The sequence below is a fragment of the Choristoneura fumiferana genome, chromosome 22 (genome assembly GCF_025370935.1).
Source record: "Choristoneura fumiferana chromosome 22, NRCan_CFum_1, whole genome shotgun sequence".
Taxonomy (NCBI): Eukaryota; Metazoa; Arthropoda; class Insecta; order Lepidoptera; family Tortricidae; genus Choristoneura; species Choristoneura fumiferana.
In genome coordinates, this window is record NC_133493.1 from 5,180,229 (window position 1) to 5,307,344 (window position 127,116).

The 127,116-nt window shown below is 36.3% G+C and overlaps 9 protein-coding genes across 13 annotated transcripts in view; 4 read left to right on the forward strand and 5 right to left on the reverse strand.

The window, feature by feature from the left end:
- LOC141440294 (uncharacterized) overlaps positions 1-1,163 on the reverse strand; it is an 11,142-nt gene extending 9,979 nt beyond the window's left edge. The window contains exon 1 of the mRNA XM_074104764.1: positions 1,117-1,163. Within this exon, the coding sequence (XP_073960865.1) occupies positions 1,117-1,128 (12 nt within the window). The 5' untranslated portion in view covers positions 1,129-1,163. The remainder of the gene's footprint in view (positions 1-1,116) is intronic.
- A 21,586-nt stretch (positions 1,164-22,749) lies between these two features.
- Positions 22,750-25,844, forward strand: LOC141440284 (facilitated trehalose transporter Tret1-like). The gene is made up of 3 exons (XM_074104756.1): positions 22,750-22,934; positions 23,955-24,090; positions 24,269-25,844. Exons 1-3 carry the CDS (start codon positions 22,875-22,877, stop codon positions 25,477-25,479), a joined length of 1,407 nt encoding a protein of 468 aa, XP_073960857.1. The 5' UTR covers positions 22,750-22,874; the 3' UTR covers positions 25,480-25,844.
- An 838-nt stretch (positions 25,845-26,682) lies between these two features.
- On the forward strand, positions 26,683-31,714 carry LOC141440283 (facilitated trehalose transporter Tret1-like). Its single transcript, XM_074104755.1, has 3 exons — positions 26,683-26,827; positions 27,964-28,099; positions 29,813-31,714. Exons 1-3 carry the CDS (start codon positions 26,768-26,770, stop codon positions 31,054-31,056), a joined length of 1,440 nt encoding a protein of 479 aa, XP_073960856.1. The 5' UTR covers positions 26,683-26,767; the 3' UTR covers positions 31,057-31,714.
- Positions 31,715-32,603: 889 nt separating this feature from the next.
- LOC141440240 (facilitated trehalose transporter Tret1-like) lies at positions 32,604-40,930 on the reverse strand. Its single transcript, XM_074104696.1, has 3 exons — positions 40,753-40,930; positions 36,844-36,979; positions 32,604-35,810 (listed from the first exon to the last, which is right to left on the reverse strand). The coding sequence occupies exons 1-3, from the start codon at positions 40,843-40,845 to the stop codon at positions 34,543-34,545; spliced, it is 1,497 nt and encodes a 498-aa protein (XP_073960797.1). The 5' UTR covers positions 40,846-40,930; the 3' UTR covers positions 32,604-34,542.
- Positions 40,931-42,996: 2,066 nt separating this feature from the next.
- On the reverse strand, positions 42,997-54,908 carry LOC141440508 (facilitated trehalose transporter Tret1-like). Of its 3 annotated transcripts, none has more exons than XM_074105036.1 (4): positions 54,578-54,779; positions 48,757-48,892; positions 46,846-46,911; positions 42,997-43,253 (listed from the first exon to the last, which is right to left on the reverse strand). In XM_074105036.1, exons 1-4 carry the CDS (start codon positions 54,668-54,670, stop codon positions 43,231-43,233), a joined length of 318 nt encoding a protein of 105 aa, XP_073961137.1. In that variant the 5' UTR covers positions 54,671-54,779; the 3' UTR covers positions 42,997-43,230. The 3 variants fall into 3 exon arrangements, with proteins under 3 accessions (XP_073961137.1, XP_073961136.1, XP_073961135.1); XM_074105035.1 differs by lacking the exon at positions 42,997-43,253 and adding an exon at positions 45,588-45,990 and having other exon boundaries at positions 54,578-54,780; XM_074105034.1 differs by lacking the exon at positions 42,997-43,253 and having other exon boundaries at positions 45,588-46,911; positions 54,578-54,908.
- Positions 54,909-55,872: 964 nt separating this feature from the next.
- LOC141440509 (gloverin-like) lies at positions 55,873-61,997 on the reverse strand. Of its 2 annotated transcripts, none has more exons than XM_074105038.1 (6): positions 61,954-61,992; positions 61,146-61,231; positions 60,904-60,948; positions 59,606-59,711; positions 58,588-58,773; positions 55,873-57,558 (listed from the first exon to the last, which is right to left on the reverse strand). In XM_074105038.1, the coding sequence occupies exons 2-6, from the start codon at positions 61,223-61,225 to the stop codon at positions 57,427-57,429; spliced, it is 549 nt and encodes a 182-aa protein (XP_073961139.1). In that variant the 5' UTR covers positions 61,226-61,231; positions 61,954-61,992; the 3' UTR covers positions 55,873-57,426. The 2 variants fall into 2 exon arrangements, with proteins under 2 accessions (XP_073961139.1, XP_073961138.1); XM_074105037.1 differs by having other exon boundaries at positions 55,874-57,558; positions 61,958-61,997.
- Positions 61,998-64,666: 2,669 nt separating this feature from the next.
- LOC141440511 (gloverin-like) lies at positions 64,667-94,193 on the reverse strand. 2 transcript variants are annotated; one of them, XM_074105041.1, is made up of 6 exons: positions 94,124-94,193; positions 72,050-72,133; positions 70,283-70,327; positions 68,579-68,684; positions 66,846-67,031; positions 64,667-65,536 (listed from the first exon to the last, which is right to left on the reverse strand). In XM_074105041.1, the coding sequence occupies exons 2-6, from the start codon at positions 72,124-72,126 to the stop codon at positions 65,405-65,407; spliced, it is 546 nt and encodes a 181-aa protein (XP_073961142.1). In that variant the 5' UTR covers positions 72,127-72,133; positions 94,124-94,193; the 3' UTR covers positions 64,667-65,404. The 2 variants fall into 2 exon arrangements, with proteins under 2 accessions (XP_073961142.1, XP_073961141.1); XM_074105040.1 differs by lacking the exon at positions 94,124-94,193 and adding an exon at positions 72,612-72,659.
- LOC141440510 (UDP-glucosyltransferase 2-like) lies at positions 92,761-96,905 on the forward strand. Its single transcript, XM_074105039.1, has 4 exons — positions 92,761-93,609; positions 94,109-94,331; positions 94,919-95,138; positions 95,620-96,905. Exons 1-4 carry the CDS (start codon positions 92,773-92,775, stop codon positions 95,906-95,908), a joined length of 1,569 nt encoding a protein of 522 aa, XP_073961140.1. The 5' UTR covers positions 92,761-92,772; the 3' UTR covers positions 95,909-96,905.
- Positions 96,906-110,534: 13,629 nt separating this feature from the next.
- LOC141440502 (UDP-glucosyltransferase 2-like) lies at positions 110,535-115,810 on the forward strand. The gene is made up of 4 exons (XM_074105028.1): positions 110,535-111,402; positions 112,508-112,730; positions 113,058-113,277; positions 115,437-115,810. The coding sequence occupies exons 1-4, from the start codon at positions 110,560-110,562 to the stop codon at positions 115,723-115,725; spliced, it is 1,575 nt and encodes a 524-aa protein (XP_073961129.1). The 5' UTR covers positions 110,535-110,559; the 3' UTR covers positions 115,726-115,810.
- Positions 115,811-127,116: the final 11,306 nt, after the last annotated feature.

Genomic DNA, 127,116 nt, shown 5'->3' on the forward strand with positions numbered 1-127,116 from the left:
AAATGTAATTGTAGACACGAATCCATGGTTCTTTACTTGAGAAGACATAAATCAAACCACTCGACCTCATTCCTTCATTTCATAAACGTTTCAAAAGCTCACTTCGTGTCAACAATACCTATTGTTAACAATTGTATAATCGTCGATGTAGCCACAATGTTTCCGAAGTAACTCCGTTTAAGGGCACCTAATTTTGAACAGTTGAAACACGAGATTATTGAGCTACTTTTCACTGTTTATAATTTGACCGTGTAAAAATGACCTACGTGCACAGCAGTGTAAAATTTAAAGAAGGCAGACTCCGTGTATGCAAAAATGACCGTTAAATGTTATTAAATAGGTACGACAGTGTTGCAGTTAGGCAAACTTTAAAGAAAGCTTTATAAAGAAAATCACAGCAAAATCAATTAACATTACTTTTAATAGACCATGAAAGTTCAATCAATGTCCAGTCCACGTGGTTTCACAGCATTTGTTTTAGGCTATATTTTACTAAACTATTTCAGACATTCTTGCTACTCTAGCACCCATCTGGATTAAGCGCTTAAAGATAGTATATAATTAAAGCTAGTAAACAAATGGAAGCCAGCAACACTCCGACTGACAGACTGACTTGACCACTTTTTCTTCTTCGTTAATCAATTTATTAGTCTTCGATATTTATTTGTTATTACTTTCTAATGTTGCTATCTTTCTATGTATAGTTTATAGAATATGTGTAAATAAATTATATTGTTCTATTTTACATTAAAGCTAGTAGAAACTAAAGTTTAAAGATAGTAGATACTTTTGCAACGTGAAAAAATTGTGCTTCTATAAAAATCTACAGTCCAATTAAAATATTGACGTCTGTATTATCAGTATGATTGTATTATGCGGCTTAATATACCTAAACAGTGGTAAGTGACTTAATATTTCCATAGTATGACTCAAAATCAAATCCAAATCATTTATTTTGTAAGTACCTGAATAGGCTGCAAAGGACTATTTTAAGTACATGTCACTTTTTTATCTCAGAGCTTTTGGAAAGACCATGTTTGTCGAAGAATGAGCCGCAAGAAACTTGGCAGTACAACTGAACTGTTTTTAATAGAATAAAGATAATATATTACTCACAAAGGTCTGCATGTCCGTCGTTTACCCCGGTTCTCTGTTGCAGTGATACTCTGTAGTGATGCACTTAGGTTTTATAGAGGACGGAAGTGATGGTAGACAGTCGAGCGCGAGAAAGGTATTTGGAAGTGTTTGGAGCTGTTACAACAGTCGAATTATTGTTTGAAGGAAAAGGAATGCTATTAAATTTATAATTGTCTATTTACATTTTGAATTAGATTTATGAACATGTTTGTTGTTTACTTATTTTTGTGTGTTCATTGCTGTGAAAAGCAAAGTGTATCCTTTGCTGCAGCATAGCTCGAAATATTTTAAGAGTATCAAGTAATAAAAATATGTTTAAAAATTAAGACTCTCAATTCGTTTATTAAAATTAAACTGCTTTGTTTTGCTAATGTCGTTTGTATCTCGAAACAGATGTTTTCTTTTTCTTTCTCTTATGAGTCTTCAGGAAAATGAAAAATACCGCCGTGTCTCGTATTCTAGGTGTACTGTACTATGGTGCGTTGTTTGTTGATAACGTTTTTAATCCCTTCTATCCTTACTAATATTGTAAATACGAAAGTATCTGCCAGTCTATTACGTCTTCACGATTAATCCACTGATCCAATTTAAATGTTTGGTATGAAGATAGTTTGAGACCCTGGAAATGGCATAGGATAAGATTAGGCCAAAGTACCCTGACTTTACCATACTGGAATGACTGGAGCATTCAAAACTTCATAATGAGATCAAAAAAAAAAGTCAGGGTTGGTTTCACCACTCATGGATAAATTTTATTTGACAGATAAATGTGATGCCGTCTTCGTCTATTCTGACAAAACAAACAGAGAAGGCATCACAGATATCTGTCACATAAAATATTATCTTGTCATAATATCTTGGGACAAATCACACCAATTGACCTAGCCCCAAACTAAGCATAGCTTGTATGTACTGTGGGTGCTATATAACGGATAGACATACATGTATATATAATAAACGCTTAAATACATACAAACAACCAAGACTCACTACAAATATTCATCATACAAATATTTTCCCGTCGCGGAGATCGAACCCGCAACCGCTAGCTTCTTAGTCAGGGTCACTAACAACGTAGATATCCGGTCGTCACTTAGCATTAATCAATGAATAGTGTAACAGGGGGTTTCTGGGACGCTACCTGCATCAGCACTTTTGCAGCCTCGCACCTGGGTCGAACCACGAGGACCGCGGGAGCTGCTGCGGAATCAGCGGCCCTTAGGAAGCGCGAGAAATATTCAGCCCTCTCCAATTACATATTTGTTGCGCTTGCGGTGGAGACGACTGGTTGTTGGTGCTCGGAGGCTAAGTTTTTTTTTAAAGAGGTAGGACACCGGGGATTAGACTCTCGCTCCGAGTCGTTCTTGATGCAAAGGCTATCTATCGCCGTTCAACGCGGGAACGCGGCAAGCGTGTTGGGCACCTTTGCGGCAGGAACGATTCGAGGCGGTATTTTTTTAATTATAAAAATATTATTTAAGTTAGCTAGTAGATTTATTATTTAGTAGTATTTAGCTCTTAGGTATATGATTGTATTTTCTATAAGTTTATATTCTTAAATAAATTTTCCATCATTAGGTACTTACAGGAATAAAAAAAAATTAATATGTAAGTTTATTATTTAGTGTCAAATGTCAAAACAGCTGTGGCTGGTGCTCAAGCTAATAATAATTCAGAGTGCACAATAAATAATAATAAGCATTTATTTTCACCATACAAACGTAGTAATACGAGCACAACAAAAGTTATAACAAAACAATATAGGTAATGTTGTTTAGTTACTAGTAACTTTTGTGAAGGACTGGAGTCTGAACTAGGAAAATTAATCTAATTAAAATTTTTAACAAAAAAGTAAAACGGACTCAAAAAAAAATGGAACCGACTACAAAACTCTTGAAAATATTTTTCTAGGTAGGTACCTACTAGCTCGAAGTCGGTGCCTCAGCACGAGCTAGCAGGAGTGGAACAATAGTCGTCTACCTCACCTACATATACTATGGGTTTCAATCACTCCTGCTGGACCGTGCTGAGTCACCGACTTCGAGCTAGTATTTAGGTATCTACCTAGAAAAATATTTTCAAGAGTTATGTAGTCGGTTCCATTTTTGTTATTTTTTTTGAGTCGGTTTTACTTTTTTGTTAAAAAATTTGTTTATTTCTCACTGTTTAGTGATTTGTAGCCAAAGTACATATCACAACGATTCCATTAAGCCCAAACAAGGTTTACGTTGTTTTATAACAGAGTTCCGTTGCCTACCTTCCGGCTTCAGCATCAGTTCAAGTCGAAAGAATCATTAACTTAAAGCTTCTTCTTAGTCACTTAACTTGGTTTATTATGGTAATCATGATCGTTTATAGACACGCGAGCATTAGGTACTTAGCTTTGACGAGTTCTATTGGCCATCTACGGTCTTCTTTATCAGGTCCAGTTTACCAAGTGATACTTTCTTGTCTTAATGCTAAAAATGCCAAAATCGCCATAGGTGTGCCTATAAATTTTGAGGTTTGCCCTCGATTTCCCAGGGATCCCATCATCAGATCTTAACTTGGTGACAATGGGACTACCTCAGAAGCACATTCTTTCGAATAAAATAAGATTTTTGAAAATCGGTCCACAATTGACTGAGTAATCGGCGAACATACATTAAAAAAAATACAAACATTGGAACATAGAACCTCATAGTCAAAATACCACAAACGGGACTTATCACGCTATTATTACACAAGTAATATTTACCTCGACGTTTCGGCAACGTTACAGTTGCCGTGGTCACGAGTAGACTGAAGTGTGGGGTTTCAAGTCTGCCTAGCATCGCGAGCGTGATAAGTCCCGTTTGTGGTATTTTGACTATGAGTGAGAATCACGAAAGTTTAAAAACGTTACATAGAACCTCCTCCTTTTTTGAAGTCGATTAAAAATACAATGATCACTTTATTTGGGTGTCCATCTAAATAACGAGAGTTATAACGCGTTATTACACAATATCGTTCGTTACAGACGAAGGAGGCGATGCCGAGTATAATTTCATTTGGGAATTCGGAATTAGTTTGCGACAAGTCATCGGGCATAATCAAAGTTTCTTTATTTAGAGTCGGCTGTGGAATTTAGTAGATAATGGGTTTAATATTATAATATCTAGTAGTTAAGATTGTGTCTCGTGAAAAAAATCTTTGTGTTGTCAATTGTCATACAAGATGCACTACACTATGTTTAAATACATAATACTTAATATTTGTTTTGGAAACAAACATATATTATATTTGACAGAATTAAATTAAATAGAAATGAAGTATCGAAAATACAAACTTAAACATAAATGCAAAGAAAAAGATGCGGGCTATACCGCTACACGACCACTGGACAGGAGTACAGACGATAGTACTATTAGTTATTCTGTGGTACAGACACGAATTTTTCCTATGCACCACAAAGTCACTTAATCAGCGACACTAGCGACATCTATGCTTTAGCCCTCATCGAGAAACTTTCAGCACCCCGGAACTAACTGCTCACCCCTCGTTGATCGGAGGCTCACCCAGACAAGAGATGTCGCTATTAAGCAATCAAATTAAGATTGGTTTTTGGAGTCTTTTTGGATTTGTGGATTTTACGGGATGACCGTAAAAGTAACAAAATTGTAGTTGAAATAAAAAACAGAAAAATACACCAAAAACCACATAGAAATTATATAGTTTATTTTGCTTTAGACAATGGTATAATTGATCTAAAAAATGGTTGGTTTTTTAGAAAAATATGGCTCTGACCATTGGAGGGCAATTTTGCCAGTGTCTAGTAGGTTATGCCGTCGTACGGTAAAAAAAATCTATAAAACGAAATATGAGAGGTAATAGTGGATGAACGATGACAGCGCGAATCATCGCGTTAGTATCCGAGATAATAAATAATGTGCACCGACATGTCTAACAAGATATATTGGCATGCAAACATTGTCATATATATATTTTTTTTATTTGACTGGATGGAAAACGAGCAAGTATATTCTAAATAGGTTTACATACAACTTATATTTAGACAGAGCTAGAAAACCTGGCTTAAATATGGCAAAGCAATGAATATAAATAAGATCTGTCAGCAGCAATGCCCTTGATAATTTCAACGGTCAAATAATTTACATTTCTGTTCGTTTGAATACATTAAATCGTCTCGCTTCAGTGCTTTCCGAGGATTCTTTTGTCAGTTGTGATTGACTTCTTCAACGTGATGAGAGGACTCTTATCTCATCATCATCATCAGTCGGAAGACGTCCACTGATCAACGGAATATTTAAGTATTATAGACTAGATTCTTGAAAAAATATAGTAAGTTCGACAATTAGATATAAAAAAAATATCAGACACGTAGGTATTTTTTATTTTCCGACCGCGTATCGGAAGACGAAGCGTTGGCAGGCCTCCCACTAGGTGGACTGACGACATCTAGAGAGTTGCGGGAAACCGGTGGATGTAAGTGGCTAGTTGTCGTTCACTGTGGCGTTCTAAGGGGGAGGCCTTTGTTCAGCAGTGGACGTCTTCCGGCTGATGATGATTAATTATGTTGATTTTTTCTTTTTTTTTAATTTTCAGTATATTAATAGCTGGTTAAAGTTTTGTCTGAAGTATCATTACGTACCTACGCTTTTTAATAAGGAGTGACATTCGCACTCCCAAATCAGCAGTGGGTCAACCAAAATAATGTATCATTTTAATTTAGACTTAATTTTATTTAAGTTCTAGAACGTCTACATTGAAATCGTGCATTATTTTTAATTGAACCACTGTTGATCTGGGAGTGCGAATCTGATAATCTAATTGACAAAGAAATAGAATATTTTTTTATGTACCCAGAAATCTATTCAATTAAATAAAGCAATTTCAAATTTGATATGTAAGTGACTAATTATAATGGCTAACAAATCTTTCCGATTTTTTTGAAATCCTCATGGAGTGTGGATTACGTACTTTTTTTAACTAGCTGACTAGCTATTACCAATGATGAGTACTACGAGTATTTAATGTTTATTACTTAATAACGCAAAAATGAGTAAATGGATTTTTATGAAAACGCACCAAATAATATCTTGTAAATACCTAGCCATGGGTAAAAATGTAAGGGGTTACAAGGAACGTACAGAGCAAAAATCAGCCGAGAGCGAGTCGGACTCACGTACCGATTGTACTGCACGAATTTTTAATTTTAGTCACCAGTGTCTATATCTGACACAATAAAACGTGTATAAATTTTAATATCTGATAAGACTCTATTTCTAAAGCTATGATAGAGAAAAATGCAGGTGATTGTAAATCAAAATATACGCTACATACGGTCGTATCTTCTCATAAAAATCTAGTGTTAGTAGATATTTATTTCTTATTAAAATATACGCAGTCTGAGTTTTTTTTATTGGTTGGATAGGACATTTTTAAGTTTTAAATTTAAATGTACTTTTGTTTCAGCCATCTTTAATATTAATTTAGGTTCTTGGTCACGGACAGACAGAAGGACGAGCAGCTGGGCTACTACGAAACTCGAAACTCGAAGTTCGTATCGTACCGTCCCTCTCGCTCTTGTATTAAATAGTATACATAGGTGTCAGAGGGATCGCACGACACGAACTTCGAGTTTCGAGTTTCGTAGTAGCCCTGCAGCGTAGCGATATAACTAGGGTTCCGCTAATCACCTATAGGGCACGGAACCCTCTATCGCTTTTGTACGAAAAAAATCACGTCTTTTCTTAAAATAGCCTTCGAGAGTAGGTATAGTTTGTGCCAATTCGAAAGTATGAAGGTATTCCTTTCTATCCGGCCACCAGAAAGTTTTGAACCCACAGATTAAGCAACGGTATTGGTTTTCATTGAGTCTATCAGACATTTGATATCTGTGAGAAGTATAACACAAACGTTGTATAGGATTGGGAATTGGGAAATGAAAAGGAAAAAATATTTATTGAACGATTTATCGTTATATAAAAATTAAATAGTTCTTTTCTTTACATTAGTGTTTTCTTATCTCTAACATGCACCCATACATGCATACAGAGCACCGGGCTACCGGTGATAAGATAACTATGGTACCCGTACTTGGCATACGTGTATCTCGGGGACCAATAACACCACAGTTTCTCCAAATGTGACTATACCGGCTGACAGATCTTAAACTAAAAGTATTTATTTTGATTTTTATCTCATGTAGTGTGGGGTAGAATTACACCTCTCCATTTCTTCCGTGGATATCGTATGAGGCGAATGAGGATATAGGTAAACCGTTGGTGACAGGCTAGCAACCTGTCACTATTATACCGTTTTTGTCAAACTTTAAACCTAAAATTGCTAAAAGTGGCTCCGAAGCGGTAACGTTTCGTGTGCTCTGCCTACCCTGAATACAGGCGTGATGTTTGTGGGTTTTGTATGTGTGTTATTTGATATAAGGAATTTTAAACTGCACAAATGTGTATATATAATAATGTTTTTTAAAATAATTTAATTTAAAAATCTTGAAATCTCAACCGCTAGGCTTAGTCATGAAATTTTGCACAGATGTTTTTAATTCGAGTAATGAATAGTAAGACGATTAGTTAAAAATTAACCCATTTCTTACATAAATACGAATACCATCATTTTTATTTTTTTTTATCATTATTCTGGACTGGAATTTTTTTGGCCACCCACTTGCAATATACATTTTATTTATTAACATATTTAATTTAATATAAAATACTTTTCATCCATTAACCTGTTCTATGAAGGTCGTTTTGTACTTGGATCCTCTACAAATACTAGATATTATGGTTCAAATATCAAATATTCAAAAACACGCGTCAAAAATTTTCCATTTGAACTCATACTATTTAAAAACAAAACTTGCAATGACCCTTAAAGTCTGCTTGTGTAGGCCATCAAAAATTTACACCTGAAATATTATGTCTTAATGCAAATTTGCAAATAAAAATCTAATATGAATAATTGCGGGGCAATACTCCCAAGATTATTTTTCAAACTTCTATATTCCAAAATAAATGTCAGCAAAATTAAATTTTCTTCACTGCGCGTTTGCAGGTGGTAGGACCTTGTGCAAGGTCCGCCCGGATTGCTACCACCATCTTGCTCGCTTATCCTGCCGTGAAGCAGCAGTGCTTGCACAGTTGTGTTTCGGCGTGGAGAGTAAGACAGCCGGTGAAATTACTGGCACCTGAGGTATTCCATCTTAGGCCTCTAGGTTGGCAACGCATCTGCAATACCCCTGGCGTTGCAGATGTTTATGGGCGGTGGTGATCTCTTACCATCAGGAGACCCACTTGCTCGTTTGCCATCCAGTCGAATAAAAAAAAAAAAAAAATATATAATTTAATTCGGGTGGGGTATTTAACCTCTCTATACGAGCCTGCATTGACTGCTTTTTTTTTTTCATTATTTTGTGCTCGCCTGTACTCCACCTACATTACAATTCCTTTATATTCATGCTAGATTTTTATCTTTTAGAGTTCCGTAGTCCTACAATGAACCCTTATTACATTTACAGATCGCTAGTGCAGGAAAAGCGTAATTTTACTTGAGTTATTTTAACTACCTACGTCGACGAAATAGAAAGTACAAATAGGTAATGAAACTATATATTTTTTAACTTAGTTATATTTAGGATAGTTTTTATTTCAATTGTACCATTACAATAATGAATATTATATAATAAGGAGTCAATAATAAAAAAACGAGTGAGGATAGGTAATTTTTTTTCTTGTCTAAATTCAGTGTGCGGTATCGTTCGACAGGTCTCTCCAAAATATTTTAGGTTTGCTAAGACTAACTATTTTTAATTAAAAGGAATTACATTGTTAAATTATAACTTCAAAATACCACTTTTTTTTAATACTTATACCCTTAATTCAATAGTATTTATTTAGTTTTTTTTCATTTATATTTTTTTTAGTACCCGGGCATGGGATAAGAAATTTAAAAGGTGAACTGCAAGTATTACATTGATCCATCAAATCTTACTTTTGGATATTAATCGCATGTTAGTACGGAACCCTACAAAGCGCGTGGCTCGACACTCCCTTGCCCGTTTGTTTTAATTAATTAATTTCATTTTTTTTGTGAATCCTTTCACTGTGGAGCATTAGTGTATCGCATCTTGGGTATTTAAAAGTGCCTAATCATTTTAATTTTAATTCCTATACCTATAATTTATTAAGTCTAGTACCTAACTAACTTCATAACACTGAACTAACACAATAATTTTGTTCACCTGCGACTTTATTATGATAGCTACGTTTATGGAAGAAATTTGTTTATGCAGGTGGACCTCCACACTGTAAAACACACACACAAATCATACAAATCCAACTATTACCACCACCACATAACATCGACGCGTTTCAACCCAACCAGAGCTCATTTTCAGAGCATCACAACCATTCAACAATATAACCAGTGGTCATAAAATTGGGATGTTTCCTGGCAGTATTGGGCAATATTTAACCAAACTAAAGATTACTGATTACGATTACATTTTGTAGTTAGTAATCTCAGCAACAGATTACAAAAAGTAACCGTAAAATGCAGTTGTATATTTCGGTTACTTACTACAAATATAATTGTAGTTGCAATCACGGTTACTTCTTAGGTTACTTGATTACATTTTCTAACTACATACTACGTACATGCTACGTAGGTTTAATATTGTCAAATGAAAAGACCACAGATAACAGATCTACCTAGATAAGCCAAGTTCCTCAATGTGTATGAAAATTAATCATGTCACTTTTTAGGGTTCCGTAGCCAAAATGGCAAAAATGGAACTCTTATAGTTTCGCCATGTCTGTCTGTCTGTCCGTCCGCGGCTTTGCTCAGGGACTATCAATGCTAGAAAGCTATAATTTTGCACGCATGTAAACTATGCCGGCAAAATGGTACAATAAGAAATTTAAAAAAAAATTTTTTTAGGGTACCTCCCCTAGACGTAAAGTGAGGGTGATTTGTTTTTTCTCATCTAACCCTGTAGTGAAGAATATCGTTGGATAGGTATTTTAAAACCATTAGGGGTTTGCTAAGACGATTTTTCGATTCAGTGCTTTGTTTGCGAAATATTCATTTTTAAAGTGAAAATTTTCATTAAAATCGAGCGTCCCCCCCCCCCTCTAAAATCTAAACCGGTGGGTGGAAAAATTTGTAAAAATGCGGGATGGTAGTAAGTATATCAAACTTTTAAGGAAAACTATAACGGCTAAGTTTGCTTGAGAATTATTAGTAATTTAAGAGTAAATAGCAGCCTAAGGTAGGTATAAAATATACCTAATCTTGGAATATTCCGTACAAAATACGAAATCCGTGGAAAATTATTTCTTAATTGTTTCGTAATGGCTACGGAACCCTACTTTGGGCGTGTCCAACACGCTCTTGGCCGGTTTTTTTTCAGATGTCCAGCTACTTTAAACAAGATCCTATGAAATGAACATGTTGCTAAAGTTGACAGACAGGTCTATCGGTATTATTGTTTTGTGACATGCAAACGATTATCAACTTTAGGGTGGTAGACCACATATTTGGTTAATGGTACAAAGGCGAACTTGTCCGTTTAAGGGATCTCTACTACTCTAACTTTGAATCATTAGATTCTTGGAAGAAAATAGCCTATTGCTAGCAAATTTTGAAGGAGTTGAATTGCATATTTAAATACGAAGAGTGCAAGTTACATACATCCCTGTATTTTTATTATTATTATTTATTGTATTTTTTTTTTCTTTAATTGTATAATATAGTTTTTAAGTATTTTATTTGTAATTATATTATTATGAAAAAATGAGTTTCTGCCAAGTTGCTTGCGGCGCGTTCTTCTTGGCAATGATGGTCTTTCCGAAAGCGCTGGTAGTTTAAAAAAATGACGTGTAAAAGTGCCTATTGCGGCCTATTTACTGAATAAATCATTTGAATTTGAATTTTGAATTTTGTATAAAAGCTTATAATCATCATCATCATCTTAGCAGTAGGACGTCCACTGTTGAACATAGGCCTCCCCATGGACCTCCAGTTGCTTCGGTTGGCAGCGGCCTGCATCCACCGTGAACCCGCGGCTTTAACCAGGTCATCCGTCCTTCTCGTTGGTGGACTTCCTACGTTACGCTTATAATGCCTAATATCAACGGCCTTGGACAGGGTCAATGGTCTCAGTAAGTGCTCTTCCGTTACGTTAAATTGTGAACAATCTTTCTTGCTCTGTGCGTCCAAACTGGTAGAATTATATAAACCTAACAATTTAAGTAGTAGACCAAGTAAAACAAGTTGTGAAAGATAAAAATGTTGAAATAGAATACTTGTCTGCTGAGCATAATATGCCAGCAGATGTCTTACTAAATTTAATGTGTTTCCTAGCTGGGTTGACAGATTGTTTTAGAATTATATAAACCAAACAATTTAAGTAGATCATTTAGTACCAAAATTATCTGTAATCTGGTGCCACTGTCTGTGGCATTTTAAACTACCACACTTGGTCGGTTTATCTTTCTCTTCTTCCGTATCATTGTTGGGCTGTCATTACGATTTATTAAATCCGTTGATATAAAAGTGATTCTTTATTATTTTCGCCAAAACCCATCATAAACTTACTATTAAACTTTAACTTTTTAAAATGTTAATATCTTTTTGTTATTTCGTACTTTGCCACGAAAAAAATATTTCTTTCTTTTTTTTCTTTCAAGCTTTGATAATGTAATGACAGCTGCGGTTTTTCCAACGTGCTACATAGGCGAGTGATCTAGTTTTACCTGACTGCCAAAAGAGTTTTATTTGCGAGGTCAGTTACGTAAGTACAGTTCCAATGGTGCTTTAGATGTGAATGGGCTTCGATGATCACGTGCTATCAGATGAACGGCATGCTCTAATTACCCTTAATAAGGCCCTATTTATTGAAGCATACTACCACAGAATCAAAAGCAGCTATCAAATACATACCTGACAAATAATATTTTTAAAGCTAGTCGTATTTTCAATAATTACAATGGAAATTGTGACGTATTGTGAGATAAATAAGGTTCAGTTTCCAACTCAATGCAAGTGGTCGCTAAATCGCTTCTACCTTATTAGGGGTTAAGTAATGAATATGTATGAGACAGACGGAAAAAACATCGACGCAAAAATCCGTGCTGTCACCTGCCAAATCGTTAATCTTACAGTTGTCGGCTTTAGATAAAAAAAAATGGTTTTTTGGGTCACATTTTTTTTTCACGGATATTCATGATGCAAGTGTTTTTTTCTATGAGTGAGAAGGAGAGTGTAGAACCGTTTTGTAAGTTCTAAGGTACTCGTATTTCATATCCCATACAAATACAAAGAAGTGCCTCGATGTTGGCTCGTGGATTTGCATCTCTAAGTTTTTCGGAAGTTATGTGCAAAATTACATTTGAAATTTACCATGAGCTTTACGGCGAAGCAAGAAAATTAAATAGCGTGTGTGAAGTTCCCAATCCACTCTGACCCACGTGGGAACTAGGGTCTGAACTAGTGGGCATAAGCATCTTTTCAGAATGAGGCCTACGCCCACTACTGCGCAACTAAATACGCATATTTATGTATATGGGCCGCGATAACGATGATTATGATGATGATAAACTGATTCTTTACAATTTATTTCTGCAAAAAAAAATCGTATAAGCTGTACATGGCGGCACTGGATTGACCACTACAAACTCGTTGGCTTTACGGCCTCGCAATGTAATGCAACTTGCACGATTTTTCTTTCGGGCCTAAAGCCTTAAACGCAACGGTTAGAACGTGTGTTATTGCCGAATAGTCCACTTTTGACAAAGACATTACATCACGCATTGTATTACCTATTCCATTACGTATTATTCTGTAATGTTTTTGGTGTGAGTATGAATGAATTAACAGCAAATGGAGCGCGACCAACTTGCCTAAATAATTTTACAGCATTGCCTTTTATATTTTTATTTATACTACATACACTTGCGTAGTAAGTGTACCAATACGACCCTGACAAAAGGCTTGGATGTTCTTCATTTTCAAAAACCTCAGTATCATCATCACACGAGTATAACCGTAGGACGTCCAGTGTTCGACATAGGCTTCCCCCATAAACATCTAGTTGCTTCGGTTGGAAGCGATCTCGGCTAATACGAAATTTCAAAAGGTAAGTAAAGATCGCGGGATCGCGGTGGGTGCGGATAGCACGACAAGACCGGTCTGAGTGGAGAGCCTTGGGGGAGGCCTAAGTCCAAAAGTGGACGTCTTTCGGCTGACATGATGATGATGATGATGATTTTTTTACCATTTTGTCGGCAGAACAGCTAAATATGAATATCCGTGCAAAATTACAGCTTTCTAGCACTGATAGTCGCCGTGGACGGACAGACAGATAGACATGGTGAAACTATGTATAAGGGTTCCGTTTTTTGCCATTTTGGCTACAGAACCCTAAAAAGTTGCAAGTCTCGCAACGTAATTTTTCTATTGCTAATGCTTAATATTGCTATAATTGCTCATAATGCTAATTATGAGTATTATTATTGCTTTTAAGATGCACTGTAATATTAATATGATGGAATGTATTATTAATAATTAGGGCCTGTTTCACCACTTGTCGTCTAACTTGGAGTGACGGATATCAGTGATGCCTTCTCTGTTTGTTTTGTCCGAATAAACAAAGACGGCATTACTTTTATCTGACACTTAAAGTTAATCGACACGTAGTGAAATAGGCCCTTAATCTATGTTTATAACATCTACGCAAATTTCAGCCCTAGATGCTTAAATAAGAATTTGTTCTTCAAGCCGGTTATTTTGGTTAGTAACGAGGGGTGTCCGTAGAACTCGATTTCCACCAACTTGCTTATTTTAAAATCGTGGAAAAATACATTTTATAATTCATTTCCATTGAAAATTTTAAGTCAACATTGTTTTAATTTTTTGTGACTATAAATAAATAATATATAAATATAATACTTAATACTTACCTATATAAAAATAATATTTCATACTTATATGCCTGTATAATATAAAACAAAATAAAGGTAACTAAAACTACATACAAACTAAAATTGTAAATAAAAAAGTTGCCCAAAATCACTGCCAGGTGGTAAGGTGCCCAGAAGGCTGGCAGCATTACCACGCTGTATGGTAATGCTTTTATTCAAATAAAAATAAATCGTAAAATGTTTTGCTAAGCGCAAAACTCGGGAATGGCTGGACTGATTTCACCTAGATTTCACTAATTATTTTTTTGTTGTGTTCGTTATTGTCCGGAGAAGCAGCGGAAAAGAGCTTTTAATATAATATGTGTTTCATGATGAGACGGTCCGACATTGAATAAAGATTTAGATGAGATCGAAAAAAAATCAACATTGAATTATTTAATAAATATATTATTAAAAACTACACAATAACCATTATACAAAAATGACTACTAGCCCGCAAAAAAATCTCATTTTTCTTTGTTTTCAGAGCCACCTGCCGTTTTGTTTGAAAATTTCATGGCTAGCGCAGCTGCTTACTTGCTTTGGCAAGGATAGTCCTACTTCTGGTTTACGCGTTTTATCATAGATGGCGCGAAATATGCTTTACGATACGATGTTTCAAAATAAATCAAAAATTTGATCACGTATGATTAAATTCCTCAATAAAATTCTTCATTGCCAGTTTAGTGTACTCTTTTTATCTCGTTTGAAGTGCCATCTATGAGAAAAAATGAAAAACAATATGATCTAAAGAACAGAAACCTGCTGCATTAGTTTTAAATTATGAATGTAATTCCATAACAATTTCCGAGATGGCAGTAAACTTTAAGAAAATCATTTTATTTTTCTTTATTCAATCCAGCAATAAATTTTGGTGCAATAACTTGCAGATACCAAGAAGGCACTTTAAACTATTTATCTAAACACATGCAATTGGGATTCTATTTTTGAAACTTCTTATAAGAGCCTGTAAAAGTACAATAAAATAATTATATCCATGAAAAATTGCAGCTTTCTAACACTAATTCGTCTCCACAGGACGGAACTCTTTAACGGTTAATGGCATCGACTTGAAATTTGGTATTCAAATGTAGTTTGGGTGACAATATAAGAACAGTCAACAACAAGTACAGTCAGCAAAAAAAAGCTTGTATTAAAAATGATTTTTTTACGGAAAACTTATGGATATCTTATTGTGCACGTCAATATCGTTTTAAAATTACAATTTAACCTCTAGTAAATGACTGAGTTTATGTACTCAATCAATTTATAACAAGGTCATCGTAATCAACATCATAATTTTGTCATTGGTTTTTTGGAGTCTTTTTGTATTTTTTATAATTACTCTTCCGTTAGTTAAGTATGTACACAGCGAGGGAAACTCATGGATCCAAACAGACTCGGCAAAAGCGCCTGCCTGAAATAAGAAAACGAAGTCGACTCAAAGCAGCATTGCAGCGATCTGGGACGCTTTTCCTAAATGAACATCGTCCACAGAGTATACATATAAATATGTTATCTCTGTATTGTAAAAAAGTAAAATAAAAGATACATACAGCAGCAACAATGATATGAATACAGCCAAAGTGCAATAAATATAAAGTCCTGTTAACATATTTTTGGCACTTCAAACGTATGTAGGTAAGCATATTTTTGTTGCTGACTCTACAAAGGTGAATTTATGCGTTTAAAAGATTCTTAACCAGTCCTCAATCCATGAAAGGGTTATAAGTTTGAAGCCAATGTGTGATTATGGCATTGTAGCTCTCAAATGGACGGGCCGATTTCGATGTGTTTTTTTTACAACATAGGGAGTTTCCTTGTGGTAATTCTTAGCTATACTTATTTGATAAACATTGGTTCAGCCGTTTTTAAAATATTGCTCATTGAAATGACAGTGTCGGGAGTATTTCGACTTAGCTAAGTTAGTTTTGTTATCGATAGAAAGCGAAATTTTTGTGGTTGTCATCATCATCACCCGGAGAAGACGTACAGATATGTATTAAACACAGGCCTATGTACCATCAGCCAAATAAGTGGTCTATCAATTTTTAAACAAGTTCCTATCAAACGAATATGTCGCTAAAGTCGAACTTTCAAGTTGACAGACACGTCTATTGGCCTTATTGTTTTATGACATGCAAACGATTATCAACTTTAGGGTGGTAGACCACATATTTGGCTGATGGTACCTCTTGCACTTGTATCCACAGGTCTGTTGTATATTTATTCTGCTGTACTGCTTAGTATCTTATAGTATGGTGTACAATAAAGAGTTATTGAATTGTATTGCAAGTGTATACAAGTGGCTTATTCCTGCGTCATTACAAAATCAAGAAATTGGCGTGACATTTATAGTTACCATAAAATATTATTAATGCAAACATAAAGTCATTAAGATTATTAACGTACAATAATTAAACAAGTGTAAACCGAAGGCTGCTTAACAAATTTCAAAAGAAGAAAAGTTTATTTTTAACAGACTTCAAAAAAAGGAGGTTCTCTATTCGGGTGTATATATACAGTGGTGGCCACGTAATTAAGAACGATTTGAAGTTCCAGATTATTTTTAACTAAATCATGTCATGTGTAGTCGTGGGTCCTTCTTAGAAGTAACTAGTTACGTTATGAAATAGCCACATGAATAGAGCAAACGGGATTTAGAATAAAGAATAAAATTACTGTCATTTTTACTCAAATTTTGTTTTTATTCTCTTTAGTAACAAATTCAAATAGTAATGAAGCTGGACAAATAATTAAGAACGATTTATTGAACGGTTCGAAAGTTTTTTTATTTGAAACTTAGATTAACTAAATCACACTAACGTGAAGTTTGTACAGAAAAAAAAGCAATGTTATACATTTTAACTAAAATTAATAGTTAGTAGCATGTCCACGGCTTTTTATTACTGCCTTACACCGGCGAGGCATTGAATCTATCAATTTTTGACATTTCGCAAGAGAGATAGAGTTCCATTCTTCTAAGAATACGTCATACAGTTCTCTTAAATTGCCACACTGTCGATTTGAAACTTTTTTCTTGACTTCGCACCAAAGATGCTCTATTGCTCTAAGATCGGGGCTGTTGGCTGGCCAATCTAAGACAGAAACTGATTGCGATGTGAGGAATTCCTTAACTGTACGTGCAGTATGCTTGGGACCATTGTCGTGCTGGAATGTCCAAATAACCGGAAGCACGCCTTCAGCATATGGTAACATTGTTTCTTCCAGTATGTTTTTGTATTGAAATTGATCCATGTTTCCTTCTATCAGCCTAACAGGTCCAACACCATGTCCAGAAAAACATCCCCAAATTTTTACATTTCCCCGCCATGCTTTAAAGTTACTTTTGTGTACTTTGGGTCGGATGCTTTATTTGGAGGCCGTTTTACATATCGTTTGCCATCAGAACATACCCTATTTATTTTTGTCTCGTCAGAAAAAAGAACGTTTTTCCACTGTCTGACTGTCCAGTTTTCATATCTTCTTGCAAATGCAAGCCGGGCTTGCCTATGACACCGTTTCAACATAGGCACCTTCCTTGCTATCCTTCCGTGCAACTTTTCTTCCACCATACGCATTCGAATACTGCGTGCCGAGATTGCTGAAGGGTTGTTTTCGCCAAAATATTCTTTTCTCAACTCATTAGACCCTTTAAAAGAATTTTGTTTTGCCAAACGAACGATACTTCGATCATCTCGACGAGATGACTTTCTTTGTCTAGGTACACGCGGAACATTTGAAGTAGTTTGATACGTAGCAAAATGCTTTATGGCGTGGAAAACCATAGTTTTTGAACATTGCAGATGATCGGCTATGTGTTTATACGACCAATTCTTGTCGCGAAGTTTTAGTATTACTTTTCTTGTATATTTATCACAACTTTTATTTTTCCCCGTTGTTTTTATATGAAGCAATAGCCTTTAAGACTTTTACGGCACTAAATGGCGCCAAAATTATTCAAATAATAACCTAAAACCACAAAGCGGCGGTCCGTTCTCTATTTAAATTTGAATAAAAAATAAACTATTCAGCGTTCTTAATTATATGACCAGCCAGTAAGTAGTAATACTAGGTTTAGATGTAATATATAAAGTTTATCTATTTATTTTTTAGCCAATTATATGTATAAATGAATTTACCGCTAGTAAGGAAAAGTTTTACGATACCGAGAGAAGTACAAAAATATACATACAGTTAGTAACACTTGTCAGTTTGAAAAAATCTTCTCTATAAAAAATCGTTCTTAATTATATGACCACAACTGTATACACTCGAATTGAGAACCTCCTTGTTTGTTACGCGATAACTCCACCAATTGTGGGCCGAATTTCAAAATTCATTTTTAGTTCTAAAGGACATACTTCCGAAGAGGTCCCATTGACACCAAGTCAGGATCTGATGATGGAATCCTAGAGAAATCGAGGGCAACCCTCGAATTATAAAGCACGCCTATAGTGATTTCGGCATTTTTAACACCAAATCAAGTATTTACTTTCAGAAAGTATCATTTGGTGGGAGTGATTAAGGCCAAATACATAATTATTATGTGTAGGTGAGGTAGACCACTATAGTTCCACTCCTGCTGAGGCACCAACTTTAAACTCGTAGAGAATAATTTTCAAGGTTTTTGAAGTCGGTTCCATTTGTTGTTAAAAAAAATAATACAGACATTTAGTTGGTATTAAAGTGATATTATTTATTTTGGTACAATTTTACCAACACGATTTTGTTATAAAGAAACATGAAGTTTTCTGACAAATTGATGATGAAAGAGTTCAAATTGAAAATGTTCGAGCAAATACCGGGTGTGGCCTGTGTAATACGAGCAAAAAAATTAAAACATAGATCGTCCTCGTCAAACTGAACAACATTAGTTCAGCGACTTTTAAAAATAATGGAGTCTTTGAATTTTCCTTTTTTCATACAAATTAAATACTGCTATGCACGCCATCCTAGAACACAACTGACATCGCCTGTCAAGCTACAAACATCAAGCATTTTGCTTTACATTGCTTCTTCAAATAAACTTACAAGTGTAATAAAAATTAAAAAACTAATTATTTTTAAAAGTCGCTGAACTAATGTTGTTCAGTTTGAGGAGAGTGGTTTATGTTTTAATTATTTGCTCATATTACAGGCCACACCCGGTATAAAAATTTGGCAGCAACCGGTTTTTAGACAAGTAAGCAGAAATAAGATGTCGTCAGTGTTTTTTTCCCGCGACCACTATACTACTATACTACCACCATACTTACCACTATACTTGTACTATTACTTTATTCTGTGCCTCGACGGCTTCGCCAAAAGGAAGTTACAATTTTAGCACTCTTTGTTTTTATGTTAGTACCTACTTGTGTTTGTACACACACACTTCGCACACGTAAATCATAAGATCCAGCAGCTGAATTGAAATTTCGGGATTTTTAAAAATTCCCGTGGGAATTCCAGAAGATTAAATCGTGGTTTTCATTGACGTTACATTAAAAAAAATCATGTCAAATTTCATGACTCTAAGCCCAGCGGTCGTTGTTTCGAGATTTTATCCCTATCCCAAGGAAATATCGGGATAAAAAGTAGCCTATGTTTTATTCAAAATGCCAGCTATCTACATACCAAATTTCATCCAAATCCGTTTAGCCGTTTCAGCGTGAAGGAGTAACAAACATACTCACTCACTCACAAATATAAGATAAAGAAAAACTTTCCTAGTAATTAGACTAAGTATACAGATCTGAAAAAAGGATGAAAGCTATTCTCATTCATCTTTGCACTCAAATCTAATTACCGTGTCTCCCAGAAGTACCACAGTAATTAGACTGGTGCACACATGAATAAGAAATAACTATGTTTTTATTTTTCAAAATTTGTGCTCAATTTGCGCCTGCACCGTGACGTCGGGTTTGCCGTGTCCGCTGTGTGACACGGTCCCTTCCGCAGACACCTCTGTGTTCTTGTCTAGGTTCCATTTACCAGCCCCTGTCGCTGATATCTGTAACGAGTTGTATTGATTTATAGTCAACTATTACTATTTATAACCGACTTCATAAAACCTCCTCCGTTCTATGTTCCAATGTTTGTATTTTTTTTATGTATGTTCTCCGACTACTCAGTCAATTGTGGACGAATTTTCAAAATTCTTTTTTTATTCGAAAGGGTACAATTTTGGCATTTTTAGCATTAAAATAAGCATTTACATTTAGAAAGTATCATTTGGTAAACTGGACCTAATGAAGACCAATGGAACTCGTCAAAGCGAAGTAATGCTCGCTCGTCTATAAACGATCATGTAAGGAGGGCAAGAGCGCAGTTAGCGGTATCAGCAATTTTTGAAAAAAATATTCGTTTTTCTTTTACAAATATAAAATTTTACTCGCAAACGTGATGAAAAACATTGTATGCCGCACGGGCGGTAGGTACTAGAATTACGAACATCGACTCATTAAAGCCCTCAGTCTTCGACTTCGGGCTTCTAATAGACTCTCGTTCGTAATTCCTTATTTACCGCCCTTAAGATACAATGTACTATTTCAGCCAAATGTACAGAACGTTAACCTTGCCTTTTCTAGAAGAAAGGTTCCACCCTAATATGTGATTCAGTTTTATCGACAATATGTTCCAACGTAGTACCGACCGAAGCGACTTTAACAATTTTGGTAATTGACTGAATAATTTAAAGAATTTTGTTGGAAAAATAAAATCTTAGAAGTTCAGTTCAACTATAAACGTAAGCGACAGGGAAAAACTAAATGATCATAATCTTAGGCACGAATAATTAAATAAAACATGATTATTTTATTTATAACAGTCAGTGCAATTGATAATAATGCAACTTTCCTATTCATATTATCAACACAATAGGTTTTAGTTGATACTTTGTTGCATGAATTGTATGGCTTAAAGTATTGTAATAAATATTGATATAAGTAATCAGATCAGATTAATTATAATTATCCTATAACAAGACACGTTATAAATGCTCTGTAAATAGTCACATACACAATACATAACAGTGTAGTGCTGCCTTCTTACTATGTTTCAAGATAAATGATTAGCGTTAAATTGACTGAAAAGCATAAAACATGGGGCTAATAAATATATGGAGCAGATGGATAATTGAATAACATATAAGCGCACAAAGGTGAACTATAGCACATCTTAGATCTCCTTAAAAGTCAATTTAGAGTGGATAATGAGTATTTAGTTTAGAATATTGGGAGAAATGAGTTGCCGAATCAAATAAAACATCAAAAATATTGCAGTGTATAGCTATGTAAAAACATAAGTAGATTTTACCCCTTCGTTACCGTGGTACCATCAGATAGTACCATTGATTGTACAGGGGAGGCCTATGTCCAACGGTAGACGCTTACGGCCAGGGGTCGGACAAAAAGTGCCGATGACGTCAAACCACTTATAGGATGATTTCAAATAGTATTTTTGATTTTCATAAACAATTATCACTTATCATTTATCAACCCCGCGATCTTAACCAAGTCGTCGCTCCATCGTGTTGGAGGCCTACCGACAGCTCGTCTCCCGGCTCAGATCGCGGTGGATGCGGAAAGCACAAAACCGGTCTGAATGGAGAGCCTTGGGGGAGGCCTATGTCCAGCAGTGGAAGTCTTTCGGCTGACATGATGATGATGATGATTTATCAACCTTTTTGAACATGAAACTACCGTGAGACTTCGTACCGTGGTGGGTGGCGCGTAGTGTGCATGTTGCGGAAGCCGCCGAGTCGCGTGCTCCCGAGAAGAAGGGCTACGAAATAGCCCGAAACATGTCGAGCTAAACTCGGTTTAAGACGTGAGTTATCCGTTACAATATCATTTAATATTTATCAACCTCTTTATTAAACTATATGAAATTTATTTTATTCACTTAATTCTATTAATTTATTTACGATTATTTTGTTACTTCATTAATGCTATTTTGTTACTACATGTCACACGGAAGTTTAAATAAAAACATCATCTTGTGTGCAAGATTACGTCATTTTTACGTCATCCGCACTTTTTGTCCGACCCCTGCTTGCGGCTGATACAATGATGATGATAGTTTTATTTGAAGTAAAAATGAAATTTAAAATGATATTGAAACAGGCGTTACTTTGCGGAGGTCCATATCAATGAATGAACGGGTTCTAAGCAAAGTATCGTTCGCTAAATAATGAAAAAAAAAATGTTAAATATGAGGTTGAATCACTAGGCACTAATGTAATATATCTGTACCAGATGTTGCCGCTCGGGGTTATAATACCAAAACGTGATTGATTGAAATTATCTTAAGTAATATTAAGGTAAGTTACAATGCATAGATACTGCATTAACAGCCCTATCGATAATAGGAGTTTCACGCGCAGAGCAACTTGTAACTTTAATGTACGCTGACCGTACAAGTTTTAAACATTACTTTGCTCACCCGCGACCTAAAGTAATAAGTATAGTAGAGTTAGGTCGCGGGTGAGCAAAGTTATTATTTATAGTTCATTAATAATGACGTAGTTCTAAAAACTCAAGACGAAGTGAAAGCCAAAAGTCTTTTCACTGGCTTGGTTACTGTTTATCACTATACACTACTGTCACTGTAACATTCTGAGATAGCAAACATAGTCTAATATAAGATATTAAACGTTCCTTATCACAACGCAATGAGCTAAGTCGTATTTATCTCAACTCTGTCTAATGCAGTATTTTTACTTCCAAGTCGCGGTGTTCTTTTGTTTTTACTAAAAGCTATATGGTTTGATAAAAATACGGTTTTGAAGTGATTAAGATGACGAATCGTGAAGAAAAAAATGATTTACCCTTTTGGAAGATACCAGCAGTGAGACAGGTAAGGAAATTTAAAAATAAAGTACTTTTTTCTTTTGTAATGGCTTTAGTAAAGAGATCTTTTAAGTTGCTACACTCTTGACAGAGTCTGAGTGCTGCTGCTCACTATCACATAAGTCCCCTTAGTCTTTGATAAAACAAAGTAAAGTAAATAAACAAAAGTAAAACTATTTTTAAGGTTATTGACTTTTTTATTAAGCCATTATTTAAAAAAGTCTACACGGTAACTAACAAACACACAACTAGGTGGTTGGTACATTATCAATTTAGCTATACCACATCCGATTTGCAAATGAGACATAGCGACTCTTTCCAAGAGTGTTGTAAAAAGATTAACCAAACTGTTATTGTATTGTATTGTATTTTAATTCTTTACTGTACATAAAACTTATGAAAATTACAATTAACAAGAGAAAGAGATGTACAAAGGCGAACTTATCCCTTAAAGGGATTCCAGTTAACCTTTGAAATGGCGTGAGAGTAGGTAGTAGCGCTTTGTGCAGCAACTACGAACTCCGGTCTCCAGCATACTAGCAGAGTTGAAGGCAAATGGAATCTACCACATTATTTTCCCAAGAAGTCGACATGGCGGTTCGCTACCAATCTTGACCCGACTGCCCTGCCAAAATTGTAGTTAGATAGAAGAGACATCATTATTCGAAACTTGTGTTTACCCGCGGCTTCGCACACGTAAATCATTAGATCCAGCAGCTGAATTGAAATTTCGGGATTTTTAAAAATTCCCGTGGGAATTCCCGAAAATTAAAGTTTCTCGACTCTAAGCTCTAAGCCCAGCGGTTCTTATTTCGAGATTTCATCCCTATCCCGTGGGAATATCGGAATAAAAAGTAGCCTATGTTTTATTCCAGATGTCCAGCTACATACCAAATTTCATCCAAACCCGTCCAGCCGTTTCAGCGTGAAGGAGTAACAAACATACTCACAAACTTTCGCATTTATAAAAATAAGTAGGATAAGTAGGATTTTAAAGATACAAAACTTAACTTTTCTATGTTTGTAGACATTTGTTATATGCGGCCCAATGGCTTTGATATTCAGCGCCGGAGTGTTCATGGGAACCGCAACAGTGATGTTGCCGCAACTGAAGAAGGATGATTCCGATATATACGTCAGCGAGCCAATGTCAGCCTGGTTATGTAAGTTTTAAATTTTTATCATTTAAGTATAAAAAAATGTAATTTGCTTCAATTTTTATTAGGAACGCTGGTGTTCTAGGTTCTATTCATTGTTTTTTTGTATTGTTTGTAACTTAGCTTTCCTCAATTTTCAATGCAGACAATAATTTATTATTAAAAGTTTGGCATTTTGTTCCAGATTCAGTAAACGGATTTGGATCAGTACCCGCTGCTTTGACTATACCATATTTAAGCCAACGCAAAGGATACAAATTTAGCTTTAAAATCATCTGTTTACCCTTAATTATCGCATATATTCTTCAATTTTTTGCAACCAACGCCGTCCATCTTTTAATAGCAGCATTATGCCAAGGTGTAACAATGGGTGGCAATGTTACACTAGGTATAATTGCCATAACGGAATATGCAGAACCAAGACTTAGAAGTTTGTTCCTAGTTTTAAAAGGAGCAACTTTTTTCTGGGGTATTTGGGTTGCTAACACTATTGGAACTTTCGCGTATTGGAGAAACATTCCTTTATTAGGAATATGGCCTGCCTTAATTGCTTTTTTTTCATGCATCGTATGGCCTGATGGTCCATATTGGTTGGCAAGTGTAGGAAGGATCGAGGAATGTAAAAAATCTTTTGAATGGCTTCGAGGAACTGGAAATTATACAGATGAGCTATCGTCTATCATCAACAACCAAACGATCAAACCGGATAAAAATAATATAATGAAAAAAAACTTACTGTCTACGATTAAGAATGCCATTGTATTGCGACAGTTTTATATGCCTTTGGCAGTCAATTTTGTTTTATATTGCTTGTTTCAATTTAGTGGTAAAATGGTGATGACCGTCTATGCACTTATCATCATTGAAGATATCACAAAAAGTGAATCAACAGCATATGCTGGAATGTTAATCATAGATGGGGTCACTATACTTGGCATGTACATTGGCAGTTATATATCTATGAAAGTTAGGCGAAGGAATATGTTACTAATAACTTCAGCAATAACTATTTTATTTTTGTACGCATTATGCTTATATTTATCATTGGTAGCGTATGAAGTGGTTACTCAAAATGACATTATTTCGTTAACTTTGCTTGTTTTGTATTCTTTTGCTGTTAGTTGGGGTCCTATGAATTTAGCAAATACTTTTACCTCAGAAATAGCACCGATGAGGTTTAAAACGTTTATAGTGTCTGTAAGTTCATGCGCTTTTTGGGGGTTACAAACGGCAAATTTGCGACTAGCTCCAATTCTACTGGCAAATGTTGGCATGCACGGCAGCTTTGGTATTTACGGCACGTTTACACTTATATCTTTGATTTATTTGTATAAATATTTACCAGAAACTAATAATAAGACTTTGCAAGAACTAGAGTTATGCTTTGTTAAATAAAGGAAAAGGTAAAATAAATAATGTGTTAGAAAAAAATGTTTTTTGTATCAAGTTCATTCGCATACTATATCATGTCAGCACAACGCTCGGTCTTTACCTTTATAATTTTATCATTTATCCATCATCATCATCATTAATTTAAGAGCTTAGCTCTTGTCGGTGGAGTAATCGCCACTCATTTCAATTCTCTGCCAGCGTTTTCAGCTTCTGATACGATCATTTTATCCAATTATTATAAAATATTACTCTCGAAACTTTCTATGTCAATATTGTCTTAATCCGTTTATGTAACCATGTACCATATCATATTTATATATATATGTCCACCATATTTAACCATAATTTTAAAATAAATAAACATGCTTTATTGACATGATGTTATGTTATGTTTATAAGCCTATTTTAAATGTATGCCATACGATTAAATAAATTGACATGATCATTATAGTTGTTTGTATTCTTTTCTAAATTTACCCTTGGCTTACAGTAAAACACACGAAAATGTGTCAGCCAACGTAAGAATCAGCCAAATACGTACCAGTCCACGCACAGTGTAGAATTTCGTTCATATACGGAAAATAAACAATATTAGGAGCAATAATTCTGCAGAAGTGCAAAATCTGCGACTGAACACGTTTTCAAGATTTACAAATATATTTATTTTTGATTAATCCAACTCAGGGCATTTCTTTCATCAACATTTCTGAAATCTGCTGAAACAGGTTCCTATTTATGTGAATTTAATTAAAAATGTGTGTGGTGCGTATACTTTGAAAAACTTTATGTTGTTTTCATCTTTTATCTCATGAAACCAGAATTGTTTTGTCACTTGACAACATTAAATTATAGCACTTAGTGTTTTGCAATGAGATCTTTTAACTGAAAAATGATTTTACCAAACCTAAAGCCTGTTTAAAAGATCTAAAACCTCAAATTATATCAAATTATGTCTAATAACGAATAATAGTTATCTTTCCATTTATTCGTAAATTTATTAATTTTGCTTAACTCTGCTGCGAACTAACAACTAACCCCTCATTTAAAAATATAATTTACTGAAACTAGTTTGTATTGATAGCACAAGCTTTGCTTATCAATGCTACTTTAACATAATCTGTCTAAACATTTTAAAAGATAACAATTATACTATAAATACTAAACCCTAAAACAAGATTAGATATTTCATGAGATTCTCATCTGAGACAAAGAGTAATGCTGCTTTTCTCTTGAATGTCACCGATGTTTTTAAATATTTTTTTCAAAACAAAACAGTATCGGCGCAATCAAGATGACGCATCATGTCGAAAAAAAGGTTCTACCTCTTTGGAGGATACCAGCAATGAGACAGGTAAAATAACCATGTATTTTCTGTGTGTGTTTGAGTATTTTTGTTGTTAAATGACAAGATTTTTTGTAATCGAATAAAGTGTTTTTCTCAAAAATGACCGTAAAAGTTGACATTATTGTTTACATATCAGAAGGTGAAGTGCATAGTTTATGGTCAGCGAAAATTAAAAAGTTAAAACGATTGCAGGCGCGCTAGCTCGACGATAATGAATTAGCGCGCCTGTAATCAGTCACATTTTTTTTAAAGTTAAAAAGGCCATGGCAATATTGGCACAAGTCGTATACATACAGCCAAGTCTAATGGCCGGTATCAGATATTTTGTTGGAACTCCGGACTTTTTCTATTGGGTCTGAAATAGCTTGTGGTGTTTTCGGTAGAAAAATACACCTGCAGTTTATTTTTTAATGAAAAAAGGCGGGAAAGCATAAGAAAAGTATTGGAATAAAATGAAATTTTACAATATATTTTGAGAAAAAGTTTATTCTATTTCAGAATTATTCACCATTTTTGAGAAAAGCTTTATATTAGTCTCGGCTGGAATAGCAATTGCTGGCTTCGTATTAGTTAAACGGACTCGCAAGCTCGTCCGTTTAATACTCATACTCAGCCAGCAATTGCCTACTTCCAGGCCACGACAATAATCTACTATTGTTTATTGTACTTAAGTTATAGTTGAGCATTGTGTAAAAGTTGAGCAGTATCTAAATTAATGACTACAGTCATTATAGAAAATCATTTTGATAATTAAATTGAAATAAAAAGCTTTGCAGGAACGAAAGTATAATTGGAAAGTAAGATTGTTTTTTTGGAATCTTTTGTATTTTTTATTTCAATTCCAAATTTTTTGTTACTTTTACGGTCATCCCGTAAAATCTATCACCACCAGCGCTGGTCTTATTTTTCTGTGCATCTATATTTCAGTTTGTATTTTCGATATAATTGGAAAGATTTTTGTTTGATAACTTACTTACTTAAACTAAATTACTAATTCTGAATTTGTGAAACATCATATTTTTATGGTTTTCTAAGATGCGATATGATGTGAATAACTGTACCACTGACTGAAAATCAAGCCTAGACGTGACTTTCAATAAAAAAAGTTACTATACTAAGAAAATTAAATCTATGATTTCCAGACATACGTAATACTTGGTCCAATGTCTTTGATATTCAGCGCTGGAGTGTTCATGGGAACCTCAACGGTGATGATGCCACAACTGAAGAAGGATGATTCCGACATATACGTCAGCGAGTCAATGTCAGCCTGGTTATGTTAGTATTGCAAAAACTTAACACAAGTACACTCTAAGCACACAATAGACTACATGTGGTACTATGTTTATAAGGATAAGCTGCAATGAGAATCCTCAAAAATTACAAATTGGTCTTCATTATCGTTAAATAAAGAAGAGAATAATATAAAATACCCGTGCAAAATTTCATATTTTAGCAGTTACTAAATAATAAAATTTGTTTTAGATCTGTATGTTTAAAAACGAATCTCGAGGTCTACCTATATACCTCTAATAATTCATACTTCGAATCCGTCTAGCGCTGTTTTAGTATGTAAGAGTAACAAATACGAGTACTTACAGATTCACAAGCTTTCACATTTACCAGAGTATTGTTTTTTTTGCTCGATTTGGCGGGGGCAATGTCGTGCCTGCAGATTAGTAGGATCAGTACTTTCTTCTGCCACAATACTATCGGGATAGTCGTAGATCCATTCACTGCACCGACTACCGCTGCTGCTGCACCCCTTCCATTCCTTGCTTCTGCTAGTGTCATTGAGATCTTCATTAAGCGTATTATCTTTGCAACTGAAATAGAAATACTTTCGATTTTTACGATTTTCTCCTAAGAAATTATTTTATTAAGGTTGCATTTTTGATTTTGAGGTAAAGAAACTATAGGAAAAGTTTTTACTCGCCAATATAATAATAATATTTTTTGTCGCTATTCGGGAAATGGACCGTCTTTGTTGTCACAAGTAATTTAAAATATGTTTAATGATGGAGGGGGGGGGGGGGGTTCCCTTATCACCTTGTACCGGTATTTAATAACAACGTTACTTGATAAATTAACATTATGGTAACGTTACCCAATTAACGTTACTTGATTTTTTCGTGACCATGAGACTTGAAATGGACTCAAAACGTCGGAAATTATAATCGTGAATGCATTATATAATTCGTCAAAAATAGCAATTCTTAATTATATTTTGATACGAATTACATACAAGCACATATATATCGTTGTTGAGTAGATTTAATAGCATAAACAAATGTTCTGATTTAGCAGAATGATGACCAGAGACGCCGCTATAATGTAAAAGTGAGAAGTAATCTTTTAAATTAACGTTAACTTTATGTGAACAGCTTAAAACGTAAAAAAGATTATACCGGTAAAAATTGAAAAATTACGGTACATCCTGACTTAACGTCAAATCTGTAACGTTACCAACTTTTTACCGGTATTTGAAGCCCTGCCAAGAACTAAGGACTGGAATTAAGCACACAATATCTCAATGCTCGTTGAGAATATTAATAAAGTTACAGTTATTTACTCAGGGATGTAAGTAGTATTACGCACGTTTGCAAATTAACGACAGTGACATAGTTACTAAAATGTGTCTCAATTTAATTTTAAATCAAAAAATGACAGCCACAGATCAAATCGAGTTTTTAAATTGCTGCACTAGAAAATAGTAAAAAGTCGTGGTGATATTGGAATACGCGTAGAGTAGTAAAAAAACTCCAATTCTGATCTTGTCGAACTAGTTGTCGAAAATTCCATTTGACCCGCAGTTTTAATTCATATTCAAATTCATTTATTCGCGTTTATAGCAAAACACATATTTTACAACTTAAGAATATTTTTTTCAGGGCGATCTCAAAATCGGTCCCCTGTTGTTGAATGAAAAATTATATCCTTTAACCATCTAGCAAAAAGTAAGTAGAAATAATTTTTGCTATTTTATTTCAGATTCCGTGAACGGCATTGGATCAATGCCTACAGTCTTACTTGTACCATATATAAGCCAATGGAAAGGATATAAATTGACCTTCGTTCTCATATGCTTACCAGTAATTATCGCATTTATTCTCCATCTCTTTGCCACTAACGCCGTTCATCTTTTAATAGCAGGGTTATGTCAAGGTGTCACAATGGGAGGCAATATTTCTCTAGGAATCATTTCGATAACAGAATATGCAGAACCAAGACTTAGAAGTTTTTTCCTTGTTATGAAAAGTGCATCGTTCTTCTGGGGTATTTGGACTGGCAACATTATTGGAACTTTCTCATATTGGAGAAACATCCCTCTATTAGGAATATGGCCAGCCTTATTCGCTTTGTTTTCGTGCATCATATGGCCCGAGGGTCCATATTGGTTGGCAAGTGTAGGAAGAATTGAAGAATGTAAGAAATCATTTGTATGGCTGCGAGGTCCTGAAAATGACAAAGATGAGCTAGCGGCTATTATTAAAAACCAAACGAAAAACTCTGATAATTCAGGCAAAAGTAACTTGGTATCCAAAATTAAGAAATCAGCTGTTTGTCGACAGTTTTATATGCCTTTCGCAGTCAATTGTGTTTTATATAGCTTGTATCAATTTAGTGGCAAAATTGTGATGACTGTCTATGCGCTTGTCATCATTGAAGATATCACTAAAAGTGAATCAACAGCCTATGCTGGAATGTTACTCATAGATGGAGTGACTGTTGTTGGCATGTACATTGGCAGTTACGTAGCGATGAATGTAAGAAGACGGAACATGTTTTTAATAACTTCTGCAGTAACTATTTTCTTTTTGTATGTATTATGTTTGTATTTGTCATTGGTAGCGTATGACGTAGTTACTCAAAATAATGTTGTTTCGTTAACATTGCTTGTTTTGTATACCTTTGCAGTTAGTTGGGGTCCTATGGTTTTATCAACTTCTTTTACTTCTGAAATAGCACCGATGAGATTTAAAGCTTTTATAGTGGCAGTAGGTTCATGCGTATTCTGGGGTTTGCAAACAGCAAATTTGCGACTAGCTCCAATTTTAATGGCAAATGTCGGCATGCACGGCAGCTTCGGTATCTACGGCACTTTTACACTTTTATTTTGGATTTATTTGTATAAATATTTACCAGAAACGAATAATAAGACTTTGCAAGAACTAGAATTATGCTTTGTTAAAGATAAAGATAAAAGGAAAATGGATGATGTGATTGAAAATTAAGTTGCTTGGTATTGTTGTTGAATTTGTTATCATTCATTACTTTAGCTTTACACAAAAAACGGAATGTGTTTTTTTGTTCAAACGGTCGCGTTGACAATAGACACGGTCCGGTCATGCGCGCAGCTTGCAATGGCGGCCTCACGGTCCCACCGGAAGACCAGCGCTGGCTCCTGAGCCGGCATTACGCTGAGGTGGGTCCGTTTCGTCAATGGTAACTGCTTTCCTTGTCTGTGTCATTTATGTAATCATTTACAATAAACAATCGTAAATTAAATCGTACAATAAAGAGTCATATTGTATTGTATTGTTTTGTTTAATAGTGTTTTATCAATGATAGGCACTGAATAACATATCAAAGTTTGCATGGCAACTGAAAATAAAAACACCTTGTATTTTCTATGTAAGTATACTTGATTCATTACCTACGGAAAAAATAATTAGTAGATAATTAATCATTTACATAAAAAAATTATGTTGGGACTATTGAAACCAATTTTAATGACTAAATTACATTGTGTCTTAAGGGCAGTAAATAAGGAATTACGAACGAGAGTCTATTAGAAGCCCGAAGTCGAAGACTGAGGGCTTTAATGAGTCGATGTTCGTAATTCTAGTACCGCCCGTGCGACATACAATGTTTTTCATCACGTTTGCGAGTAAAATTTTATATTTCTAAAAGAAAAAATATAATTAGTTAAAAATATACTTTCAGCGCTGCCCTCTTCGCGCTCCCCTCCTGCAGCATGCGCCGCAACGTGCGTGTGCATGTGGTCCAGCAGCAGCGCGCGCAACGACATAATATATGTCACTGACAATTGTAACGTTGATGAATATGACTATTGTTGATTTTGATCTCTTTTTATATAACTGTGTACCTATTTAGATATTTATTTCGTTGATTTTCATATGATTATAGTTGATTATGAGGTCGTTTTAATTAATAAGTGGCTAGGCTGATTACTGGGTACACAAAAGCTGATTATTAGATTTTAGTGGCTGATTAGGTACTGGAAATAAGTGCTATTTTGTGTTTAAAACTAAATATAAAATTATCAAAGAAGTTTTTTTGTTATTTCCTTGTTTTTATTAAAACAAGAGTAAATAATGAACCAAACTGAGTAATACATTTTATTATCTGCCCTAATCCTGTAGACATAACCTTTGTTAAGTTTGAACCTTTGTTCAAACTTGAAATTTCCATTAAAAGGATAACTTCTGGTGCCTTTACCCTTGCTTTTTTGATGATAAAGATAAAATAAAAAATAATGGCGATGCTCAAAATGATGACGAAAGCGAAACAATATTAGAAGAAGATAACTCACGTCTTAAACCGAGTTTAGCTCGACATGTTTCGGGCTATTTCGTAGCCCTTCCTCTCAGGAGCACGCGACTCGGCGGCTGCCGCAACACGCACACTACGCGCCACCGCTCTGCTCGCACGACTGTCCGACAAAACTAACACCGGCGCACAACTACCCGCATTTAGGGCTACGAAATAGCCCGAAACATGTCGAGCTAAACTCGGTTTAAGGCAAGAGTTATCCGTTATAATATCATTTAATATGAGTGAGTCTCACGGTAGTTTCATGTTCAATATTAGAAGATTTAAGTAAAAAAGTTTGAATGTAGGCTATCGTCTTTACTAATGTTATGTTATTAGTGAATTTAGTGTAATGAATTGCAGGTGGTAGGACCTTGTGCAAGGTCCGCCCGGATTGCTACCACCATCTTGCTCGCTAATCCTGCCGTAAAGGGGCAGCGCTTGCACTGTTGTGTTTCGGCGTAGAGAGTAAGACAGCCGGTGAAATTACTAGCACTTGAGGTATCCCAATACCCCTGGTGTGGCAGATGTTTATGGGCGGTGGTGATCGCTTACCATCAGGAGACCCACTTGCTAGTTTTCCATCCGGTCGAATAAAAAAAAATTGTTTCACAAATGAAATATGAAACAGTTTAAAAGTGTTGATGGGATTAGTAATAAACGTGCGTTTTGCGTTTGTCACTTAATAAGGATATATCATTAACATATTGTATTGTATATTTAACAAGAAACGAATAAAAAAAGTCTGAAAGGTTTTTTATTTTTGTTTATACCTTATATAGAAATACAAATCCATATCCATAAAAATAAAAAGCCAAGGTTCGACAGAAACAGAACCCACAGAGGTCTTCCGAAAATATTAAAGTAATCGGACCGTTTCTTGATTCAAAAGCGTGGGTGAACCTTGTAAATTGTTAATTAATAAATCATGTCTCACGAAAGATTAAGTGATGACAGAATCACTTAGTTTATCCTAGCACAGCCTTTGAAAATAACTTTTGAGAACACGTACGAACGATGGTTTTGCAGAAAAATTCTGTAGAGGCTTACGAAATTATAGTAGGTACTTACTGATGATGCAAATACATTTAATCTCCTTAAAACATTATGGCACTGACGTCGTGCACGAGTTAATATGACACAATTGGATAAATTTTAATATAAAGTATTTCTTTTTTAGACAAAATACCACATACAGGACTTATCACGCTAACAACTGTTTCTATTTCACGCTATCAGAAAACATTTTTAATTTTTATTCATTTTTTATGGAATAATCGAGAGAAACTAACAAAAATGCAACGTTGCCAGCTCAGCAGGTATAAACGCTCTTAATTCTTTCGTTCGGTCAGGCTAAGGTGCAAACCACTTACTTTAGTTAATATTTTTATACATAAGTAACAAAAAGTTTCCGTACATAATTCATGGCTGCCAAGATAAAAGTACCTAAACAAAATCCCTTTTTTTAACATCGTCACTGTTAAATAACCGTAAATTAAAAACAAAATTTATCTTAGACAAGTTTTGTAATTTTCATATTTCCCACTCTTTTGTTGTTGTTTATTTTATATTTACGTTTGCCTTACTTTATACTAAAGTATGAAACAGTTTAAGTTTACTTTTTTCTCTAATTTTGTATTATATTTATTTAGTACATAATCGTGGAAAAAATATTGACTTACTTATATAACGTTGCATACAATACTTTTTCTTCGACTGGGTGCTTATTAATTACAATTCAAAATTAGAGAAAAAGTAAACGTTAAATGTTTTCATACTTTAGTAAAAAGTATGGCAAACGCAAAGAAAATGTCAAAATTTGTGTAAGTTAAATTTAGTTTTTTAGTAACGTTTACTTGCCTGTGACGATGTGAAAAATATTGGCAGGCTATGGATTATGTTCGGAATGTTCTTAATCTGTAAAAAAACCATATAAATATGTAACTGTCTGCACCTTAGCCTGTCCGAACGTACGAATGAAGAAAAAAAAAGCAAGTGGTTGCAGTATCGTTTTAGCAACATTACGATACAGTGCTGTTATGGGTAATGGACAATAATATAGATTTTTCCAGAATCTTGTTATTAATGCTGTTACATTACTGTTCGTGATTATTGCTGTTTAGTTTTTGGAAAAACTTAGTAGGTATTAAGACAATATTGATTCATCATTTATTCCCATTACAAATTAACATTTCTTCACCTTCCTGCTGACTCAGAAAGTCATCACAATGTTTTTCTGTCTCAAAAAATAATTCTATATCTCTCAATGTTCGATTACTTGTCTCGGGTAGATATTTGAACAGTACTAATACAGGGAAAATAGATAGAGTCCCGTATACAGCACAAGTACCACTAAAACCTACACTTTTAAAAAGCCACGGACCAAGTTTTAAAAAGAGCGCTTGCATGGTATACATAAAACATGCAGAAACTGAACTTATAAATGGTTTGAATCGCATAGGAGTGATTTCGGAAAAAATATTTGTGCACAACAGCATGGGACCCCAACTGACTGAAAAAGAATACAGCATAAGAAGAATTAACGACAATGTATTATTTTGGTTAATTACTCCGAACTGTATTAAATATAAATATAACGATAAAGCAAAAAGGAAAAATATGGTACTGCCTGATGTAGAGAAAAACATGAAGCGCCTTGAAACTTTTTTGGCTACATAACTACCTAAGTACATGCCAAAGACAGTAATTCCATCAATAATCAGCATGCCAGTGTACGCTGCGCGGTCACTTTTGGTAATAGTTTTAATTATAACCAAGATATAAGTTTGACAAACATACTTACCACAAGACGAATAGAAAAAGAACGTGGCTATATTAAGAATCATTGGTTTATAAAATTGAGGCAGAACTATAGTTGACTTAATAAAACTAAGCACGTTTTTAATCTTTATTGACGGATGTTTTTTTGTTACAAGTAATGATAGTTCCTTTTCGGCGTTGGGACTTTGTCCCCTGAGCCAGCGAAATGATTTTTTACATTCGTCAACTCTCCCTTTGCTAGCCAACCAATACGGTGACTCAGGCCACGCGAAACATGATACTAAAGCAAAAACAGCTGGCCATATACAAACTAACGGAATGTTTCTCCATTTTGAAAAAGTGCCTATTGCATTTGAGACCCAAACACCCCAAAAAAAAGTAGCACTTTTGATAACTAGAAATGTTCCTCTATATTTTGGATGTGTTATTTCAGCCACTAGGACGATGCCCAAAATTGTATTCCCACCAAAAGTAAGTCCTTGAATAATTGTTGCAACAAGTAAAAGCTTAGCACTAGTAGCAAAGTACTGAAGGACGCAAGCTATAATCATTGGGATGCTAATAATTATAAACGCAAACTTGTAACCTTTAATTTGGGCTAAATATGGAACTGTTAATATTGTTATGATTGCTGCAAAGCTGATTCCGGAATCTGTAACAAATCAATAAAATATTAAGATAATTTAAATAATTTCATTTTTCATAATCATTGTAATCCATAACTGGACGCTGTTATGCAATACAATGTCAACCCTTAGAAAATAATTTTACAGTTGACATTGTATTGCAAAATGACAGTGGGTTGACTCAGTATTGCAAAACAGCGTCCACTATCACTTGCCATGATGTCATTTGCCATCCATGTAAATGGTGATAAATAAAACGATATACCTAATCATCATCATCATCATCCCAGCCTATATACGTCCCACTGCTGGGCACAGGCCTCCTCTCAGAACTCATAGGCTTACTTAATACTGTTATGATTGCTGCAAAGCTGTTTATACCTACTCATAAATAGCATATATATCAAGTAAGCCTATGAATTTGGTACATTTACACACTGTTGCGGCTGTGCTTATGGCAATCTCTTGGGTGGTTCGGCAGGGGCAACTTCAATGAAGAATTCCTAATTTCTATTATATTAAAATATATTTTTTTTGCTTTACAAGGATTTGTACAAAATTAAAAGAAAATAGGTTAGGACGGTTAGGTTAGAGTTGTAACAAGGCGCGAAGCGCCTTACCTACCCGGAATAGGAGCGTTGCAGGAGGAATAGCAGTCGTTCAGGTCTCTATCAGACTTAATTGAAAAAAAAAACAAATAGATTAGGTTAGGTTTAATATACATAAGGAAGGATTCGGAAAGAAGCAGCAATTATTATGGCGTTTAAGAATTCTGTCAAAAAATATTATTGCACTAAATAATATGGAAAACAATACGTACGAGAGTATATCGAATGACTTTTCTGGTAAACGAAACATTCGGGCAAATGAAATTCGAGTAAGTAAATAAAATTATAGCATATGAATTTTGGGAAAACAATAGATAACTGTTTTATGTAAATTGTCTTAATATGTTACTTGCTACGAGTAGGTACAGTGATTTTGTTGTGTTAAATGTTTTACTTTTTTTACGATCCTGCTCAAAACCGTGGTTTTACTCTTTACAATTGTTTTACTTACAAAACCAGCTTTCCATTTCTCCGTCAATTTGAATACTGCTGTTAATCGCTTTTATTTGAGGTACCATGACAGTTGCAGTTCCTAGTCCCATACCAGAGCTGAATATTAAAGCCATCGGACCCAGAGCCACAAAAATCTGAAAAAAGACAAATTAAAACTCAGATTTTTTCGAATTGCCTGCGTGTGTGATGTACCTAATAAGTTCTACTGCTGGGCAATTCTCCCTTTTTGTCAATTATTTTTTAAATGTATCTGACCAGCTAAGTGGTTGTGATGTGAAAATGAAAATTTATAATAACACACAAAGCAATATTACATTTTAGCAATATACAGTGGCCCCCAAACTAGGCTGATCTTGAGGCCCAGTGAGTTGGTTTACACCTCAGATTACAGTTGCGTGCTTTTAGGAAAGCCTAAGATAGTTTACTACAAATAATATTAAATAACTGAAAACCGAAAGTAATTGCTCAGAACCGAAAGTAGAATCGATTACACTATGTTTTTAAACTTGGTTGTATTTGTGTTCTAAAATCCCTTTTTTATTGTGCCCAGTCTAAAAGTTACGACTGCAACAGACGCCAATTTAAATTGTAGCAAGGTTGCATGCTATTTCGATAATTTAATATTGGCTGTTTTGCTGTCAATGTGTGTTGGATTTTCATCTTAAAACGTCAAAGCGCAACTGACAAATACAAATTATGAGTATAGAGTTGGAAACTGCATAGAATTACTGACTTAGCAAAACACACGAATATCTTTTAAAATAATGAAAGTATTCAACAATAAATGCAATCAACTAACTTAAATTGAGAAAATATTTTTGGGGTGTCTGAGGTTTTTAATTATATAATTAACACCTTGTATATAAAGAAGAGTTATATCAGACCATATTTTTATTTTTTATGGAAAAATCGAGAAAAGCAAACAAAAATTCAACGTTGCCAGATCAGCCACGTATAAACGCTCTTAACTCAGAATCGGCCGCAGAGTACGTTTCCTGCCATGTAAAGAGAATGGCAGTATCATCAGCGTAACAAATAACTTCAGAATTTTGGGATTTGTACCTACAATCAGGTCGTTGATATACAAAATAAAGAGAATGTACAGTCATCATCATCATCATCATCATCGGCCTATCTTAGTCCACTGCTGGACATAGGCCTCTCCAGTTGCACGCCACTGAGCACGATCCTCGGCCAGTCTCATCCAGTTCTTACCAGCTAACCTGCGAAGATCATCGCTCCACCTAGTCTGAGGGCGTCCTACGCCACGCTTGCCGATTCGCGGTCTCCACTCAAGAACTCGTTTGCCCCAGCGGTTATCAGTTCTTCGACTGATATGGCCGGCCCACTGCCACTTCAGTTTGCTTATCCGGTGAGCTATGTCGATGACTTTAGTTCTGTATCGGATCTCCTCGTTTCGAATTCGATCCTTCAGAGAAACTCCGAGCATAGCCCATAATGTACAGTCAAGGGCATAGATATCGACACGGCCAAAGTTGCAAAAACATCTATACACCACTTTATGGACTTAACATTAAGGCCGTGTATACATATTTTTGCAACTTTGGCCGCGTCGATATCTTTGCCCTTGACTTTAGCCTGTAATGATAATGACATCATGCAATTATGAAAAAATAATATTGCAAATTAAACGATTAAGCACCTTACAGGCGGCAGAATAAAATGTAAAATGAAATCAAGTCTGAAAATAATTCGTATTTCACGGTCAAATTTATTAGCACAGCTTTATTTACTTCCATCGTGACTTTCGTGTCAATACTTAACCACGAAAAACTTGAACAAAAAAATTTAAGCCTAAGTTAAGGTCTGACTCTAGTTCTCAGATACGAATTATTATTAAATACCTACTAAAACTTTACAACTTGCGAAGGCTATAATATAATTTGTATATGAAAACTAGCCAATTTAGACCTTGGGCTTCAATATATTATCATGAGTTATAAGAAGAAATCAGATTTTAACACAATATTTTAGGGAAACAATAACGTACAACTCGGAATGTACGCGCAATAATGTACGACGTGATAATCCGAAGCATTATGTCTTCCGATTATCATGCCGTACATTATCATGGTCGCGCATTATCAGGGTGTACAAAATTACTTTTACTTTATTTTAATTTACTTTTTGCACAGAAATAGTTTAATTTAAGAAGATGAAGATGAAGATTGATTTATTTGCCAACATGAACACCGATTACACCGAGAAATTTTCGGCCCCAGCGACCATCTGTTCTCCGTGCTATATGGCCTGCCCATTGCCATTTCAATAAGCTAATTCGCTTGGCTATGTCGGTGATCCTTATTTTTCTACGTATCTCCTCATTTCTGATTCAATTCCGTAGATAAACCCCAAGCATATCTCACCCGCACGTGCGCGTCCGCGGATCGGCAAGCGCAGCGTAGGACGCCCACCAACGATATGGACGGATAACCTGGTAAAAGTGGCGGGTTCACGGTGGATGCAAACTGCTTCCAACTGAGGCAACTGGAGGTCTGTGGGGGAGGCCTATGTCCAACAGTGGACGTCCTATGGCTGATATGATGATGATAATAAAAAAAATACTAGTTTCTGATTTATTCCTTTGTATTTATCCAATTACCTATCTGGATGCCGAATTTGAACTTTCTAGGTCATCTGAAACTGGGTTAGAATTTTGATCTATAGGTGTCAGTGATAAAAATGTCGATTTTTAATTTTAATATCTAAATAACCGTTTTAGGTGTGTTTATGAAATTTGGAGCACATCATATGTATCTAACAAGGGCTATGAAGAGGTCTATACTCGGGGTTTCTTTGTGGGATAGAATCAGAAATGATGATATCCGCAGTAGAACTAAGGTTACCGACATAGCCCGAAGAATTGCGGACCTGAATTGGCAGTGGAAGGGGCACATTGCTCGCAGGACTGATAGCCGATGGGGTCAGAAGTTTCTCGAATGGCGTCCGCGGACCGGGAGACGAGCTGTCGGTAGGCCTCCAACCAGATGGAGCGACGACCTGGTTAAGATCGCGGGATCGCATTGGATGCGGAAAGCGCAAGACCGGTCTGAGTGGAGAGCCTTGGGAGATTATGTCCAGCAGTGGACGTCTTTTGGCTGACATAATGATGATGATGTATCTCACAAGTCTCAACAAATGAGCCAAATTTCATATGTTTATGTGAAATAGTTTTTGAGCTATGAGGAGGTCAAAAGTGGCTCCAAAAGGTTCGGGTAAAATTACACACGGTGCTGCTCGCCAGTTTTCTTAGCTTGAACTTGGCTTGACACGCTACCACGTGTCTAGATAATAATCACCTCGTCCTCCATTGTTAATTTTTCTCAACTTGCTTTCGACCCCTCTTATCATACTTTGGACCACATTCGACTTCTCTTTTCTTAATTGGATTCATATTCTACGGTTCAATTGTTTTGTGTTTGCTGCCAGTCCATCACTATCTACCAGTCTATTTAGGATTTCCTAAAAATTTTGTGTTGAACGAAACCGGAACCCGAAGGATTTTCTAAGAGCTCAAGGACTGTGTAGTGTAAATAAAAAAGTAGCATTAAATTTGTGTTGTTCCAGAGATTGACCTGTCAGCATACCAAATTACATCCAAATTTTTAACTTAATTTATCACAAATGTCTTAAATATACATAACATTATAACGAAACTAACAAAATAGCAACTTAAAATTGAATACGTTAAAATAGACACATAATATTAAAAAAATAAAAAATAAAAGCTATGTCGAGTTTTATCATCAAATTCATACGCTTCATTTCACCACTGCGTTAGAATACACCATTTTAAAACAGAGAGTGCAAAAATTGTATCTCCCTTTTGGCAAAGCCGTCGCGGGAAAAAAAACACACTGACGACATTAATTTAATTTCTACTTACCTGTCTAAAAAGCGGTTGCTGCCAAAATTTTATATTTGATCGAACATTTTCAATTTGAATTCTTTCATCATCAATTTTGTCAGAAAACTTCATGTTTTTTTATAACAAAATGGTGTTGGTAAAATTGTACCAAACTATACCACGTCAATACTAACTACTGTCTGTATCAAAAAGAGACTTTTTTTATATTGTAATATGTTAAGTAGTAATTTGGTTCACAGATGTTAATACTGTATGTTCATTAATAATAACTCTGATGACGTTACCTATTATAGGTAGATTCATTCACGATGACGCGTGCCGTGGTTCTTATTGCAATGGCATTAATGGCAAATTTTGAGAAAATCACGCGTCTTCGTGGATGGCACTAGGTATATAGCCAAACACTTACAATACAATACAATGACTCTTTATTGTATACCATAAGATAGTTCATCATCATCATCATCATCAGCCCGAAGACGTCCACTGCTGGACAAAGGCCTCCCCCTTAGAACGCCACAATGAACGACAACTTGCCACTTGCATCCACCGGTTTCCCGCTACTCTCACGATGTCGTCAGTCCACCTGGTGGGAGGCCTGCCAACGCTTCGTCTTCCGGTTCGTGGTCGCCACTTTTCGCCCCCAACGTTTATCTGTTCTTCGAGCGATGTGGCCTGCCCATTGCCACTTCAATTTGCATATTTTTCCAGCTATGTCAGTGACTTTAGTTCTTCGACGAATTTCCGTACGGAAAACACGATGTAGATAGAAATTTTAAAAGGTAGGCAATATTTAGGAAAAACGTCCCAGATCGCTGCAATGTTGCTTAGAGTAGACTTCGTTTTCTAATTTCAGGCAGACAATTTTGCCGAGTCTGTTTGGATCCATGAGTTTCCCTCACCGTGTACTAACCGACTTCGAAAAATGGAGGAGGTTAGCAATTCTTTTTTTTTGTGTTTGTTACCTCTGAACTTCGTAATTTATGAACCAATTTGAAAAAAAATATTGTTCTTTAGCAGGTGGTAGGACCTTGTGCAAGGTCTGCCCGGATTGCTACCACCATCTTACTCGCTAATCCTGCCGTGAAGCAGCAGTGCTTGCACTGTTGTGTTTCGGCGTGGAGAGTAAGACAGCCGGTGATATTACTGGCACTTGAGGTATCCCATCTTAGGCCTCTAGGTTGGCAACGCATCTGCAATACCCCTAGTGTTGCAGATGTTTATGGGCGGTGGTTATCTCTTACCATCAGGAGACGCACTTGCTCGTTTGCCATCCAGTCGAATAAAAAAAAAAAAAAAAAAAAAAAAAATGCCTTCAATTAGGTTCCATAAGCACCAAATAAGGATCTGATTATTGGATCCTAAGGTAATCGAGGGAACTCTTCAAATATTATAGGGACACTGATGGTAATTTGGATATAATTTAGTAGTAACTCGTAATGTGCATTTGAAAATCATCATATTTTGTTGAGGTGGAACTGATGATGAAGACCACATTTGACCAACGGAGCTACTACTCAGTAACAAGTATTTCACGGGTTGAATTTCAATTACTTTAATGCTCCTCGTAATGCAATAAGGTGAATGGAACGGGTGGTGAAGCACCAGGTCTTTTGAATAATGAACGTCTCTGCATCGGAAAAAGCAATCTTTTGTAAAAGGTGACGAGCAATTGACATTTAACTATTGTATCTTAGATTATTTACAATAAAAAGCGAGGAAAAAATTTTATAACTAAAAATTTAACCGACCGGCTTCAGACTGGTAAAAAATTATTTTCATGGTTTTATAGTCGGTTAAATTTTTTGTTATATTTTTTTTATTGTGTTCTGTTAATATTATGAATACCAGTTTCAATTATTATTAAATACTATATATTTTAGCGGTGGCTAAATGATAAACTGATTTTAAATGAAAAGCATTTATTGTTCACTTTGAAACACATTGAAACTATTTAAAAATGTGTTAACTTCTATAATAAAAAAAATATATAATTACCGCTAATAATTGTACAATATGTTGGTATTTTTAGTCTATTTGTGTTTGAAATACCGAGAAGTGTGTGTTACAGTTTGACCGTTAATTCAAACCTAAAAATAAACGAAGTATAGAAGTAAGTAGTCAGTTTCATAATCATTGAACTAAAATAATTTCCTTGGAATGAGCATCCTGATAAGTCGAATTTTGCCAAACATTTGTTGGAACTAAATCATTCTTTATCGGACTCAGATTCGTATGAAGTGTTACATTATTGTGGCAAGGGGTTTCGTCTCGATGTTTTAGAATGCATGGAGATAATTAGATACAACAGTATGGGGTCTATTATTAATGAGCAAGTAAATTTAGTTTCATCTCCCTTGCTACGGCTTGGATCTAATTTCAGCAGTGGTAGTTAATAAAACATGCCTTGACAGTAAATAAATAAAAATCAAGGTAATTTTGAAGGACGGTTAAAAAAATATATATTAATAATCCGTGTTCTTGTCTAGGTTCCATTTACCAGCCCCTGTCGCTGATATCTGTAACAAATTGTATTGATTTATAGTCAACTATACTTTTTTAATAGTTGTCCTTTAATATGAATCCGCTCTTCTCCTCTTGCACATAAAACTGTACATAATTACGAGTATGTTCCAGTTTTATTTCCATTAAAAGGTTAACTTCTGGTGCCTTTACCCTTGCTTTTTTGATGATAAAGATAAAATAAAAAATAATGGCGATGCTCAAAATGATGACGAAAGCGAAACAATATTAGAAGAAGATAACTCACGTCTTAAACAAAGTTTAGCTCGACATGTTTCGGGCTATTTCGTAGCCCTTCCTCTCAGGAGCACGCGACTCGGCGGCTGCCGCAACACGCACACTACGCGCCACCGCTCTGCTCGCACGACTGTCCGACAAAACTAACACCGGCGCACAACTACCCGCATTTAGGGCTACGAAATAGCCCGAAACATGTCGAGCTAAACTCGGTTTAAGACGTGAGTTATCCGTTATAATATCATTTAATATGAGTGAGTCTCACGGTAGTTTCATGTTCAATATTAGAAGATTTAAGTAAAAAAGTTTGAATGTAGGCTATCGTCTTTACTAATGTTATGTTATTAGTGAATTTAGTGTAATGAATTGCAGGTGGTAGGACCTTGTGCAAGGTCCGCCCGGATTGCTACCACCATCTTGCTCGCTAATCCTGCCGTAAAGGGGCAGCGCTTGCACTGTTGTGTTTCGGCGTAGAGAGTAAGACAGCCGGTGAAATTACTAGCACTTGAGGTATCCCAATACCCCTGGTGTGGCAGATGTTTATGGGCGGTGGTGATCGCTTACCATCAGGAGACCCACTTGCTAGTTTTCCATCCAGTCGAATAAAAAAAATTGTTTCACAAAAGAAAAACAGTTTAAAAGTGTTGATGGGATTAGTAATAAACGTGCGTTTTGCGTTTGTCACTTAATAAGGATATATCATTAACATATTGTATTGTATATTTAACAAGAAACGAATAAAAAAAGTCTGAAAGGTTTTTTATTTTTGTTTATACCTTATATAGAAATACAAATCCATATCCATAAAAATAAAAAGCCAAGGTTCGACAGAAACAGAACCCACAGAGGTCTTCCAAAAATATTAAAGTAATCGGACCGTTTCTTGATTCAAAAGCGTGGGTGAATCATCATGTCTCACGAAAGATTAAGTGATGACAGAATCACTTAGTTTATCCTAGCACAGCCTTTGAAAATAACTTTTGGGAACACGTACGAACGTACGAACGATGGTTTTGCAGAAAAATTCTGTAGAGGCTTACGAAATTATAGTACCTCTAGGTACCTTACTGATGATGCAAATACATTTAATCTCCTTAAAACATTATGGCACTGACGTCGTGCACGAGTTAATATGACACAATTGGATAAATTTTAATATAAAGTATTTCTTTTTTAGACAAAATACCACATACAGGACTTATCACGCTAACAACTGTTTGTATTTCACGCTATCAGAAAACATTTTTAATTTTTATTCATTTTTTATGGAATAATCGAGAGAAACTAACAAAAATGCAACGTTGCCAGCTCAGCAGGTATAAACGCTCTTAATTCTTTCGTTCGGTCAGGCTAAGGTGCAAACCACTTACTTTAGTTAATATTTTTTTACATAAGTAACAAAAAGTTTCCGTACATAATTCATGGCTGCCAAGATAAGTACCTAAACAAAATCCCTGTTTTTAACATCGTCTCTGTTAAATAAACGTAAATTAAAAACAAAATTTATCTTAGACAAGTTTTGTAACTTTCATATTTCCCACTCTTTTGTTGTTGTTTATTTTATATTTAAGTTTGCCTTACTTTATACTAAAGTATGAAAAAGTTTAAGTTTACTTTTTTCTCTAATTTTGTATTATATTTATTTAGTACATAATCGTGGAAAAAATATTGACTTACTTATATAACGTTGCATACAATACTTTTTCTTCGACTGGGTGCTTATTAATTACAATACAAAATTAGAGAAAAAGTAAACGTTAAATGTTTTCATACTTTAGTAAAAAGTATGGCAAACGCAACATTTTCTTTTAAAAAAAGTTATAGTTTGTTTTTTATTAACGTTTACTTGCCTGTGACGATGTTAAAAATATTGGCAGGCTATGGATTATGTTCGGAATGTTTTTAATCTGTATAAAAACCATATAAATATGTAACTGTCTGCACCTTAGCCTGTCCGAACGTACGAATGAAGAAAAAAAAAGCAAGTGGTTGCAGTATCGTTTTAGCAACATTACGATACAGTGCTGGTAATGGACAATAATATAGATTTTTCCAGAATCTTGTTATGTATGCTGTTACATTACTGTTCGTGATTATTGCTGTTTAGTTTTTGGAAAAACTTAGTAGGTATTAAGACAATATTGATACATCATTTATTCCCATTACAAATTAACATTTCTTCACCTTCCTGCTGACTCAGAAAGTCATCACAATGTTTTTCTGTCTCAAAAAATAATTCTATATCTCTCAATGTTCGATTACTTGTCTCGGGTAGATATTTGAACAGTACTAATACAGGGAAAATAGATAGAGTCCCGTATACAGCACAAGTACCACTAAAACCTACACTTTTAAAAAGCCACGGACCAAGTTTTAAAAAGAGCGCTTGCATGGTATACATAAAACATGCAGAAACTGAACTTATAAATGGTTTGAATCGCATAGGAGTGATTTCGGAAAAAATATTTGCGCACAACAGCATGGGACCCCAACTGACTGAAAAAGAATACAGCATAAGAAGGATTAACGACAATGTATTATTTTGGTTAATTACTCCGAACTGTATTAAATATAAATATAACGATAAAGCAAAAAGGAAAAATATGGTACTGCCTGATGTAGAGAAAAACATGAAGCGCCTTGAAACTTTTTTGGCTACATAACTACCTAAGTACATGCCAAAGACAGTAATTCCATCAATAATCAGCATGCCAGTGTACGCTGCGCGGTCACTTTTGGTAATAGTTTTAATTATAACCAAGATATAAGTTTGACAAACATACTTACCACAAGACTGATAGAAAAAGAACGTGGCTATATTAAGAATCATTGGTTTATAAAATTGAGGCAGAACTATAGTTGACTTAATAAAACTAAGCACGTTTTTAATCTTTATTGACGGATGTTTTTTTGTTACAAGTAATGATAGTTCCTTTTCGGCGTTGGGACTTTGTCCCCTGAGCCAGCGAAATGATTTTTTACATTCGTCAACTCTCCCTTTGCTAGCCAACCAATACGGTGACTCAGGCCACGCGAAACATGATACTAAAGTAAAAACAGCTGGCCATATACAAACTAACGGAATGTTTCTCCATTTTGAAAAAGTGCCTATAACATTTGAGACCCAAACACCCCAAAAATAAGTAGCACTTTTGATAACTAGAAATATTCCTCTATATTTTGGATGTGTTATTTCAGCCACTAGGACGACGCCCAAAATTGTATTCCCACCAAAAGTAAGTCCTTGAATAATTGTTGCAGCAAGTAAAAGCTTAGCACTAGTAGCAAAGTACTGAAGGACGCAAGCTATAATAATTGGGATGCTAATAATTATAAACGCAAACTTGTAACCTTTAATTTGGGCTAAATATGGAACTGTTAATACTGTTATGATTGCTGCAAAGCTGTTTCCGGAATCTGTAACAAATCAATAAAATATTAAGATAATTAAAATAATTTCATTTTTCATAATCATTGTAATCCATAACTGGACGCTGTTATGCAATAGTGTGTCAACCCAGATCAATTCTGCAAAACAATGTCAACCCTTAGAAAATAATTTTACAGTTGACATTGTATTGCATAATGACAGTGGGTTGACTCAGTATTGCAAAACAGCGTCCACTATCACTTGCCATGATGTCATTTGCCATCCATGTAAATGCTGATAAATAAAACGATATACCTAATCATCATCATCATCATCCCAGCCTATATACGTCCCACTGCTGGGCACAGGCCTCCTCTCAGAATTCATAGGCTTACTTAATACTGTTATGATTGGTGCAAAGCTGTTTATACCTACTCATAAATAGCATATATATTGTTACGGCGGTGGGTTAGGTGGAAACTTTGATCGTGCTTTTCGACCCATTGGAGGCGTTTTCAGTAGGCTGGAATACGGTTTCAGGCCGTTTCAGATGATGCTGTAGCACATATTAGTTTATCAAAATTTCACCCAAGTTGCCATAGTTTTCAGGCGCCTGAAACATGTTTTCAGTCCGTTTCAGGCCACCCTCAATCCGATGACGCCATAACCTGAAAACCCGTTTTCAGGCGTTTTCAGGACCCCTTATGGGCCTTTGAAGTACATTTCAGTATATGGCGAAATTTTCAATAGGAGTGAAAGAGATAGCACGATTAGAAAGAGACAGCTATACTGAGAACATTCGAGAAGGTGTGTGACAAGGATAGCCTATATGTGTGAGAGAAACAGACTGATGATCCTGTTTCCGGAATATTCTAGTAACTGTGTGAGAGAGATAGCACATGAAAGAGACAGACACTCTACTCGTTTCCGGAACATTCGAGATGTAGTATGACGTCCTAGCTGGACTGTTCTCGAACTTTGTGGACCGATTCACCGGGGGTATATAAGCCGGGCGAGGTTGCGGCAGAGTGAGTTTATCGAATGCGATACCGAGCGATAAACATCGAAGAGAATCAAAGCGACTTGTAAGTGAGTTTTAGAGTGCGAAATTACTGTGAACTGTTTTTAAGTGTTTTGTAAAGTTAAGTAACAGTGTGAAAATAAATCCTACTCTTATTCATCGGTGTTAAAAGTGCTTTTCAATCACGAACCCACCCCACGAACGTAACAATATCAAGTAAGCCTATGAATTTGGTACATTTACACACTGTTGCGGCTGTGCTTATGGCAATCTCTTGGGTGGTTCGGCAGGGGCAACTTCAATGAAGAATTCCTAATTTCTTCAGCAAAAAAAAAATATATTTTTTGCTTTACAAGGATTTGTACAAAATTAAAAGAAAATAGGTTAGGACGGTTAGGTTAGAGTTGTAACAAGGCGCGAAGCGCCTTACCTACCCGGAATAGGAGCGTTGCAGGAGGAATAGCAGTCGTTCAGGTCTCTATCAGACTTAATTGAAAAAAAAAAAACAAATAGATTAGGTTAGGTTTAATATACATAAGGAAGGATTCGGAAAGAAGCAGCAATTATTATGGCGTTTAAGAATTCTGTCAAATAATATTATTGCACTAAATAATATGGAAAACAATACGTACGAGAGTATATCGAATGACTTTTCTGGTAAACGAAACATTCGGGCAAATGAAATTCGAGTAAGTAAATAAAATTATAGCATATGAATTTTGGGAAAACAATAGATAACTGTTTTATGTAAATTGTCTTAATATGTTACTTTCTACGAGTAGGTACAGTGATTTTGTTGTGTTAAATGTTTTACTTTTTTTACGATCCTGCTCAAAACTGTGTTTTTACTCTTTACAATTGTTTTACTTACAAAACCAGCTTTCCATTTCTCCGTCAATTTGAATACTGCTGTTAATCGCTTTTATTTGAGGTACCATGACAGTTGCAGTTCCTAGTCCCATACCAGAGCTGAATATTAAAGCCATCGGACCCAGAGCCACAAAAATCTGAAAAAAGACAAATTAAAACTCAGTTTTTTTTCGAATTGCCTGCGTGTGTGATGTACCTACTGTGTTCTACTGCTGGGCAATTCTCCCTTTTTGTCAATTTTTTTTAAAATGTATCTGACCGACCAAGTGGTTGTGATGTGAAAATGAAAATGAAAATTTATAATTACACACAAAGCAATATTACATTTTAGCAATATACAGAGGACCCCAAACTAGGCTGATCTTGAGGCCCAGTGAGTTGGTTTACATCTCAGTTTACAGTTGCGTGCTTTTAGGAAAGCCTAAGATAGATAGTCTAAACCAAGGACCATAAGAAATTAAATAAAGTGAGAGAAGAAAAGTGGGGGAGCCTGTAAGGTTGTCATTTTGACAGCAGATGACAGCACGAGTTTTTGAGTCAATGAATGTTTTTCCTTCTTTCTCATAATTCGGCGTTTTTTCATTTGACTTAAGACATTTAAATTTATCTTCGTTTGTGTAGATCGTTTACAGGAATGTGGATAAAATGGTTATGTTTTCTTAAGGGCTAGTTTTGGAAATTAAAAATTTGGATTTCGACTCTAGTGATGTTCTTCAAAAAAACTGTAAATGGAAACTGTGACAGCTCTACGATGAGGCGCATTTTGGTGGACAGCCATTTTGATTTTTGGTAGAAGAGTGGTGGTGTTCCTAAGTGGGAATTATTTTCTGTTTTGGTGAGTTCCTCTGGATGGACCTGGGAAAGGCGATGGAATACGCTGTTAGCGTTTCCCTTTACTTATTTTAAGCCGAGTTCAAAAAAGGAGGAGGTTCTCATTTCATTTATGTTTTCAGTGAGGTAAATTGTAGTGTGACGTGGAGCGACTCACGTGGTGTCTTCTAAATTCGTCTGAAGGATTTGAGGTCATGTTTTTAAAGAAAGAAACATAATGAATTTTGCTAATGTTCAGCGTAAGTAAATTACAATCTAGCCACTTAGCTATCGGTTATACCTGCTGAGCCGGCAACGTTGCGTTTTTGTTAGTTTTTCTCGATTATTCCATAAAAAATTTAATGAAAATTAAAAATGTGGTCTGATAGAACTTTTCTTAATAAATGTGTTAAAGTGTCTACTCCAATAAATATTCGTGAGAGACTTTTAAATTCTTTAAAAACGAACAAATGTTACCCTTAACTACCTACGTCCTGTTTCAGAAACACAACCACCTATGAGCGGTCTAGGAGACCACTAGTTTTAAAGGATATGCAATAATTATAGAAATTTAGTTTAAATTTATTAATAAAGTAATAAATAAAATTTTAACAGTCTATGCTATTTATTTGCAATAAACATTACAAAATAAATCAATAGATTTTTTCATAAACTTAACACGTTTCAGTACTTCTCCTATCCTTACTGTAAAATATGGATATGAGATATCAAAATATAGGGACATAACATAAACATTATACTAAAGTTTCATCAAATTTTAACAAATCATATATTAAAAATGTTAACAAATAAAACACACACAACCACCTACGTTCGGTCTGTGAGACCACGTAAGAATATTACGCAACCACCGAACTTCGGTCTCTGAGACAGTTGTCGCCAGTATTATGCTCACTTAATTCAAAGGTGATTCAAAGTAAGTGCAAGGTTGTCACGATGAGTGCGACAGATGATGATGAAGAGACGATAAAGACAGGAGATGTTCAAGACGTTTATTAAGTGTAAGATAGAAGGCACCTGTATTAATGTATACAAAAACGAAATATACTTGGGACGTTGTAAATATGCTAAAAAGGTTACAAATGTTGTAGGACTTACAATTGTGCCTACAAGATCCCTTAGAGGGTTAAGTAAAACAGGATACAAATGTGTGATGAAACTGGTTATAAAACACTGTAATTGACTGCACTGTGAAACTGTTATGATATATGATCGAATAGGTATTGATGTCAAAATAATAAAAATATTTAGTACGTTCTTATAGTTCGGCTTACGGCTGATGATCGCAGAATGAGTTTTGACATAAAAACAAAGTGCTGAATTTGAAAGTACAGTGGATATGAAATTTAAATTGAATTTTTAAAACGATCTAAAACGTTAAATGAGTAAGAGGTTAACGGGTTAACGATCGACAAGGCTTTGATCAGCCTTGTTACAAGGTCACTAGAAGTTGTGCGCCGCGATTGCATCGAATTATTATCATTTTTAAATCTGCTAAGGTCTGAGAGACCGCACGTAGGTAGCGTTAACGGTTTTTAAAGAAAATAAAAGTATCACGAATAATTTATTGGAGTAGACACATTAACTTATACAAAGTGTTAATTAAATAACTGAAACCTCAGACACCCCAAAAATATTTGAAGAATCGCAATCGCAGTTCAGCGCGGGAATGCTGCCTGCGTGAGGGGCACCATGCCAAGAGGCCAACCTCTCATTTCAACCGAATTCAAAAAAGGAGGGGGTTCTCAATTCGGGTGTATGTTGTTTTTTTTGTATGTTTGTTACGCGATAACTCCGCCAATTGTGGGCCGAATTTAAAAATTATTTTTTAGTTCTAAAGGACATACTTTCGAGATGGTGCCATTGACAGCAAGTCAGGATCTGATGATGGAATCCTAGAGAAATCGAGGGCAACCCTCGAATTTTTAAAGCACACCTATAGCGATTTTGGCACTTTTAACACCAAGTCAAGTATTTACATTCAGAAAGTATCATTTGCGGAACTGGACCTGATGATGAAGACCGTAAGTACCGGTACTCTGTTATAAAATAATATAACTAAGTACGCCGTGTTTGAGCACAATGGAATCGTTGTGAGATGCACTTTGACTACAAATCACTAAAAACTATGAAAAAGTGATTAAAGCCAAATACATATGTTGTTGAGGTAGACGACTATAGTTCCACTCCTGGCTGGCTTGTGCTGAGGCACCGACTTCAAACTAGTAGAAAATTATTTTCAAGGTTTTTGAAGTCGGTTACATTTCTTGTTAATTTTTTTTTAATTACTTTTAGTTTTAGCTATTGTTTCTATTCTTATTTTGTACTACAAATAATATTAAATAACTGAAAACCGAAAGTAATTGCTCAGAATCGAAAGTAGAATCGATTACACTATGTTTTTAAACTTGGTTGTATTTGTGTTCTAAAATCCCTTTTTTATTGTGCCCAGTCTAAAAGTTACGACTGCAACAGACGCCAATTTAAATTTTAGCAAGGTTGCATACTATTCGATAATTGAATATTGGCTGTTTTGCTGTCAATGTGTGTTGGATTTTCATCTTAAAACGTCAAAGCGCAACTGACAAATACAAATTATGAGTATAGAGTTGGAAACTGCATAGAATTACTGACTTAGCAAAACACACGAATATCTTTTAAAATAATGAAGGTATTCAACCTTCGATCAGTAGTATCGTTCATCAAAGTATTCAACAATAAATGCAATCAACTAACTTAAAATGAGAAAATATTTTTGGGGTGTCTGAGGTTTTCAGTTATTTAATTAATACCTTGTATATTAAGAAGAGTTCTATCAGACAAAATTTCTAAATTTCATTCAATTTTTATGGAATAATCGAGAAAAGCGGCAGTATCATCAGCAATAACTATACAACTACAATAAATAACTTCAGAATTTTGGGATTTGTACCTACAGCAGGTCGTTGATATACAAAATAAAGAGAATGTAGCCTGTAATGAAATCTTGCAATTATGAAAAAATAATATTGCAAATTAAGCGATTAAACACCTAACAGGCGGCAGAATAAAGTGTAAAATGAAATCAAATCTGGAAATGAGTCGTATTTCACGGTCAAATTTATTAGCACAGCTTTATTTACTTCCATCGTGACTTTCGTGTCAATACTTAACCAAGAAAATCTTGAACAAAAAATGTGAAGCCTAAGATAGGGTCTGACTTGGCTAGTTCTCAGATACGAGTTATTATTAAAATTCAGATTTTAACACAGTATTTTAGACTATCGCGGTCATTACTAATTTTATGAAATATCAAGCTGCTCTAAAATCAACGTACGCGGAACAAAACCCGAATTGAATTCATAAAATGATATTTTAAGTTGTTATAAAATATTGTTATATTGTTATACCTTAATAAATTTAAAGACTGCCCATTGAACTTGGCACCCATTTAGATCTCACTTCTTTTGTCGTAAAAGTCAACAACCAAGGCATATATCATACTGAACTTGGCTTTCATTTCACATTTATGTTTTGATGGGATATCATTACTTTTTGTACAGAAAAAGTTTAATTTAAGAAGAAGAAGATTGATTTATTTGCCAACATGCACACCGAGAACCTTTCGGCCCCACCCAGCGACCATCTGTTCTCCGTGCTATATGGCCTGCCCATTGCCATTTCAACAAGCTAATTCGCTTGGCTATATCGGTAACCCTTATTCTTCTACGTATCTCCTCATTTCTGATTCAATTCCGTAGAGAAACCCCAAGCATATCTCATCCGCGCGCGCGCGACCGCGGATCGGCAAGCGTGTACATATGTATCTAACAAGGGCTACGGAGAAGTCTATGCTCGGGGTTACTCTGCGGTATATAATCAGAAATGATGATATCCGCAGTAGAACTAAGGTTACCGACATAGCCCGGAGAATTGCGAAACTGAATTGGCAGTGGGCGGGGCACATTGCTCTCAGGACTGATGGCCGATGGGGTCAGAAGTTTCTCGAATGGCGTCCGCGGACCAGGAGACGAGCTGTCGGTAGGCTTCCAACCAGATGGAGCGACGACCTGGTTAAGATCGCGGGATCGCGTTGGATGCGGAAAGCGCAAGACCGGTCTGAGTGGAGAGCCTTGGGGGATTATATCCAGCAGTGGACGTCTTTTGGCTGACATAATGATGATGATGTATCTCACAAGTCTCAACAAATGAGCCAAATTTCACATGTTTATGTGAAATAGTTTTTGAGCTATGAGGGGGTCAAAAGCGGCTCCAAATGGTTCGGGTAAAATTACACACGGTGCTGCTCGCCAGTTTTCTTAGCTTGAACTTGGCTTGACACGCTACCACGTGTCTAGATGTTAATCACCTCGTCCTCCATTGTTAATTTTTCTCAACTTGCTTTCGACCCCTCTTATAAATCATAAATAAATCATAAATCATTTATTTTTTGCTAAAACATACACAAAGTTTATCATACTTTGGACCACATTCGACTTCTCTTTTCTTAATTGGATTCATATTCTACGGTTCAATTGTTTTGTGTTTGCTGCCAGTCCATCACTATCTACCAGTCTATTTAGGATTTCCTAAAAATTCTGTGTTGAACGAAACCGGAACCCGAAGGATTTTCTAAGAGCTCAAGGACTGTGTAGTGTAAATAAAAAAGTAGCATTAAATTTGTGTTGTTCCAGAGATTGACCTGTCAGCATACCAAATTACATCCAAATTTTTAACTTAATTTATCACAAATGTCTTAAATATACATAACATTATAACGAAACTAACAAAATAGCAACTTAAAATTTAATACGTTAAAATAGACACATAATATTAAAAAAATAAAAAATAAAAGCTATGACGAGTTTTATCATCAAATTCATACGCTTAATTTCACCACTGCGTTAGAATACACCATTTTAAAACAGAGCGTGCAAAAATTGTAACTCCCTTTTGGCAAAGCTGTCGCGGGAAAAAACCACACTGACGACATTAATTTAATTTCTACTTACCTGTCTAAAAAGCGGTTGCTGCCAAAATTTTATATTTGATCGAACATTTTCAATTTGAATTCTTTCATCATCAATTTTGTCAGAAAACTTCATGTTTTTTTATAACAAAATGGTGTTGGTAAAATTGTACCAAACTATACCACGTCAATACTAACTACTGTCTGTATCAAAAAGAGACTTTTTTTCTATTGTAATATGTTAAGTAGTAATTTGGTTCACAGATGTTAATACTGTATGTTAATTAATAATAACTCTGATGACGTTACCTATTATAGGTAGATTCATTCACGACGACGCGTGCCGTGGTTCTTATTGCAATGGCATTAATGGCAAATTTTGAGAAAATCACGCGTCTTCGTGAATGGCACTAGGTATATAGCCAAACACTTACAATACAATACAATGACTCTTTATTGTATACCATAAGATAGTTAGCAGTACGGAAAACACGATGTACAAAGAAATTTTAAAAGGTAGGCAATATTTAGGAAAAACGTCCCAGATCGCTGCAATGTTGCTTAGAGTAGACTTCGTTTTCTAATTTCAGGCAGACACTTTTGCCGAGTCTGTTTGGATCCATGAGTTTCCCTCACCGTGTACTTATCAATTCGTTTTTTTTTGTGTTTGTTACCTCTGAACTTCGTAATTTATGAACCAATTTGAAAAAAAAATATTGTTGTTTAGGAATGCCTTCAATTAGGTTCCATAAGCACCAAATAAGGATCTGATTATTGGATCCTAAGGTAATCGAGGGAACTCTTCAAATATTATAGGGACACTGATGGTAATTTGGATATAATTTAGTAGTAACTCGTAATGTGCATTTGAAAATCATCATATTTTGTTGAGGTGGAACTGATGATGAAGACCACATTTGACCAACGGAGCTACTACTCAGTAACAAGTATTTCACGGGTTGAATTTCAATTACTTTAACACAGTTGTTGCTAAGCAATTAATGCTCCTCGTAATGCAATAAGGTGAATGGAACGGGTGGTGAAGCACCAGGTCTTTTGAATAATGAACGTCTCTGCATCGGAAAAAGCAATCTTTTGTAAAAGGTGACGAGCAATTGACATTTAACTATTGTATCTTAGATTATTTACAATAAAAAGCGAGGAAAAAATTTTATAACAAAAAATTTAACCGACCTGCTTCAGACTGGTACAAAATTATTTTCATGGTTTTTATAGTCGGTTAAATTTTTTGTTATATTTTTTTTTGTCACGATAGGCTACTGTATTGTGTTCTGTTAATATTACGAATACCAGTTTCAATTATTATTAAATACTATATATTTTAGCGGTGGCTAAATGATAAACTCTGATTTTAATTGAAAAGGATTTATTGTTCACTTTGAAACACATTGAAACTATTTAAAATTGTGTTAACTTCTATAATAATAAAAAAAATATAAATACCGCTAATAATTGTACATTATGTTGGTATTTTTAGTCTATTTATGTTCGAAATACCGAGAAGTGTGTGTTACAATTTGACCGTTAATTCAAACCTTAAAAAAAAAACGAAGTATAGAAGTAAGTAGTAAGTTTCATAATCATATCATAAAATTTATTTTTTATTAAACCAAAACAGTCCTTCCTAGAGAAGTCGTCAAAGCGAAATAATGCTCGCTCGTCTATAAACGATCATGATTAATATACCTAGATAAGCGACTAAGGGTAGGACTGGTGAGGTAGACGACTTTATTGTTTCATTCCTGCTGGCTGGTGCTGAGGCACCGACTTCGAGCTAGCAGCTGCTTAACCCTGCATAAGGCTAAATTGTTGGCCAGTTATATGACTTGTGTGCTGCCTGGGAGGTACCTAAAAAAATATTTTCAAGGGTTTTGTGGTCGGTTCCATTTTCCGTTATTTTTTATTTTTTTTAGTCGGTTTTACTTTTTTGTTAAAAAAAATCTGTATATTAATTAAAGTTCTCGACATTAAAATGAGATTTAAAAACACATTTCAACTAAGTACAATTTTTTCTCTACTGAACACCACAAAATATCCGTTCAATAATATATACCACATTCATTGAATTTTCTATTTTTGTGCATACAAAATGTAATTAAAAAACTCATATTATTATAGTAAACCTACAATAATAAAATGAACCTGTAATAATTTAATTACATTTGACTAATCATACTGAGTAAGTTTTGCAGGTGGTAGGACCTTGTGCAAGGTCCGCCCGGATTGCTTTCACCGTCTTGCTCACTAATCCTGCCGTGAAGCAGCAGTGCTTGCACTATTGTGTTTCGGTGTGGAGAGTAAGAGAGCCGGTGAAATTACTGGCACTTGAGGTATCCCATCTTAGGCCTCTAGGTTGGCAACGCATCTGCAATCCCCCTGGTGTTGCAGGTGTCTATGGGCGGTGGTGATCACTTACCATCAGGAGACCCATTTGCTCGTCAAATAAAAAAAAAAAAAAACTTGCGTCGCTCAAATAGACGTTAGCGCCAAACAGCGCGTTTTTCCGCGATGCGATTCATCCGATGCCATAAGTGATCACCGCCATAGACATCTACAGTATCATGCATTGAGACAACTAGAGTGTTGCCGGAATAAACGATGCACTAGCTTTTTAAAGCCACCCATATCGTAGTACATAAACTTTCAACTTTCCTAGTAGGGCTGACATAATCACATTTAGTGTACTAAAGCCTCGTTAAAATATAAGATAAAGAAAAACTTTCCTTGTAATTAGACTAAGTATACAGATGTGAAAAAAGGATGCAAGCTATTCTCATTCATCTGTGCACACAAATCTAATTACCGTGTCTCCCACAAGTAGACGGTAATTGAACTGGTGCACACATGAATGAGAAATATATGTTTTTTTTTTCAAAATTTGTGCTCAATCTGCGCCTGCACCGCGACATCGGGTTTGCCGTGTCCGCTGTGTGACACGGTCCCTCCCGCAGACACCTCCGTGTTCTTGTCTAGGTTCCATTTACCAGCCCCTGTCGCTGATATCTGTAACAAATTGTATTGATTTATAGTCAACTATACTTTTTTAATAGTTGTCCTTTAATATGAATCCGCTCTCTCCTCTTGCACATCAAACTGTACATAATTACGAGTATGTTCACACAAGTCCAATCCAGGCCGAGAACACTCTCTCGCTCGGAGTGCTCGGTTCGTGTGTACTATGTGACGAGTACTCGGCCTAGTACTCGGCCGAGCAAAATGGCGAGCGAGCCACTCGGACCCTGGTTTGTTTACAAGGCCGAGTGCCCACCCCCGCAACTCCTCTCAGCATACCCGGCGCCGACTCGCTCGCCACTCGGCAGGTATGAACTCGTTCACTCGCCACTCGCCAGTCAGTAGCGTCGTCGTAGCGAGCGGCCGCGCAACCGCGTATTGGCCACGAAAATCAAAATGCGTGTAAACACCTACTCGCCCACCCTATTCTCTCGGCCGAGTACCAATTTGCTGTCTCGCCATGCTACTCGGTACGTGTGATCAGGGCATAAACTACGTTACTTCTCATAATAATTTATCACTGCCTTATAGCGCGTTTTTAGGGTTCCTTACCCAAAGGGTGCCAATGCCAACGGACTATTACTGAGACTCCGCTGTCAGCCTGTCCGTCCGTCAGTCACAGGGCTCTATCTATCTTTTGAGTCGTTATAGTTAGACACTAGAAATTTTCACAGGTTATGTATTACTGTGGCCGCTACAACAACAAATACTAAAAACAGAATATAATAAATATAAGAGCGGATCCCAATCATTAAACGTGATTGTTTTGCCGTTTTTTGCTTGATATTAATAACGGCAACAGGTGTCACCCTTGAAATATTCACAGAATCTTGAGTTACATAATCACTTTAAAAATAAAAAATAAATTAAAAAAATATATTTTTTTTTGGGGCTCCCATACAACAAATTTGTTTTTTTATTGCTAATGTCTCATGTTGTATAGATAATGGTACGGAACCCTTCGTGCGTGAGTCCGACTCGCACTTGGCCGGTTTATTGTTCTGTGTAATAGGTACTTACACTGGTTGGTCCACCAATCTGCTTGCTCACATCCAAAGCCGCATTAGCGTTGTCGTTGGACCACTTCAAGGTCCCTCCAAGATGGCTGCTGTCGCCATTGGGGCTGAGGACCCTTGTACCTTGGGCCTGTCCTTCAAGTTTGCCACGAGCATCGTTGAAGATGACTTGCTTGTAACCTGCCTGCCCCTGGAACGAAAGGTCTTTCAAAATCTGAAGAATAAAGGAACAACCCAGAAAAAGGCCAATTTAGAAGCCCTTAACTGGAAAACTGGATCTGGACTGGTTAACTGGAAGAGATCCTTGGCTGGATGTTTGCCTTGGTACATCTTGTTATCCTGTTTTCTTTTAATTTAGTGTGTTTTATGTACAATAAAGAGTTTTACAATACAATACAATACTTGTAATAGACGAACTTGTATGATAAGATGCATGCGTGTAATTTGAAACGATAAAAATGTGTAAGGATTATAATAGGTAAGTAGTTTGAAATTCTGTAGTGTATGCCTACACCAATTAGAAACAAATATCAATTGAGTATGCTTGTATAATTATGTAATAGCCTAAATCGAAAAGCATCTTTTGCACGAACAGCACGTTGCCAATGATAGAGGCAACTGTGGTTGTCGCCATCTATCAACGGCAACCGTCGATTTGTTAGAAATTGACGATACTCCTAGTTAGCCCCTGCACTACAAACACATCATAGAGCAAAGGCAATAGTCGGAAGAATTGCAAAATTTTAGTAGCAGTGAGCAGGGCATATTGCTCGAAGAACACTAGTTCTTCGAACAGTTACGGCCACTAGGCCGTTATAGACAAAGTATTCCTGAATGGCAACAAATTAGGTGTTTTACAATGGACTAAAATGTCTTAGTGAACGTCATAAAAATCTAAAGGGTTGTTTTTTGGGGGAGGTTTATTGCCAGCGGTGGACCTCTTTCGGCCGACAACGATGTTAATGATGGATTTTAAATTAACAGTCTTAACAATCGTTAATGAGTATGAAGGTAATACTTACAAATAGTGCTTGGTCAGTGCTGCCTAAAGTACCGAAGACCTTTCCGTTGCCAATTTGTTTATTCCATGTGATATCATTTGGTTTACCGCTCAATCCTGGCCCAAATCTGCAGGCAAAAACGTAAAACGTATTATTTAGCATAAAACTTAAACTTAAACTTTAAACTGTTTATTTCAATAAAAATTGCATAATTACTTGATTAACCTTAGCTTCTAATCTTAAATTAAAAAGATTTTTTGAGAAAGAGTAACCAAGCATACTTCCACCTACACACGCACAAACTTTGAATCCATACTAATATCTTAAATGCGAAAGTGTGTGTTTGTATGTTTGTGTGTATGTAAGTCCGTCTTTCACGTCGAAGCGGAGCAACGGATCAACGTGATTTTTGGTCTAGAGATAGTTTATGGGCCAGAGAGTGACATAGGCTACTTTTTACCCCGGAAAATTTACAGTTCCCGGGGGAACAGCGTGCGATAACCGGATTCGCGGAAACGCGGAAAAAAGCTAGTTTATAATAATTAGGGACCAGAATTTTGCGTGCGGCTATTGACATATTGTAGGGAGAGAGCACCGCTTTTATCGATGTTACGACAAATCAATAGTTATTTTAATTTATGCTTTTATTAAATAAAACCTCACATTTTTTGATGATACGTACTTACTTAGCGGTCAATGATAAAAAAAGTTTAATCCGTTTAATTTGCTTTATTGAAGAAATCATTCTAATTACGAATACCTTTATATTTTTTAACTTCAGAAAATATTGAAAATACAAACTGAAATATAGATGCACAGAAAAACCAGAAAAATAAGACCAGCACTGGGAATCGAACCCAAGTCCTCGGTATTCCGTACCGCGTGCTATACCGCTACACCACTGCTGGTCAACGGCACAACACGAATTTCCCCTATGCACCACATATCTCAGCTTGTTTGTTTCTTATTTAGCCACTTAAGCAGTGACGCTAGCGACATCTATACCGTAGTCGAGAAACTTCAGAAAATATTCCTCTGACACCACTTAACGTTAGGTGTTTGCTTAGCCTTTGATAAAATAAAAGAGAAAATATTATTTTGTATTCCTTCAGTAGCCAATTTAAAGTATTTTATAATAATATTTCAAGGAAAATTATATTTACAATTATGTATTAAAGTTACGACATAAATTTAAAAAAAAACTATCGATCTGTCGATAAAATCGATAAAAAGCGGTGCTCTCTCCCTACAATCTGTCAATAGCCGCACGCAAAATTCTGGACCCTAATAATAATAGTAGGTAGTTGCCTAGTTGGTACCTGTCTTTGAAGTACAGTCGGCATAGCACTGGATCCAAATCACACCTGCAAAATACAAAAATGAATAAACATGATGGTTTTATAAAGAATTTATGTTAATCACCTAGGTGACAACACCTCCAGAAACCCAGAAAATTTAGGATGTGGGATAGTTTTATTCCGGAAAATAGTGCGCGTGAGATAGCAAGAATAATCGTCGAGTTCTCGGAAAACAGGAAGTAAATTTTATATTAATATCTTACATATTCTTTTCACTTTGGGTCCATTTAGCCGAAGTAGCGACGCTCACTAAAGCCGCTAGGGAAACAAAGGTGTACTGCATTTTTAGCTGAAATAAACAAAACGCACTTCTCATCTGGTCTTAAGTCCTACTACTGGGCACAAGTCTCCTCTCAGAATGAGAGCCCCTGGAATGTAGTACCCACGCGAGCTCTATGTGGGCTGGACACTTAATACATTGTTTTGCTTCGCGAGTGCATTAAAAGGCGTTTGTAGTTTTATTTACTGTAAAACCCGTGACAAATTTCAAATTCAATATTGTACAGTCAAGGGCAAAGATATCGACACGGCCAAAGTTGCAAAAATATGTACACACGACTTTATGTACTTAATATTAAGGCCGTGTATACATATTTTTGCAACTTTGGCCGTGTCGATATCTTTGCCTTTGACTGTACATGCATGACTGTCGAAAAAAATTGAGCTCGAGCCCACCATAATTTTAGGAAATCTGTCGAATTTTAAGTCACTATATTTTTGTTAAGTAGTGTTTTTTACAAGTCATTTATTTATTAAAAGTATAACCTAACGAACAAAAAGTTGGAAAACCCTCGACTTTGTCACTTTAAAGTACAATATCTCAAAAACGGCTGAACTGATTTTGATAAAACATGTCTAAGATCCATCGCTAGAAAACCTGCTTTCAAATAAAAAACAGCTACGGTGCCACAGACAGACAGACACACACACAGACATACAGACACACATAGCGGTCAGACTTATGACACCCCTGTTTTTGCGTTGGGTGTTGAAAATTAAAAAAAAACTTACTTACCCTGATGACTTTGAAACGTCTTCACAGAATGAGATCTTTTCCGAAGTAAAAACAAATCATAAATACAGTCATTTATATGAGGGATCGAGCAGAACGGTGAAGCCCCTAGGTCAAGGTAATATGCGCACACGCAGCATGGAGTGACGTAGCTTATACCAAGGGGAAAAACATAATCCTAGTTATCCTGTTTGACATTAGATAAGAGAAATGAACTAAAAACGATAAATTTTCTCACCTGCGACCTTATGTCAGCCGATAGCTACTTCTGTGTAACAACTTATGTGTGTTCATGCAGCTCCAGCCACCTCCGCAAAGTAACGCCTGATTCAATAAATTATTTCATAAAATAACATCACAATGAATTTAAGTGACACATGGCATACACACAGAAGAAAATCACGATCAAGTCACAGAATCTATACTAATAAGGTAGCTAAAGAGGAAAGATTTGTATTTTTGTACGTTTGTTACGAATAATATCGAAAACTGCTAAACTGATTTCAAAAACTCTAACCATTAGAATGCTACATTATCCCTGAGTAACACAGGCTATATTTGTTAACAGAAAAAATTAGGGATCCTTACTCAAACTTCAATAATGTAACTAAAGGTGTAATAAAAATTAGCCATACAATGTTTTATTAACCGACAAAAAAAACGGAGGAGGCTCTCAAGTCGACGCGTGACCACGCATAACTTTTTACAGAGTAGTCCGATTTTGATAGTTATTTTTTTATTGGATAGCGTATACCTCGAAGTTCATATCATATTTAAATTTGGAAAAAAAAATCTTATCTCAAGGGTGGGAAAAAAGTCCGGTAGAGTTGGTCCTGCTATTGTATATGCATTGACAGCGCGGGCGCAGCGGGGCCGCGGGTTAGTCAGAAAATACATAAAAATGCCCGATTCACACACCTTAATATGACAACTAAACACAATAATACAACATAAAAACCCTCACTGCATCACATGCACAAAAGTCTATATCACTGTGCGAAAAAAAAAATTGCTTGACGTGGCGCTGGTGCAAGACAAGTTTATGCAGGTTATTGGTTAAGTATCTACTAGACTAGTGAGACAGTCACTGTTTTGGACTTCATCATCATCATCACATCAATCGTAGGACGATCATTGTTGGACATAAGATTCCCCCATATACCTCCTGTTATTTCGGATAGAAGCGGCGTGCATCCACCGTGAACCCGCGGTCACACGGCGGCCACGAGGTATAAAATACGCCCTAATACTATAAGTACGACCAATGACATTTAAAGGTATAGGTATTAGCTATCCAACGTGGAAATGCCACGAGCGTTATGGGCACCTTTGTGGCGGGAATGGCGAGGGGCGAGTTATTTGACTAGGTTTTAGTTTTCTATTGTAATTGAAAATAATTTTAATATGATTAATAAATATTCACACGTTTAAAGGTACTTATAATATGTAGGTATGGCTTAAATATTTGCAAATACATGTAATCGTTAATCTTACCTATTTATTTAAACCTACTTAAAATATGTATTTAAGCATTTTTATTTTAATTACAATAGATATACGACTACAAACTTAAACGAATTATTCGGTAGGTAGTTATTTCATGTATTAATCGCGATAATTTCATAAATCATTATTTATTTATAAAAGGAAGTAGGTAGGGTACCGTTACCATTTCGCAAATTTATTGCTCCCGAACTTAGTGCCGTGCGGCCGACATACATCGCGTTGCGCCAGTTGCGCACCCGACTGCTTTCCCGCGGTTTTCCTGCAATCTGCGCTTGAGGGGTGGGGTAACTCGAATCGGTGCGGGGCGGAGCGTGGCCATTCTGTACGTTAGTACTATTATATATTCTTTGCCACAGCTTTAACGAGGTCGGCATTAATTTAATCTGGTCCGCACCACATGAATTGGATCTTCATGACCCGATGCCCAATGACCCGATATCCACACTAAATTATTGGCTCTATCTACTTACGAACTTGATTATCCTAAAAACCATTCTATTACTATCTATTATAATTCAAATACTAACGACATTTAATAAATAAATAAATATTTATACGCAGATAATGACCCTTAAATATAAACAAGCATTTCAAATAGGTCCTTTCAACCCACAAACGCTTTAACAAAAAGTCGTCTGTCGAATCCTATACAGATTAGATATAAATTAGTATACAACCAAGCACTACAATGTTAAAGTAACAGGTTTTAACAAACATAAGCGGTAAGTTTTTAAACGCCCTGTATAGATTAGATATACCACCAGCCAGTATAGTAAATTAGCATTCATTGCGAAGTAACACCAGATCATTGCATGGCTGGATTTTATCGTGTACAGTCTTTACTCCACCTTTTTTTTTTATTCGACTGGATGGCAAACGAGCAAGTGGGTCTCCTGATGGTAAGAGATCACCACCGCCCATAAACATCTGTAACACAAGGGCTATTGCAGATGCGTTGCCAACCTAGAGGCCTAAGATGGGATACCTCAAGTGCCAGTAATTTCACCGGCTGCCTTACTCTCCACGCCGAAACACAACAGTGCAAGCACTGCTGCTTCACGGCAGGATTAGCGAGCAAGATGGTGGTAGCAATCCAGGCGGACCTTGCACAAGGTCCTACCACCTGCAAAACAAAAGCTTTGTTGGGATAGAAAAAAAAATGCTTGATCATTTAACTTATTTAATTAACAATTTTTTATTGGTTCATTCACAAAAAAAACAGTGACGCCGCGAGCGAAAAAGCAGTAAAAGAGATAGAAAGAGATAGAGGCGCCTCTGGACGCGTGATGAAAAAGCAAAATTTCGTACAACAGGAAATAAAATAATATTATTATTATTATTTTTTATTCGACTGGATGGCAAACGGTTCTTTGGTAAACATGTCATCATCATCATCATGTCAGCCGAAAGACGTCCACTGCTGGACATAGGCCTCCCCCAAGGCTCTCCACTCAGACCGGTCTTGTGCTTTCTGCATCCACCGCGATCCCGCGATCTTAACCAAGTCGTCGCTCCATCTTGTTGGAGGCCTACCGACAGCTCGTCTCCCTGTCCGCGGACGCCATTCGAGAACCTTCTGACCCCATCGGCCATCAGTCCTGCGAGCAATGTGCCCCGCCCACTGCCACTTTAGTTTCGCAATTCTTCGGGCTATGTCGGTAACCTTAGTTCTACTGCGGATATCATCATTTTTAATTCTATCCCGCAGAAAACCCCGAGCATAGCCCTCTCCATAGCCCTCTGAGTGACTTTGAGTTTACAAACAACATGTAAACATGTGTAGCTTTATTATTTAAAAACAAAATACTATGTAGTTACACTCAAGGCAGAATTCACTGCATACGCCTATAATAGATACAATACAATACAATAAGTACAAATATTATTTTTTCAAACATGACATGAAATATTGACGTTGGGCTACAAATATGTATATTGTAATGCTTAGAACTTGTGCTCAATCTGCGCCTGCACCGCGACGTCGGGTTTGCCGTGTCCGCTGTGTGACACGGTCCCTCCCGCAGACACCTCCGTGTTCTTGTCTAGGTTCCATTTACCAGCCCCTGTCGCTGATATCTGGAAAATAAACGATTTTCTTTCATAATTTGTTTGTAATCCAGTGCCTGTTGGTTGGGAGGTGATGTTGATGGTTGACTCAGTAAGACAGTCGTTTTTCTCTTTAAGAACATTCCTGCATCTTGAAGCCCGTCTTTTCTGACCCGAGGCCTTATTGTGTATCACACTTGGAGTCACAATCGTTTTCACCACTTTTTTCTGTCATATAGTAGAAGACGAGTGTAGAAAGGGATGGTGAATGTGATCGCGAACGTCAGCGCGTTAGACAATACGGCCTCAGGTAGATGAGCATAATCGACTAACCAAAATAGTCAAACAAGTCAAATATTCTTACTTACACATTATACAATATAATATCTGAAATAGTTTTTCAATACTATTTATTGTGGTCTACGCATCTACTGGACAACGAAAACTGGCAGCAAATAAATATTGCCGGCGCGCAGTGCGGAAAAAAAAATCAAGAATCAGAGCTGTCAATGTCAAAACACATAACGTTAACGTTACGAGTTGGATTTAGAACAAAAGGGGGTTTTCTTCCAACTTTGCTTTAATTTCATCATAACCGCACTAAATACCCAGCACAAAGCGGGATTTTTCTGCTCTAGAGCAGAAAAAATGTATGAAAATCCTTTATTGCATTGTTTTAGTTTTTTTTTTATTGCACGACCAAAGAGGTAACACAAATATTTTTGCTATAAAATTAGCCTGCATAGTGTAAAAAATCTAGTTTTAGGTTGGTCAACCTGGCGGTTTTTGACAGATTGCGTACAAAAAATTGTTGCTACCAATCCTACCAAAAATAGTAAGTAGCCGTATATTTATAAAAAAAACTTTGTGTGTTTAGTTGGCCAACCTGCCGCCCATCCGAAATTTGACAGATCGCGGGTAAAAATATCTGCTATAATAAACTAACTAACTCTGCCAAAAACAAAGAAATTAAAAAAAAAAAATTGGCGGGAACCTTGCGAATTTTCCGTGGACATTTTTGAGAGTGCGAATGTAAACTTACAAAAATGAAATCATCGAGTGCTAGTGACATTTCTTTCCTATTAATTGCTTAGCATGAGTTTTTTTTCGCCTACTATTCCTGTAATAGTTGAAAGAAAAGCAGATTATGCACGTCGCATTAAGTAATTTATATTGCCCTAGTGCTTTTTAAAGCCCTCGCTGACGCTCGGGCTCCAAATCGGCACTCGGTACACTAATAAATAGCTTTCTGCTTGGTGCAACAATCTACTATTATTCCATTATTCTGCTTAGCCTCAGTTGGTAATGGACAGATTGTCGCAGATTATGGAGTACTTACACTCGTTGGTCCACCTATCTGCTTGCTGACGTCCAAAGCTGCTTCGGCGTTCTTGTTAGAAAAGTTCAGAGTGCCTCCAAGGAGGCTGCTGTCCCCATTTGGGCCTAGAACCCTGGTACCATGGGCCTGCCCTTCTAGCTTGCCACGAGCATCGTTGAAGATAACTTGCTTGTAGCCTGCTTGTCCCTGTAATAAGAAAAGTTTTCCAGTTTTTTTTTATTCGACTACAAAACAGACTAATCCTTACTAATGTTATAAATACGAGAGTTTGTTGTTTGTTTGTGCCGCTTTCACGCCTTAATTACTGAACAGATCGTCACGAAATGCTTGAATCACATTAGAATACCGAATTAATAATACCATAACTTTTATTCCTATATTTTTTTCCGAAGAAAGACGTGCGATAAACGCATTCTTCGCAGAAAAGGTCACGGGCAACAGCTAGCAGTAAATAAATAAGGTTTAGTGGAAAAACCGCCCAAGAGCGTGTCGGACACGCCCAAAATAGGGTTCCGTAGCCATTACGAAGAAAATAAGTAATATTTTTCTAAGGATTTCGTATTTTATACGGAATCTTCCAAGTTTAGGTATATTTTATATCTTAGGCTGCTATTTACTCATAAACTACTAATAATTCTCAAGCAAACTTAGCCGTTATAGTTTTCCATGCAAATTTGATATACTTACTTATTGTGTTTTGTTTCTTTTCTTTTGTACAATAAAGAGTTTACATACATACATACTTACTACCATCCTGATTTTTTTCAAATTTTTCCACTCACTGGTTTAGATTTTAGAGGGGGGGGGGGTAACGCTCGATTTTAATGAAAATTTGCACTTTAAAGTTGAATATTTCGCAAACAAATCACTGAATCGAAAAATCGTCTTGGCAAACCCCTAATGGTTTTAAAAGACCAATCCAGAGATATCCCACACTATAGGGTTGGATGAGAATAAAAAATCATCCCCACTTTACGTCGATGGCAGGTACCCTAAAAAATTTTTTTTTTGTTTTTTTTTTATTGTACCATTTTGTCGGCGTAGTTTACATATATCATCATCATCATCCCAGCCTACATACGTCCCACTGCTGGGCACAGGCCTCCTCTCAGAACAAGAGTTTACATATATATGCGAGTAAAATTACAGCAGCTCCGGAACCCTAAAAACGCACGTTGAAAACACTCTCTACCGTTATTACTATATATAATTTAGTTAAAGCACTGGATTATTAAATAGGTATTATTGTTGTTATGAAATTAAACAGTATTTTTACTGGATAGTTTGTTTCCAATTTTTGACAAGATTTCCAAGTAAATCTTGAAACAGTATACTTAATTACATGTATTATAAAATGTTGTTTATAGTAGGCTATTGCGAATTTGTTGTAAAATACACATAAATACACACACACACACACTCACGCACATACACACACTCACTGACACACACACTCACTGACACACATACACATTTTTTCGGTAGAAATATGGCAACTTGTTGTTATGGAGGAGCGGGGCGTCTTAATACAAGTATTTTATACTTAACAGGAAGTCCCCACCTATTGATTATGTACACTAATTTATGGTGAAATAAATATTTTTTCATTTTTTTTCATTTTTTTTTCATTACTTTCCGTGACTTCAATTTTAAATCAGTATCAGAAAAAAGACTGAAAAGCCACATCTTTAGCTGATGAGGTTGGCAAAAGAACGATCCTGTCTGCTACTCACGAATAGTCCTTGATCGCTGCTGCCCAATGTGCCGAACACTTGGCCGTTGCCAGCTGGTTTGTTCCACGTGATATCTTTTGGTCCATTGCCTGGATTTAACCTAAACCTAAAACCAGATGAACTCCAATTAATATCAAAAGCTACTCAAGGCCATAGGACTAAGTTGGGTCCTGTTTATAGACGCAAGGCTCGGATACCGGTTAAATTTCCAAAACGTTATCATGTACTTGGCGCAAAACCTTTTCATTTTGGTTCCGTTCGCGAATCCGTTATTTTTAAACCGGTTTTAAGGGAACATCTCCATAAAGTTCTTGTCAGATTAACCGGTTTAGAACAATAATAACCGGTTTATTCCGGCGCAGGATAAACGTCGCCGCCCGCCGCCGGCCGGCAAGCTGTCACACGTCGAATAAACCGGTTTATTAAGGTTATAGTTAAGTTTTTAAAAACGTTCGTGTCCTTATGAAAGTTCGGAGTTAAACCGAAATAAACCGGTATTTACCGCAATTTTATAAACCGGTTCCGAGTCTTTGCGGTTGCGTCGCAGACTCAACTTGCTTCGGTTGGAAGCAGTGTGCATCCACCGTGAACCCGCGGCTTTAAGCAGGTCATCCGTCCTACACTGGCTTGCCGATCCGTGGTCTCCATATTTTGAGAACTTTTCAAAAGAGCGTCAACGAGCACAGCGCAAGTAACGTTCGCAAAACGGCATAAGTTTCAAACTAGCTGTAATATTTGACGTTGAAAGGGCCAAAAGTCTAGTTTCAGTTTTGCAAGTATACACCGTGTTATTTTTGATATCCGTTAACATTAAGGGGACAATCTAGAGGTGAAATTAAGTTAATTTCTCTAAGACACTAAGGCCTAACTCTTACTGTTCAAGAGATAATCAAGAGTTATAATAATTAATTATTAGCAGTAAGACAGCGTAAAGGTCCTTAATTTATGTTTTATTTTTCAAAGTCCATAACTAATCCGTGTTTAATTCACACAATTATTTAGCAAAAGAAAGTTAAATATGTAGATTTTTTGATGCCTCTCTTATGTGTCACGTCAGTGTCACTTGTCAAGTATGTTTATTTTACAATTTAACAATTAACACTGAATGTAGAGTATTATATGCAAGAAAAATTTATTTTTATTTTGTAAAAAAAATTGTTTGTTCAATTTCGTGAAAAAGTTAATTATCAGGTAGTTCATATCAATGAACTGAGTCGTCTGCCGAAGTTAACGGATATCAAAGAAAATACGGTGTGTATATTTAACCTACTCCAAAAGAAGTAAACTCAAGGTCCCCACTTAATGAGAGTTTCTGAGACAGACCAGTTGGCGCAAGTATCGTAAGGTAAAGTCAAATCGACCTCTCGATATTAATGCCATCTAGCTTTATTTTACCTGCCAGGAAACTCTCATTCCATGTATTTCAAACTCGTTTAGCTACCCGGCAAAGACGGTATCTTTCGAAGTAGTTAGGCTACTCGGCAAAAGATGGCGCAACCGATGTTGAAAAATAAATCATCATTATCATATAAACGTTCTTGATTAATAGAACCTGGACGGATCGATTTCTAAGCCCAAGAAATCCGTAATCTAAAAGCCAAAACCATTAAAACCGTTTTGATATTTACTTTTAATCGAATAGTTAAATTTTTTAATAGAAAAATGTTTGAACGAATAAGAAATATAACAATTTTGTTTGATTACCATCCTCTTGGGTTACCACGGCACATCATTGGATCCTGTCTGCATCTGGGAACAATTATTAGAGGACAAAATTAAAGTTTTGATTCTTCAAATCAAAAGAAGCGTTACGGGTATTTCAATACGTGAGGATAGGATTTACAATTAATTAACCATAGCGATAAGATTATAATTTGTAATTACTAACACTGGATTCAAAGGCCGAAATAAATGATTTGTATTTGTATAAATCTCTGTTAGCTTTGTTTTTAGATGCAATGAAGTAAGCCCACGGAATAGCAAAAGTTAAGATGCTAACAATAAGCTAATGTCCTAGAAAATTCTAGTTCGACGCTGTTTTGCAATGCTGAGTCAACTGACTGTCATTTTGGAATACAATGTATTAAAATTATTTTCTAAGGGTTGCAAATACAAATACAAATAACTTTATTTCGCTTGAAATATGGTATCGTCGTTGACATCGTCTATCTATCTATAACAGCCCTTATAGCGCCCGTCTTCGGACATAGGCCTCCTCTCTACTTTTCCAGTCTTGCATATCCATTGCCACTCGCATCCAGTTTACGCCAGGTTGTTGCCGGATATCGTCTGTCCATCTTTTTGGTGGTCGTCCTCTACCGCGGGTTAGCACGGGGTCTCCACTCTAGGACTCTCCTCGCCCAACAACTGTGGTCCATTCTAGCAATATATCCTGCCCATCTCCACTTTCTGCGTTCTATTTCATACATTGTATTGCAGAATTAATCAGGGTTAACACACTATTGCAAAACAGCATCCAGTTAGCCTGTCAGTTAGTTTATCAGAATATTTTACACGTATTTTTATTGTATCAATTAATGCAAAAGTGACGAAGATATATCCAGTTATTGTTCCACGGGAGGTCACGCCGTGCAACATTTTTTAGCACGTCAAGACATCACGTATTACATACTCCCGTACATGAAGGGTCCACGGAAAGAACGTGTCTAGTCACCTAAGCAACTTTTTGAGTTATAGCGGTTTGAAAGTTAGTCATCACGAACAATTACTATGGTTACCATTTATTTAAAAGATGAAAAAATAGATTTTATATTGTTTTCAGATTATATAATTCAATGGTAAGTCAAAGTACTTTGCGAGCTCTACATTTTAAGATTAAAATCTCAATTTTAAAAAGGTGACTAGGCATGTTCTTTCCGTGGACCCTCCACATACTCCCGATCTTTGACGCACTTCATTTTTGTCATTCTTTTGAACAATTGAACGAAGGTTCAATTGGTTGTTTTTGCATTGAAGTAACGGACGCATATACGGGTGTGGCCTGTAATATAAGCAGATAATTAAAACATAGATCATACTCCTCAAACTGAACAACATTAGTGCAACAAAAACTAATTATTTTAAAAAGTCGCTGAACTAATGTTGTTCAGTTTGACAAGGACGATCTACGTTTTAATTTTTTTCTCGTATTACAAGCCACACCTGTACCCTTAGTATAAGTTTTCGGTTACAAAATACGTCTCGATCGCGCTCGCGTTAAAATCTCAATTTATATGGAAACACGATCATCGCAAACGTTCCGCTAGAGGCGCTGTTCGTGTTGGTATATAAATTGAGATTTTAACGCGAACGCGATCGAGACGTATTTTGTAACCGAAAACTTACACTAGGGGCACTGGTACTATATAGGTCGTTGCTGTGGAACCTGTGGTGCGTATAAATATGAGTCGCCGGCGTCGAAAAGTTAAAAGATAATTAACATTAAATGTTTTAATTAAGTATAATACTTACAAAGAGTCCTCTGAGCGCCACCACTGTGCTGAAGTAAGGCATACTAGAGCCGCCAAAACAACAATAGCTGATTGCATTTTTTATCTGAAAACCAAAAGTGTTTTTTCTTATCAATTCAGAAAACACTTAAACATCTCAATTATTTTTAAATTGTTTGATGAAGGCGTGCCGTGCTGGCCTAGTGGTTTAACCTTTGGGCTCTCAAGCAGAGGATTGTGGACTTAAACCCAGGCTGGCACCTTTGAGTTTTATTACATTTGAAATTTACCACAAGCTTTACGATGAAGGAAAACATCGTGAGGAAACCTGCACATACCTGCGAAGCAATTCAATGGTGTGTGTGAAGTTCCCAATCCGCACTGGGCCCGCGTGGGAACTACTGCCCAAGCTCTCTCATCTGAGAGGAGGCCTGTGCCCAGCAGTGGGACGTATATAGGCTGCGATGAGTATTTCTAGTTATATTTCTAGTTATATATATATTATATAACTAGGGTTGAAATATATTCCCGCATACATTATTCCTATATACTTTAAAATCACCTCAAAAAGTTAGTGAACTTACCAATAATACAGTAATGTCTGACCACAACAAGAAATTTCTTCCGTAATGAAATACAATTTTTAGTTCCCTCATTTTATACAAGAGCTGAAGCGTACGGTGAAGTCCCCGTACCATTAATCATTACTCAGGGACTTATTTTACATTTTGTAAGCAAAGTAACAGGAAAATGTACACATATTCCGTTAAATGAGCAATTAGGATAAGTATCTAAAAAAAAAATGCTTTTTATATTTTTTTTTGTCAATAAATATTGTTGGCAATAAATAAATAATAAAAAAATAATAAATTGGGCAATAATTGGACCTATTTATGCAAACAGGATCCAACCCACACGTGGCTAGTTTTGAGAAAAATCGGTTTTTGTTTAAAACATGCGAACAAAATTTTCTATAAACATCTCAAAAAAAGTTTGAATGCAAAATTTTAGACAACGGTAAGTTTTTTGTTGTCTAATACTCGTGTTCCAAAAATAATAATATTTAGGGACGTTTTTCTTCAAAAAGTCAATGGATCTATTTGCAAAAATGCTCATGTGTGGGTTGGTTCCTATTTGATTTAATAGAAATTAAAATTGTAAATAATATAATAAAATATACATATGTTATTTCAATTTACTTTATTGAAAATAAATGCTTATACTTACAGGAAATCTTTTTTACCATTAAAAAGTTCTAGAAAAAATAAAAAATTGTGAATAATCAAATCATACATTTCAAAACATCACTCATTTACTAAAAGAATATAAAACAGAATCTCAGTTTTCTTTTTTACCATTAAAAAGTTCTAGAAAAAATAAAAACTTTTATGAATAATCATACATTTCAAAACATGAAAAGAATATAAAACAGAATCTCAGTTATCGAAATAATTTTCTTTCAACTCGAAGTCAAGTTCACCAGAAAAGCCTTCCAGGTCATCTTCAATATGTTTGTCTGCATCGAGATTGACGTAAAAACTGAGGTACTGCTGAGGAATCAGGTGCAGAAGGCTCTTTAAGTCTTTCAACTTTGCCTCTGGTATTGGTTTTCCTGTAGGCCAAAGAGGCTCCATTATTTCTTTTGAAATAGCTGGTTGCCTCATTCGACCAATTTTTTTAATGTCTAATTCCTTAAATGTCTATCATGAGCGGATAGTTCACCGCATGAACCAAAACGACTTTTTATCGTCTCTAAAATTAGAGAAAAGCATCACAAACAGAAAAAAAACTACTGATGGGGATAAAGTGTCATGGTTAAGTACTAAAGAAATTGAACTAAAAAAAGGTGAAATGTACAAGATTTACATGCGGTCGAACTTTTATGAAGATTTTAAGGAATTAGACATTAAAAAAATTGGTCGCGTGAGGCAACCAGCTATTTCAAAAGAAATAATGGAGCCTCTTTGGCCTACAGGAAAACCAATACCAGAGGCAAAGTTGAAAGACTTAAAGAGCCTTCTGCACCTGATTCCTCAGCAGTACCTCAGTTTTTACGTCAATCTCGATGCAGACAAACATATTGAAGATGACCTGGAAGGCTTTTCTGGTGAACTTGACTTCGAGTTGGAAGAAAATTATTTCGATAACTGAGATTCTGTTTTATATTCTTTTCATGTTTGATTATTCACAAAAGTTTTTATTTTTTCTAGAACTTTTTAATGGTAAAAAAGAAAACTGAGATTCTGTTTTATATTCTTTTAGTAAATGAGTGATGTTTTGAAATGTATGATTATTCACAATTTTTTTATTTTTTCTAGAACTTTTTAATGGTAAAAAAGATTTCCTGTAAGTATAAGCATTTATTTTCAATAAAGTAAATTGAAATAACATATGTATATTTTATTATATTATTTACAATTTTAATTTCTATTAAATCAAATAGGAACCAACCCACACATGAGCATTTTTGCAAAAAAGATCCATTGACTTTTTGAAGAAAAACGTCCCTAAATATTATTATTTTTTGGAAAACGAGTATAAGACAACAAAAAACTTACCGTTGTCTAAAATTTTGCATTCAAACTTTTTTTTAGATGTTTATAGAAAATTTTGTTCGCATGTTTTAAACAAAAACCGATTTTTCTCAAAACTAGCCACGTGTGGGTTGGATCCTGTTTGCATAAATAGGTCCAATTAAATTTAACAAGTAACCATATTGTGTGAATCTTTATGAAAGTTTAGGCTTTGTCAATTTTTGTTTTGCAAACAAGATGCATCCCGCATGGTCCCTTGTGAAAATTTTGAGTCCGTCAGTTTTTATTTTGCAAACGAGATCCAACCCGCATGGTCCCTAATAAAAATGTAGACTGCGTCAGTTTTTATTTTGCAAACGGGATCCAACCCACATGGTCCCTTCTGAAAATATATAAATTTGCGATTATGGGGAACCAAGCGACATGGATCCATTTATAAAAAATAAAACATTAACATTTTGTAGAATACAGAGTTATCATACAGCATGAATCTTATTAGCTTATTATGAGGTTGTTGCTATCACGTTTGGTAACTTTGTTGACTTAATGTTTTGATATGAGATAGTTGCCAGATCAATTTGATATTTAAGTAGGTCGATAGAAGGTGCATTTTAAAAGCTTTCTGTGTATTTAACTCAATTTTGACAGGAGTGTGGGTTGGATCCTGTTTGCATAAATAGGTCCAATTAGAAATCGGTTTCGACATTTTTTCGTGTAATTCACCACTTTGCTTTCTTATTATTATTTATTAAAACCAATACTTATTTCATTAAGTTGATCTGTATGCGTATGTAGAGCACCAGCATTATTTTATTTGTTATCTTATCTGTGGTAAAGTGGGAAACTGTTGTCAGCTAGTGTCAATGTTCGTTGGAAATCAAGAATGAAACTCTTACTGCCACTGTCAAAATGTCATAATATACAACTTGGACCGACTATGTCATATAGTAAAAAGTCAAAATGAAGATTATTGTTTATTTTTTTGATAGCTTTTAATAATATCCCGAATAAATCTCGATCCATAGTAAGTAAGAACCGGGATTAGAAGTAGCCTTTGCATTATTCCATAACCTAACCAACGAAAAGTTGGAAAACCCCCGAATTTGTCATTTCAAAGTTCGGCTGAACCGATTTTGATAAAATATGTCTAAGAACATTCAAATCGGTCCACCCGTTTAAGAGCTACGGTGCCACAGACATACACACAGACACACAGACATACAGACACACATAGCGGCCAAACTTATAACACCCCTCTTTTTGCGTCGGGGGTTAAAAAATACACCTGTCTGCACACAAATTTTCATTCATATTAGTCTAAGGTTTTAACACTTTTATTTTTCTAAGTTAAAGATAATCCTATGAGATAAACAATTTGCGTCCCGATTTATCAAAATTCGTTGAACCGTTTTTACACGATGGAGCAAACATCTAAACATTCACATTTATTTATAATATACTAATAATTACAGAGTAATAAAGAAACCTGATGAAGACTTTCTACTTTATGAAAAACATAACCCCCCTTCGGGCAATCGGGTTAAAAACCCCCGCAGTACAGATGTATTTATAAACTGATAGGTATCATATTATTATGTTTTTAAATTAATTTGATAAAAATACAGTTAATAATATCTGTTTATACTTAAAGATTTGTCCTGTAATTCATAGGACGCATTTGCGTTTCATTGCTGTCAATTTATGCATGAAACTAAATGAGTCGCACAGGATAAAATACAACTTATGTACAACATATAGATGTGTAGCTTCACGTGTGTAGGTTCAGAGTAGCGGGATAAAAGAAATAAAGTAAAGGAAAGAACACACAATTACACACAAATAAACCAAAAAAATACATGAAAATACACGGTTGTATTTCGGGACTTAACACCACGCAAAGACTTTAAACCAAAGCGTCAAGAATTACTTTAAAATGCGCAGTTAAATTGTGAGTCACGACCCAAGGGGATAATTAGTTTTATTTTACAACTAGCTCTTGCCCGCGACTCAGTCTGCGGAGAATTCGTTTACCGCTATCCCGCGGGAATTATGTAATTTCCCGGGATAAAAACTATCCTATGTCCTTCCCCGGGATTCAAACTATAATGCATTTTACCGAATTTCATGTAAATAAATCGATTCAGCGTTTCTGACGTGAAAAAGTACCTAACAAACAAACATACAACTATTCTAGTATTGATGGTTTGGGAGCAAAGCCGCGGACGGAGACAGACAGACGAAACTATAAGGGTTCCGTTTTTGCCATTTTGGCTGCGGAACCCAAACAACCCGCATCGAAGTAGATCCATCCGATTGATAGCAACAATACCACAGACAGACATACATTGGCGTCAAACTTATATTATAACACCCCTCCTTTTGCGTCGGAGGCCCTCCAATACATACAGTTCCCGATCAGGCACAACTAACAACATATTTACGAATTATGCTAAGAATGAGGTAGACAGCGACATCTGTTATACATTTTAGAATACAAACCACACTGGGCTACTACGTAGTTCGGTGCATTCCGCTAGTTAGCGTTTTAGTGCAACGAACCGAGTAATCCAATCAAATATCGGAAGTCGATGCAAAATTTTGTTTTTGTCAACTTACGGATGGTGACAAAAAAATAATTACTGGATGAAGCAAAAAAAAGTTTAATAGTGTATGAAAAACTGTGTATTATCAATAGGTGAGTGACCTTTTACAATATTACGTTATTTACATAACGTTGAGTAAGATTTTTCAAACGTTCCCGATTCGGTACCTCCATGCATTGACGTTCTTATTCCGAATACCAAATAAGTAAACAATGTGTGCACTTATTATGAGAGTCTATATGTCAAGCACAACGATTAATTTAGTATAACCTGTCGCAAAGATTATATTTGTTTTGGTCGCAGTTCATTACACTTTTAATTTTTTTTTGACGATGTGGACGACGATAATTGCTAGTTCGTACGCCTGTCGTACGTAACTGTCATGAATAAATGTTTTTTTCTTTCTTTCTATAGCTTAATAAAGGTAAGGAAGGTAGTTCCTTAACGGGAACAGGATATTTTTTTTTAATAAAGTTAGTTTTTTTATTATTTTCCTAAAAGTAAGTAAACCCCAATTATTAACATTTTTTTTTTGCAAAAAACGTCCAACCACTTGAGTGAAGTACTACAAATTCTGGTTTTATCTGTGTATGCAATCCATTATTGCCGCTGCTGTTGTTCGCTAGTAAAACGCTACTAAGCTACCCATGAAATATGCAAGCTGAAAGCCAATCCATATAAGTTACAAATCGAACTTCCTCGGAATATGGCCATGCGCCCGCATACAGTATCTATGTGGCAGTAAATTTGGGCGCTGGCCAAATGCAATGCTCATCCATTATGTTGACTAGGCACTGTGCGGGAAGCGACACGTGCGCGTTGTTGTACGACACGGGAAAATATTTTACAAAATCCAACTTTGAACTAACTACCGTGAGACTCGCCCATAATAATGAAATAAACCGGATAACCTACGTCTATAATCGTGTTTAGCTCGACATGTTTCGAAGTAATTTGTAGCCCTTCCTCTCGGAGCACACGCCACGGCAAATGCTAGTCAATCGAGGTTGAAAACTGTACCTACACCGTTCCTACAACCGAGCACTACAATCTCGAAGTAACAAGTTTTAAAATTCAGTACCTCGGTGACCCATCTTCATCATCCCAGCCTATATACGTCCCACTGCAGGCACAGGCCTTCCCTCAGAATGAGAGGGCTTGGGCCATAGTTCCCACGCGGGCCCAGTGCGGATTGCGAACTTCACACACACCATTGAATTGCTTCGTAGGTTTGTGCAGGTTTCCTCACGATGTTTTCCTTCACCGCAAAGCTCGTGGTAAATTTCAAATGTAACTCCGCACATGAATTTCGAAAAACTCAGAGGTGCGAGCCGGGGTTTGAACCCACGACCCTCTGCTTGAGAGGCGATGGGTCAAACCACTAGGCCACCACGGACCCATCTTTGCTCGGGCTAAAACTCGATAATAACCGTTTTCCCAGAGATAAGACCAAGCTAGATCGATTTTTCATCTCCGAAAACCCCTACATACCAAATTTCATCGAAATCGTTGAAGCCGCTACCGAGATTTCCAATATCTCTTGTATTTATATACATACATATATACAAGAATTGCTGGTTTAAAGGTATAAGATTATATAGACAGCGGTAAAATTTTAAACGCCTGCAGTTGTTACTTTTAGAGCTTTTAAATGCTTTAGTAACTCTCTTGCAGCCTCTATTTGTTTCATAATCACCATACATAATAGTAGATTGCACAATAGAAGGACACGTCGCAAAAATTTTGATCACACTAGATTTACCCCCTGTTTCACCATCTATTGATTAAAATCTGACGGATAAATGTGATTCCGTTTTTTTTTAAACCCCGACGCAAAAAGAGGGGGGGGGGGGTGTTATAAGTTTGACCTCTATGTATGTCTGTATTTATTTGTGTCTGTCTGTAGCTCTTAAACGGGTGGACCGATTTGACAGCAAGTTTTCTAGCGATGGTTCTTAGACATGTTTTATTAAAATCGGTTCAGCCGTTTCAAGATCATCAGCTTCAGATCAGACGCATAATGGGTATTTACTTTACTTTCAAACATATTTGGGACCTAAAATTTGAAACACCCATGTACGCTATATAACTATGCAAGATTATGGAATTCTCGGCCTGATGCTGCAGCCAGGATATCCAGAATACTAGTAGGTACACTTTCAATGTAATAATTATTATTTAGTTGTCTTTTTTGGCAGCGTTTTTTTGTCGATTTTTTTTTCGGGCGATTTTTTTATTTTTGCTGGCGTTTTTTTTGTTCGAATAGACAGAGACGGCATCACATTTATCCGTCAAATAAAATTAAATAATGAGTGGTGAAACAGCCCCTTAGCATCGGTATTGTCTTAAATTTTCATAAAAATCTTTTAGTAACGGAACCCGACCGAGTAGGTACTTACCGAACCAGAAATGAAGAAAACAAAAACATCGTAAAAGTATTGAATATTTACTCGCTATACGCTGACGAACAAGTTTATTGAAACTAGAGCAGCAATACGGTATTTGACAACTCCTGATTTTGCCATATCTTAATATTATTATGAAAATATAGATAAACAGATACAGCCTTATTCATAAAAAGTTAGAGCCTACTTGAAGGCTCCTTGAAGGCCCGATGCTAAAAAACGTGATTCATAAACGTCTGTTAGCGCTAATCAGTCGATCAAGCCTCTGCTAAAGTTAGAGGACCGTAGACCCTCCTTTATCTCCCTGCTAAGTCACAAAATGGCCGCCACAAGTCTGAACAGCTGACTTTGACAAGAGCAAAAAACCATACCGAAGATATTTTTAGTGAAGGGTGAAGTTACGCAAAGATTAAAAAAAAAGGAAAATTATTTTCAGGAATTTGTATTTAAAAATCCTCTAAAATTACTGCTACTTTACTACTTTACTAACAATAAATATGAGAAAAATAAAATTAGGATGATAAACATAATTACGGCTTTTTGCACTTAAACATAAACATGCGGATCGGAAATGGCGGGAAAACAAACATCTTGCTTTTTTTTCCTGCTAATTTGCTGTCACTGCTGTCAAATTTTTTTTTTAATTATCGATGAGGCCAATTTTTGTCTTTCATTTGTCAAGATTGCCAACATAACGCGTCTAATCCGTCTATCAGCAGCTCAACAACTAGCAGACTGCTAGCAAGCGTTTATGAATCATACTTCTTGACAACCGTCTAACAAGCTTAATCAGTCTGCTAAGTAACAGACCGATCAAACCTCAATTAAGGATTTTTTATGAATAAGGCTGACGAAGAGAAAATTTAAATCGGTTGAAAATTGGATTTATAGTGATTTTTTGAAAAATCTATATACCTGTTTCTTTCTCAAACGCTTTTCTCTATGCAGCAAGTATGGCGGTACTGGCGTGTGACGTCACATGCCAGTATGTCTTTCTCTGTCTAATCTCGAATTTCAAACCCTCATAACTTTGTTATTTGTAAAGGTAGCTTAAAAATTGTTTTTCTATTCGATAACAGGCATTGTGTAGTTTTAATTTATAAAACATATACAAAATAGTCAAATACCGTATCGTAGAATGGGCACACGCGCCTTTATATACAGTAAATGCCGCTCTCTGGAGTGCGCTGTGATTGAAGCATGTTACGCGTCCGGCAGTCCGTTGCCCAAAATGCACGGATTCAGGTTACATGGTACACGGCGTGTAACGTGTTACGTGTTGTGTACTCTACGTATAACAGATTAAAGGGTGTGGTTCTAAATTACTAGGGAAAGTTTTTCCGAACCGGTGGTTGATTTTTTTTCACAAGGTCAATTCTTGCAAGTTAAATTTGACCCATTTCTAGTCGGATCGGATCTTCTTGAAATTTGTACTTATTTAAATTGCGTGACAATATAATAATCAGGTAGTGACATCCTGGTAGACCGTCCAGGATCGTCTCCGCAGGACGGAACTCTTCGATGGTTAATGCCATCGGCTTTAAATTTGGTATGCACATGTAGTTTGGGTGACAATAGAAGTACAGTCAGCAAAAAAAGCTCTTATTAAAAAATATTTTTTTATCAAAAACTTATTTGACATTCATACTTATGAAAAACAGTTTGTAATTTGCTTGTATTGTGCTTGTTAATGCCTAAATTGAATAAAGATATTTTGAACTTGACTTTGAATGTAGATTGTACAGTACAAGCGTAAATGAACTAAAATAATTTTCTTGCTCACCCGCGACCTTACGATAGCTAAGCTTATGCAAAATATGCGTGTTCATGCAGTTTCTCCACCTCCACACTGTAAGAACACACACAAATCACACAAACCCATCTATCACCACCACCACACCACACTGACACGTTTCGAACTCAACCAGAGCTCATCTTGAGAGAAACACAACCGTACACCATGCTACCAGTTGTTAGACATAGTCTAACAAGTCGCGGTAAGGTCGCGGGTGAGCAAGGAAATTCTTTTAGTTCATTGATATGGACCTCCGCAAAGTAACGCCTGATTCAATAAATTATGTATAAGCGTAGTTACGCTTTGTTGTGGGAGTATTTTTTTAATTGTTTTGAGGAGCAAATGTGGGGAAGGATACAATAGAGAGATCTGCGAATGTTATGCCTTGAGATCGAAATCCGTAGGAATAACGTCGGAAGTTGTATTACGTGGTTGGAGTTTCTGTATTTTCTCACTAGATGACGCTAGAAGTTTCTACATCAGCTCCCCTTTTTTTCTTAGCCTCCCCTCCACACAGTTTGCCTTCGTTTATATTTTAAAACCTTCAAATTTGATGGTACAATCACAAATCGATGAAAATGAACGGTCTTCATAAATCTTTCAGCATAATGGAATTACCTAAGTAGTCTTTTTAGGGCCCAGTTGGAAATAGGTTCATAATAATTTATATTCTATCAAACGGTAATTCTCATTTAGTTCTCATTCTGCTATTATTTCCATGCAAAAGCGACACGGTAATGGGATTAAGCGCACATTTGAAAAAATAATGGGGTCATATTCATCCATATGTATTCAAGTCTAATTATCGTGTCAAGTGCGGAAAAAAGGCAGCACGGTAATTAGAATGCTGCACAGATAAATGAGATAAGCCACAAAATGACTACGACTGTTTTGATACTTACTAGTTCATCATCATCATCCCAGCCTATATACGTCTCACTGCTGGGCACAGGCCTCCTCTCAGAATGAGAGGGCTTGGGCCGTAGTTCCCACGCGGGCCCAGTGCGGATTGGGAACTACACACTCACCATTGAATTGCTTCGCAGGTTGTGCAGGTTTCCTCACGTTTTTCTTCACCGTAAAGCTCGTGGTAAATTTCAAATGTAATTTCGCACATGCATTTCGAAAAACTCGAGGTGCGAGCCGGGGTTTGAACCCACGATCCTCTGCTTGAGAGGCCATAGGTCGAACCATTCGGCCACCACGGCTTCCAACCTTTTAGGTAGCTCTAAATGAAGTGTAACTGAACCATACCGAACCCGTAGTTAAACTGGCGGGCTCAGTAAATTTCGCTAACGCAGCCATCCTTCAGCGTAAACGTGATAAGAATCCGTGATGACTATAAATAAATTACGCGACCTAGCCGTTCCAGGCCATTAAAGTTTCAGCGATTACAATCTATTTGCAGACTCTGCAATATTATGTTGCTGAAATATTCTTTTTAGGGTTCGTATCTCTAATGGCCGTTGGGGCCGGAAAGTTATCAGATAACGACCGAGGATCGACAAGCGCACTTGTAGTACGTCACCAATGAGTGCTCCTGTGTGTGACCTGTGTGTCCTTTAAAGAGCGGCCACACCGGTGCTTAAAAAACGGGGACGGTACGGAATCGCAGTGACACACCGTATGCGCACCGTTTTTTTCGCATGCTCTCTACACCGCTGCTTAAAATACGGAATCGCAGTGACGTGCTGTAAACGTCAGGACTGTACCGAACATAAGTCGTGACGTTTACGGCACAACACTGCGATTCCGCACCGTCTACGCATTTTAAACAGAGGTTTAGACATAACACATAGACATAACTTTATTAAGACATCAAGCTTAAAATAATAATACACAATTTACAGAAAAGAAAACCATTTGATGATGTCGAAAAGGAACTTGACTCAGCATAGCATACAATAGCATGCAATAAAAATGATGCGCATACGATGCGTCGCTGCGATTCCGTAATTTCCGTACCATCACCGTTTTTCAAGCAGCGGTGTGGCCGCACCTTAAAGCCGTAAGAAAAAATTCGTGGACGTATTTAGCTGAAATTGATATCGAATACTCAAATCTGCGGTCCCTTGAAGCCCTGAGAAAATTAAACTTCTAAGTCAACGCAATCAAAAGTTACAGTCATTAAACAACGTGTTTCCATACAAATAGCAGTGCACGAAAACCTATAGGGCACTTTCAGTTGCTAGAAACTTGAAATTTGGTATGAAGGTAGCTATTATAACACAATTAACTAAAAAATTCTGAAAATCTTGATTTTTTATGTCTGTCTGTAAATATTAATTCCAATTTAATTTGACCCCACACTGCGTACATTTTGCTTAAGAGTAGGACTCTGCATACACTGGATGTATGAATCACTCGGAAAAAATCGAGAAATATCTTCAAGACACGATTCCCGTTTACATACCTATAAATGTGCACGGAACCCTCGGTGCGCGAGTCCGACTCGCATTTTCCCGGTTTTTTATTAGGTGCACCTGACCCATGAAATATGCCTGCCAAATTTAAAGTCTCTAACTGAAGTGATTTAGGGGCTGTTTCGCCATCCATTGATTAGCGTTAACCGACGGTTAAATGTGATGCCCTCTCCGTCTATTCGAACAAAACAAGTAGAGACGGCATCACAGCTAACCGCCAGTTTACACTAATCAATGGATGGTGAAACAGCCCCTTAGTGTGTGCATTGTCTGTCTGCCAGGCAGTAATTTAGAAACGTTACTCTTTTATTTTTCTATGTTAGTTTCTGACTCTCACGATCGCAATCAAATGACATATTTCACATACAAAAACTGTCATTTGATTGCGATCGCGAGCGTCAGAAACGTTAGGCAATACGGCCCCAGGTGAAGGAAAGGGTGGGTGTCGTGTCGTATCAGGAAGTCAAACAGCTGGCCAAAGGCCGTGCGGAGTGACGATTACTCCACCGACAAGAGCATAGCTCTTAAATTTAAGGAGAAGAAAAAGGAGTCTTGTATATGTATAGAAAAATATTAATATTTCATTATAAATATCGATAAAAGCTCTTAACGAAAAACTTTTTAATAAACGTTCACTATTAGAGCTTATTTCGCTCGCTAAATATGAAAACTGCATAACTCTCATTAAGTAGACTTTACTTAGGCGCCGTTTGCACTGATGCGCTTGAAAAGTTACCGTTGACAACAAGCGACCATAGTAACGGGCTTATGCCCTAAAATAGTGTAAGTTTTTCCCATGTAAATTTAGAAAAAACCCTTTTCAGTGCACTTCTATGAAACTCAACGCACATACCTGTCAAATTTCAAGAATCTAACTTCAGTGAAGATCTATATCGACTGGTAGAAAATTGTTAGTCATAATGTAATGTTTGACATAACTCTTTTTAGGGTTCCGTAGCCAAAATGGCAAAACGGAACCCTTATAGTTTCGCCATGTCTGTCTGTTTGTTTGTCTGACTGTCTGTCTGACCGTCCGCGGCTTTGCTCAGGGACTACCAATGCTAGAAAGCTGTAATTTTGCACGAATATATTCATAAAGTATGCCGATTAAAAAAAAAAATATATATTTTTACTCAAACAATAAAATGTGATAATTACGGCCTTCACTAACTACCCTTAAAGTTTGAGGTAGTATCAAAAATACACGCTGTTAATATGATAAATTGCCTAAAAAGTAATTGTTGTAAAATATAATGTTGTAAGTAAAGGTTGTTATCCCTAGGTACCGACCTCCGCAAAGTAAATATTTAACTCCTGAATCAATCAATACCATTGTCTCAAGACGATGAGGATTTTTTTAACATTTAATACTAGCCTTTACACCCAGATTCACTCGGAATTTGATTAAATTCCCACGAGAATCCCCAAAATCATACCGTGATCATTTGGGGTTGTGTAAGGCTTCACAAAGTTTTTAAAGTACAAATCAATTGTAAGATTAACTGCCAGATGTACTTAAGTGGGATACAATTTTTCCAGGGTTTCTCAAACTTATGTCTCCACGTACCCCTGTTAAAGTTTCTAGACGACAGCGAACCCCGCCCCAAAGAAAGTAATAAAATTTACTGTTGGAGAAACTAAGGTTATTTTTATTTTAATCATCATTATAATATAATGTAAGTATATGTATAAGTAAGAAATTTGGAGTTGGAATAAAAAATACAAAAAGACTCCAGAAACCAATCTTAATCATCTTGCCAGTCTTGCAGCCACCATCACGTAAACCTTGTCGCGAACCCCCTACCGTCGAATAGCGAACCCCTAGGGGTTCGCGTACTCCACTTTGAGAAACCCTGAATTATTCAATGGAATGAGGACTTTGAATAAACTTATATCTAAAATCACGAACTAGGAATTTTCAGCTCGGCCTATAACTATGTACTTTTAAATAAGTCTGAGTTTCAAGGAATAATGTTAATGGGATAATAATCGCGCTAAGTAAACCCCACCTTAAACAATTTCAATTTCCAAGCTGCGACGGCTCGGATACACTGAGCACTTAACTATCACTGTCTGCTTGCTCTCAACTCTACTCGCTTCCAGTAACTCGCTCTATAACTAACTAATTTTACTGAATTTATAATGTTTTAATAATTTTTGAGTGGTTTTGCGATGGGATTCATCCTATTATAAATGCCAACGTTCGTTAGTAGGTTACTATATTCTGTGTGTGTGTGTGTGTGTGTGTGTGTGTGTGTGTGTGTGTGTGTACCGATGTTTATTACTCCTTCACGCTAAAGCGGTTGGACGGTTTTAGACAAAATTTGGTATGTAGATCTGAAACACCTGGAATAACACATAGGCTACTTTTTATTCCGAATTTCCAACGGAATCGGGATAAAATCTTAAAATCTCATCCGCTGGGGATAGTCATGAAATTCGGTACCTGATGATAAGCGATCACCGCCACCCATTGACACCTACAACATTATTAGGACTGCGGGTGCGTTGCCGGTCTAAAGGAGGGGGCTTGAGGAGGGTGGGAAAGGGGGGAGGGGAGTAAGGCCTCCCGTACAGTTGTTTAAAATGGAACGTCAATAAAAATCACGATGTTACTTTTGAGAATTGGAGCGGGAATTTAGTACAACCCCGTTATTTCAATTCAACTGCTGGACCTTATGATTTACGCGTGCGAAGCCGCGGGTAAACATTAGTATACAATAAGACTAGAGTTTACCCCCAGCTTCGCACGCGTAAATAATTTGATCCCATAGTTTAAATGAGTGAATGAATGATTTACTTATTTATTCGTAAGGAAATTGACTAGAGGAAGCTGTGACTAATAAATTATTTTATTGAATTAGGCGTTTCATTGCAAAGGTCCATATCAATTAACTAAAACAATTAGGTAGTTTGCTCACCCGCGACCTTATGATAGCTATGTCTATGCAAGAATAGAGTGTACCTAGACTAAAAGATGTTGGATGTCTAACATCTGGTAGTATGGAAAACAGTTGTTTTGCTCTGAAAATGAGCTCTGGTTGAGTTCTAAACGTGTCAGTGTAGTGTGGTGGTGGTCATAGTTGGGTGTGTGTGATTACTGATTTGTATGTGTTCTTACAGTGTGGAGGTGGAGAAATGCATTACACATTTGCTATCAGAAGGTCGCGAGTGGGCAAAGTGATTGTTTTAGCTCTATGAATTTTGTCCGCGCAGAATACGTTTATCGCTATCCCGCGGGAACTATGCAATTCTCCGGGATAAAAACTATCCTATCTCCTTCTTCGAGACTCAAACTATCTATATACCGAATTTCTTCAAAATCAGTTAAGCGGTTTAGATGTGATTGAGTAAAAAACATCCAAACATCCAAACCTCCAAACATCTGCACAAACTTTCATATTTATAATATTAAGTAGTTGGATTGCCTGAAGGTGCCCTCGAATTTCGGTTACATTTATAATAAACCATCTTTCACGCTTGCGCGCGAAGCCTAGTGGTTTTGACCTAATCGCCTCTCAAGCAGAGGTTCGAACCCGGTCGACATCTGAGTTTTTCGAATTCATGTGCGGAATTAATTTGAATTTTACCAAGCTTTGCGGTGAAGGAAAACATCGTGAGGAAATCTGCACACCTGCGAAGCGATTAATGGTGCGTGTGAAGTTCCCAATCCGCACTGGGCCAGCGTGGGAACTATGCCCAAGCCTCTTGTTCTGAGAGGATTGTGCCAGCAGTGGGACGATATAGCTGGGATGATTCACGCTTTATTCTACGTCTAAACCCTCAATTAGCCAATTAATGTTACAATTTTGAGATTAATGTTATGTTTGCGAAGAAATTAGAAGTAACTTTATTACCAAGAGGAGCATGGTACATCAAATTGGATTTCAGTTTCGTTCATTCCCAGTTTTATACTTTTGACAAAAACGTGTGAAATCTAATTTGCGTTTGTTATTCTAGAACGTAATTTATTTAAGGATAGCTTTTACCCGCGATTTTGCCCGCGTAAATCTACGCTAGTCATCATCACCATCATCGTAATATCAAGAATGGACGGTGTAGCACGTCACCACGTCCACTGTTGGTGATTTTCCACCGGAGAGGCGAGACGAGACGAGACGAGAATTGAAATTTGTATGCATTCTCGCGCGCCCGCCGTGAGCCGACGCGGGCCGCCGCGGGCGCCGCCATATTACAAATTTCAATTCTCGCCTCGTCTCGTCTCGCCTCGTCTCATCTCGCCTCGCCGGTGGAAAATCACTAGACTCTACGTAGTCTTGCCCCATATACCTGCAGGGCTACTCCGAAATTCTAAAATCGAAGTTCGTGTTGTTCCGTTCTTCTGACACTTTTATTATTTAATACGAGATTGATATGATACGAACTTCAATTTTCGAATTTCGGAGTAGGCCCTCTGCAGTAGTTTCGGTCGGGAGCCGCCTGCAGCCACCGCGCAACCGCGACTTTAACCAGTGCCCTACTTCACGAAGCTACAAGTTATAATTTACAAGCGGCTGTCTTTATGCGGTATGCATTGAAAATTCCCGCCAATGATTAAAGAACTGAATCTTAATCAGTTTAAGAAGAAATTGGCATCTTTTTTTTTAAATTTATTTATTTATTCAAATTACAACTTAGGTACTACACATTATATATTCTCGCCAAACTGCTACGTTTGATGGCGAGACGCGCTCAGTTTTAGTTATTAAATATAAAATAAATTAATTAATTAATATCACGGGACAATTCACACCAATTGACCTAGTCCCAAAGTAAGCTTAGCAAAATGTTACTAAGCAACGGATAAATATAATTATACCATAGAACAGTTTTTAAATGATGACATAAAATCTGGGGCACGGTAGTGCCCCCGCCAAGTCGAGCGCGAAGCAAACACTGCCGTACCATCCTTTACTGGAACCATTCGCGCATTTTTCAGGCCCTATTTGAGAACCTCTGGATAAGACCAGAACGCAGAAATTTTCGTCATCCAGTAAATTATAATCACATACTTACTTAAAATCCAAATTTCAAGTCTGTAGGTCATTTAGTTCCGAAGTTAAGCGAAAAGCAAAGTTTCGCATTTATGAACAATCACTCACTCATGATCATCAAAATAGAACTAGTACTTCCATAAACCCAGAGCTGAAATTTGGTACATAGTTAGGGTTAATGGCCACATAAAGAAAACTATAAAAACTAGGATAATCGAAGATCTGGAGTACATGGTGACACGGATTAGAAAACACAAAGTTCAACCAAACTATTAGAGAACGACATACCGCCTTTACAAATTTTCTGCAAAAGAGTGAAATTCCACCAAAAACATTCTGTAAAAACTAGCGAAGTCTCGATGGAGCTGCTTGTTTATCTCTAAAAAGTTGAAATGTCGTGCCAAGTTAAAGTTCCTTACTGCGATTTCTTATATTATAGTTAATGTTGTGTGACTTGGCCGTTGACTTGTACCCACTAACGTATAAAGAATGTTTTTATGTGTATGAGTTTAACATTTACTGGATAAGACTTAAGACTCAATTATTTATACGTGAGTGGGTACAAGTCAACGGCCAAGTCACACAACATTAACTATAATATTTTGAACATGAATCTACCGTGAGACTCACTCATATTAATATAATGACCGGATAACTCACGTCAAATCGAATTTAGCTCGACATGTTCGGGCTAATCCGTAGCCTTCGTTTTCGGAGCAACGCGACTCAGCGGCTGCTGCAACACGCTCACTATTTAATATATAATTATAATAATAAAGAAATCGCAGTAAGGAACCTTAGACTTGGCACGACTTTGTCTAGATTTCATTACTTTTTAGAGATAAACAAGCAGCTCCATCGAGACTTGGCTAGTTTTTTACAGAATGTTTTTGGTGGAATTCTTTTTTATTGTTTCCTATTTTTGTAATAATTCTGTCTCATTTATAATTAGTTAATAATTACATTTAAAATAAATAAATGTAATGTATATGTGTTATGCTGTATAGATTCGAAAATGATGTATATTGTTTTGTTATTTTTTGGACTAATTTGGATTGCGGATTTATTTATTTTTATTTTTATTCATTTCTCGATATTAAATTTGAAATTTACCTCGAGCTTTGCGGTGAAGGAAAACATCGTGAGGAAACCTGTACAAACCTGCGAAACAATTTAATGGTGGTCAAAATGCCACGCACAGGACTTATCACGCTTGCACGCTTTGACGCTTTTTTTTGCACTGTTGCCGAAACGTCGAGGTAAATATTACTCGTGTGTGTTAGCGTGATAAGTCCTGTGCGTGGTATTTTGACTATGAGTGAAAATTGAGGGCTATCGCGTATGAGTTCGCCACTAGAGGCGCTAGTGTAGCGTGAGGTCTCCGAAATGTCAAATATCATAGTTTTTGGGTGAGCTACGCGGGTTTATTTATAATTAGAATACTTTTATGAATATTTTGCAATATCTGAAATTAATTATGGCAAATATGCGTTCCGGGGCAATGAATGTCTGTGTTTTGAGACAGTTTTGTCTTTCGGAAACCTTTGTCCTCCCTTTTTTCCGAACAAAACGGGGACTGCAACACTGTGGCATGCTCGATATTTTTTTGGTACGGTTTTAAGGTATATTAAATATGATTTTAATCTAAACTTTGTTTTCACGCCCGTAATAACAGACTTTGAAAGCCATACTTAAAAACCTCACGCAACAGTGCGCCATCTAGTGAGACAAAAAACGATAGCCCTCATTCAATGGTGCGTGTGAAGTTCCCAATCCGTCAAAATCTAGACAGTGGCAGTAAGTGTCTTGCTTTGAAAAGAACATTGACACAGGCTAAATGACAGTATACCACTTCACCATAGATAACAAATAAAATAATGCTGCTGCCCAACATACACATTCGGATCAACTTTGTGAAATAGGCATTGGTTTGGCAGAACTAGATTAAACTATGACTGTTATCAACCGAAATAGTTTCAATAATATTTTTTTAAAGTAATGATTTACATAAAAAGATACCGAAATTGCTTTGTAATAGATTAAAAAAAAAAAAATTTTTTTTAAATTACAATTGACAATATAATGGTCGTATTTATAATGCGCTTAGTCAGTTTCATTGTTTGTGATGGCAGCCTTACGAGCTCGTATAAAAGTTTACACGCTCTGTACACCAGTGATATAAAAACAAAATTGATGCCCCATTTGGAGAAGGTTTAATACCCTTAGTAAGGGACTGCTTCGCCGGCACAGTTTTTATAACTCCGCTGTGACCCGCGCTCCAAGAATTTAATCTCAAAATTGCTTGCTTAGTAGATTTCCCGCGTCAAAACGATATTGCTTTTATATCCATTGCTTTGTAATACGGTTGTTCTTCGATTTGTTGGTACTATGTAAAGTAGGTATGTGCTTATTGCAGTAAATGCAAATGGAACTGACATTGCGAAAGTGTTTCCTGTTATGCGGCAGCCATCTTGGCAGCTATTTTTTGTATTTTACGAGGCTAAAAAATTACAAGCTGATATCGCACGACCGACAATTTTTTATAGACTAATTGATAGAAGGTAAGTTACGATATTAGAATAAGTAGGAGCCTAAGCAAAAAACGGGCGAGTGCGAGTCGGACTCGCGCACCGAGGGTTCCGTACACATTTATAGGTATGTAAGTAAGCGGGAATCGTGTCTTGAAGCTATTTCTCGCTTTTTCCGAGTGATTTAATACATCCCGTGTATGCAGAGCACTTCTCTTAAGCAAAATATACGCAGTGTGGGGTCAGATTATATTATTATTGGTGATTGATATTTACAGACAGACATAAAAATATCAAGATTTTCAGACTTTTTTAGTTGGTTGTGTTATAATAGCTACCTTCATACCAAATTTCAAGATTCTGAGTTCACGGAAAGTACCCTTTAGGTTTTGATTTCCTTGCGAGTTTCTAAAATTTTCGGAAAATTGCAGCATAACCGGCTGCATCTTTTGATTGCGTAAGCTTAGAAGTTTGATTTTTTCACAGCTTCAAGAGACAGTAGACCTCAGTAGTTGATATAAATTTCAACTTGATAAGTACCTCTACGCGTTCCCGAGAAAAAGGGTCTTGACAGACAGGCAGACAGACGGACAAAAAGTGATCCTATAAGGGTTCCGTTTTTCCTTTTGAGATGTGGGCGGAACCCTAAAAATAATTTATTTAATCGTCATCATCGTCATATCAGCCGTAGGAGGTTCACAGTTGGACATAGGCCTCCTCCGTAGACCGGTCGCTTCGGTTAGATAGAAGCGGCCTGCGTCCACCATGAGCCTGTGGCCTTTACCAGGTCATCCATCCATATCCTTGGTGGACGTTCTACGCTGCGCTTGCTTGGTGAAATTTATAAAATAAGATTGATACAGGCTACTGCGGCGAAAGGCTACCTGAAGGCCTTTGAGTGCAAATTATTACTTATCTAAAAGTGAAGTTGAATTAGGAATTGCTGCAAATAACATGCTATTTACTTAACTACGACAAAAGTGCGGGCAAAGCCAAAAGGAAAGTTTATGATTGTATGTATTTGTGATATTAGTTTTGATTCACTCCGCATTCATTTGCTGGTACCCAAGTTGCTGGTTTTCTGTAACTGAATCAGATTTCAAAATTACTAAATTAATGTTTTGATCCATATAAATCTTTAAGCCCAAGGTCTTAGATAGTATACCTAGATAGATTTTTAATTTAATCTCATTTGCTATACTCAGCGGTACACAATTTGGCCCTCTCTACATACAAAATTACATATACATTTGAGGGCCACATTTTTGCCTTTCAGTATAATTTACATTTATATTAGTACCGTAGATACATCAAACTTTAAAATATCCATTCTGAATGAATCCTACCGCCCACCTTCCTATTACCTTACGTAATTGCAAGTGATCAAGATAAAGATAAAGAAATTACCTTGAATAACGTATATATAAATCAAGATACACCCGAATTCAATCAACTAATTCACAATGTCTCAGCTAATATATATCACCACACTACTTCCAATTCTCTTTTTTTATACCGAAGCCGCCAGAATCTTGGCTATTTTTCCAACTCCATCGATTAGTCATCAAGTTGTGTTTAGACCGTTAACTCAAGAGTTGGCAAAACGAGGACATGACGTGGTAGTCATAACAACTGATCCTGCGTTCCCAAAAGGCCAGGCTCCAAAAAATTTGACTGAAATAGACTTGCACGACATGTCATATGCTACGTGGGGCTTATTCATGGCCAAAATAAGCGAGGAGCAAGCATATGAAACAAGATCCGGCGGAGAATTGGACGCTTTTCAAAGAATATTTTTAAATTTGTTCGAGCGTCAAACTCAGGTAAAAGAAGTACAAGATTTGATTAAAAACCAAAATGGCACTTTTGATCTGATATTAATTGAAGCTTGGCTAAGGCATCTTTTAGGATTTTCACATGCAATAAAAGCACCATTGATTCAAGTGAGTTCTTTTGGAGCTATTAATAACAACTATGAAGTTATCGGAGCTCCTACACATCCACTGGTTTATCCTTTTGTTTTAAACACAAGACTTTACAACTTGACATATTGGGAGAAGCTGATAGAACTTTATAATTATTACAATCATATGAGTGTATATTTAGACCTAGAAGAATATGAAAACACTGTTTTGAAGAGGATATTTGGTTCCGACGTGCCTCCTTTGAGCGAATTACAGAATAATGTTGAAATGTTGTTTTTGAATATTAATCCAGTTTGGGAAGGCAATCGTCCGGTGCCTCCAGGAGTCATCTATATGGGAGGACTTCACCAGAAACCAGAAAAAGAATTACCTGAGGTAAACCAGACGTGTTGTCATAAATTCTTGCTTATTTATTTATTTTTTGTATTAGTAATTGGTTATATAAAAACGTAAACGATGAAAATCCGATGCTTTTTGCTCTGATAGTTATTTCATTTTTTTTAATTCGTCGGTTAAAAAGTTTTATCTTTTCCGTCTATCTGTCAATATGTCATAGGACAGAAATCGTAAAAACTATACCTACATGCGACAAAATAAGCATTCTTTGTAAATCGTTACTTAATATTTCATCATTTAATTTTAATAAATATATTTAATAGTAACGTCGGCCTAATTTGTTAAGCTTCTAAGTCCATTTTGACTGAGTTTACAGGACATTGAAAAAACTGCATAGACTCTTCAATCGTTAACTAATCAAAATTTTGAAAATCCCATTGGTAGCTATGACTAAACTTGATATTTTAAAGTTTTTTAAGATATTAATAAAAATGACTATTTAGCAGGTTTAAAAGACAAAATTATCTATTGATTTCAGGATTTAGAAACTTACCTGGACTCCTCTAAAAATGGTGTAATTTACATCAGTTTTGGCTCCAATGTAGATCCGGCCCATTTTCCTCCTGTAAAAATACAATCAATAATAAATGCTGTTGCTGATCTGCCTTACAACGTGCTTTGGAAATGGAATGACGATGAACTGCCTGGAAAGATGGAAAACATTAAAATTTCAAAATGGTTCCCACAATCAGATCTGTTAAGTAAGTCTTGTCGCCAAGATACTCAAAACTCCTCTAGACATACTAGATGTGCCTCACTTGAACGAAGCTAAAAAAGCATGGAAATCAGCTTGCCCGTCTGCTGATATACCCATTTTTCCTAGTTCACAGCGGCAATGGGATGAGTACAGAGTTCATAGTTGACAATAGAGTGCTGCTGCTCTCTCTCACGCCCCCTTGGGTTGCTTTTAACGACAGCCTCTTCCCACGAAAAATTATGAGCCCTTCTTAAGCTAACGGAGACAATACTTACTATTTTTGTCTATCAGTCATTTAGTAAGCAATATTAACAAAGTAGACACCTATTACGTTTTGTTAACATGGGTAACTTCCGTAAATTCAATGAAACCAAGATATTTTGTCACTTTTAACAGTTTTATAAAGAATAAGAGTCGCTCTTCAAAGTACCCATAAAGATTTTCAGCCCCAACAGATCAGGAACACGAGACCACTGGTCTCGTTTCAGTTTACTTAAGTTTTACGAACTCTTCTAACATCACCTTCGCTGGCTTCCTTATTTCTTTACAGGTCGATCGGGAACATTATTATATATATGGTTATTTTTACAGGACATCCGAATGTCAAATTGTTTATTACTCAAGGAGGTCTGCAGTCAACGGATGAGGCAATCACAGCTGGAGTACCTTTAATAGGAGTACCTATCATGGGTGACCAAATGTACAATGTGGAAAAATATGTACACCATAAAATTGGACTGAGACTGAATCTAAAAGACCTAGATGAGACATCGTTGAAAATTGCTATAAAGACAGTTGTTGAGGATAAAAGGTAAGAAAGTCCAAAACAGTTGAAGTATAAACATAAGAAGTAGAAAATAATATCGAGCACAGCAAAACTTAAATACAGAAAATAACAAAAAAAAAATTCAATGTTTAAGAAAAATGCACAAATAATTCAAAATTCATTTATTTCGTCAAACATAGGTAAATACGAATAAGTAAACAAAAAAAAAAACAAAAAACAAAACCAAAAACAAACAAAATAAACTATGATGTATCTAACTGAACATACTATGATAATGGTGACAAAACCTGTTGAAGGTTAAGTTAAATAGTATGAATAGTATATTAGTAGTAATTAGTGCCTTTACATGCGTCTTCGATCACGTAAATCATTAAATCTGGCAGTCGAATTGAGATTTCGGGATTTTACGGAATTTCCATGAGAATTATCAAGATTCGCATTCATTAATTAGTGGGCATACCTCACTCGTTAGTATCTTGTTCAGTAAATTCATTTTATTTTACAGCTATCGTGAAAATATTGTTCGACTACGAACACTGATGAACGACCAGCCGATGTCCCCCCTGGACCGCGCGGTGTGGTGGACGGAGCACGTCCTGCGGCACGGCGGCGCGAGACACCTGCGCGCGCCCGCCGCCAACATGCCGTGGACGCAGTACTACGAACTAGATCTAGTACTACTAGTACTAAGTGTTACTTTAGCTGTGATAGTGTTAAGTTTGGTAGTAGTATATTCAATAGTTAATCTCATAAAGCGGTATTTGCGTGTGAATGTGAAAGTCAAAAAAGCATGATTTATTACTATTATTATATTTAGCCTATAACTGTGTCCCACTGCTGGGCAAAGGCCTCTCCAAGCATGATTATTTTTTAAAATTATCGATAAATTGTTGTTAACATTAGTAAAGTAACGAAGGGCTTTCTTTAGTTTAATTTGTTGCTAGGACAATTTGTCATAATCATAAACATAGGTACTTATCTGTTAAACATCAAGATATTTATTATCTAACATGGTTACACGCCTAAATCACGCAATCTATAAACTTTTTGTGTCAAATATACTAACTAATTGGTTCAGGTGCTACTTTGCGAAAGTCAATTCTCCGCGAAACGAAACAAAAGTTTTCAATCAGTGCGTATCACCCATGGCATATTTTATACGGATCTTGTTGTACAGATTAAAGCCTCCACATCGGTAAAATTCGTAAAAATAATTAATTATACTCGTATTATATTATTATGAGTTTATTAAACTCAAATGATTTATTTTTATCTCAGCTCGGACAAGAAGCTAGTTTACCGGCACGTAAAAATCGACACATTTTATGAGTTCCAAAACATTCCTGAGCTGGGATAACATGGTTTCAAGTGGCAGAAAATATTTCATAATGGAAACAGAAAACAGTACACTATTTTGACTTGCTTCTACGCTGCATGTGAGCGTTGAGGCTGTGTATGTGCGACACTATATATGATGTCACGCAGAATACGTCTTTCATATAAAACGATAAATATACATATCTTACAGGGCTATCGCAATACTTATCATTAAACAAATGATGAGATTTGGTTATAAACTAACCTAACATAACCTAGTTTTGTTGATTTTAGTTTATTTAAGTACTCACATTAGTTTTAAATAACTTTTAGTACCTATGAATATTTATGAACCTCGAGGTCTTTATATTGTTTTTGGTTTACCTGTATACTCATTAATGTACGACGGTATGTGTTCTTAAGATAATTAATAATAATAATAATAAATAATAAGCCAACATTCATATTAATTTACTTCTGGTTTTAAAATTCACTCTCTAACTGAATAATCAGTGAATACTCGTCACAGTCGTTCAAGGGTTGACTGGAGGAGATTCCTTGTGGAGAGGGGTTCATTATTGTATAGGTGTCTCGGCATTTGTCAACTATTAGTTGAATAAATATCTACTAGAAAATACTATAATGATGGCTCTATATAATCTATCGTAATTTATACAGTTCTCTGCATTTTATCAGAGAGTGCATGTTTATTGCATTTAAATAAGAGACCACATAATCTTTACATAATATTTATTTATATACAAAATAAGAAAATTTTAATCATGATACTTAAAATGAAATAAGTACTCATGACACTGACAGGGCTGAACAAAGCAGCAGTATTCGTTTTGTTTACTAGAGATTGGCCTGCTGGTCTTGTTTCTTACTATACGTAGTTGTCTTTACGAAACCACGGGAAGATTAACTAATTGTGATAATTTTGTACAATTACTATTCTTTGGTCTACGACTGATTATTATTCTATGACAAGTTACATCAGTCTCAGTTAATGAAAGATTCAAGTCAAGTCAAGTCAAAATATCTTTATTCAATTTAGGCTATAACGAGCACTTATGAATGTCAAAAAAACTACCACCGGTTCGGAAAAACCTCTATTGAGAAGAATCCGGCAAGAAACTCAACGAGTTATATATTTTTTTAAACAGATTTACATCACATTACATTGATTACATTGATATCTATACATCACAAGTACCTATTTAATACAACATTATTTTTAACACAGTAGGTTCGCTATTTGAAGGGATCGCCAATGCGGATCGGAATTATTTCCAAATATACCTGTCCATGATATTATTATAATCATTACATTTATAATACGCCTTAGATATTAATGTCTTCTTGACAATAGATCTGAAGTTTGTATCTGTTTCATTTGTAAGATGTTTTGGAATTTTCTTATAAAAACGTATGCAATTTCCCAGAAATGACTTTTTGGTTTTAGCCAGTCTGTAAGATAGAACTTCAAGCTTCCCTGTGTTTCTAGTAGCCTTTGGCTTATCGACGTTAGTGGGAAAATCACATATGTTCTTTCTAACATACATGATTATTTTAAAAACATAACGCTACGTTAGGGTTAGGATAGATTCACGCGTCTGACACTGTCATTGGCTGGAAATCATTTATACTTTGAATTTTATTGTCAGATTCTTATTACTCTATTAATCTTTGCTTAACTGGCATAGTGACAGTCATTCCTATTACAAATTTTATAATTATTGTATTTCATTTACGTTTAGTAAGATAGATCTTTATTTGAGATGGATGGTTTTTTTTTATTGATAGACATCCCTTATTTCTACTAAACGAGGTTGGTTTATATTTACAACATGGCCAAATTACTTTGTTAAATTTCCTACTCAAATTCCTCTATACTCTTGTCTGTTGTATTTTCCTTATTACTTGTCCGAATTTTGAGTAATATTACTTAATTTTATTTAATTAATAAAAAACTTGTCAAACCTGCGTCTCAATATATACGCCTGTATATGGGCTAAAAATAAATAAATAAAATTAATAATCATAAAATATGGCGGAACGATTTGGACACGTACGCAAAGTACTGGCCTGAAATTGCATCAGAACGGGAGTTGCGGAGGTCAAGAGGGGAGGCCTTTGCCCAGCAGTGGGACACTATACAGGCTACTAAAAAAAAGGGGGCGGGTACATTGTCAGTTTGTATTGCTTTGGGTTAACAAGATGCCGATGCTGTTAAAATTTAAAAACTAGCTTGAACCGTTGAGCTGTAAAACCTGTATAACAGACGCACGGACACATTATGAGTGACAGCAATGATACTCCGTTTAGAAAACAAAGAAAATTTACAGAACAAAGCGAAGGAAAACCAGACGAAGATTAAAAGACACGCCTTATTCACGCACCCAACCAAACCTGTTTCTTTACTTTAAGTATATTGAAACAGACTTTCTCGTCATAAGCCTATTATCAGTTATCAAAATAATTATTATTTGTAATCAAACATGGAGACACGCCTCGGTCACGCATGTGCTTTCATGCTTCACTAGCCTATACGTGACTTTGCTCGCGTGAAACAGTAGGTCTGCCATTCGAATCATAATTCCAAGATTGTCTAAATTCTCCTATAAATTCGGAAACAACGTGGTCTTTTATGTTCTTTAAAAAAACTAGAGACACGAGATTTGGCATTTTTGAATTTTACGTGCTACTGCTATCCCGCGGGAATATCAGAATAATAAGTCGCCTGCGTGTTATTTCCAGGTCCTATGCTACTAAAATTCGAACTTATTATCTTGCCGTCCCGCTGACGCTTATCTATTTAATACGAGAGTGAGAGGGACTGTACGATGTACGCTGTCTACCAAATTTGTCCGAATTCGTGCGCCTCTTTTAGCGTAAAGAGGTTACAAACACACACATACATACCTACGGAATTACGGAAACATGCCAACGCGCAAAAAAAATTGTCATATAAATGCGGCATAGGATTAATTTTTCAGACATTTCGTCACAAGTTTATTGTTTTATCAAACTATTTAAAATCAAAGCTGAAGACACGGCGCAATCACGCACTGACGATGCTATTTTAGAACGATAAGGTTATAAAATGATAAGTATTGTATTGTCTTGTATTTTTACGTAATTTCATTATTAAATTAAATTATTATGACTATGATTAAAAGCGTTTAGACCTGCTGAGCTGGCAACGTTGCATTTTTGTTAGTTTCGTTTCATCATCATCATCATCATCCCAGCCTATATACGTCCCACTGCTGGGCACAGGCCTCCTCTCAGAACAAGAGGGCTTGGGCCATAGTTCCCACGCGGGCCCAGTGCGGATTGGAAACTTCACACGCACCATTGAATTGCTTCGCAGGTTTGTGCAGGTTTCCTCACGTTGTTGCTTGTTTCGTTTAGTTTCGATTATTCCATAAAAAAATTATGAAAATTAAAAATGTGGTCTGATAGAACTGTTCTTAATATATAAGTTAATGTGTCTACTGTAAACTAACAAAAATGTATCGTTTCCAGTTCAGCAGGTATAAACGCTCTTAATGTTTTTTCGTCACTTAAGCTCTGAAACTAGGTTGCATTTAACTTGAAATCCGTGTTGTAATGGTAAATTGATTGACCCCGACCCGTTTCACCTGATATATTTCTGGCGCTCGAACGAAGTGAGAGCGCCAATAGTTCGAAGGGAAATGGGTAATTTCACCCGAGTTAGACATTCTACTTTTCATTTCGACTGTGAGGAAAGTAAAATAAAAAAGGAGAATAATAATAAATTGAATTTACTTATATCCAACCGCCAACGGTACCTTTTCGACTGGCTACATGCCACGGCCGACTATAAAAAATCGAGTTGGTCACGACCAAGGAGCTTATATACAAAACTGGTGGTTGAACGCCTAACGAAGAAGTTTGACCTTTATTACTTATTTATATATTCCATCTCTCTCGTTGGCATTTCACGAATGACTTCCATCTCTTTCTTAACCTAACTAAAGAAAGAGATGGAATATGTTCGTGACGTAATAAAGATCAAATTTCTTGTTTCAAACGGATGTTCGGCGTTCAACCTCCAGTGTTGTATATAAGCTCCTTGGTCACGACGTGCATCTAGATGGCCATGCCGAAACGTGAAAAAAAGTGTCATTGACGTGACTCAATTATATTCGACTCCGTGGCTAATCGAAAAATTAAAAAAAAAAACTTTCCACCCTAGAGATGAAAACGCAATTTTCCACCCGGCTATCTACCCATGAAAATTAAACTTTCCGAACAAGAGAGATGAAAATTTGATTTACATCTTTAGGGATGTAAGTAAATTTAAAAATCGAATGGTGCTCCTTTGTATTCACGAACTGGTAAACAAGGAGATTGTAATGCGTAATACTTACCTCCAAACCTCCATGCTGGCCAGTGCTGGCTGAATATGCCAAAGCCAAAAAGCGCGAGACCATTAAAAAAAACAAAAGACGGTTTGGTGCGATAAATTTTCTTCCGCTTTGTTACAAATTGCGTATACATTTATAACGGTTTTTATTTATTTCCTCGCATTTGTGATGAAAAGTAGTGTTCAACTCGAGTGTAAATGATCAATTACACTCGCGAACTATAAGCACCCTCGCTCGCTTTGCTCGCTCGTGCGCCTAAATATCTTGGCTGTAATTGATCACTTACAACCCTTGTTTATCAATTAACTTTTAAAACCCGACCCAAAAAAAGAGAGGTGTTATAAGTTTGACCGCTGTGTGTGTCTGTGTGTCGGTCTATGGCACCGTAGCTCTTAAACGGGTAAACCAATTTGAATGCGGTTTTTTTTATTTGAAATAAGGTTTTCTAGCGATGGTTCTTAGACATGTTTCATCAAAATCGGTTAAGCCGTTTTTGAAATATTGAACTTTAAAGTGACAAAGTCGGGGGTTTTCTCTCTTTTTGTTGGTTAGGTTGGATTAGGTTATTGTAATTGGAATGGGATTAATGGTTGAATAAATAAATAAATTGTGAAAAAGCCGTGGTGGCCGAGTGGTTTGACCTATGGCCTCTCAAGCTGAGGGTCGTGGTTCAAATCCGGGCTATCGTTTTTTGTCTCACTAGATGGCGCACTGTTGCGTGAGGTTTATAAATGGTTTCAAGTGAAAACAAAGTTTAGATTAAAATCATATTTAATACACCTTAAAACCGTACCATAAAAATATCGAGCATGCCACAGTGTTGCATAGTCCCCGTTTTGTTCGGAAAAAAGGGAGGACAAAGGTTTCCGAAAGACAAAACTGTCTCAAAACACAGACATTCATTGCCCCGGAACGCATATTTGCCATAATTAATTTCAGATATTGCAAAATATTCTTTTTTTTTTTTATTCGACTGGATGGCAAACGAGCAGTGGGTCTCCTGATGGTAAGAGATCACCACCGCCCATAAATATCTGCATCACCAGGGGTATTGCAGATGCGTTGCCAACCTAGAGGCCTAAGATGGGATACCTCAAGTGCCAGTAATTTCACCGGCTGTCTTACTCTCCACGCCGAAACACAACAGTGCAAGCACTGCTGCTTCACGGCAATTCACAAAATTATTCTAATTATAAATAAACCCAAAAACTATGAGATTTGACATTTCGGAGACCTCACGCTACACTAGCGCCTCTAGCGGCGAATTCATACGCGATAGCCCTCTTTGTATTATTATAGTATTCAATTTATCTTACTTACATTTCAACACTTACACTACACGTACATTTGATTTTTGATTTTGGCTGGGGATAAAATATACTTTTAATTATGATATAACCTAACCAAAAAAAAGTTGGAAAACCCCCGACTGTCATTTCAAAGTTAAATATCTCAAGAACGGCTAAACCGATTTTGATGAAACATGTCTAAGAGACATCGCTTCATAATTTAATTCTAATAAAAAAATCGGCCAAGAGCGTGTCGGACACGCCCAAGACAGGGTTCCGTAGCCATACAAAAAATCAAGTAATATTTTTACGTGTACGGAATATTCCAAGTTTAGGCGCTCGAATTTAATGAAAATTTGCAGTTTAAAGTTGCATATTGCGCAAAAAGATCACTGAATCGAAAAATTGTTAAAGCGTTCCCAATGGTTTTAAAATACCTATCTAACGATACCCCACAATATACGGTAAGTCGAGAAAAAAAAATCACCCCCACTTTACGTCTATGGGAGGTACACTCAAAATATTTTTTTATTGTTTTTTTAACCACTTTTTCGGCGTGACTGATATGTATATTCATGCCAAATTACAGCTATCTATATAGGACTAACGGTCTCTGAGCATAGCCGCGGAGAGACAGACAGACGGACAGACATGGCAAAACTATAAGGGTTTCTAGTTGACTACGGAATCCTAAAAACGGCATTCAAATCGGTCTACCCGTTTAAGAGCTACGGTGCCACAGACAGACACACGCACAGACAAACAGATACACAGACACACATAGCGGTCAAACTTATAACACCCCTCTTTTAGCGTAGGAGGTTAAAAACAATTGGGATAAGAAATAGGTTGAAATGATTAACCCGATTAGCTGCTGAACTATTCCGAATAGGGAGATAGAGGGAGATAAACATAGAATCATGGATTGATCTTAATAATGGCATCCTCATAATTTTTAGAGTTCCGTACCCAAAGGGTGCCAACGGGACCCTATTACTGAGACTCCGCTGTCTGTATGTCTGTCTGTCCGTCTGTCACAGGGCTCTATCTCTGAAGCCGTAAAAGTTCATCATCATCATCATCATCATCAGCCCGAAGACGTCCACTGCTGGACAAAGACCTTCCCCTTAGAACGCCACAATGAACGACAACTCGCCACTTGCATCCACCGGTTTCCCGCTACTCTCACGATGTCATCAGTCCACCTAGTGGGAGGCCTGCCAACGCTTCGTCTTCCGGTTCGTGGTCGCCACTCGAGGACTTTTCTCCCCCAACGTCTTAAAAGTTAGACACTTGAAATTTTCACAGATTATGTATGTAAACTCTTTATTGCACATAAAAATAAAAATACAAATACACAGAGAGGAGAACAAAGGCGAGCTTATCCCTAAAAAGGGATCTCTTCCAGCTAACTTAGTTACTTAGGTATTATGTATTACAGTGGCCGCTATAACAACAAATACTAATAAATTTTAAATTTAAAAAACCCCCACACAAAAAAACGCCAGTGAAAATAAAATAAAAACGCCCGAAAAAAAACGCCGACAAAAAAACGCCGCCAAAAACGAACTAAAAAAAAATAAAAAATAATTATGCACTACCTAGCTGTTGCCCGCGACTTAATCTGCGAAGAATTCGTTTATCACTACCCCGCGGGGACTATGCTGATTTCCCGCAAAATTAGCCTAAGTTAATTTAGCATAGGTACCTAGTAATATTTTTTTAATCTAAGCGTCGTCAGTGTCGTGGGACCGCTAAGGTTAATACTTTAAAAAATACAACATAATATAATGTAAGTAGGTACTTTAGTTTTCTGTTAACCTTAGCGGTCCGTTTATTTTTTTACATATTATATTCGTTTACATACATATATAAAGAAAAGCTGTAATTTCTAGCATTGATAGTCCCTGAGCAAAGCCGCGGACGGACAGACAGACAGGCAGACATGGCGAAACTATAAGGGTTCCGCTTTTGCCATTTTGGCTACGGAACCCTAAAAATTACAATTACCGCTATCACAGGTGCGTTGTCGGCCGTTTGAGAGACTGATAAGCTCATTTTTTTAACGCTACTTAGGGGCTGTTTCACCATCCATTGATTAGCGTTAACCGACGGTTAAATGTGATGCCGTCTCCGTCTATTCGAACAAAACGAATAGAGACGGCATCACACCTAACCGCCAGTTAACACTAATCAATGGATGGTGAAACAGCCCCTTAGAATACCAAAAAAAAAATTTGACAAACCAAATCCCAGGATATAACGTTTTAAACTTTCGTGATTCTCACTCATAGTCAATATACCACAAACGGGACTTATCACGCTATTATTACACAAGTAATATCGCCAGGTAAACAAGTCAGCCATAGCCGAGCATTTATTGGAGTCAGGGCCAAACCACTGGATTGAGCTTCACAATCCCAAAATTCTGTCCACGGAACGTCATTTTTACTCAAGAATGGTACGTGAAGCAGTTGAAATAAAAAAGAATTTCAACCGGGACGATGGGTATAAGCTTTCATCTTCGTGGAACCCTGTTATTAATAAGTGTCGGCGTCGGGATGAATGTTCGGAGGGACGATCGGACGTTGTTAGTGTTGTGTGTCGGGGTGATAGGGTGACTAATAAAAGTGACCAAGTGCGGGTAGTTTGTGATACGAGTGCCGGCACTATTAGTGATCAAGTGCGGGTAGTTCGAAGAACGCGCGCTGTTAGGCAGACTTGACACTCTTCACTTCAGTCTACTCGTGACCACGGCAACTGTAACGTTGCCGAAACGTCGAGGTAAATATTACTTGTGTAATAATAGCGTGATAAGTCCTGTTTGTGGTATATTGACTACAAATCACAGGATATGATAATGAACTCATCCGTAATGACGCTACAATAATTGGCAGTCATAACATTCAATTATCATGTGTTAATAAATGTAAACAATGTTTAAGGTTAAGTACCAACATTTAGAGTATAATTTTGTGATAAGCGCATTTTGACGAAGTAAAGTTACCCAACTCAAGTTTACTGTAAAAACGGGCCAAGTTGAACACGAATACAGAAAGTTTAATTGTTTTGTTTTTGTTTTTTTGAACCTCTCCCTTGTTTTTGATTCGCCAAACTGTGCCCCTGTATTTAATTATACATTTAAAAATTATTGAAATTATTTATTACTAGTGTTTACCCTGACCCGGCACACATGTAGGCCACATTTAGCTTGTTTTGAGCTAATACTACTCACTTTGGATGATCCTTGATGAGTCAGTCACTCATTATATTTATTTTTTGCCATTTTTAGGGTTCCGTACCTCAAAAGGAAAAAAGGGAACCCTTATAGGATCACTTTTTGTCCGTCTATCTGTCTGTCAAGACCCTTTTTCTCGGGAACGCGTGGAGGTATCAAACTGAAATTTAAATCAAATACTGAGGTTTACTGTCCCTTGGAGCTGTGAAAAAATCAAACTTCTAAGCCAACGCAATCAAAAGATGCAGCCGTTTATGCTGCAAGTTTCCGCAAATTTTCGAAACTCGCAAGGGAATCAAAACCTACAGGGTACTTCCCGTGAAATGAGAATCTTAAAATTTGGTATAAAAGTAGCTGTTATAACACAACCAACTAGAAATATCTGTAAATAACAAGACCAATATAATCTGACCCCACACTGCGTACATTTTGCTTGAGAGTAGGGCTCTGCACATACTGGATGTTTTAAATCACACGGAAAAAGCGAGAAATATCTTCAAGACACGATTCCCGTTTACTTACATACCTATAAATGTGTACGGAACCCTCGGTGCGCGAGTCCGACTTGCATTTGAGCGGTTTTTACATTTCCAGGGTATTAGTACTGTTCTTAGATAACTAAACAAACAGAATTTTGGTCTTCTTCTAAAGTTGAAATATGAGTCTTTAGAAATGACAAAAAATACTGTAGTTAGCGTGTTTAACTTGGCCGATGCACTGCCCTGCCCCTTGATTTTTATCAAACCAAAAACATGCTGTGGTCACGCACTGACTTAGCTACTTTTTTTTAAATGATATAGTACAAATAAATAATAATATAAAAGACTATAAAAATACTATTATAACGAGATTCCGGAACCCCGGACAATTTTAAGATATATATATATATATATTAATAATAATAATTAAATTCATTTATTCAAGTAACATTACGACTTCGAGAAACAGTTTCTTATAAAGTAACGGAGTAACAGTTTCGTGCCGAAACGAAAAACAGCTTCTTTAGAAATACTCTTCGACTAGAGAAACGATACCACAGACTATCACATAGATGCGTTGACTTGAGGAAATTTTCTCCAAATAACAAATATCTGAAACTCGTTTTACAAGTTTCTTGAAGCAAACAGTTTAAATATCCTACAGAGCTTAACGAAATTTAGCAGAAAAAATGTTTTTTAAGTAACTGATTTTCGTAACTGTTACTTGTCAAAAAGAAACTGTTACGTTACGTTTCACAAAAAAAACGTAACGACCCAGTTCTAATATACAGGGTGGCCCATTTATATCGGTCAGTGTGGGAAAGTCTGAAGCTATACGACATACGAAAATTTATTCTTAGGAACCATGACATCGATTTTAATAACAAGAAAAACTGCATTCATGCATTTAAAAAAAAAACTGTACTCAGCTCTGGAATCGAACCCGGTTGTTTTGAAAAAAAAAAAAACTTACACTATTTCTACTTAGATATCGACTGTGTACTTCTTAAGAAGTAAATGTATCCATGAAACATTATGTCTAAAATGAATAAAATGCATTGTTTTCACATACTTTAATTTATTTTAGTAGGTGTTCGAAGTGTCCACCGTTACAATATTCAACAAATTCTGGCATGTAAAATTGTCTCTATGGTTGTTTGTACCTCTTTGCTGGTGTTGAAACTTGTTACATACACCACTTTACCTATCATTAAACCTTTCAGGAAGTTTTGTTATCTGCGATAACATTGTCTATTTATGACTGCAATTGCTAACTTCTATTAATCAAACACTAACAATCAATTGAAAATCCCACTTAAAATAAGTGGTATGTAGATACAGAGACGTAATAAACCACATTTGAAAATGGAACGTCTTGGTGTGACTGGCACATTTACTTCTTAAGACGTACACAATCGATATCTAAATAGAAAAAGAGTAAGTTTTTTTTTTTCAAAACAGCCGGGTTCGATTCCCGAGCTGAGTACAGTTTTTTTTAAATGCATGAATGCAGTTTTTCTTGTTATTAAAATCGATGTCATGGTTCCGATGTTAAGACCGGTCTGAGTGGAAAGCCTTGGGGAGGCCTTTGTCCAGCAGTGGACGTCTTTCGGCTGACATGATAATGATGATGACTTAAGACATGACTACTTAAAAATTATCTAGAAATGTGATGTCGTTTATCACAGAGTTCCTATGGTCACCCGCTAGTTTTATCATCAGATCAACTCCATGTTATAATAATATTGCATTGTCATCGGATTTATACATGCGTGTAAAATTTCAGCTCAATAGGTTGAAGATATCCACTTCAAATTTGAGTTGAAAGATTCCACCCGAGCAAACAGTCCAAGTCATTACTTACATAGTAGCAAAGTCATTATTTACGACGCTCTTTATTGGGGGATTTTTATTAAATTAGTAGACAGCTATTGAAGCTCAAAAATAAATAAAGTAGCTGACTTACAATATTAGTCGCCAAATCATCAATTTTGAAGATAATATATTTATCGGTAGCCGAGTTAAATTATTTTTTGTTTGTAAATTGACGCTCGATCGTGCATAATTTTAATAGAAGCTGTTCTATTAACCCGTTGCTTACATACAAAAACAGATGTTCCGTTGCGGATGCTAAATAAAACTTTAGTCGCTGCACTTATTATTTCCCATATTTTTTTTACTGTCGGGTTCGATTCTCGGACAGACAGAGGATTACTAGAAAGAAATTAAATGCAGCTCAAATTGTTTTTTTAACTCAAAATGAAGTCTACTTTCAGCAAAATTGTCTATCTCCAATATTTAAGATACCTACTTCACGCCCTTCAAGTGGCATAGCCGTGGGACATCACGTATATTTGTTTATTTTTAAACCATACTTATACCGTTTGTGCCTAAATAAACATTAAAACATTATAAATGCTTTGTTGCTAAATATTATTAAGCGAGCTATGGAGAGAGCTATGCTTGGAGTTTCTTTGCGCGATAGAATCCGGAATACGAAAATTCGAAAGTCGTTGTTAATTGTAGGTTGTTAATTTAACTCGGCTTCATCTTAGTGTTAATATGCATGTCTTCACTAAAATGTTAATATCATTAGCATTAGAACAACTCAGACTTCGTAAATAATTAAGTAATGTGATTTGAGCGCGGCGCGCCAACAAACTGGTCACTCCAGTTTGGCGCATTTATTGTATTGTGTAAATTGTAATTGTTTATATATGAATAAATGATTTCTATTATATTCTATTCTATTCACACCTTGCTCGAAAAACAGATAACCCGTTGGGGAAGAAAAGTCCTCGAGTGGCGACCACGAACCGGAAGACGAAGCGTTGGCAGGCCTCCCACCAGGTGCACTGACATCGTGAGAGTTGCCGGAAACCGGTGGATGTAAGTGGCGAGTTCTCGTTCATTGTGGCGATCTAAGGGGGAGGTCTTTGTTCAGCAGTGGACGTCTTCCGGCTGATGATGATGATGATGACAATGATTATTAAGGGTATACCTCACTCTTCGTTTCATCCTTCGATTATATTTAACCAATCGTAGATAGTAAAAAAAAATACCAGCTCTCGCGCAAAGATCAAAGTTCAAAATTTTAAATTTTCAGTCAATGAAAATGTAATAGTAGTCATTGATGTGACTGATTCTAGTTACATAAAAATTATTGAGTGTAGTATTTTTCTCACATCGCATTGATATGATAACTGGTCGGATATGATGACGGTGGAAGCATTCTACACTTCCACTAAACGTAGATATAGTTAGAGTTTAGTTTTGTAACTAAGGGACCCCATATATCCCTGTATTATTATTGTTATTATTTTGTATTTTTTTCTTTAATTTGTATACTGTAGTTTTTAAGTATTTTAATTGTTATTATTTTATTTTGAAAACATGTATGTCTGCCTAGTTTCTTGCAGCGCATTCTTCTTGGCAATGATGGTCTTTCCGAATGCGCTGGTAGTTTAAAAAATGACGTGTAAAAGTGCCCATTGCGGCTTATTCACTGAATAAATGATTTGATTTTGTTTTTTTTTTAACCCTTTAGTGGGTAACGGCAAGATATTTGCCGTCATACCACTCAGGGACATATTGTTTTTCTCAATGAACGTATTGTTAGTTAATATAAATTTTATTTCGCATAAGAGAATATACTCGTACTAATCTACAAATAAAAAGAAAGCCGTTAAAAGTTATTCCATCCTCTGTTAAATGATGATTCTTAGGCCTAAACATAGATTTTTAACTATTGCCTACATTTGAACAAATATGTTTGTAAATCAAATTTACTTTGCTGGATTTATCTAGTTTCAGAGACAAGTTTGGCTATATAAAGTTAAAAGAAAAAAAACTGTAATTGATAATTTAAAAAAATGAAGACGGCAATTTATTTGCCACCATCCGTTAAGTGTCTGGTGTTTATTAAAGGAAAGGGTAGGTTTGGCTACTATTATTGTTATTGATTTTATATCAATCTTAGGTTAAGTTAAATAGCTAGCAACCTTAAGTTAAGTTAAATAAAGATTTTAATTATTTCTTATCATTCTATTGGTTTTTAATTTATTCATTTTCGATACTTCATGCCACCCGAAGTTCCCCCAGCAAACTGACGGGACGTCTTGTCACTTACTACCCTTGGCTGATAGTGGCAAACATATTGCTGTCTTATAATTCGGAAACCCCGAAATAATATAATTATTTCGCTTTCTCAAAAATCATAAAAAAATAATCCGTGCTGTGCGTATCGTTAAAGTTCTCGATTCATTGCTATAAAAAATAATGGTCAAAGGGCTAAAGGGCTAATGAACACTCATTAAGCACGTGTAACAGCGAGCAGTGAAAAGCGAGTGTTCGAGCATGATGGGCGATTACTCGCTCGAGCCGGGCGGCCGGCAAGCTAACAGTGCTTAGCGAGTATCGCTGAGCTAGTTTTATAGCCCAGCGAGTTTTATAGCACTTGTCGCTGCGACAAAAGATGTAAGAGCGAGTTCTCGCCGGCAGTGTGAACCGCCAGCGATCAACTATTAATATATATGTCTCTTTTACTCACACAGGATCTTATATCTTTTGTTCGTTTCTTGGGCGAGAAAATAGTCGATAGCCAATCGTTTCCTCGCCGGCGGTGAGACAACTGCCTTATCTACAATTTTATAAGAGTTTATTACCATGACCTTGTGCGTTTCATATATATAATGACAGCGACAAGGAAGACGCGAGTCGTTCATCATGTCTCCTAACAATATGATCAGTCTCGTTGTGTCAGTGACATTAATTTTTACCAATCTAATCGAAGCGGCTAGGATTCTAGCCGTTTATCCAACTCCATCTATAAGCCATCAAGTGGTATTCAGACCTTTGACAAACGAATTAGTGAAACGAGGTCATGAAGTAGTTGTCATAACTACAGACCCTCAGTACCCTAAAGGACAAGCACCGGAAAATCTAACGGAAATCGACGTACATGATTTGTCTTATAAAGCATGGAGAAATACAATAGCAGTTATGAAAAATGGAGAGAAAAACGACGTTATTACACAAGCAAAATCATTTTGTGCGGTCAGTCTGAAAATATTTGAAGAACAAACGAAATTTCCAGAAGTACAGGATATTATTAAGAATAAGAACAGTACTTTTGATCTGCTATTGGTAGAAGCATGGCCAAGGTTTACTTTGGGTTTTTCACACGCAGTAAAAGCACCAGTTATAGCAGTAAGCTCTTTAGGACATATTTTCGACAATTATGAAGTGATAGGCGCTCCATCGCATCCTTTATTGTATCCTCAAGCTTTTAATACACGTCTCTACAATTTGTCACTTTGGGAAAAATTCACGCAACTTTACAACATGTACCAGATTATGAGTTTCTACAGAGGTAGTTTACATGATTTGGAATATGCTGCCGTAAAACGAATATTTGGCGAAGATACACCTCCGTTTAGTGAATTGCAGAATAACGTTGACATGCTTTTTTTGAATATGCATCCTATTTGGGAGGGCAACTTTCCGGTGCCACCTGGTGTGGTATATATGGGAGGACTTCATCAAAACCCACAAAAGGAGTTACCAAAGGTATGTTATAAAAATATCCTATTTTAACATGGCTTATCAAATTCATCCCAGCCTATATACGTCCCACTGCTGGGTACAGGCCTCCTCTCAGAACAAGTGGGCTTGGGCCATAGTTCCCCAGTGCGGATTGGGAACTTCACACGCACCATTGAATTGCTTCGCAGGTTTGTGCAGGTTTCCTCTCGATTTTTTCCTTCACCGCAAAGCTCGTGGTAAATTTCAAATGTAATTCCGCACATGAATTTCGAAAAACTCAGAGGTGCGAGCCGGGGTTTGAACCTACGACCCTCTGTTTGAGAGGCGATAGGTCAAACCACTAGGCCACCACGGCTTACACGCCTTATCAAATTAAAAACAACATTTATGAAAGCCAGACGTTTTAAGATACTAATTTCCTATCAAATTAAAGAGCGGTCTTATCGTCTAACTCGCGCTTATCACCAATATGTTTCACATCTCATTCTAATTAATTACTTACAGAAGGCAGTGGTGGAAAAAGATAGCTGTGAATGTGATGGCTCATCTTATAGACAAGAAAACAAACATATATTTTGAAATATTGAAATTTTATATGATTATTTTACTCAAGATCCACTCAAGATTATAAAGTCTAGAATGGTACGACTAGTTTCAATCTCGTCAGAAGATCTTTTTCATAGGTGAGCAGTGCGGAGAGCGCTATAAATAAATTAATTAATTAAAATTAAATATCAAGGGACACTTGACACTAATTAACCTAGTCCAAAACTAAGCAAAGCTTGTACTATAGGTACTTAGCAACGGATAAAAATACTTAAATAGATAAATACATACTTAAATACATAATAAACATCTATGACCCGAGAACAAACATTCTTATTATTCATACAAATATTTCACCCGGCCAGGGATCGAAAAAGATCTTCCGAACAGATCGAAACTAGTTGAACCGTTCCAGACTTAAAATCGTGAGTTAAATTGTTTAATTTAGTAATATCACGTGATATTAAACGCCTTGCATTTGAATCGCATTCTGTAATAACTTCCGTAAACACTAAGTTGTTCAACGATGAAAGAACTTAATTACTAATTTCTTGACTAATTGGTTTGTTTCATTTATTTCAAGGATCTCAAAAACTATCTTGAAAATTCCAAAAATGGAGTAATTTACATCAGTTTTGGCACAAATGTTGACACAAATGTAATGCCTCAGGAAAAAGTGCAAAACATAATAAAAGCTTTCTCTGAACTGCCTTATGATGTCCTCTGGAAGTGGAATTCCGACGAATTACAAGGAAAGACTGAAAACATTAGAATTTCAAAATGGTTCCCACAATCAGACCTACTAAGTAAGTAAATCCTTTAAAAAAAATGTCAAATAAACCAAGCAAATAACCAGAATATTTTTATTTTACAAAAGTTCCTTCCAAGAGAATTTCGTAAAATTACTTAAAATTATAAATCTTTGTTACTTTCTAAATTCATTTTTATAAGAATTAATTTTAAGAAGAAGAAAGGATATTACATTACCTTAAAATAATAAAATGATTCGACTAAATTTATAAAAAATACACATTCTATTTTTTAGTTGTGCTAGAAATAATCTTAGGTGTGGCAGTTTTTTCTTATGTTTTAAACCGTGCCAGAAATAAAGCATCATTATTTTTTCTTTACAGGGCACCCTAAAATAAAACTATTTATCACACAAGGAGGCTTACAATCGACAGATGAGGCTCTAACAGCTGGAGTTCCACTCATAGGCATCCCAATGCTGGGCGACCAGTGGTTCAACGTAGAAAAATATGTACATCACAAAATCGGACTGCAGTTAGAAATGGGAACTCTTGAAGTCGAGTCTTTTAAAAATGCTATAGAAACTGTAATTGGAGATAAGAGGTATGAATCATAGACTTTTTAAATACAAACCAATTCGATGTAATTGAAATTTGTGGTTGCGATTGAGTACAGTCAGTATTTCGATTAAGTGTTACATTTAAAATCTCTTATTAAACTTGCAATGTTCGTAAGTGTCTTCAAGCTTAGGTTTTCCTTTACGTTTTACAAAGAATATTTTCGAAAATACGCTATAATTTATTGCTTTTGTTTTATTGCCAAGAGCTACAGTCAAGGGCAAAGATATCGACACTGCCAAAGTTGCAAAAATATGTATGTATACACGGCCTTAATGTTAAGTGCATAAAGTCGTGTATACATATTTTTGCAACTTTGGCCGTGTTGATATCTTTGCCCTTGACATGCCAAAAATCAACCAAATCGGTATAGCTGTTACAAGTTAAAAGAGTTAAAAAAGACACAAACTTGCACATTTTGTAATATATAAAATGAATCGCCGAAATATAAGGGCATAACTTCCTTACGAGTGTACTTACCAAATTGAATGATTATAATTTTGGTTGTGTTCGTAAATATTAAGTCACGTAAAAACGTATTAAATTTATATAAAAATAAACTGGAATGAGGCAGAAGCTTAATATTAGTAGGGTGCTTGTGTAGTGTCATTTATTTATTTACTAGCCGTTACTCACACACGACTTTGAGTGAGTTCAGAGTGATTTTGATCTTATTATTATGTTAGTGTTGTAACTTTTATATTTTTAACTATTTTTCAAATTATTCTTCATTTAATTGATAAGCATAGCATAGTCTTAGCATATCACTTAAAAATATACACAATTTTACATCATTTACAAGTTTTAGAATCAATAAACCTGAAACCGGTAATTTACCGGTTAACCGGTACTGGCTTACTTTAGTCGGTAATTTACCGGTAATCAGATTTGGCCGGTAATTGCATTCCCTAGCCGTTACCCGCGACTCCGTCCGCGCAAAATTCGTTTATCGCTATCCCGCGGGAACTATGCAATTTTTGGGATAAAAACTATCCTTTGTCCTTTTCCGGCATTCAAACTATCTGTATACCGAATTTCTTCTAAATCGCTTCAGTGGTTTAGACGTGATGAAGTAACAAACAAACAAACAGACTTGCAAACTTTCGCATTTATAATATTATATAGTAGGATAGGATTTAGTACAGTGGGAGTAGGAAAACCTGCGTCAGTTATTAAATTGATTCCTTTATACAGTCATAGACACTTAGTACGTTTTGAAACCAAAGCACTAAGTAGACAAGGGCATATCAAATTATACTTACTTGACATGATAATAAGGATCACAATAGTGCACACCTCTAACATATATATCTAGTCTCATATCAATATCAAACCTTTTTAATAAACAGCGTCGTATGAGTTTGAATCAAATAATGTTCTATTTAATTGTCAGTGTTTGTCAGTGCCAAGGTGTAGTGGTAGGGTTGGCTATGGTCACCTTTAGACAAGATTATGTTTAGCTTTTTGATGCAGTATGTCATACTCAATTGGTAAAGCAGATTATCGCTCATACTGAGCAAAGGAAAATAGATCTTAAGGTCGCGAACCTTTTTTTACTCCGACTGTACATCCGCATTAAACATAATTATAATGATAATGTGTGTGTTATGATGATCTGCTGATGCAAAAACATAAACACTATTGCGTGCGAGACGTCGACGTATTACTATGTCAATCGTATGGTTATTTTCTGCTACTCTGTAATCACTTCCATTTAACTCTATTATGTTACTTTAAAACTCAAGTGACTCAACAATATTTGCTATAATTTGGGCTCCATTACCATTAATTGGTTTGTGTTGTCGGTTTGGACTAGGTGAAACTAAAAGTTTTTGTAAAATAAAAACTGGCCAAGGATAATGTACACGATAAGGGATCATTATAGATTGATTATAACATTTACAGAGAGTCATTATTGGATGTGCTATAAAAGCTACCTTTGTACCAAATACAACTACAATGACTTTATATAATATTGTTTTATCTTTAATAAATATAATGTAGGCCTATAAGCGTTCAATATATATAAATAATGCGTTGGAGTATTTGAAGCTAAGTCCGGAACCATGCGAAACTTCGGGAAAAATCTCGGTAAAAATTACATAACTGTTCATACATTTTGCAATTATTGGTTTTCTTTTACAGTTACCGGGAAAACATAGTTCGATTGAGAACTTTGATGAACGACCAACCCTTGGCGCCTTTAGAGCGAACGGTGTGGTGGACGGAGCATGTGCTGCGGCACGGCGGCGCGAGACACCTGCGCGCGCCCGCCGCCAACATGCCGTGGGCGCAGTACTACGAACTGGATCTAGTACTACTAGTGCTAAGTACTGCATTGGCTGTGATAGTTTTAAGCTCTCTAGTAATTTATAAATTAGTCAAATTCGTTTTAAGTCAAGTTTCTAATAGTAAAAAACTTAAGAGTTCTTAGGCTTTAAATATTTTAGGATTTATTTTAAGGCTTTGTTGTTATTGTTATCAAAAACAATGAACTAAATAGAAATAAAATAAGGAAATTAATTGCATTTTTTTTATTGACAAAATGTGTTGATATTGAAAATATTTGTTTATTTTATTAACGTTCGAACTGACATAATTTCGACAAAACTATCATTATTTTAGAATGCTATTTTAGTTTCCCGCAACTCTCACGATGTCGTCAGTCCATTTGGTGGTGCGAGGCCTGCCAACGCTTCGTCTACCGGTTCGTGGTCGTCACTCGAGGACTTTTCTCCCCCAACGGTTATCTGTTCTTTGAGCGATGTGGCCCGCCCACTGCCACCCATTGCCATTGCCCATTAATCTGCCTAAACCGGCCAAATCATGAAATGGCGCCATTTCACGATATGTCAAGGAATTTCGTGATCTGGCCGATTTCACGATCGGCCGCCGACATATATAACTCTAATTACACAAACTTAACCTATAATCTTGTAACAGCTTGTTACAGTGACCTTGTCTGTTTCTTTTATACACCGTGGGCTCTAATAGCCCGAATGATTTAAACCAATGATTCTAGAGCCTTAAGTATATAAAGTAAACATGTAGTCCAATAGCGCATAATTTTCGAGACAATCATTATTTAATAAAAAACTCAGTGGGTCACCCTGTCTTAATCCTCTCTTTATTGGAAATAACTCCCCTAGAGTTTCCATTTTCACTTGGACAGAGTTTTTTGTATATATGGATTTTATAATTCTTATGTATTTGTGTTCAACACCCTGCCTTGCCAGTGCCTTACATATGCTAGAGTGGTGTATGGAGTCAAACGCCTTATTATAGTCGACAAATGGTATAATATACAAAGTTAGGCCATACTCTTGGCATTTCTCAATCAGTTGTTTTAGTACGTGAATATGATCTATCATACAGTATCCCGATCTGTAACCTGCCTGTTCCCTGGGTTGTTGTTCATCCAGTGTTTTGGCGATACAATTGAGTATTATTTTAGAAAACACTTTGTATATGTTCGACATGAGGCTAATGGGTCGATAGTTGTTGATGTCATCTTTATCTCCTTTCTTGTGGATTAGTGTAATAGTGCTTGTTAACCACTGTGTAGGTATGTATTCCGAGTCAAGGATTTTATTATATAGGGCTGTCAATCTAGTCAGTGTTTCTGGTAGCGATGACTTCAGTGCTTCGTTCAGGACACCATCAGGTCCAGGAGCTTCGTTGTTTTTCAGTGATAGTATTGCATGTTCAACTTCCCATTCAAGGATTGGTGGTATTGGGTCATTGTTGTTTCTTGGGAGATTGGGTGTCTGCTCTTCTATACTTTCAGAAGAGTAAAGATTTTTGTAGAAACTTGTTGCTACTTCCAATATTGATTTCCTTTCAATTTCAAATGTGTTGATGTTCTTCCGTTTCATTTTTGGAACCCATGTTTTGTATTCTTTTAGTTCTTTCAAGGCCTTCTTTATTCCTCCTGTTCTAGCAACATGAAAGTTGAGTAAATTGAGTATATTAGGTCAAAAATGATAATCTTAATAGCCAATAGAAAATGCAGGAGTTGTGTTCATGTTCGTTATCTGAGTTTGATAACACTTTGCTCGTTATTAAGACACAGTCCAGACGGCACGATTATTATTTATCTAAAACATACAGATAAGTACCATGACGTGAATTCCGTGATAGTTTATCTTGTCAGATGTTTTACAAACTTTTGCATTTATAATAATAATATTAGTAGAATTAGTGGGATGTTATGATTGGTTTTTTGGAGTATTTTTTATTTCAACTCCAAATTTGTTACTTTTACGGTCATCCCGTGAAAACCATATCGAAAATACAAACTGAGACATGGATGTACAGAAAACCAGAAAAAGAGACCAGCGCTGGGAATCGAACCCAGGTCCTCAACATTCCGTGCTGCGTGCTATAACCCCTACACCATCGCTGGACAGGAGTCTAGACACAAATTTATCCTAGCGCACATATCTCAGGTTGCTTTTTTAGGGTTCCGGAGCTAAAATGCCAAAAACGGAACCCTTTTAGTTTCCTCAAGTCCGTCTGTCTCTCTGTCTGTCCGTTCGTCCGTATGTCACAGGCATTTTACTCGAAAACTACAAGATGTAGTTCAATGAAATTTGGAGTACAGATGTCTTGTCAAAACCGCTATTTAGTTTTGTAGTTAAATTACAAAAATAAATATTTATAGGGGGGGCACTCCATACACGTAACAGAAATTGTTTTTTTTTTTTTACTCGAATCAACGTTTGGCACGTAGTTCGACAGCTCTTTTGAAAACATAGTAAGGTTTCTCAAAAAACTTTTTGGTTAAGTGAAAATTTTCTGAAATAATCGCTCCCAAAGTAGCAAAAATTGTGTCCCCCTCTATCTTGTGAACCGTTTGTCCAAAAAATATGCAAAAAATATGGAAAGGTAACGCTTAATAAATACTTTCAACGAAAATTGGTTTCAACATGATCGGATATACCGTTTTCAAGTTATTAATAATAATAATAATAATAAAAACTGCGCTTCTCAACAAAAGGACGTAAGTGCCGTGAAGATACGCTCTTTTTCTGGTAATAGATTTAAGACTGTAGTAAGTTTTTAATTGTGTTATATTATAACTCACATATGATTTTTTTCGTAATGGCTACGGAACCCTATCTTGGGCGTGTCCGACACGCTCTTGGCCGGTTTTTCCTACTATGCTACTTAAGCAGCAGCACTAGCGACATCTAACGTATAGATGCCTAGTATATATACCTATAATTAGCCATGCTAACTTTTTAAAAATGTATGGAAATCTCAAAACCATTTCGAGAAACAAGCTTTCGGTACAGTTTCTCTATATCAGATTTTAAAAAATGTTTTAGATTATTAAGATATATATTCGTTGAAGTGTTTTGATCTTTAAATGACCTTTCTGTGAGTCATCAAACGAATAATGGATAATGATTCCTATGCCAAATTTAAAAAAAAAAAAAAACAACTGACGTCTATATCAAACACAAACTCCGGGGCTACTACGAAAATCGAAACTCTAAGTTCGTGTCGTGCGGTCTCTCTAGCTGACACATACTATTTAATACGAGAGCGAGAGGAACGGTACGATACCAAACCTGACATTGACGGCTCAAACCTGACATTGAGGTGTCGTTTCGTTTTGTACTTAGACATAGGAGACCAATAGACCACGCTCAAATATGACTGAAGTCCATTACTCGTAGTTGTACTCCTCGATCATGAAATTAATGCCATTTGTTAAACGGCCAAATATAGGCGAAAAACTTAAGCAAATGACCTGTTGTATGTAGTAGTGCACAGAACTAATGAAACTTAAGCCATTTTTTGAATATGCGTGATAGATTGGCAAGTGTTTAGACTATAAGGTTTACTGCATAGCTGAATGTGCCTGCCTACAAGACATTTATATTTGTATTTGTATGCCCATGGGCTCAGTATAGTGATACAAGTTTATAATAATAATAACAACCCACCAACCAACCAACTATTTTAACCCTTGTTTGACAGATATATTATGTAAATGAATCAGGAACGTCAATTTGTTTATACGGACACGTTACTACTACTTACATACAAACAGGTCATTTGCTTGAGTTTTTAACCTATAGTAACTGTTCAATCGTATCGATCATATTTTTAAGTTGGTAACAATATAGCTGTCAAATTGACTGTCATCTGACATTTGAATTGGCTTTTGATTTTTACAGTCAACTTTCTGATTCGAACCGATTGGTTGCCCTGTGAGTTCTGAGTGGTTTTGCGCGCGCGTCTTTTACCCACTTACGTTTGTCATAAAGGTACTGCGGCTTGCCAAATTCAATCACCTTACGAACTGTAAAAGCCAGATGCAGCTGCCTTCGACTAGCCATGTTTAGGAGTCTCCTATCTAGTAGATGTGGTGTGATATGGTCTCGCTTAGGTATGTTGTAACAGAAGCGCACACAGGCATTCTGTACACGCTGTATGGATTTCTTTGTCACATCTAGAAGCCTGGGTCCATATACAATATCCCCATAGTGGAACTGAGAAAGAACAAGTGACTCGGTTAAAATTTCTCTGATCTTCACTGACAAGTAATTGCGGATGCCATATAATACTTTCAAACGGTAAAACGCATTTTTAATTTTTGTATTTATGTGCTTTACATAACGCATTTCACCGTGCAGATATAAGCCGAGGTTCTTGGCATTTTCCACCTGCGAAATAGAGTCTGTACCTATCCGCAGAGACGGATCCTGTTCTATTATTCTTGCTCGTTGCCACTTGTTTCCCATTACCATAAACTGTGATTTTGCTGGATTCAGGTGCAGGTTGTTCTTTAATGACCAGTCAGCGATTATCTCAAGGTCCTCATTAATTTTGGCAAGTGAGGGTATCAATTCGTTTGGTGTAAAAGAGTAATATAGTTGGGTATCGTCAGCATACAGATGTGTATTACAGTATTTTAACTTTGCCACAAGGTCTGCGGTATATATTATAAAAAATAATGGGCTTAAAATGGACCCCTGTGGCGTACCCCTACATATCTTTTGAACTTGTGACCGTAACGGTAAACCTTGGTCTGTTTGAAGTTCAATTCAATTCAATCCAACTACAGGACGTTTTGCTTACACCATAGTAGGCCATTTTCGAGAGCAACAGGCCAGGATTCAGACAATCAAAAGCGCGCGAGAAATCTAGCAGAACCAGGACAGTCCCCATTCCCTTGTCAGTGGCTGTTATGACGTAATCGGTAACATTAGCCAAGGCAGTTGCTGTTCCATGTTTCCTGCGAAAGCCTGATTGCGTAGACGGCAACAGATTATGACCCTCGAAGAATTTCGTAAGTTGTTCGCAGGCTGTTTTTTCGATAATTTTCGAAAGTACTGGTAGAATACTGATGGGACGCAAATCTTTATATTCCTCCGCGCAGTTGGATTTTGGTATTGGTTTTACTTTTGCCAATTTCCAATCATCAGGAAATACATGGCTACGTAATGACGTATTGACGATATCTGTAATGTATGGTAAAGTAGTGTCCAATGTAAGACGAATCATCTCCATTGAAATATTATCATTTCCACAAGCATTCGTCTCAATCGACGAGATAATTTTAAGAATTTCTTTTTCCGAGCAGGTTATAAAGTTAAAAGTGTGCTCAGCATGCTTTCGATTGCCTTCAAAAAACGCCTGTGTTTCCTTGTCTGTTACTGCGCTTCCTGGTAGCTTTAAGAAAAAAATATTAATTCCGTCAGGGTGACACAAGTGCTGTGGTATTAAAGGTTGCTCTTTATTACCTAAAACAGAGGTGTTTTTGAGATGCGTCCACATTTGCTTTGGATACTTTTTGTTTTTATTGACATAAAACGAGAAGTATGCCTTTTTCTCCCGCTCCAATGCAGCCGTCGTGTAGTTTCTAAGATTTTTATAGTATTCCCAGTGTGATAAGACCCCAGTCTTGCGTGCTTTGGTGAGGGCAGCATCTCGTAAGTTCATCATGGTTTTTATTGTGTCTGTGATCCATGGATGGGGCCTACAGTTCACGCGTACACGGCGCAATGGTGCATGGATATCGAACAGGGCTGTGACCATTTAATTTGGATTGAATAACTGAACCTTATCATTCACGTTACTAAGGTCTTTTATATTCTTCCGGGGCACAAGGTTCAGGTCCCTATTAAACTCATCGGCATTTATTCTACCAAGGAATCTACGGTATTGGCTTTTCTTTTTGGGTTTTGTTATTTTTAAGTTTGCAAAAATCATTGCATGATCACTAATTAACGGATTGTGTCGTAATATTATATTCTTGCATAAATCAGGGCTGTCAGTTATAATTAAATCTAATAAAGATGCAGTCACTGGTTTTTCTGGTAAGTTCTTTAACGACTTGCACTAAATTTCTCTGGGCCATGAAAGTTTCAAGCTTGTTTGCGTCAGACCCATTGGGCGATATCAGGTTAACGTTGAAATCAATTAGCAGAAAAATACATTAACTGGTGGTGAATTTATCCAACGAATCACTGAGTGCATCAATGGCGACGTCCACTGACACAAGCTCTGGCCTATAATATGCTGTTCCTATTGTCAATCGCCCATAGCCAACCCTTAATTCTAACCACATTTGTTCCAAAGGTTTTATTTTAAAATCTTTTCGAGCGTAAAACCCGACTCCCCCCCCCTCTTTTTTCTCCCGGGGCGCGGTTTACTTTTAAGAACATAGCCCGGTACACGGGACACTCACGACAGGAATGTCGGATGGGTACATTCATTGAGTGGATGCCCTTGTCGTAGACAATTACAGCCTTATTCATAAAAAGTTAGAGCCTCCTTGAAGGCTCCTTGAAGGCCCGATGCTAAAAAACATGATTCATAAACGTCTGTTAGCGCTAATCAGTCGATCAAGGCTCTGCTAAAGTAAGAGGAACGTAGACCCTCCTTTATCTCTCTGCTAAGTCACAAAATGGCCGCCACAAGTTTGAACAGCTGACTTTGACTAGAGCAAAAAACCATAGGTACCGAAGATATTTATAGTGAAGGCAGGGCTACGCAGATTAAAAAAAAAAACAGGAAAATTTATTTTCAGGAATTTGTATTTAAAAATCCTCTAAATTAGCAACAATAAATTAACAATAAATATGAAAAAAAAATAAGGACGATTAACATAATTATGGCTTTTTGCACAACATAAACATGCGGATCGGAAATGGCGGGAAAACAAACATCTCGCTTTTTATTTTTTTTCCTGGTAATTTGCTGTCACTGCTGTCAATTTTTTTTAAATTATCGATTAGGCCATTTTTTGTCTTTGATTTGTCAAGGTGGCCAACATAACGCGTCTAATCCGTCTATCAGCAGCTCAACAACTAGCAGACTGCTAGCAAGCGTTTACGAATCATACTTCTTGACAACCGTCTAACAAGCTTAATCAGTCTGCTAAGTAACAGACCGATCAAACTTCAATTAAGGATTTTTTATGAATAAGGCTGTTAGAACATACCGACGTCAGCAAATCTATCTTTAATTGATTTGGCCTTGAAAGTAGGGCAATCGTAAATTCTATTATTTTTGTTGCAAATAATACATACATAGTTACTTTGCTCAGTATGTTTGACGCTAGCAAATGTTTTTGTGTATGATGTTTTGAATGGTCTATTGAATGGCCTGTTGTTATTATTATTATTATTATTGTTTTGAAAGGGCGGCGTTCGTGACGTGGACGCCGCGAATTTCGGCTGAACATTATCATGCTTATTTCGATTCAAAGACTCAATCACGTCGGCCCGGTCAGTCAAGAAGTTATAAAATTGATTTAACGTTGGAACCGAGTTGCGATACTCTTCCCATTTAAGTAAGGTGTTACTATCCAGTTTGGCAGATAACATGAATATAATGAGTATATCCCATTTGTCTGTGGGTTGGCCTAAGCTGGTTAGGGCGCGTAAATTTTTCGTGACGTGATCTACTAGAAATCGCAAAGACTTTTCGGTTTCTTTGGTGAGCGGTTGTATATTAAACAAAGAGCTTAAGTGGTGGTTTATGAGCAAACGTTTATAATCATTTGCAGGTGGTAGGACCTTGTGCAAGGTCCGCCCGGATTGCTACCACCATCTTGCTCGCTAATCCTGCCGTGAAGCAGCAGTGCTTGCACTGTTGTGTTTCGGCGTGGAGAGTAAGACAGCCGGTGAAATTACTGGCACGTGAGGTATCCCATCTTAGGCCTCTAGGTTGGCAACGCGTCTGCAATACCCCTGGTGTTGCAGATGTTTATGGGCGGTGGTGATCTCTTACCATCAGGAGACCCATTTGCTCGTTTGCCATCCAGTCAAATAAAAAATAACAAATAAAATAAAAAAATATCATACCGCTCACCGAGCAGTTTCCAGGCCTCCTTATAATTATCTGACGACACCTCCAGATTGGAAATAATCCTGGCAGCGTCCCCTTCCAGGTACGAAATAAGATAATGAAACTTATGAATCTCCTTTATGCGAGTATTATTATGTATAAGGCTTTCAAAAGTATCGCGGAACTCCAGCCAGCGGAAATATGAACCATCAAATTTCGCGATATGTATTTGAGGCAACTTAAAACTGACATCTTGATGTTCGAGCAAGGATTGAGCCTCGAGTACCATCGATTCTCGTCTTTGTATCTCGATTTTCGTACGTGTTTCAATCAAAGATTTTGCCATGGCAATATTAATAATGATATCGTGCTCAATACTTTCTTTTTCATCGATCTCATTGCTCATATTATCGCAGTGTAAAAAATTTCTACTTTGTAAATTGTCATACTTGCTGGACAGTCCCTCGAATTTTGACAGCTTGAGATTTAGCTCGGCCATTTCAATGTTTGTAAATTCGATTTTACTGCTAACATTCGTTAAATAATTATGGCATTTAGTAATTTGACCCTTAATGGAACTACGGGAGGCGATTTAATCCTTTAATGTTCCCTTTTCGGTGCCAGAAAGTGGCTTATCAGTGCAATCACTATACATAGTGAATTTAGTAAAGGAATGTTATAGAATTTACGCCAATAAATAACAAATAATTGCTCACGCTCCTCATTAACGGTGCACCGGCTGATAAGAACCGGTTGCGCGCACAGCTGGCGCGCCGCCTCGCTGAGCGTTGCGCAACAAGCAGGAATGCACGCGCCAGTCCCTGGAATAGTCGGCAGGACGAGTATATATACGATTAGTAATGAGCCGTAAACAAGTTGTGGGAATTTCCAAATAAATCTGCAACTATTTTAGTATCTATAGTTTTTAAGTAGGGCTATCAAATTTAATAATATTAAATTAATTTATGCAATTTTATTGTATATGGGTCAAATTATTATGTAAGAAATTTTGTGCAGTAATGAAATAAAATATAAATTAGTACCTATCTACAAGCCAAAGATAGGATTCCGTAAGAATATTCGAGAATTTATTTTTATAATTTATATGTAGGTAGGTATGTACATACTAAATTTTTTACGCTATAGGCACATACAATAGTTAGGTACCTACAGTGCGATTTATTGTAGTTTAACGACTGTTTATTGTACACCACAATATAACAAGCAGAAACTACAGTGAACCGGTGCAGAAAAAATTTAAGATGAGATTAAAAATAACAACAAAATTTTAGAGATTTTAGTTTAAAACCTATTTAGATATCATTTCGACTGATTATGTCTTATTCACTTCTGAAATATAACTTTGTTCAAACAAGTAGAAATGCTATTTCTGGATTTGGAATAGGTATATTTAGGGAGACAGACAAAGGAAGGGCACTTAACTTTCGTAGGGCTGCTTCGCGCGGTGTGAGGTTTGGTTCCTTGCACTGCCCGTGCTGGTGAAGAGTCCCGTTTGCAGATTTCGTAATGCGGCTTCAAGTCTTCCTCAAATTTGGAGCTTCGTCAACCCTTTGGTTCACGCTTTGCGCATGGAGTTGATGGCGAATCCCGGATATTTCTTCTTAATATTTTGCAGTTCCCCTCATTAGGCTACCAATTTATGTCTTCGACGACACAACGGGGTGTATTAAAATCCCAAAAGTACTCAAAATATGATTTAATAATAGTTTAAATAACAGCAAGTATCGTGCGTATAGAAATGCGATGGCGAAGCGAATGAATATACGGTAGACGAAAAAAATTATAAAATAAGGGTCAGGGCCTAGCTACGTTGGTGCAATCTTCGTAATTGTCTTGCATTTCCATCAGGCGCTTGTACATGGTATATTCAGGCAAGTATAGTGGTATTTACCATTACATGTAGAACACGCAAGCAATGCGTCGCTGTAATTATTAAGAGAGCAGGCCAAACAATCCATAACGACGAACAATAACAATTCTCCACTGATGATTAGGTAAAAACAGGAACCAGTTTCTTGTACTTATTATTGTTACAACGACGCGCCGCTGTTGCTCATAGGTAGGTACGCAAAGCTCCGTAACTTATCACAACGACTGTCGCAACAATCCTTGCACATTTATATAAGCTCACTTCACTGCCACTCAGTTTATACAGTCAGGTTTATTTTGGTGTTAGTTTCAAAACAAACAAACTAGTTTTAATCTATAAATATCAAATTAATTTACGTAGCACGGCACAAGCAGGTTGTCGCGGGCGCTGCGATCCACCCTCTCTGTTAAGGTTAATTGCCGCATAAAACACTATCAAAATTATACTTCAACTAGCCAAAGAAACAGAAATAGCAAAATTAGATATTGTCTACATCCGCCATGTTCGAATGCACTCTATTGTATCTCCTACCTCTATGGGTTAGCCATCCGCGGTGACGTTAACACCTTGACGTTGGGATTCGCGCTGTCATCGCTCATCCACCATTACCTCTCATATTTCGTTTTATAGAGTTTTTTTAACGTACAACGGCAAAAACTAGACACTGGCAAAATTGTCCTTCAATGGACAGCCATATTTTTTTAAAGAAACAACATCTTGACGTTGACTTTACCATAGACTTTACTTTAATTAACCCCCGACGCATAAAGAGGGGTGTTATAAGTTTGGCCGCTATGTGTCTGTCTGTGTGTCTGTCTGTGTGTCTGTCTGTGGCACCGTAGCTCTTAAACGGGTGGACCGATTTGAATGCGGTTTTTATTTATTTGAAAACTGGTTGTCTAGCGATGGTTCTTAGACATGTTTTATCAAAATCGGTTCAGCCGTTTCAAGATCATCAGCTCTTTTGTTCGCTGCGGTAGGAATCTTAGACGCATAATGGGTATGTACTTTACTTTCAAACATATTTTGGACCTAAAATTTGTAACACCCATGTATGCTATATAACTATGCAAGATTATGGAATTCTCGGCCTGATGCTGCAGCCAGGATATCCAGAACACTAATAGGTACACTCTTGACAAAACTATAGCAGATGTATCGTGTTTGGATTCGATTTGATCAGTATTTGATTCTACATACAATGCAATAGTAAAAACAGGATGAGCTGATTCTGCAGCCAGGATATCCAGCACACTAGTACACTCTATAAAAAATAATAGCACATATGTCGTGTTTGGATTCGTTTTGATCAGTATTTGATTCTACATACAATGCAATGATGGCAACAGGATGAGCTGATGCTGCAGCCAGGATATCTAGCACACTAGTACCTGCACTATAAAAAATAATAGCACATATGTCGTGTTTGGATTCGTTTTGATCAGTAATTGATTCTACATACAATGCAGTGGTGGCAACACGACGAGCTGATGCTGCAGCCAGGATATCCAGCACACCAGTATACTCTTGAAAAAATAATAGCAGATATGTCGTGTTTGATTCCTTTGATCAGTATTTGATTCTACATACAATGTAATGTCGGCAGCACGATGAACTGATGCTGCA

Excerpts from the sequence above, each read along its gene's own strand:
- LOC141440284 (XM_074104756.1), top strand. The coding sequence starts at position 22,875 with ATGACGAATCGTGAAGAAAAAAATGATTTACCCTTTTGGAAGATACCA. Across the intron at positions 22,935-23,954 it reads AGATACCAGCAGTGAGACAG|ACATTTGTTATATGCGGCCC; the intron begins GTAAGGAAATTT and ends CTATGTTTGTAG. Across the intron at positions 24,091-24,268 it reads GCCAATGTCAGCCTGGTTAT|ATTCAGTAAACGGATTTGGA; the intron begins GTAAGTTTTAAA and ends ATTTTGTTCCAG.
- LOC141440283 (XM_074104755.1), top strand. The coding sequence starts at position 26,768 with ATGACGCATCATGTCGAAAAAAAGGTTCTACCTCTTTGGAGGATACCA. Across the intron at positions 26,828-27,963 it reads GGATACCAGCAATGAGACAG|ACATACGTAATACTTGGTCC; the intron begins GTAAAATAACCA and ends TATGATTTCCAG. Across the intron at positions 28,100-29,812 it reads GTCAATGTCAGCCTGGTTAT|ATTCCGTGAACGGCATTGGA; the intron begins GTTAGTATTGCA and ends ATTTTATTTCAG.
- LOC141440240 (XM_074104696.1), bottom strand. The coding sequence starts at position 40,845 with ATGAAGTTTTCTGACAAAATTGATGATGAAAGAATTCAAATTGAAAAT. Across the intron at positions 36,980-40,752 it reads AGCAACCGCTTTTTAGACAG|ATTTTTGTGGCTCTGGGTCC; the intron begins GTAAGTAGAAAT and ends GTCTTTTTTCAG. Across the intron at positions 35,811-36,843 it reads AGAAATGGAAAGCTGGTTTT|ATTCCGGAATCAGCTTTGCA; the intron begins GTAAGTAAAACA and ends GATTTGTTACAG.
- LOC141440508 (XM_074105034.1), bottom strand. The coding sequence starts at position 54,670 with ATGAAGTTTTCTGACAAAATTGATGATGAAAGAATTCAAATTGAAAAT. Across the intron at positions 48,893-54,577 it reads AGCAACCGCTTTTTAGACAG|ATTTTTGTGGCTCTGGGTCC; the intron begins GTAAGTAGAAAT and ends GTCTTTTTTCAG. Across the intron at positions 46,912-48,756 it reads AGAAATGGAAAGCTGGTTTT|ATTCCGGAAACAGCTTTGCA; the intron begins GTAAGTAAAACA and ends GATTTGTTACAG.
- LOC141440509 (XM_074105038.1), bottom strand. The coding sequence starts at position 61,225 with ATGCAGTACACCTTTGTTTCCCTAGCGGCTTTAGTGAGCGTCGCTACT. Across the intron at positions 60,949-61,145 it reads ACCCAAAGTGAAAAGAATAT|GTGTGATTTGGATCCAGTGC; the intron begins GTAAGATATTAA and ends TGTATTTTGCAG. Across the intron at positions 58,774-59,605 it reads GCACTGACCAAGCACTATTT|GGGCAGGCAGGTTACAAGCA; the intron begins GTAAGTATTACC and ends CTTTCGTTCCAG.
- LOC141440511 (XM_074105041.1), bottom strand. The coding sequence starts at position 72,126 with ATGCAATCAGCTATTGTTGTTTTGGCGGCTCTAGTATGCCTTACTTCA. Across the intron at positions 70,328-72,049 it reads TGGCGCTCAGAGGACTCTTT|ATGCAGACAGGATCCAATGA; the intron begins GTAAGTATTATA and ends AATTGTTCCCAG. Across the intron at positions 67,032-68,578 it reads GCAGCGATCAAGGACTATTC|GGACAAGCAGGCTACAAGCA; the intron begins GTGAGTAGCAGA and ends TTCTTATTACAG.
- LOC141440510 (XM_074105039.1), top strand. The coding sequence starts at position 92,773 with ATGTCTCAGCTAATATATATCACCACACTACTTCCAATTCTCTTTTTT. Across the intron at positions 93,610-94,108 it reads CAGAAAAAGAATTACCTGAG|GATTTAGAAACTTACCTGGA; the intron begins GTAAACCAGACG and ends TATTGATTTCAG. Across the intron at positions 95,139-95,619 it reads ACAGTTGTTGAGGATAAAAG|CTATCGTGAAAATATTGTTC; the intron begins GTAAGAAAGTCC and ends TTTATTTTACAG.
- LOC141440502 (XM_074105028.1), top strand. The coding sequence starts at position 110,560 with ATGTCTCCTAACAATATGATCAGTCTCGTTGTGTCAGTGACATTAATT. Across the intron at positions 111,403-112,507 it reads CACAAAAGGAGTTACCAAAG|GATCTCAAAAACTATCTTGA; the intron begins GTATGTTATAAA and ends ATTTATTTCAAG. Across the intron at positions 112,731-113,057 it reads CCCACAATCAGACCTACTAA|GGCACCCTAAAATAAAACTA; the intron begins GTAAGTAAATCC and ends TTTTCTTTACAG.